This window comes from Hibiscus syriacus, unplaced genomic scaffold (genome assembly GCF_006381635.1).
Source record: "Hibiscus syriacus cultivar Baekdansim isolate YM2019G1 unplaced genomic scaffold, ASM638163v2 tig00002840_pilon, whole genome shotgun sequence".
Classification (NCBI taxonomy): Eukaryota; Viridiplantae; Streptophyta; class Magnoliopsida; order Malvales; family Malvaceae; genus Hibiscus; species Hibiscus syriacus.
The window spans coordinates 775005-902859 of NW_024061947.1; the positions used below are offsets into that span (position 1 = coordinate 775005).

Here is a 127855-nt window from a genome sequence, read left to right on the forward strand (position 1 = left end):
TTTGAGTTATTCGAGTTGCATTTTACAACTCGATTTGAACTTAAAATTTTTTCGAGCCGAGTTTATGAAATTGTAACTCGAAGTCAATTTGAGTCAAGTTTTTCGAGTCAAATCGAGTCAAAAAATTGATTTTTCGAGTCGAGTTCATTTTTATCCCTCCATAGGAACTGTTAAAGAAAAAGTTGAATTACCAAATAATCTGTGTCATAAAAGAATAAAATTTAGAGGAACTGATCTTAAAGAAAAAAAAGAAAAGAAAAGGAAAAGATCCATGGAAAAAGCTTGTCAACCAAATTAAAAGTCCAATTTTATAGGAGGAAAAGGCCCTAAAGACACTCGAACATGGCTAGTCTCTCTGAACTTTGCGAGTCCATTTCTATAGATGGGAATACATCATTTTGTTTGGTGATTCAATCACATGATCCCAAATAATATACAATGATTATAAGGTAATATTTATTTAGAATTATTTTTAATCTTTGACGATACATACACTCTATAAACACAACTACACGAATTTGAATCTAAATTTTATAAGAAAAATAATATTTTTTTTACTACGGAGACCATTCAATAGATTCTTCAGTTACACGATTAAACGATGATAACGGTAAACAAAAGCAGTGAGGGCGGAAGCATATTTTGATTGCTGTGAAAACTGTTGTGTGCTATTTGTTGGTATTTATTTGTTGAATTTAGGGTATATCATAAAATCAAAAGCATAGAAATCAGGGGAAATGTCCTCAGCTTAGAGGCAAACGTGTATAGAAGACTCCAAGGGAAATAGAAGCATCACCCTGCTAAAAGCTGCTACATGTTGGACAACCAAACCCACAAACTACACTCTATTTTGGGAGAAGATCAGCATACATCTCTGAAGAAATTGCAGTGCAATCTGTATCTTTTACCATTGCTAATAATTAAACATAAAAGGAAAGTGAATGCCTTCATGCTTCTTTGGACACACTCACTTTCTCCATTCCACGCTTCTGCCTTTTCTTTTCCCCTTTTTACGTTTGCATTACATCAATATGTAATACCCTCTCTCCCAATTTACATAAGCCTATACACCCATGATGAATTGCATGTAATTCAATTTAAGTTTTAAGCTTTTAAAAGATGATTTTTATGAGTGGATATTTCATCCCCCAATAGGATGATTTTTACATAAGATGCTAAGCTATAAGTTCAATAATTCAATAGGCACATGCACCACAAACTCTCTTTCTTTATTCCTTTTCTGGACTCAGTACTGAGTCATTGAAAACGTTGCCCACAAATCTTTTCAGTTTTTTTGGGGTTTTCGGTTTTGGTCCCATTGGGGATTTAAATCAAACATGATTGGATTAGTAGTAGGGATGTAAAATCGGGTAATCGTTCAGGTTTCAGTCGCATCCTGTCAGGTCGGATAAAATCAGATACAGGTCAAGTCAGGTAAATTTGACATCAGATCCAGATCGGGTTCAGGTCAGGTCAAATCAGTTCGGGTTATTTTCAGGTTGATTTGACACCATATCCAGATTGGGTTCAGGTCAGGTCATTTTCAGTTCGGATCAATGTCAGTTTAGGTCAAAACAGTTCAGGTCCGAAGCAGAAAAAGACCAGGTTAATTCAGGTTTGGGTTAATTCAGGTTTGGGTGGACTTCAGTCAGATCTCGTTCAGATCGGGTCACATCATTGACAGTTAAAATTCAGGTCGGATGTTTACCGGATACGGATTGAGTTCATATCGGGTCATTTTTATTTTTGGATTAATTATTTTATCATCTTTCGTGATTGTTGAATTGCAAGTTGTAATTGTATATGTGTTGAGTTAATCGATTGACTGAATCGACCAAGAGAGGTTAATTTGCAATAAAAATTTTTGTGGAAGCTTTTGCAGAAAATTGAAAGAAATTGCACAGCGATTTAGAGTGGTTCGACTTTATCAACCAAAGTCTACGTCCACTACCTTAGCTATCCACACTAAGGATTTTCCAACAAATTCACTAATTTGTTCTTTCTTTTGAGGCCAAAGAGAAAACCTTACAACTCCCTCAAGAATATACCCAAATTCTTGAGAACACTCTTTTCTCAAAGAGAAATACAAATTTGCAAACTTACAAGAAAAACCTCACAAGGCAAATATGTTTGCACAATTCTAGAACAAAGAAAGAACACTCAAGAATAAATACAATTGAGCACAATAAGTGTTCTTGAAAGCAAAATGAATATTGAATGAAAAATAGGCTTGAAATGCTCAAACTTGAGGTTTGATGCTTTCTCTTTGATTCTCTCTTGATTATAATTGCTTGATGTTTCTTGTTGTTGATCAATGGCTTCTAAGCTTGCTTAAATACACCTTGAATCACTTCTGAACGTTGGGGATGATTAGAGAAAATAATATAGCCGTTTTAATGTGAAAACAATTAATAAAACAGTTTGGAGCGTGGGGGGGAATCGGTACCCCTATGGGGAATCGGTTCCCTAAGTGTAAAATTCAAATATTTCGACCGTTATACAAGGGGGGAATCGGTACCCCTGGGGGGGAATCGGTTCCCTCCGAGCATACTGGAATTCTCGGAGCCAAAACATTCAGGGGGAATCGGTTCCCTCTGAGCAATCTGGAATTTTTGGCTTTGAAATGGTTCGAAATACTTTGTAAAATTATTTTGAAATTGTTTTAAGATTAAAACTTAATTTTACACGTTTGAGTAAGGATTAAAAATGATCTTTGAAAGATTTGGAGTAATGTTTTAATATTCGAATAATTCTATCGAATATACTTAGAAAATCATTTGGAAAATCTTAAAACTCATTTAACTTAATTTGTTATATCGAAATATCAAAATGTTTTCAACAATCTCCCCCTTTTTGATATAACAAAACATTTTAGTAATTTTAAGATTTTGAAATCAAGTTTTGAAATTACTCCCCCTTACTTTAACACTAACACTTCTCCCATTTATCATTTAAAAATTTAAAACTCATTTAACTTTCCCCCCTTTTTGTTAAATCAAAAAGACATTTTAAAGAATTTAAACAAGGTTTTAAAATCATTTAGCCAATTGATTATATATAATATAAGCTGCTAAGATCACAAGCAAGAGAAACGTTAGCCATTAGTTTCATAATCAATATTCATAATTAATGTGAAATGACAAAATTGGTCATATATCTAATCATGAAGTAAATGATGCAATAATGAATAAATTTAATCACACCAAATAGATAATTTCTAACCATTCATAAATCCAAACAAATTCAAAGTCAATCAATCCACAAATTTAAACATTCCAAAATATTCAAAATGTTAAAACAATAAGTTTGGAGTTCAAAGCAAAACATAGAATCACATATCAGGATCAGGAGGAGGAAAACGAGCTCGCATAGCGGCCATTTCGTGAGTGAGGTCATTAATACGCGCGTTGGTTGCTTCATTGTTTGCACGCATCTCCCGAAGAATTTCTAATTATTGAGCTCCCATTGTGGATAAGTGGGACTCTATAGAAGAAAAGCGTGAATCCATGGTAGCGTATCGGAAATCGAATGTCTCCATAAAGGATTGGAAATATGGAGGCATTTGATGCGTTTGTTGTGGTTGCTCTTCGGGCTGCTCCTCGGGCTGCTCAGGCTCATCTTGGCTTCATCGATGTCTCGCATTAATTGCTCAAGCTTGAGATCTTCGTCAGCTTCGGGTGGAGCTTGTGAAGAACTAGCTCTCGGAGTATTTGCAGAAGATCGAACCCATTCACCGGTTTCCTTATCCTTAATCCATCCCGCTCTCGTTAAGGAAAGAATGTTAATTTGTTTCTTAAGGGGAAAAACGGCATCTAGACCGACTCTAAGCCTAGCTTTGGAAAACAGATTACTCAAAATGCAACCGTAAACAAGAGATGAACAGAGTTTCTTGTTAGGAACAAGATTTACGGTTTCAACAATTTCAACAAAAATAATCTGAGGTAGGTTAATTTTAATATTGTTTTCGAAACAATGTAACCACCAAAGATCTAAGGCTCTAAGAGTAGAATAACGACCTCCGGATGGTCGAAACCACCAAGAAATCATTAGATGAAGAAAACGTTCATGAAGGTCTAAGACACTTGCACTATCCCTTCTTTTATAACGAGATCCTAAAACCTGTTTTTCATTTGAAATACCATCATTATCTAGTCCGAATGTATTGGCTATGTAAGCCGAGTCAATATATAAGAATTGTCCTAGGAGGTAGGAACGAATTCCTATGGTTTCGGTTTCAGTTTGGTTTTTAACACAAACGACATTAGAATAGAAAATACGAACAAGTTGATGGTAAACGATGGGTTCAAGGTCAAAGAGTTTATCAAATTTCCACTCTTGTAAAAGAGGAAGATATTTAAAATTGATAGCTAACATAGCTTGACGAGAAGGAATACGTTCTTCTCGGATTTTGTAAGAGTCGAAATATTGATAATACCAAAAACGATGATTTTTAGGACCAGGATGATTGAAACACGAATTTTGGATAGTCAAGTTAGGATCAATGGGATTAGGATTAGAAATTGGAATATGAGGAGGATTTGGAGGTGGATTTGGTTGATGGTATGAGCGACTAGATGATGACCTAGCACGTTTAGGATTGGACATGGTTTAGGAAATCGGAATAGAATTGATAACCAGCAATTTAGAAAACACATGTATACAATTCAATCAATCCAAAACTCAATTGAGTCCTCAATATTTCAAGATTCTCTAAATCAATCCTAATGGGCAAAGTTTTTGAAAAACTTTTGAAAAATATGGTTTTGAGAAACAATATATGTATAGTTTTCATAACAACAACATAATTTAATCAAAACACAATAATTTGAAAATTAACATTTTTTTAATTTCGAAAATTTAAAAAATTTGGAAAATTCTTGTATTTTTGATGAAATTGGTTGTAATATCTAGTTTCTAATCACTAAACAATCAATGCCCGATCTAAAGTTCATCCTAGAACTAATTAAAACAAGTCCTATGTTCAAAATCAATAAAATAGGGAGTTTAGAAAATTTTACCTTGAAGGATGAGATTGAGTGGATTTTGATGTTGTTTGCACGATTTTAATGATGATTGCAAGTTTAGGAGATGATATTTGAAGTGAATTCTGATTAAAATCGATGATTTGAGGCAAGAATAAAGATAGGGAGAGAGTTGAGAGGGAACGGCGGAAGAGAGAAAAAAAAGGTTTTGAACAAAAATAAGGGTTCTGCCCGTGTTTAACCAGAACCCCAGGGGGTATCGATTCCCCTTCAAAGGGGGAATCGGTTCCCTCAAGGGGGGATCGATTCCCTCTGCACCAAAATGCTAAAATCCGATTTTAAACACCCAAAATGCTAAATTAATTTCCTCTAGTGGTATTGGCAACTTATATATTGAAAATTAATCATGTTCAAACAATTCAATTAATCTTTAAACGATATTTGAACATAAAATTAATTTTTCATCAAGAATCATAAACTCCCCCTAACTAATAGCAATGAATGCAATCAAAAATTACTATTATAAGCATTTTTCATTTATTATTAAAAGTGCTAAAATTATTTTAAACACTCAGTGAAGATAGGTTGGTCAAACCTAATTCTCTCATAAGTGGCCAAAATCGTTCCTTGTCTAAAGGTTTTGTAAAGATATCCGCTAATTGGTGCAAAGTATTAACAAATTCTAGAACTACATCTTCCTTAGTGACATGGTCTCTAATGAAGTGATGTCTAATTTCAATATGTTTAGTTCTAGAGTGTTGGATGGGATTTTTAGTGAGACAAATAGCACTAGTATTGTCACACTTGATAGGAATGGTACTTACTTCAATTCCATAATCTAAAAGTTGTTGTTTCATCCATAAAACTTGTGCACAACAACTACCAGCTGAAATGTATTATGCTTCAGTGGTAGATAATGCAACACAATTTTGTTTCTTTGAAAACCAAGAAATTAGCATATTTCCAAGGAATTGGCAAGTATCGGAGGTGCTTTTCCTATCTAATTTGCATCCTCCATAATCCGCATCTGAGAAGGCATGCAAGCTAATGCTAGATTCTTTAGGATACCAAAGTCCTATAGTAGGAGTGTCCTTAAGGTATCTAAAGATCCTCTTAACAGCTAGTAAATGTGATTCTTTAGGACATGATTGAAACCTAGCACACAAGCAAACACTAAACATAATATCCGGTCTACTTACGGTTAGATAGAGCAATGAACCAATCATGGATCTATATATTTTAACATCCACACATTTACCTCCTTCATCCAAGTCAAGCTTTATAGAAGAACTCATTGGAGTGGCATAGGGTTTCCCATTTTCCAATCCAAATTTTTTGAGCATATCCTTGACGTACTTAGCTTGATTGATGAAGATGTCATCTTTTCTTTGCTTGATTTGGAGTCCTAAGAAATATGAGAGCTCCCCCATCACGCTCATCTCGAACTCACTTTGCATTAGCTTAGAAAATTCTTGGCAAAGAACATCATTAGTAGAACCAAATATTATATCATCAACATAAATTTGAACTACTAATAAATCTTTACCTTTTCTCTTTAAAAATAATATAGTGTCAACATTTCCTTTTGAAAAACCTTTTTCAATTTAAAAATTTGACAATCTTTCATACCAAGCTCTAGGAGCTTGTTTTAAACCATAAAGAGCTTTTGTCAATTTTAAAACATGATCCGGAAAATTTGAATCTTCAAAGCCTGGAGGTTGTTCCACATACACTTCTTCTTTTATAAAACCATTTAAAAATGAACTTTTAACATCCATTTGATATAATTTAAATTCATTGAAACATGCAAATGCTAATAACATTCTAATTGCTTCCATCCTAGCTACGGAAGCGTATGTTTCATCATAGTCTATGCCTTCTTCTTGAGTATAGCCTTGAGCAACAAGTCTAGCCTTGTTCCTCACTATATTACCACTTTCATTAAGCTTATTTCTAAATACCCATCTAGTACCTACAGTAGTTTTATTACTAGGCCTTTCAACTAATGTCCATACTTTACTTCTCTCAAATTGATTTAATTCTTCTTACATAGCCATAATCCAATGTTCACCTTTTAATGCTTCTTTGATGTTCTTAGGTTCTATGCATGAAATAAATGCAACATAATTACAAATATTTCTAAGAGAAGATCGAGTAGTTACCCCTTTGGATGGATCACCTATAATTTCACCATCCTTGACATAGTTGTACTCTCTTGGATAAGATATTTTCCTTTCTTCAATGGTTGGATTCTCAAGAGGATCATGAGTTTCCTCATTTTTCGTTTCTTCCTTTGATGATGGTTCTCCAACGTCATGTTTAACGTCATTTGTATTTATAACACCTACATCATCATTCACACAAGAATCCTTCCTCGGAAGGGGATTATCATCGAAAACAACATGTATAGACTCTTCTACAACTAAAGTTCTTTTATTAAATACACGATAAGATTTAGAATTTAAGGAATAACCCAGAAAAATTCCTTCATCACTTTTAGCATCAAATTTGCCAAGGTTTTCTTTACCGTTGTTTAAAACAAAACATTTACATCCAAAAGGATAAAAATAACTAATGTTAGGCTTTTTATTTTTGAAAATTTCATATGGAGTTTTCTTTAAAATTGGCCTAATCATTACTCGATTTACAACATAACAAGCGGTATTTGTGGATTCCGCCAAAAAATATCTAAAAATATTTTGGCAAATTATTTTCACAAAGCATGGTTCTAGCCATTTCTTCTAAAGTTTGATTTTTCCTCTCAACAACTCCATTTTGTTGAGGGGTTCTAGGTGCTGAAAAATTATGGCTAATACCGTTAGAGTTACAAAATTCAGTAAATCCAAGATTTTCAAATTCAGTTCCATGATCACTCCTAACACTAGTTATAGAGTAACCTTTTTCATTTTGGATTACTTCTGAAAACGTGATGAATTGTTTTAATGCTTCATCTTTAGTACTTAAAAATAGAACCCCAAGTATATCTAGAATAGTCATCTACCAAGACAAATGCATATTGTTTTCCACCCAAGCTAGTAGTTCTAGTTGGACCAAAAAGATCTAAATGGATCAATTGTAAAACTCTACTAGTTGATACATCATTAATGGATTTAAAAGAAACTCGCTTTTGTTTTCCTTTAGCACAAGCATCACAGATTTTATCATTATCAAATTTAAGCTTAGGCAACCCTCTTACTAGGTCTCCTTGAATTAACCGTTGCAAAACACTCATACTAGCATGTCCTAGTCTCCTATGCCATAACCAACTATCATGTTCATCCTTAGCAACTAGGCATAAATTAGTCATATCAAAATAATCTAAATGCACCATGTATATGTTTCCTATTCTATGACCAACAAGCATAATCCGTTTAGATGCAATGTCAATGACTTTACAACCATTAATTTCAAATAAGACATTGAATCCTTTATCGCATAATTGACTTATACTCAATAGATTATGCTTTAATCCATTCACATATAAAACATTTTTAATTTGTATGGAAGATGTATTACCTATTGTACCAATACCTTCAATGTGACCTTTTGAATTGTCTCAAAAAGTCACTTCTCCTCCATTTTTGGCGTTAAGCTCAATGAACCGGCTTTTGTCTCTGGTCATGTGTCTTGAGCATCCACTATCAAGGTACCATGAATTTGAATTTGTTTCATGTGCCTTGTAGCAATGCTCCTTTCCCTACAAACATAGATTAATTTTTAATTTTTGGTACCCAAATTCTTTTGGGTCCATATTCATTAGTTTCCAAAATCCTAGTCCCCTTAGGTATCCATTCGTGTAGGATATTTTTATCTTTAGTAGTAATGAGTTCTTTAGGAACCCATATACTTCTAACGATTTTTCCATTAGAGGTTCTTTGGGGACCTTTATGATTGTAGTTTCTAAAACTTTTTCTAACAAAGTTGGATTTTGAATTTCCACCTTTTTCAAAATGTTTTGTTCCAACTTTATCAAAAAAAGTTTTAAGATCATCAATTTTCTTTTGATGATCATCATTGATCTTTGAAAGTAAATTTTGCAAATCTAAATTTTTCTTTTCAAACTCTTCTAGTTTGATTTGTAAATCTTTGATTTTACTTTCAAGATCGTTGTTGGTTTTGGTTATGAGTTTGTTTTCATTTTTCAATTTTGAAACATCATTTTTATATTTTAAAAATAATTTCTCATAATCCGAAGCCAACCCATTATATTCCTCTAATAACTCATCATAGGATAAATCATCAAAATCGGATGAGTTAGAGGTTACCTTAGAATCTTCCCCAAATGCCATCAAGCACAAGTTAGCTACTTCTTGTTCCTCTTTATCGAAACTTTCTTCATCGCTCCATGTAGCCACATGAGTACTGTGTTTATTCTTTGATTGACCATTTTTCTTCAATTGTGGGCAATCATATTTGACATGCCCTGGCTTTTTGCATTCGTAACAAATGATTGGGTCCTTCTCTTTCGGTTCATTTTTGAGGCCTTCATTTCGTTTGAATTTTCTTCCTCGATAAGGTCTCATCATTTTTCTAAACCGTTTGGCAAACAATGCCATTTCCTCGTCATCGTCATCGTCATCGTCATCGTCATTTGAATCACTCTCATGTTTTGTGGATTTGAGAGCAACTCCAATGTTTTTCTTCTTATCCTTCTCCTTTGGTGTCTCGTCAATCTTGTCGAGGTTCACCTCATCTTCGAGCATCATTTCATGAGTGAGGAGTGACCCAATCAGCTCTTCAAGAGTTAAGGACGTTAAGTCCTTAGACTCGATGATTGCCGTCTTCTTTGATTGCCACGATTTTGGGAGGGAGTAGACTAACTTCCTCACAAGCTTTTCATTTGAAATGATCTCTCCATATGATTTGAGACCATTGACAATCGTTGAAAATCTATCCATCATAACTTTGATATCTTCATTTGGTTGCATCCTGAAATTTTCATAGCTATGCGTTAGAATACTAATTTTAGATTTCTTTACCTCATCGGTACCTTCATGAGTGACTTGAAGTTTGTCCCATATTTCTTTGGCGGTTGTACACGATGAAACTCTTCCGTATTCATCTGGTCCAAGAGCACAAAAAATGATATGGATGGCTTTGGAGTTGAGCTGGAACATTCTTGTCTCTCCTTCACTCCACAACCTTGGATGAGTGAGAGGTTTGATGTATCCTTCTTCTACATCATTCCATGCTCTCATGTCACTTACTTGAATGAAGTACATCATTCTATTCTTCCAATAGGCATAGTTAGCTCCATTGAAGAAAGGAGGCTTGTTGACGGGCATCGAATCGAGACCGGAGACGAAGTTTGAAGCGGAGGCCATTGATGACTTTGATTATCAATATAACTCTTCCAGAATCGACTCAAGAGGCGATTAAACCTTCAAATGAGTTAGGCTCTTATGCCAATTGTTGAGTTAATCGATTGACTGAATCGGCCAAGAGGGGGTGAATTGGCAATAAAAATTTTTGTGGAAGCTTTTGCAGAAAATTGAAAGAAATCGCCCAGCGATTTAGAGTGGTTCGACTTTATCAACCAAAGTCTACGTCCACTACCTTAGCTATCCACACTAAGGATTTTCCAACAAATTCACTAATTTGTTCTTTCTTTTGAGGCCAAAGAGATAACCTTACAACTCCCTCAAGAATATACCCCAATTCTTGAGAACACTCTTTTCTCAAAGAGAAATACAAATTTGCAAACTTACAAGAAAAACCTCACAAGGCAAATATGTTTGCACAATTCTAGAACAAAGAAAGAACACTCAAGAATAAATACAATTGAGCACAATAAGTGTTCTTGAAAGCAAAATGAATATTGAATGAAAAATAGGCTTGAAATGCTCAAACTTGAGGTTTGATGCTTTCTCTTTGATTCTCTCTTGATTCTAATTGCTTGATGTTTCTTGTTGTTGATCAATGGCTTCTAAGCTTGCTTAAATACACCTTGAATCACTTCTGAACGTTGGGGATGATTAGAGAAAATAATATAGCCGTTTTAGTGTGAAAACAATTAATAAAACAGTTTGGAGCGTGAGAGGAATCGGTACCCCCTATGGGGAATCGGTTCCCTAAGTGTAAAATTCAAATAGTTTTACCGTTATACATGGGGGGAATCGGTACCCCTGGGGGGGAATCGGTTCCCTCCGAGCATACTGGAATTCTTGGAGCCAAACCATTCAGGGGGGAATCGGTACCCCCTTGGGGGGGGGGGGAATCGGTTCCCTCTGAGCAATCTGGAATTTTTGGCTTTGAAATGGTTCGAAATACTTTGTAAAATTATTTTGAAATTGTTTTAAGATTAAAACTTAATTTTACACTTTGAGTAAGGATTAAAAATGATCTTTGAAAGATTTGGAGTAATGTTTTGATATTCGAATAATTCTATCGAATATACTTAGAAAATCATTTGGAAAATCTTAAAATTCATTTAACTTAATTTGTTATATCGAAATATCAAAATGTTTTCAACAATATGATTTCGAGTAAATTAAGAGAAAAATAAATATCCATGGATATATTTTGTAAAAAATATAAATTTAAGGATAAAATTGAAGAAATGTAAAATTACAAATAAAATTTTAAAATATAAATTAAACAACACACATAGGTAAGGGACTAAATCGAAATAAATTTAAAATGTGAGGTTTAAATTAATATAAAAAAGGACTAAATTAAACATATTTAAAAAGTTATGGGCCAGTTACAAAATATAAATAACAACTAACAATGGGCCAAATGAAGATACAAATATAAATTTAAGGACTAAATTGAATACATATAAAAGTGAAAGACTTAAAATTAAAATAAATTAAAAAACAAAAAAAAAGATTAAATCGAAATAAATGCAAAATGTGAAGAAATAATAAAAAATATAGTAAATTACATTCATTTAAAAAATTGAAAAAGTAATATATATATATATATAATATAAGTTTATATATAAACTATATTTATATTATAAACTATATAAGTATTATAAGTTATATATATAAATTATATTTATATGAACTATATATATAAACTATATATGTAAACTATATATGTATAAACTATAAAAAGTATATAGTTTATAAACTATAATTTATATTAATATGGTATATATATTATTCAAAGTGAATGGTGGAAGAAAACTATTTAAAATAAAGATTTTTTGTGTGATTTTTTTTATTTTATTTGGGAATTTAGAGGGAAGTTGAGAATTTAGAGAGAAATTGAAAAATTTAGAGCGAATAGAAAAATTTGGAGGGAAATTGAGAATTGAGATTTTATTTGTAAAGATATTTTGAGTTAATTAGGCTCATGCTCCTCCAACAATCATTATTTTTTCACTTGTATTTGATTTTGATTTCTTTCATTTTAGTCATGGTTTAATTGTAAATATCTTCTTGAATTTTCAATTCGATGCAATTTAATCTTGTATACATCCTAGTTACTTTTAATTTTCTATATATATGTATGTATATCTGTATGTATATATGTATGTATATAAACTTTATATGTATAAACTATATAAAATATATAGTTTATAAATTATAATTTATATTAATATAGTATATATATGTATGTATAACTAATATAAGTAATCTATAAATTATATATATATTGTAGAAACACTATGCATAAACTATATAAAGTAATAAAATATATAGTTTATAAAAAACCCTAAACCTTTAACCCTAACCCCTGAACTATATATGTAACTTGTAGTTTATAGAGTAAATTACTTATATAGTTTATAGAAATACTATGCATAAACTATATAAAGTAATAAAGTATATAATTTTATAAAAACCCTAAACTTTAAATCATAAACCCTAAACCCTAAACTTTAAACCATAAACACTAAACCCTAAACCTTAAACCTTAAACCCTTATATAAATAGACTAGCACTAATGCATATATATTTGTAATAAAATAGTGGGCTTATGTATTGAGCCTATGTAAACTACTGTAAATGGACTAGCACTAATGTAAATGAACTTATTTTTGGGTTTTATTATTACTTATTCATAACAACAAAATAAATGGGCTATTAATGTGAATTAACCTAACATGCAACTAAAATACTAATTATGCAAATGAAATTAATATGACATGTACTACTATTTATGAACCATATAATATGCAATGTGCATACTAATTATTTAACACCTAATTAATCATGTTTTATATAATTTACATTTAAATTAAATAATTTTATATAATATGTATGTATAAACCAAGTATAGTATATATAAACTATATATATATATAGTTTATATAAAGTAAATTACTTATATAGTTTATAGAAATACTATGCATAAACTATATAAAGTAATAAAGTATATATTTTTATAGAAACCCTAAACCCTAAATTATAAACCCTAAACCCTAAATTATAAACCCTAAACCCTAAACTTTAAACCTTAAATACTAAACACTAAACCCTAATGTAAATAGACTAGTACTAATGCATATATATTTATAATAAAAGAGTGGACTTATGTATTGGGTCTATGTAAACTAACACTATTGCAAATGAATTTATTTTTGGGTTTTATTATTACTTATTCATAACAATAAAATAAATGGTCTATTAATGTGAATTAACCTAACATGCAACTAAAATATTTGTAATAAAAGAGTGGACTTATGTATTGGGCCTATGTAAACTAATGTATTGCCAAAATTATTTATATTAATAATGTAAAACGTTAATATATATTACATAATAAATACTTTCATTATTAATATTATTTTTTCTTTATATAAATTAAACTATATAATTTATATAAATTAAACTATATTTATTTTCCTTTTCATTATTAATCATGTTTTATCTAATTTACATTTAAATTATTTTATTATTTTATTAAATAATTTTATATAATAGGTCTATTGATTAATTTAATTATCATAATAAATATTTTATTATAATATTTTAAAAGTAATCATATTAATTTTTTAATTACATCATAAACTAAAAAACTCATAATTTTATTAAAATCTTATAATTTCGTCCATGGTAATATATAAGTCAGGTAAATATCAGATCAGGTCATTAACAAGTCGGATCATTTACAAGTCAGGTTAAAAACAAGTCAGTTTAAAAACAGGTCAGGTTGAAAACAGATCGGGTAATACCAGTTATTTACCAGGTCAATATCGGGTTCGGGTTCATATCAGTCGGATGCAGTTCAAGTTCGGGTATCATATTTTCTGTTCAATTCGGGTTCAGGTTGTTCTCAGGTCGGGTTCAGATCCACAATTTCTAGGTCCAACTCGGGTTCAGGTCAACACCAGTTCCGACTCAAGTCGGTTTCGGATCGTCACAGCGCATGTCAAAAACAGTTTTATCTCAAGTCGATTTCAGTCAGTTTTACAGGTCGGGTCAATTTTTACACCCCTAATTAGTAGGGACTTGGGTTGCCTCAAACACTAGTTTTCACATGCTTCTGGTACATCCTAACTTCTCAAGTTTATCAAAGTTATGTTTATTGTCCTAATCGATGCAAAAATTAAAAACTACGCTTCAACTTATGAAAGATCCAAATAATTAGTATTAGAATTCTAATGAAATATTTGAATTAACAAAGTAGGACTCAAAATTATTTGCAAAATATTTTAAATGTTTTAACCATTAGAATAATGAAATTATCGATAAAATTTTAATATGTTCATAATATTTTAATTAATTGACAACGTATTCATTCGGGGAAAACGTCAACTTTTTTACCACTGGGATCACTTTATGGGTTCAAAAGATCATATCTTTTAAATATGGGTGTTCTCTCTAATGAACAACCGAAATATGCCAAGAGGGGGTGAATTGACATTTTAAAACTTTGGTGGAAACAATCTGTAGAACTTATATTTTGATATAACAAATAAGGGAAAAATGTTTTTGGACTAAATTGAATTTATTCAAAGTCTTCAAAAATAATTCAAAGTCCAAATAAAAGTTAAAAATATATTTTTAAATGTTTTTCAAACTTAGTCGAACCTTTTTTAAACATACTCGATCGTTTTTGCGCTTTAAAGTCATGTTTCTAAACTTCTCTGGCTCAAAGGATCGATCCCTTAGCAAAAGGATCGATCCCTTTGACCAAATGATCGATCTCTTGGACAATAGTGAGTTTGGGATCGATCCCTTGAGAAAAGGATCGATCCCTTCCTAAAAAGGATCAATCCCTTTGGTATAACAGTCGAAATATTTGAAAAAGGATCAATCCCTTTGGTAAAAGGATTAATATATTGTGCCTTAAAAGTTGTAGGTAATGACTATGTTGATCCCCAACGACTCCGAAACATCTCCAATAGCTAGAAACAACTAGTAACTCATTCCAACTTATAAAAACAACCCAAGGACACTTGAAGAAGGTTACCAACACCAATCCAAGCATTTAAACACAAGGGAAAAGTTTTTCAATCCTAATTTTCTTTCTCTTGTAAATATTTGTGTTTTGAGCTCAATTGTATATCCTTAGGTTTTGTTTTTGTGAGCTAAATCTTTGTAAACACTAACCTAGAGAGGTCTTCTTGTTTACATATTTTTTTATCATTTGTAAAGGGGTTTTGGTTTTAGTTTAGCCAAGTAAAAACCTAGGAAATTGTAAAGGTTACTCTTGATCCTTGAAAAAGAAAGAACAAATTAGTGGATTTGTTGGAAAATCTTAAGTAATGAGCTTAGGTAGTAGATGTAGAATTCATTGAGGAAGTTGAACCACTATAAATCATTTTGAAAATTTTCCTATCTTTATACTCCTTACTCCCTAAATCTCAAAAAGCCAATTCACCCCCTGTTAGCATATTTCGATTGATCGAACGAATTTCTTAAATCCTAAAAATTGGTATCAGAGCTTGACTCATTAGACGATATAACAACCTTGAGACGATCCTTGAAGATGCTCTATCCATTTTTGAAGCACCAAGAAGATGGCTTCCACCTCTTACTCGTTCTACATGAAAGACTCCCAACCGATCGACAAACCTCCATACTTCAATGGAGCCAACTACCATCATTGGAAGAAATTAATGAAGCTATTCTTCCAATCCAATGATCTTGATGCATGAGAGATGATCCAGAATGGCTACTATTCTCCAAAGAAGAAGACGAAGGAGTGGAGTGCCCAAGAATGGAAGAAAGCTCAACAAAATAAGAAAGCTATGCACATGTTGTTTTGTGCATTTGGTCTAGATGTCTATGAAGGAGTTTCTTCTTGTATAAATGCCAAGGAGTTTTGGAATAAGCTCGAAGAGATCCATGAAAACAAGAAAGAAGAACCAATAAAGGTGGTGTGCTTAATGACTCTTGAAGAGCTCAAGGTATGTTCTAACTCTAATGAATTCGATGCATATTCTTTTGATGAGTTACAAGATGCATATGATGAATTATGTTTGGAGTTTGAGACAATGAACTCCAAATACAAGAAAATGATTTCAAAATTTAAAGTTGAAAACGATTTTCTTTTGAAAGAAAAAATAGATTTTAAAACCAAAATGAAATTTTGAAAAAGAATTTGGAGCTTTAAAAAATAAAAATTGAAAATTTTGAAAAAAGAAAGTTTTGATTTAAAATTTAAGCTTGAATGCTTAACAAAAGAAAAATAAATCATTTTGAATAATGCATCTAGTTTCATAATGGGAAAATGCTCACATTGTCATTATCATGGTTATATGGAACATGATTGTCCTTTAAAGAAAGAAAAACATTTTGAAATTAGACAAGTATGGGTTCCAAAGAGAATAAGGGGAATTGAAACTTACGTCCAAAGATCCAAAGCAATTTGGATACCAAAATCTAATTGAAGTATCTTGTACGTGTTTGAGAGCGATGGTGATGAAAGTGAAAATATTCAAATGCTCTAGCCATACTTGATATAGAATGGGTAACCTCTAAGATTATTTTGATTATCTTGCATAATTGGTTGCTCATTTGTTTTAAGCATGCATAAGTTTTGATTTTAAATGATTTTATGTTTTCTATCTCATGTTTGATAAAAAGTGTTATGATGAACATTTTCTAAAGTTTTAATGATTTTTTATAAATGTTTGTTCATCATAATGAATATTGGTCAAAATTGGTTTTAATGTTTTATTTTTACAAATTTTAATTTTTGACCTTAATGTAAATGTTTATGCATGTGATTTATTGCAAATGATATATCTCTAACAATTGATATCAACTTTTCAAATGCATAACATTTTTGGATAGCTTTATGCTCAAGCACTTAGTTTCAACAATTGGTATTGCATAAAGTATATTAGACTTGGATATATTGAATTTCATGTGCTACTAACATGTTTGTTCATATTTTTTGAAATTCAATGTCTTTTAAGTTTCAAGCTTTTAAAGTCAATTTTTTGTTTGGAATGCATTTGTTGAGGGAGAGCTTTTGATTTTTCAAATAACTTTTAATGTTAAAATTACTACTTACTCTCCATGGTTATTTTAGAACCTTAAAAGTTTGAATTACTTTGTATATAACAAAAAAAGGGGAGATATATGTTTGAAAAAAAAATCAATTTCAATAATGAAAAAGGGGGAGTTTTATTGTTTTTCAAAATATGTTTCTTTTTCATTAAATGTTTTATTAAGGGGAGTTTTGCCAAAGATTATTTTTCAAAGGTTTTGTTATATCAAAAAGGGGGAGATTGCAGAACTTATATTTTGATATAACAAATAAGGACAAAATGTTTTTTTTGACTAAATTTAATTTATTCAAAGTCTTCAAAAATAATTCAAAGTCCAAATAAAAGTTAAAAATATGTTTTTAAATATTTTTCAAACTTAGTCGAACCTTTTTAAAACATATTGGATCGTTTCATGTTTCCAAGCTTCTCTGGCTCAAAGAATCAATCCCTTAGCAAAAGGATCGATCCCCTTGAAAAGGATTGATCCCTTGACAAAAGGATCGATCCTTTTGGTAGAAGGATCAATCCCTTGTGCCTTAAAAGTTGCAGGTAACGACTATATTGATCCCCAACGGCTAGAAATGGCTAGTAACTCATTACAACTTATAAAAAGAACTCAAGGACACTTGAAGAAGGTTACTAACACCTATCAAAGAATTCAAACACAGGGGAAATTTTTTTCAATCCTAATTTTATTTCTCTTGTAGATATTTATGTTTTAAGCTCAATTGTATATCCTTAGGTTTTGTTTTTGTGGGCTAAATCTTTGTAAACACCAGCCTAGAGAGGTCTTCTTGTTTACACGTTGCTTATCCTTTGTAAAGGGGTTTTGGTTCTAGTTTAGACAAGTAAAAAATGAGGGAGTTGTAAAGGTTACTCTTGATACTTGAAAAAGAAAGAACAAAATAGTGGATTTGTTGGAAAATCCTAAGTGAGTAGCTTAGGTAGTGGTTGTAGACCTTATTGAAAAAGTTGAACCACTATAAATCATTGTGTAAATTTTCCTATCTTTATACTCCTTGCTCTCTAAATCTCAAAAAGCCAATTCATCCCCTCTTGGCATATTTCAGTTGATCGAACGAGCTTCGTAAATCCTAACACAATAAAAAAATAAAAACTTTGCACAATAATTTAGAGTAGTTCGACTTTTAAACCAAGTCTACATCTACTACCATAACTATCCACACTACGGATTTCTCAAATCCACTTGGGATTAATGTAACCCCCTAGACCCGGCCTGGACATAATGCCCAAATCTAGGCGATTACATATCGTATTTAGAATTTCTTTTCATATTTAAAACAACGTTAAAATCCATATAACAATATAATATAAAATTAGTCATAAGAAAGATTCATACGATATATATATATATACATATATACATATATAAAAAAATAGTATAAAACATATACAAAATAAAATATCTGTAATACAGATATATCAAGACAGTAGCAAAAACACGTGGCTCCAATGTATAATAAAAATGCATATAGAGATATAAAGTGGTACAAAAATAGGAGTGGTCCGTCCTCATGATGCCAAGTCTGCCAGCCTAGGGTCTGCTACTATCTAAAAAAGTTAAAATTTACAAAATGAGCTAGAAAGACTAGTGTGATCCTTACGGTGTACAAAAACATAGAAATAAAATACTTTAGTAAAAATCAGATTATCAAATATGTTTTAAAACTATAACCACTATTTCCATTCGGTCACCAAAATGTGTAGGTTCTCCGAACCATGCACCCACCTGTACACCCGGGAAGGGCCTTATAGTTATAGCATAAGGTCCTACGATAAAGACTTACCCTGAAAAAGCATAGGAGCTTACGGTAAGGACTTACAAGTCATAGACTAAGCCTGAGATACTTCCTCTAATAATACACCCCAATGACAGTAATAAACATGTATATATTCAAGTGAAAAGGTAGTTTACTCCAGTAAAACATGAAAATATTTTATACTAAAAAATCAGATACAAAAAATACAATAACCAGAATTCATTTCAGAAATATACGGTAAATTAGATATCAGATAACCAATATTCAAAAAATTAGGTATCGTCTCGTAAAAACATTCAATATCATCAGAAAACTAAAACAATTTAGATGAACAGTTTAAAATAGTAATGTAACACCATCAGGAAACACACATGTACCGATCTGAGTAATCTGATAGGAAACCTACTACTGAGTATGCCGATCACGATCAACGGCAGTGCTAGATCATACGAATCGGAAAATATATATCAGAATCCTAATATGAATAATAATAACCTCTATTTAAACAATTTACAGAAACCTACGAGTAACTCTCGAAGAACGCAGATCGAGTGGATCTGACGGATGAGAAACACCTGATCTAACCGACCCTCAGTCGGGTGAAACACGAGTACCTTCATAAAAATATTTTCTTGAATCAATTCCATAACCAAATCTCAAATAAAATATTTTCATAAAAATTCTAAAAATTATTTTCAAGCACTTTAAGGTACTTACAAGCCTCAGTTCATAACTGTGAACGACGGAGAGCTCAATTCGATAACGTTGGAAACTTGATCTTTCTCACCCGCTCACATGCCGACGACAACAGAGACAAGATGGTCACTGGTGAACTCGGGACGATGCAAGGAACACGATGATACGGGAGGTATCGAAAACGGAACAACGGTCGACGACAAAACATCGATTAAAGATTTCCTATTAAAAGAGGAAAAGTTGAAGAGAGAGAGAATGAAGCTTTTAAAAGAGGAAACTTTCTAGATCTGGGGGTTATATATATTCCCTAAAAAGGAAAATTGGTAAAATTATGCCATAAGTCCTCTAGTTTTTTATACTTTCTGAATTTGGACCCGAATTTAAATCAAAATTTCACTTTGGTCCCCGCATTTAGTTAAAATTTTAATTTATTTCTCGAAAAAAGTTTAAGAAAGTTTTAGGCCCTAAGTTGGGGTGTGGCAACTCCCCCTTTAAAATAAATTTCGTCCTCGAAATTTACCTGATGGAAATAGATGTTGAAAATGAGCCTCCATCGACTCCAATGTCTCCCAAGTAGTTTTTAAGGGGCCTCGATTACTCCATTAAACTTTTTCCATAGAAATACGTTTATTCTAAAGAACTCTCTCACCCCGATCTAAAATCTTAACGAGCTCTTCCTCATAGGACAAATCATGTCTCAACTGTACCTCCTCAACCTGAATGATGTGACATGGATCTGGACGATATCGCCTCAAGATGGATACATGAATAACATCATGAATGCGACTGAGCTGGAGAGGCAACTCAAGCTGATAAGAAACAGGTCTGACTTTCTTCAAAATATGATACTGTCTAATAAATCTTGGACTCAATTTACTCTTACGTCTAAATCTCAACACATTCTTCCATAGAGATACCTTCAAAAAGACTTGATTCCCAACCTCGAACTCGATATCCTTCCATCATTGATCTGAATATGATTTATGCCTATCAAGCACCTCTATCAAGCAATTACGGATCAATCTGATAGTTTCCTCAGTTAATCAAACTAACTCTGTACCCAAAGTCTTATTATCATGTAACTCTGTCTAACAGATAAGAGTAAAACATAGACGTCCATATAGAGCCTCATACGGTGCCATGTAAATACTTGTCTGGTAACTGTTATTGTAAGTAAGCTCGGCTAAAGGCAAGATATCTTCCCAACTACCATGAAGATCAATCACACAACTCTGTAACATATCCTCGAGCGAGCACCTAAAACACTCGCCCAGACTGATTATCAGTCTATGGGTGGAAAGTTGTACTAAATTCAAATGAGTACCTAGAGCTTCATGCAAAGCCTTCTAGAACCTAGAAGTGAACCTCGGATCTCGGTCGAAGATGATGGACAATGAAACACTGTGGAGTCTAGCGATCTCAAAAGTATACAATCTAGTCAGCTTGTCCAAAGAATAATTAACCCGAACAGGGATAAAGTGAGCTTACTTGGTGAGTTGATCCACAACCACCCAAACAAAATCCTTTTTGGAAGGAGTCAATGGAAGACCAGTAACGAATTCTATCGTAATACACTCCCACTTTCACTAAGGAATCTTAATAGACTACAACAGTCCAGACGGATGCTGGTGCTATGCCTTAACCTGCTGACAAGTCAGACACTTCGCCATAAAATCTAAAATATCCTTCTTCATGCCACTTCAAAAGTATTGCTCATTGAGATTCTTGTACATTTTGTCTCCACTAGGATGCATGGCATATGGACTACTATTAGCCTACTAAAGAATAACCCGTCTCTACTCATCATCTTTAGGGATGCAATAACTACCATGAAAGCACATAATATCATCTTGATCAAAAGTATACTCTGAACTGGTTCCCTACTCAACCTACCCAATCATGGGAACTAAGAAGCTATTTAGGAGTTGTTTGGACTTAATCTCTTCAGTCAAAATGGGTTTAACCTGTAGCTCTACTAACAGGCTGTCGTTATCAAACAAACTCAAATTGGAAAATAAGGCTCTTAGATCAGATATCGCCTTATGGCTCAAGGCGTTGGCCACCACATTAGCCTTCCCTGAATGATACTCTATCTCACAATCACAGTCCTTTAGAAGCTCTAACTAGTGACACTTCCTCAAATTTAACTATTTTTTAGTAAGTAGACACTTCAAACTCTTATGATCGATATAGATATAACACTTTTCTCTGTAGAGATAGTGTCTCTAGATCTTCAAAGAAAAATCCACAACAGCTAACTCTAGATCATGAGTGGGATAGTTGTGCTTATGCAGCTGTAATTGACTTGACACATAAGCCATAACCTTCCCATCTTTCATCAAAACACATCATAATCCAGAGTGAGAAGAATCACTGTAGACATAAAAATCATTCCCAGACTCAGGCTGAATCAACACCGAGGCTTGATTCAGAACATTCTTCAGTTTTTCAAAGCTAGTTTGTTGGTCCTGAGACCAGAAAAACGGAACATCTTTCCTTAACAGTTTCATTAGAGGAGCTGCAATAATGGAGAACCCCTAAATGAAATAACGATAATAACCAGCTAAGCCCAAGAAACTATGGATTTCTGAGACATTTTTGGGTTACTTTCAATTTAGAATAGGCTCCACTTTACTCGTATCCACTCTGATACCCTAAGAAGAAATGATATGCCCAAGAAAAGTAATTTCGATGAGCCAAAACTCACACTTTCTCAACTTGGCGTACAATTTGTTTTCCCTTAGATTCTGCAGAACAATCCTTAAGTGCTCATCGTGTTTTGCTTCAGTTCCAGAATACACTAGTATGTCGTCAATGAACAAAACCATAAACTGGTCTAGATAGGGTCGAAACATCCAATTCATCCAATTCATGAAAGCAACAGGTGCATTAGTTAACCCGAATGTCATCACTGAAAACTCGTAATGCCCATATCGAGTATTAAAAGTAGTCTTTGGGACATCATGATCATTCAGCTTGAGTTAGTAATAACCAGACCTCAATTCTAGTTTATTCAGTTTCCTGTAATCAATACATAGTCTCAATGTCCCAATTTTTTCTTGACAAAGAGAACTGGGGCTCACCATGGTGAAACACTTGGTTGAATAAATCCCCTATCCAACAATTCCTAGGGTTGGACTTTCAATTCCTTAAGCTCCTTTAGGGTCATACGGTAAGGAGCCATTGAAATCAGGGTGAAACCAGAATATACTTCAATCTCAGATTCAACTTCTCTATCCGACTGTAATCCATGCAACTCTTCAGGGAAAACATCGAGAAATTCCTTAATAGTCTGAATGCCTTCAATGTTAGATCAGGAACTCCTAGTATCTAGAATATAAGCAAGAAACACCTTGAAACCCTTCCTGATTATCCTCTTAGCTACTAAGGTAGACACAATATTCGTCAGGAATCCATGATGTTCCCCGATCATCACAATCTTTCAGTTATTCATAGTTTTCAAAATAACTCTCTTGGTCTAACAATCGGGATTAACTCAATATTTGCTCAACTAATCTATGCCAATAATCAAGTCAAACTCCTTGATAACTCCACAAAAGTACTCTATTTCTAGTCCTTTTTCTTAAGTTATTCCTCGACTAAACAAAGTTGCACAACATATTAGTTGCATTTAGGTTATATTTGTTTGTGGTGGATAAGTTTTGTTTCGGAAAAATTTATTTGGTTTGACTGATGCTTCCGAGGAGAAGGGGTTTGTGTGGATTGTGTATGTGTAGGAAATTTTCTAAGGAAGAATATTTCATGCGCAAAAAATTATTTCGCAAGGGCCAGTGGAATAGTGAAGATAAAGACAGTGAGGAGCAGATTTATCTCACCAAGGTAAGATTTATCTTGCGAGTCTGAAGCATATAAGACGAAATTGCCTATGTCACATGCCAGCTATACGACTACCCTCACGTACAAGAAAGCCCTCAAGATTCTGACAACTACCAGCCACATTTTCTTTTTTAGTCTAGATAAGAAAATAACGGGTATTTAGGGAATCTCTACTTATGCAAAACCCTAGGAGATTTCCCTTATAAATACTCAGTCACAGCCGCCAAAAAGGAGTCAAGGAAGTTAGAAGAGCTTTAACTGAAGCGTGAGCAAGCAACTGCAGTACTTCCCCACCGTTTCCAAACCGACCGTCCTTGGTGTCTTCCATAGCCAGGCTATAGCAGAGCAGCGGTCAGGCCTTGAGAGAGGTTGGCCGCTAGGGCAGGCGCGGTGTTGATCAGAATTGTTACGACAGAGCCCCCGATTTTAAGAGTCGTTCTTCCTTTGTCCTTAATTTCTTTACTTGTTTTGGGTTGTATTAAAACGAGGATACTTTGGTTGACTTTTTGATAACACCGTGAACTGTCTTATTTGGTGTTGATCTTTGTTTTTCCTAAGCAATTATTTTTTGCTTTATGAATGACGAATTATGATTATGCTCATGACTGTTTTGTTCATTATTTAAATATTTCGCCTTGACACTGTAAGAGCTTTGAGAGATTGTCTTGGGTCTTGGAAAAATACGTCTTGACAATGTAAGAGCATCAAGAGATTGTCGGTTGTCTAAGATATTGACTCTTAGATTCGAGAGAACAATGGAATGGATCTGGGATGGTGATGTTATAACTTGTCTACCTTAGAGATAAGGAGAGGGTTTCAATCGACTAAAAGGGATAGATGCTAGAGTATGATAGAAAACGATTATAGTTTACGCTGAGAGGTATTGCTACAACAACAGTCTGACAAACCAAGGGTTGTAGTTAATGCTGAGTAGTATTGCCATAACAACCATCTAAGAATACTCAATAATCCTATCAGACAGCTTAAGCATATCATAACAAATCATTCTGGGCCTAGAGTAATTGTTTGTCATAATAAAAGATTAGCAAGAGTGCTCTGTGAAAAGTCTGAATATGTGAGGTTGTTTTGAATATATTTGAATCAAAGTTTGCCTTTGCTTTATTTTAATTCGATAATTCTGCATATTTATTTTGTGTTGACCAAACTTTTCTGTAATCGTACTTTACAATATTTTCTTATTTTGCTTTATTACTAATAGTTTTCTAGTTTGACAAGATTCCAGGAATTAGCTTGTGACATCTAGTTCTGGTTGTGGTGAATCTTAAAAAGAATGGACAAATCCATGAGGAGACGATAACTCACTTACCCTATATTACTTGATTCTATTGTGTATACTTTCACAGAATTGGTTGCCTTAGAATATACATTTACAAGCGATAAAGTTTTTGGCGCCGTTGCCGGGGATTGGCAACTGATGAATTTTTTTATTTTTCACTATAACAAGTTTTTCTTGTCACCTTTTATTTAACTTAGTTAACTTATTTTCTTTTTCTTTTGAAGGATTTATCGTTGCATGACCCTGAGATCTACTGGTAAACCATTAGAACTATTCGACCCTGAAATTAAACAATCGTTCAAACAAAGGCGACGTAACCAACGAACCAGAGAATATATGAATCAACTACAATTTCAAGGCAACAATATGGGAGATCAGACATATCCTGATGCGGCAATTAATCTTCAGCGAGAAGTTGCAAGACCACGAGCAATACGAGATCACATGAACCTAATTCTTGATGATCTAAATCCAGGGTTCGTGGCACTTAAAATTCAAGCAACCCATTTTGAGCTTAAACCGATGATGTTTAACATGTTAAACTCCATTGGTCAATTTGGTGGTTCACCTAATGAGGATGCTAGATAACATATTCGTGCCTTCCTTGAAGTGTACAATTTATTCCAACAACAAGGAGTGCATGAAGATGTGCTTAAACTTAAACTTTTCCCTTATTCCCTACGCAATAGAGTGAGAGGTTGGCTTAGTGGAGTTCCTTCAGGCTCGATGGAATCTTGGGCAGATTTATACAAGAGTTTCATACTCCGATACAATCCACCCAATATGAATACACAGCTACACAATGATATTGCAAGTTTTCTCCAAGGAGATGATGAATCAATGTACGAATATTGGGATAGGTATAAAAGTCTACTTCGTAAATGTGTGAACCACGGATTTCATAACTGGACTCAAGTCGTGATGTTTTACAACGGAGTTAATGCACCTACTCGAATGATATTAGATGCCTCAGTAAATGGTACTTTAATTGACAAATCACCCGAATAAACCTTTCATATCCTCGACAGGATAGCAAATAATGACTATCAGTTCTCGACTACAATGCTGGGTACCGAAAGGAAAACATCTGGAGAATGAAATTGAGGGTAAGGATTCAGGAGCTGGTCAACGTTATGTCATAACTAATATGTTGAAAAATTTGCAGCGTCCTAATGAGGTGAGAGAAGTCCTAATGAGGTGAGAGAAGTCAAAGCAACCGATAATGCATGCATACTTTGTCACGGTAACCATCATGAGAGTGAATGTCCAGAAAATCATGAGTCTACTAATTTTGTGGGCAACTAAAACCGAAGCAACAATAAACCCTACTCAAATACATATAATTCTGGTTGGAAAAAATATCTGAATTTATCATGGGGTAATAAAGGGACCAACAACAATCAGATAGGAAATTATAATAGGCCACAGTAGAGTAACTCAGACCATCAACATTTTCAGAATCAACATCATCAGACGCCCTGGCAAAACACTAAAAGTACAACTTCTTCCTCTAATACCAACTCTAATTTTAACTCCTTAGAAGTTTCATTGCAAGAATTCATGGCCTCGACAAAAGATTTAATGGCTTCAAACAAAGACTCTGATGCACGAGCACTCATCAACAATAAAAAAACAAGGAAATTTGTTGCATAGTCAAGCTGCTCTTTTGCAAAGCCATAGCTCATCCCTGAGAGCATTGGAGAACCAAGTGGGTTAAATCGCTACAACATTACATTCTCAGCCACAAGGAAATCTCCTTAGTGAAATTGAAATCACTAAACATCATGGAAAGGAACAATGTAGTGTACTTACACTAAGGAGTGGAGTACAGATTAACCAGAATGACAAGTTTGGGGGAGGACAGCTGGACAATTCTCGCCAAGGCATTACACAACCAGAAGATCGAGCTGAAGATAAGGAATATGATGAATTGTCTGAAGAGAAGGAAAATGATGAAGGCTCTGAAAATCATCAACCATATGAAGGGAAATTTATGGCCAAGGCGAGAAATTCCTCAGCACCAACAACAAATGATGTGAGGCCTCCACCACCATTTCCTCAACGATTGAAGAAACATAATAATGATATCCGGTTCAAGAAATTTATTGATGTTCTGGATTAGTTGTATATCAATGTATCTTTATTTGAAGCCATCGAGCAGATGCCTTCCTATGCTAAGTTCCTAAAAGATATTGTCACAAAGAAGAAAATGTTGCCACGACAACAGAAATATGCTCTGCAGTAAGCAAACTCCTACTGAAACAAAAAGACCCTGGCAGTTTTGTGATACCATGCTTAATCGATAACAACTTTGTAGGGCAAGCTCTCGTTGACTTAGTATCGAGCGTAAATTTAATACCAAAGTCCATATTTTTAAAACTAGAAAGGTATAACGCTTACCCAACCACAATTATCCTAAAGCTAGCTAATCGATCTTATGTGCGTCCTGAGGGCATAATAGAAGATGTCATTTTGAAGGTGGACAAATTCATATTTCCAGTTGATTTCCTCATCTTAGACTGCGAAGCCGATGAAAACACACCTATTATCATTGGACGACCCTTTTTAGCCACTGGACGAATCCTAATCGATTGCGAGAAGGGAGAGTTCACAATTTGGGTAGGAGAACAAAGCGTAACAATCAATGTATTCAACTCCATGAAATATGTGGATGATTCAGAAAAATGCCATTGCATTATAGACATGGACCCAATGAAAAAAGAGGAAAAGGCAATTATTTGCCACTATGAATTTTTAAACCTAGATGAATACAATACTTTGTGCCATAACTCGATAACCACAACGCATAAACATGAAAATCATTGCCCAGGTGAAATTTTTTCAGAAGACGATTATGATAACTATGGCCTTGGCAACAGTTATTTGTCTAAAACACTAAACATGTTTCCTACCAAAGACACCAAAGCGGATTATGAAGGAGAATTAGAGGAACAATCTAGTTTCCTTCATACTAGATCAGGTATGAAATTCGAACCCTTAGATTTTAATGAAGTTAGCCCCCGTAATCATCTCTACAACATGCACCCAAATTAGAACTTAAAACTTTGCCATTACATTTGAAATATGCCTACCTAGGTAGTAATGAGACTTTACCGATGATAATTTCGACCAATCTAACCTCCGAGCATGAGAATAGTTTCTTAAATGTTTTGTCACAACACAAAAAGGCTCTCGGATAGACCATGGCAGACTTGAAGGGAATCACCCCTACCATATACATGCACAAGATCAACTTAGAAGATAACCATATCACTTTAGTGGAACCACAAATAAGACTAAACCGATCATGAAAAAGGTAGTCATAAAGGAAATCATAAAATGGCTGAATACAGGAGTGATTTATCCAATATCCAATAGCTCATGAGTCAGCCTGATGTAATGCGTGCCAAAGAAGGGTAGTGTAACCATAGTCAAAAACGAAAATGATGAGCTTTTAACTACTAGAACAGTCACGGGCTGGCGCATATGTATGGATTATATGAAGCTAAATAAAACCACAAAGAAATAACACTTTTCCCTCCCTTTTATTGACCAAATGCTTGATAGGCTAGCAGGAAAATCATTTTACTGCTTCTTCGATGGATACTCAGGATACAATCAAGTATCCATAGCACCAGAAGCTCAAGAGAAGACTACTTTCACATGCCCATACGGTACCTATGCATTTAGACGAATGTCGTTCAGGCTATGTAATACTCCAGCTACCTTTCAGAGATGTATGATGGCTATTTTTCGGATTGGTGGAAGATTGCATGGAAGTATTTATGGATGACTTCTCCGTATCAGGCGACGATTTTAACCGATGCCTCAGAGACTTATTTAAAGCACTGAAACGATATGAAGAAGCCAATCTAGTACTAAATTGGGAGAAATGCCATTTTATGGTAACCAAGGGAATAATGTTGGGTCACAAAATTTCTTGTCAAGGCATTGAATTTGATAAAGCCAAGGTGGAAGTAATCGCAAACCTACCTCCACCCATCAACGTAAAAGGCGTACACAGTTTCCTTGGACATGCAGGCTTCTACAGGCGATTAATAAAAGATTTTTCTCAAATCTTAAAACCCTTGTGTCTTTTACTTCAACAAAACCAACTAGTTATATTTAATGATGATTGTTTGAATGCTTTTACATATTCAAAGAAAAAACTTTTAGCCGCACCAATCGTTGTTCCACCTAATTGGAACGAACCTTTCGAGCTCATGTGCGACGTTAGTGATTACGCGGTTGGGGCAGTGTTAGGGAAACGAAAAAGTAAACTCTTTCATGTTATCTACTATGCTGTCCATACTCTTAATGATGAATAAGTAAACTATACCACCACTGAAAAAAAACTTCTTGCAGTAGTTTTTGCATTCGATAAGTTTAGGATATATCTCATAGGAATTAAAGTAATTGTGCATACAGATCACTCTTCCATTAAATATTTGATTAATAAAAAAGATGCAAAGCCTAGGCTAATTAGATGGATATTATTACTACAAGAGTTCGATTTAGAGGTCAAGGATATAAAGGGTATGGAAAACCAAGTAGCATATCATTTGTCTAGACTGGATAACAAAATTAATTATCATGACATAACAAAGATTCAAGAGGATTTCCCTAATGAGAAAATTTTATTTGTCACGGCTGTGCTGTGGTATGCTGACATAGTCAACTTTCATGTTAGTGGTATTGTGCATCCAGATTTATCTAGCCAAGGCCGAAAAATGTTTAGACATGATGTGCGCCATTATTACTGGGATGAACCATTCCTATTCAAGCAATGTGGAGACCAAATAATAAGAAGATGTGTCCCAGAAGAAGAGCAAAAAGAAATTCTACTTCAATCTCACTCATCACCATATGGAGGACATTTTGGTGGAATGAGAACAGCGACAAAGGTTCTTCAATCCGGTTTTTATTGGCCAACCTTGTTCAAATATGCGCACGATTTCTAAAAGTCATGTGATAGATGCCAACGAATAGGGAACATATCAAAAAGACATGAGATGTCATGGAAAAACATTCTGGAGGTTGAACTTTTCGACGTATGGGGGATAGATTTCATGGGACCCTTTCCTACATCTTTTGGTGATCTATACATACTCTTGGCATTAGACTATGTGTCTAAATGGGTGGAAGACCGTCCTGAAATTCTTGTAAAAGAACATTTTCACACGTTTTAGAACGCCATGAGCTATCATCTGTGATGAAGGCACACTTTGACAACAAATTAATTGCCAAGGCGCTGAAACGATATGGAGTACGACATCGGATAGCTATGACATATCACCCCTAGACTAATAGACAAGCCGAAGTCTCTAATCAGGAAATCAAATAGATCCTTGAAAAAGTGATCAACCCAAGCCGAAAAGACTGGTCACTAAAGGTAGATGAAGTATTATGGGCTTATCGCACAACGTTTAAGACACCGCTAGGAATGTCCCTATTCAAACTCGTCTACGGTAAAGAATGCCATTTGCCTGTGGAACTAAAACATGAAGCATATTAGACTATCAAAAAATTAAACATGGATGCTCAGCTTGCTGGAGAAAAAGACTCTTGGAATTAAACGAAATGGATGAATTCAGAGCTTATGCTTACGAAAATGGCCGCCTATACAAAGAAAAGATGAAACAAGGGCCTGACAGAAAAATATTGCCTAGGCAACTTTATTCTGGACAACAAGTCCTGCTCTATAATTCACGACTCAATTTATTTCCCTACAAGCTAAAATCAAGATGGTCAGGACCATTCATCGTAAATCAAGTCCATGACAATGGAGCAAAAGAAATCAAGAACCGAGATGATAGATCCATTTCAAGGTGAATGGGAAGAGACTAAAGGAATACAAAGGACCACCAATCATGCTCGATAAATCGACATCAACAGCACACGATGCCCAAGAGTTTGTATTAATTACTTGAACAATATTCGTTGCCTAGGCAACGAAAATCTAAATTTTGTGCATAAATAAATTAAGTTATTTTATGCACTATTTATATGTTTTACTTTATTTTTGTTCTTATTTATTGTAGGCATACAAGGTACATGTGACAGTATGGGGTGAAAACTTACGCATGAAATGAAGAGAAACCCTAGAGCAAAGGAGGTTTTGGCAGAAATTTTAAAGAGGGAAAGCATACTTTCTCTACTTATGTTAAATCAAATATTGAGCCATTAATGCAATATATTTTCCCCTCTCGTTTTGATCAAATTTTCCCGAAGAAACTACCCATTAACTTTCCAGAAAAAACCAACTTACATTCCATCTTCCTCATTGTGCATCACTTTCTCTCATTCAAAAATTTTTTTGCCTTCAAAAATATTCCCCCATCATTTTTGCTAAACACACTGTACCAACAAGTATCATGGCCAGATCGAAGAAAAATATAACCCTAACACCAGGCTTTGAGCATTTCCAGATGGCTAAAGCCGAGGCACGATTCAAGAAGCTCCACAAATGGCAAGTATATTTGGAGGATGGTTTCGTTTTCTCATCAGAAAATAGAGAACCATTAGAACCAAGCTGTAGCACCAATGATGGTAAGAGAATTTTACGCCCATCTCGAATACCCATCCTAACACACCGTTTATGTCAGAGGGAAATTCCTTCGATTTTCCCCTTCAGTACTCAATAGATATTTCAAGTTGAGAAAAGTGGAGGATTAACATAAGAAGTTTGTGGCTGAGGTAGATATAGAGACTTACAGCGGAGTACTTGAAGACCTCTGTTTTGGGTGGGCTAAATTCGAGGGAAACACGCCAACAAGGAAATAGGTCGATCGTCGAGCCCTTAAACCGATGGTGAATTTATGGAATCACTTTTTCAATGGCAAGCTTATGCCAACCTCCCATAACATGACCGTGCTAGTGAAAAGACTGATGTTGTTACATTTAATAATCTATGGGCTACCGATTAATGTTGAAGAATTTATCTTCGAGCAAATCCATGAATGCGCCAAAAGAAATAGAGGTAATCTCTTATTTCCTAACTTGATAACCACTTTATGTAGGAAAAAGAAGGTCCCCGAAGAACCATTTGAGGATTTCATCAAATCCAAGGAGGGAATCACTAAGAAGAAAGTGCCAGAGTTAATGAGCTTTGATGACAATGCATGCATGAGGTTATAGAGAAAAAAGAAAAATTTGTTGTCGCGGCCAGAATGGCAGCAACAGTCACATACACGCGAGAAACTTGTGAGAAGATCGAACGTTTGGAAAATCATATGGAGATATTATTTTGATATGTCAAGGCTTGAGATGAACAACTCAACGCCTTTTTCAATGAGCTGCTCCCAATCACTAACGAAGACATGTTGCCTTTCCCTAATGTTATCCTGAAACACACTGCTGGCGGCAGTACATTCAATGCCTCGACACAAAATGTTCCCCCAGAGATACCCACAGACGTTCCTGCACTGGCCACTCATGTCTAGCCTATACCAGAGGAAGGCCACGGGGATACAGATGAATTCCTCAGCTCCTTCTCCTTTTTTACTTCCGAAAGCACTCATGAGATTCCACCCGACTTCTTTACCGATGAAGATTTTACTCCAGCCCCAACTCAACCCGAACAATCCCCGACTCAAGAGATCACATTATACTTTTTTCGTTTTATATTAACATTTGCATTTAGATACATGTAGTTTAGTCTTTTATGCATTGAAGATAATGCATCCCTCAAGTTTGGTGGAGGTATTGTAGCACACACCTTTGTTAAAAAGCAATTGATGATAGTTGGTTAAAAATTTTGGTTGTCATGATATAAGCAAGTTAAGCCTATTGTTTGAAATGGATTAGGGATGCTTGATGATGAATGTAAAATTTAAAAGCCTAGGCTAGAATTATCTTTAAGACTATCGAAAGAAGAGACCCAACCTTAGGCCCAATTATTTGAAAAACTATAAACACAATTGTAGATTATCTCTGCTTAAGATAATCAGTAAAATTTTTATGAAAGAACTCTCTTCTTGCTGAGACATCGAACAATTTTAAGGTTAAGGTCGAACTCCCTAGTATTTAAAACTTGAAGAATAAAAGGGACATTCCTCTATGTAATGACATAACTAGAAAACTCCATAAAAATTGAGTTGCTGAGGCATATGAGTGAATGAAAGTAGTCACAGGATGACCCTATCTGACTAGCTTGGGGGTGGAAGGTATGATCCCTTTCACCTAGAGTGTGGGAGGGTAGGTGTGATGAGCTGACTCCCCAAATTTTTTTTGATAAATAACTAGGAGTGGAAACTAAGCCTGACAAATAATTTGGCGCCTTGACAAAATAGAAACACTTACTTGAAGTTTTCTAATTACTTTAATGCATAGACTGATTACAATCACACATACACAATAACAAGGAATTATGATTAGGGAAGGTACTTGACTGATTTGACAGTTGAACATGTTGAGGCTAAAATTTTGTTGAGGGATGAAATTTTAAACCACATGATTTTCTTAATATTGCTTTGCCATGACAATCTTAATTTTTCTTTTAGCTACTGTCAATTGCTTGAGTACAAGTAATATCTTAAGTTTGGGGGTGTTATAACTCTATAAAAGTACTCTATTTCTAGTCCTTTTACTTAAGTTATTGCTCGTCTAAACAAAGTATGCACACCATATTAGTTGCGTTTAGTTTCATTTATGTTATATTTGTTTGTGGTGGATAAGTTTTGTTTCGATAAAATTTATTTGGTTTGATTGATGCTGCTGAGGAGAATGAGTTTGTATGGATTGTGTATGTGTAGAAAATTTCCTAAGGAAGAACATTTCAGTTGGGACAAAGTATTTCGAAAGGGCCAGTGGAATAGAGAAAATAAAGACAGTGAGGAGCAGATTTATCTCGCCAAGGCAAGATTTATCTTGTGAGTCTGAAGCAGTTATGAAGAAATTGCCTATGTCATATGCCAACTGTACGACTACCCTCACGTGTAAGAAAGCCCTCAAGATTCTGAAAACAATCAGTCACCTTTCCTTTTTTTAGCCTGGACAAGATAATAACGGTTATTTAGGGAATCTCCACTTATACGAACCCCTAAGATATTTCCCTTATAAATACTCAGCCATAGCTGCCAAAAAGGATACAATGAAGTTTGTAGAGCATTAACTGAAACGTGAGCAAGCAACTGCAGTGCTTCCCCATCGTTTCCCGACCGACCGTCCTTGGTGTCCTCCATAGCCAGGTTATAGCAGAGCGACGATCAGGTCTCGATAGAGGCTGACTACCAGGGCAGGCACGATGTTGATCAGAATTGTTACGATAGAGCCCCTGGTTTTGGAAGTCGTTCTTCCTTTGTCCTTAATTTCTTTACTTGTTTGGGGTTTTATTAAAACGAGGATACTTTGGTTGACTTTTTGATAACACCATAAGCTGTCTTACTTGGTGTTGATCTTTGTTTTGCCTAAACAATTATTTTCTGCTTTATGAATGACGAATTATGATTATGCTCATGATTGTTTTGTTCATTGTTTAAATATTTCGCCTTGACACTATAAGAGCTTTGGAAGATTGCCTGGGGTCTTGGTGAAACACGTCTTGACAATCTAAGAGCGTCGAGAGATTGCCGGTTGTCTAAGATATTGACTCTTAGATTCGGGAGAATTAAGATAGGTCTACGTGAAAATGGAATGGATCTGAGATGGTGATGTTATAACTTATTTACCTTAGAGATAAGGAGAGGGTTTTAATCGACTAAAAGGGATAGATGCTAGAGTAGGATAAACAATGATTATAGTTTACGCTGAGAGGTATTGCTACAACAATAGTCTGACAAACAAAGGGTTGTAGTTAAGGTTGAGTAGTATTGCCATAACAACCGTCTAAGAATACTTAGTAATCCTGTCAGGCAGCTTAAGCATATCATAACAAATCATTCTGGGCCTAGAGTAATTGCTTTTCATAACAAAAGATTAACACGAGTGCTCTGTGAAAAGTTTGAATATGTGAGGTTGTTTTGAATATATTTGAATCAACGTTTACTTTTGCTTTATTTTAATTTGATAATTCTTCATATTTATTTTGTCTCGACAAAATTTTTCTGCAATCGTACTTTACAATATTTTCTTGTTTTGTTTTATTACTAATAGTTTTTTAGTTTGACAAAATTCTAGGAATTAGCTTTGACATCTAGTTCTGGTTGTGGTGAAACTTAAAAAGAATCGATCAATCCATAAGGAGACGATAACTCACTTACTCTATATTACTTGATTCGATTGTGTATACTTATACATAATTGATTACCTTAGCATATACATTACAAGCGATCACCCCCTCCAAAGGTAACTCCATCATGTCATCCATAAAGATCTCCCCATGGGTCTCTATAAGACACCCTCTATAAATATGATCTAACTCTATGAACTGACCTACTGGACTCTAAATTGTCATCGAACTTTTAGTATTCTCAACCAGTATACTAAGACCCTCAAAAATTAAATGCCACATATAGGAACGTGTAGAATAATTATCAAATAATGCAAAGTAGGGAACTAAATGAATAATAATAGTACCTCCAATCACATCAAGCTCATCGAGGTCCTGTCATCGTCTAGAAACGTAAACTAACGTAAGCTATCTGGCCTCAGATCTGGATGGACCCCTACTCTGAGAAGTTCAGCCTGTATTAGATGACCCCGATGCTTTCTCCTTACTACGACCCCCTACTAGAATCTAAACTATACTCTGAGTATGAGCAGAAGTACGAGCTGGTTTTTGAACTGTAGGAGCTGGCTCTGGATTATCCCTCATGAGATGGTCACCAGAACCATATTTAAAATATGTACCCAACTGTAGGAGCTGGCTCTGGATTATCCCTCATGAGATCATCACCAGAACCATATTTAAAACATGTAACCAAATTCTTTCTGTATTCACCAAAATGATGTCTCTCATTGTGTTCACATGACGACAAAGGGTGCGATCTAGAAGAATTACCCTGAACAGAAGGCGTCACAATTGACGAACTTGATGCCACAAGCCTGGCAGTTGCACTGCCTCTCTGAGAAGACTTACAACTGACTCTCTTGTTGGGCGTGCAGAAGATTACACATAACCAAAAGACCTCCTTAATCGGTCTCAATCACGATCTCTCATGCACTCTATACCCACTCGCTCTATCTCCTCAACGGTCTTGGCTATCTCAACCAAGGAATCAAAGTTCCTCTCCCAGTGTGTAGCAACTCGACTCCTGATCTCATACCTGAGTCTATTCTCGAACCTCAATCACCGATCCATTTCAGTGTTAACAAGTCCAGTAGTATAGGGACTCAATATGATAAATTCAATCTCATACTCCATAACATACATATTACCCTGCTCCAAATTCTGAAACTCTTGGCGTTGCTCCTGTAAGTATCTCTCTATGATGTAGCGACTCCAAAAACATGCCTTGAAAAGATCCCAAGTCAGTTGATTCCCTGGAATACTACCTGAAATCGATTGCCACCATCTAGAACTCTATTTCTTCAATATAGCTAGAGCCCTCTTTAACTTCTGCTCAGGCCTCAGATCCATCTCATCCATAATTCTCTCTGTATCGTCTAACCAATACTTAGTGTCAGTCGGAGGTCCACCAGCAATGCCCTCGAACGGAACTACACCAGCAGCTACCAAAGACTTCAAAATCTTGACTGCAGACATATTACCAGGAACTCTAGCAGCTCTCCTGAACATACAAAAGACAGTTCTATCAATGACATACTCATCCATAACAATGTCCTCCTCCTCAGTGATGAGAGGGTCTCTCGCAGGTGTAACCAGATCATCACAAGAAATAGACAGATTCATATGCAGAATAGGAGGATCTCGTGGTGACATCGGACCATCTATAGTAATAGAAGGTCGAGTTACTCACACTCGACCATGGCCACGGCCTGGCCTACTACCTCTAGCAGTACTCATCGGATAAATCTACAAGGCTCTATAGAAAGAATTTGAACCTAAGTTAGACCAGCATTAGGAATCTCAAATATATTTAAAACTCATAAATTAAGATAATACGGTTTTTGAAAATATCAAAAATATCTTAAAAATCCAGAGTTTAAGATTCATCCACAGTCTGAATGTTTAAAACCAATGGCTCTGATATCACCAAGTGTGACCCCCTAGACCTGGCTTGAATATTGTGACCAAATCTAGACGGTTACATATCGTATTCAAAATTTCTTTTCATATTTAAAACAACGTTACAAATATATATAACAGTATAATATGAAATTAATCATAAGAAAGGTTCATACGATAAATAACTCTATAAAAGATAGTGTTCTGGGTCTTTTTACTTAGGTTATTGTTTGACTAAAAGCCATTTGTCATAGCATTTTAGTTGCATATAGTTTCATGTAGTATACATTTGCATGTGGTGGATAAGTTTTGGTGAGGCAAACTTTATTTGGTTTAACTGATGCTGCTGAAGATGAAGATTGTTTGCTGGTTGTGTTGATGCAGGAAATGACGAAGAAGGAATTTATTTGCCAAGACAAAGCAATTCTCTAGGGCTAGAGGAATACAAGAAGACGATAGTGAGGAACATATTTTCTAGTCAAGGAAAGATTTATCTTGTAAGTCTGGCGTGGCTCAACAGAACTGCTGATGTCACTTGCCCAACTTCATCCTCATGTGCAATCATGTCGTCATCAAGGAAATTGACCACTTCCAGTTGCTATATCATTTATAAAATAGGTATGTCAAGGAGGGTATTTAGGGAATTTCAAATGGAACTAAACCCTAGAAATTCCCATTATAAATACCCCATTAAAGCTTTTCAAAAGGCTGTGCAATCAAGGAGAGAATATACCTTAGGCTTAGAGCAAGCGGCTGCAGCACCCTACCTTTCCACTGTTCCCCACTCGACCATCCTTGGTGTCTTCCATAGTTGGGCTTTGTCAGAGCAACGGTCAAGCCCTCGAGAGAGGATGGCCGCTGGAGCAGGCATGGTGGTGGTCAGAATGTCACGACAGAGTTTTTATTTTGGGAGTTTTTCTTCATTTGTTCTTCATTTTCATATCATGTTAAGGGTTGTACTTAAAGAATGATTTTTGGATGATATTCACCGCACCATGAATTGTTTTACTTGGCATTGGTTATTGCTTTGTTGAAATGTTATGTGCTTGTTAATGAATGATGCAGTTTGTTTAAGCTAAGTGTTATTTTGTTCATTGTATAAATATTTTTCCTTGACACTGTAAGTGCTTTTGAAAGATTGCCTGGTGCCTCGGTGAAACATTCCTAGAATTTGTAAAATCTTTCGAGAGATTGCCATTTTTATAAGAATATATGCCTAATATCGAGAGAGTTAGGGTAGATCTACGTGAACAACAAAACTAATCCGGGATGGTGAGGTTCTACTCTGTCTTAGAGATAATGAGAGGGTTTCATCCGACTAAAAGGGGTAAATGCTTGAGTAAGATATGCAAAGACTATAATTTACGCTAAGGGGGTATTGCCACAACAAAAATTTGACAAACTAAGGGTTGTAGTTCACGCCGAGTAGTATTGCTGTAGCAACCATCCTTGAATACTCTAGTAATCCTGTCGGGCAACATAACCATAGCACACTAAGACATTCCATACATAGAATAACTTTTTTCCATAACAAAACCAACCTAAGTGCTCCGTAAGAAGTCTGATTGTGTGAGTTTTTTCTGAATATATTGAACTCAACATTTTTATTTGATTTGACAACTTTTATTTGTTTACTTTTGCATAATTTTCTTGACTCGACAAATTTTTTCTGCACACCACACTATACAATATTTCTTGCCTCGATAATACTTTTCCATCTGTTTATACCATTTGATCACATTTTCTTTCCTTTTTGACAAGAACAATAGGACTAGCTTGTGACACGTAGTTCTAGCTGTAGCAAAACATAAAAAATTCCCACCAATCCATATGGAGACGATACTTAACTTACTACTATATTACTTGCATCGATTGTGTACACTTGCACAGATTTGCTTGCCTTAGCATATACATTTACAAGCGATCAAGTTTTTAGTGCTGTTGCCGGGGATTGACAACTAGAGGAATTTTGATAATTTTTTCCATAGCAAATTTTATTTTCTTGTCACATTTAATTTATTTATTTTTACTTGTTTGTTTTCTTATTTTCTTTTGTAGGTTTTTGTCGTTGCGTGACCAGGAGATATGCTGACGAACCATTAATATCATTTAACCCTGAGATCGAGAAGTCATTCAGACAAAGGAGGAGGCTCAGCGTGCCAGCGACTATATGAATCGACTACATTATCAAGCTAATAACACTATGGAGGACTAGGCAAATCCCGACATCGCAACAAATAATATTCCCCAAAATGCTGCAAGACTACGAGCTATACGAGATCACTTAAATCTTATTCTCGATGATCTCATCCCTGGAATCGTGGCACTAGAAATATAGGTAACTCACTTCGAACTCAAACTGATGATGTTTAACATGCTTAATTCTATCGGTCAGTTTGGTGGCTTGCCTAATGAAGATGCTAGACAACATGTGCGTTCTTTCCTTGAGGTATGTGACTCGTTTAGACAACAAGGTGTGCACGAGGACGTGATGAAACTAAAATTATTCCCATACTCTTTAAGTGACTGAGCAAGAGTGTGGTTGAGTGGAGTCACATCCGGCTCAATGGAATCTTGGGTCGACTTATAAAAAAATTTCATGCTTAGATACAACCCACCCAATATGCACACCCAGCTCCTCAATGACATTGCAAGTTTTCGACAAAGCGATGATGAATCTATGTATGAGTGTTGGGATAGATACAAAGGTTTTCTTTCAAAGTGTACTAACCATGGATTCCAAGACTGGACTCAAGTCATCTTGTTTTATAATGATGTTAATGCACTTACTCGCATGATGTTGGATGTGTCAGCAAATGTCACCTTGCTTGACAAATCACCCGAGGAAGCCTTTGATATCTTTGATCGAATAGCCAATAATGACTATCAATTCCCATATGCAAGGCTTGGAACCAGCAGGAAAATATTTAGGGTGTATGAACTTGACAGTAAGGATTCAGTTTCTGCCTAACTTTCTGGCATACCTAACATGCTTAAAAATTTGCAATGTTATAGTGAGGTGAAAGAAGTCAAGGAAACTAACTCAACATGCACTTTTTACCGTGGTAACCATCATAAGAGTGAATGTCCAGAAAACTAGGAGTCTATCAATTTAATGGGAAATTTCAACAGAAGCAACAACAACCCCTATTCTAATACATACAATCCTTGATGGTGACAATATCAAAATTTTTCGTGGGGTAATCAAGGGAACAACTATAAGAATTATGCAGTTAATTTTAATAGGCCACGATAAAACATTTCTGAACACTCAAGTTCGCAACATCAGCAGATGCCCTGGCAAGGTAACAATAAAAGTAATGTATCTTTGTCAAATTCTAACTCCCTTGAAGCTTCACTACAAGAATTTATGGTCTCGACAAAAGATTTCATGGCTTTAATAAAGACCTTGATACACGAGCACTCATCGACAATCAAGAATCAATGTACGTTATTACAAAGCCAAGCAAATCTATTACAAAGCTGTAGTTCATCATTGAGAGCTTTGGAGAATCAAGTGGGCCAAATAGCCACAACAATACATTATTGGCCGCAAAGAACCCTCCCTAGTGATACTCAGGTCACTAAGCCTCACGGGAATGAGCAATGTAGTGTACTTACACTTAGAAGTAGTACCCAAATTAATCTTGATGATAAGTTTGGGAAGGAAGAAGCAAGAAATTTCTTACCAAGGCACTACACATAAAGAATCTGAAGGTCAATCTGAAATTGCTAAACAAGAATAACTATCTAAGGAGAAGGAAAAGGATGCGACTTGGAGTTGAAGAAGTATAATGAAAAATATATGGGAAAAGTTATTTGCTAAGGAAAAAGTTTCATCACCACCTGGAGTGGATGAAGTCGGACTTCCAATACCTTCCCGCAGCGGATGAAGACGCATTATGACAAATATATGGGAAGAGCTCACTATGACTTGGGGTCAAATGTAAATATGATGCCCAAGTCTATATTTTTGAAGCTTGAAATGGGTAATGCTCGACCAACCACCATGATTTTACAACTAGCTGACTGATCACACGTTCATCCTGGCGGAAGAATTGAAGATGTGATTGTTAAAGTAGACAAGTTTGTCTTTCCATCATATTTTCTTATTTTAGATTGTAAGGCTGATAAGAATGCACCTATTATTCTTGGGCACCCCTTCTTAGCTACCAGATATATTCTAATAGATTGTAAGAAGGGAGAGTTCATGAAGAGGGTGGCTAATCAAAGTGTCACGATCAATGCTTTCAACACTCTTAAATATGTTGATGATTATTAAGAATGCCATTACATTGAAGACCTTGATTCAATGGAGGAATATGGAATAGAAAATTCTGGCCAAGGCAAATTTTTACATCTCGATGAGTATGATAATCTATGCCCAGACAAAATTTTTCAAAAGGAATAGTGTAAAATGTTTTGCCACGACGATGTTTTACAGTAAGAGTGACACAATAATTTTTGCCCAGGAGAAATATTTATGAACAAGGCATACAAAGATATTTGCCTCGGTAAATTTTTTTTGATTGAAACATATGAAAGACATACTGAAGATAGAGCGAATGCGGAGTCTAAGGACAATTCATTGGAGGAGGAACAATTTAGTTTACTTCAAGCTAGACCAGGTATGAGATTCGAACCCCTTGATTTCAATAAATTTGTTCCTCCAAAACATTCGATGCAGTATGCACCTACCTTAGAACTTAAACCGTTTCCATCACATTTGAAATATGTGTATCTAGATAATGATAATACTTTACTAGTTATAATATATCCTCCATTATGGAGTTGAAATTCGACTTGAAGACTATGATTGTGATTGGTTTGTTGCGATCAATTTGGTTAGAAAATGGCTCCCTGCTGTTGAGCTGAATTACGGATGACTCCTTCATCGTGAAGTTGAGTCGATCTTGAATGACTTTGAGTATGATATCCTTCATTATGAAGTTGAAATCGTGGTTGATCTTGGGTCTTCTTCTAGTCCAATATTCTTCATTGTGAAGTTGAAATTCGACTTGAAGACCTTAGTTCGACGTTGAGTTAAACAATGTTGTAGATGACTCATTCGTTGCAAAGTTGAGTCGATTTTGAGTGTCTTGGGCACAATATCCTTCATTATGAAGTTGAAATCGTGGGTGACTCATTTTTCATGAAGTTGAGTCAAGATTGGATGTTCTTCTGAGTCAGATATCCTTCGTTGTGAAGTTCAAACCTAACTTGGATAAGTTGTATTAATTTAATATGGAGTGTTCTTCGAGTTCAATATCCTTCATCGTGAAGTTGAAATTGACTCTGAAAAAAATCTATAAAATTGTACACATGTGTGCAATACTATAGATGTGATGTCCTTATGTATGCCTAAAATGTATATGCAAATAAGTTATTTTAGGATTTTCTGTCTTAGAGAGAAATCTCAATCTCTTTTTGTCAGTCTTGATTTTTTTGATCCTCTGATGTCTCTTGATCCTTAATCAGTGTCTCTTTTTTTCCTCTGTGGATTTTGGACTGGTACTCGTGCCATTTCTCTGAGTATCGTGCAAGAACCTCTATATGCTTTCACCTGTACTTTTCAGGAAATCTTTGTACAATAATATGCAATGATCTTTTTTAAAGTGAATAAATTATTCCCATTTAAATTTAATGCAAGATGTTAAGGAATTGGGTTCTTTTAGAAAATGATCATATTAATTTATGAGGAATAAAAGTAAATACATGGAAAATATTAGAGATAGAGAATATTCAAAGGAACAAATAGGTGCCCTAAATATTAGTGACGTAGACGCCTTTGAACTGACACACCGTTAGATGACTTGAGTGTAGTTTCCGTCAAGGGGACTTCAAGATTGTGACAACGTTCGAAGAGTGCAAAGTTCCTCCCAAATTATCAAGTCTCTGAAGATTTGGATGTCGTGATGTTTTGTCGCCTTGATTTAGGATCTCCCCGTGAGCGAATCCTGGATCATTACCCAAGCCTCCCTTTCGGGTTTTTATCTTGGACCCTCCTTTTTTTGTTTTTAATTTAGAGCACTCTTTCTGGGTGTTCACTCTAAACACTTTTTTGAAAAACTTTAAGCGAAGAATATTTTGACCGCATCGGAATTAACTGGGTTGGGCAGTTATGGTCTATCCATTTCAGTCAAGATTAACGCTCCCCCGAGGAAAGCCTTTTTCACGATATAAGGAACTTTCCAATTCGGTATCCATTTTCCTCGGGAGTCTTTGTGAATAGGCAAAATCTTTTTCAGCACGAGATCTCCCTCATGAAATACTCTTGGGTGCACCTTCTTGTTGTGTGCTTAAATCATTCATTTTTGATATATTCGACCATGGTGAATAACTTTCAACCTCTTTTCCTCTATTAAGTTCAATTAATCATATCGAGTGTATGCTTATTTTGCATCATCCACCTTTACCTCTGACAAAACTTAGAGTGATGAAATTTCTACCTCAATGGGCAACACCACCTCTATTCTATAAGTTAGTGAAAATAGGGTTGCCCCAGTCGGAGTTCGCATTGAAGTTCGATAGGCAAACAAAGAGAAAGGTAACTTTTCATGACAGTCTTTGTACGTCTCCGTCATTTTCTCCACTATTCTCTTGATATTCTTGTTTGTTGCTTCTTCTACTCCATTCATCTTTGGTCGGTAAGTAGTAGAGTTGTGATGTTTTATGTTGAATTGTTCGCATGCAACCTTCATCATTCTGTTGTTTAAATTAGATGTATTATCGGTAATGATTCTCTCTGGTAAACCATACCAACATATGATCTCTTTTTTCAAGAATTTGCAAATAGTTGACTGAGTGACATTGCCATATGATGCAACTTCTACCTACTTGGTAAAGTAGTCAATTGCCACTAGGATAAATTGCTGGTCATTTGAAGCTTTTGGATGAATTTGTCCAATGACATCCATTCCCCACAAAGTCAAAGACTATGGAGCTGTCATTACATGAAGAGAACGAGGCGAAAAATTTATTATGTCTCCATAGACCAGGCATTTATGACACTTTCTGGAGTAGTTGATGTAATTAATTTCCAATGTGGACCAATAGTATCCACATCTCATGACTTGTCTTGCCATCATATGCCCATTTGCATGAGTTCCACACACCCCGTCATGTACTTCTTCCAATATCATTTTTTCCTCTTCTGCACTCATACATCTTAACAAGAATTTATCATGACTTTTCTTTTATAAGATTTCTCCATAAAAAAATATCATGCTGCCATTCTTCTGATTGTTCTCTTGTTATTTTCAGTAGCTTCTTCTGGATAGCTTTGGTTTTTAATGTATAACAGAATGTCGTGGTACTATGGGTTTTCATCTTTTCCTTCTTCAATATGATAACAATGAGTTGGGTATTCGTATGATTGCATATGGATTGGCATCATGTCAGATTCTCCACCAGCTTTGAATGTTGCGCTATGGTAGCTAAAGCATCTGCCATTTGATTCTTTTCTCTGGGTACGTAATGGAATGCGACTTCATAAAAATCTTCAATTAAATCTAAAATGAGTTTTTTGTTTTACACCAGTTTGGCATCTTTTATTTCTCATTCTCCTTGGAGTTGATAAATCACTAAATTAGAATACTCATACACCCTTAAAGTCTTTATGTTATATCTAACAGCAGCTCGAATCCCGAAAATACAGGCTTCATATCGTGCCCCAACGCATTCAATGCACCATCGAAGTGCATTTTTCAGGAATCACATGTGGAAGTGCTAGCTTCTTCTAAATATATGGCCATCAGGTCTTCATCTGGGAAGTCTAAATCTAATTGTTCATAATTTTTGGAAGCTCTATTTTCTAGGAAGTCAGATATTGCACTTCCTTTTATAGCCTTTTGACTTACGTATTGAATATCGAATTCTGATAATAACATTTGCCATCGGGCCAACCTTCCAGAGAGAGTGGGTACACCCATAATGAATTTTAATGGATCAAACTTGGAAATTAACCAGGTGGTATAGTATAACAAATATTGTCTGAGTCTTCGGGTAGCCCAGACTAGAGCATATCAAACATTCTCGATTGGTGGGTATCTAACCTCACAATCAGTAAACTTCTTGCTAAGGTAGTAAATGGCTCTTTCCTTTTTCCCAAATTCATCATGTTGTCCCAGGACACATCCCATTGAATTCTCAAATATTGATAGATATAGAAACAACAGTTTGCCTAGGATAAGTGAAATTAAAACATGGGTGTGAGACAAATACTCCTTTATTTTCTCGAATACAAGTTCGAAATCATTATCCCGTGTCCCATAATTATTTTTTCGAAGGATATGGAAAATCGGATCACACTTATCTGTCACTTGAGATATGAACTGAGAAATGTAATTTAGCATACCCAAAAAACCACGAACTTCTTCTAGTGAGCAATTTGAAGTAAGTTCTGGATGGCCTTGACCTTGCTGGATCAATCTCGATGCCTTGTTTGCTAACAACGAAGCACAACAAATTTCCGGACATTACTCCGAAAGTGCATTTGTTTAGGTTCAGTTTCAACTGAAACTTTCTTAGTCTTTGTTAGAGTTTCCTCAGATTCTCAACGTGTTTATCTTCAGTTTGGACTTTAACAATCATATCACCAACATAAACTTCAATCTCTTTATGCATCATATCATGAAACAAGGTCACCATGGCTCTTTGGTATGTTGTCCCAACATTCTTTAGTCCGAAAGGCATCACATTGTAACAAAATATCCCCCACATTGTGACGAATGTGGTCTTTTCCATGTCATTGGGATGCATCTTTATCTGGTTGTATCCTGAGAAACCATTCATGAACGAGAAAAAAGAATTGTTAGTCATATTATCCACTAGAGTATCTATGTGCGGCAACGGGAAATTGTCTTTAGGGCTTGCTATGTTGAGGTCTCTATAGTCAATGTACATGTGTACTTTTCCATCTTTCTTTGGCACTGGCACTATGTTAACAACTCATTCTGTATATTTGGCTACTTAGAGAAAACCAGCATCAAACTACTTCTCAACTTCTTCTTTTATTTTAAGGAGCATTTCAGGCCCCATTCTTTTCAGTTTTTGATATACAGATTTGCATCCTGGCTTGATTGGTAGTTTATGGACTACCATATCCATGTCTAATCTGAGCATATCTTGATATGACCACGCTAACATATCTTTTTACTCCTGAAGTAAGTGTATCAAACTTCGTCTTGCTTCAGAAGAAAGTGTTGTGCCGATTTTAACTTCTCTCTTTTTTTTAGTCCCCAAATTCAAAACTTCAATTTTTTCTTCACATGGTAATATTTGCTTATTTTCCCTTTCCACCAGTCTTAACAGTTTAGAAGGTAAATTGATTCCCCTTCAACTCATCGATTTCCCCAAGACACTTGAGCTACTCAAAATCAATCTTCGGGTCAGAGTCAACGTTATGCACATCATTAAATATGTTTTCCAGGAAAGAAATTGCATCTTTTATTGAAATATAAATAAAAATAGTTTATCTACCCTTATAAAAGATCACCTATTGTATCGAGTATAGGCAAATAGAGAAAGTTTAAGCATTACTCTGAAAGAGATTTGAAAACCACATATAGTTCTTCAGTAGTCCAATTGTTAAGCACGAACCATGGCGGTAACGGACGGATTCTAGCTCTATCAATCTCCTTAGCACCGTCTGTTTTTATAGAATTGATACTCAAATCCTTCAAAACTTCTTCCAACTCAGGTAAGGACATCATTTTTTTTCCTTCAAACACATAACCACCAGACCGGAATGTATCGTAAAGAGGAGGAAAACCATTTGTTTATATTGAATTTCTTCTCCAATCAATCTCGCCCTTCTTCTTTCCTAGTACTTCTGAATTTCCTTTCTTCTTTGTTGGTGACTGGGTTGGTAACCAAGTCCAAATTGATCCAATTTGGTAATTTGGTGAGCAGGGCTGATTCATTCTTGTAAAGATTTCTTGAACCCTCTTCATATCATTACACATCTTCCCAAGGTTTTCTTGATCTCCATCTTGCTGTAGAAATCTTACCCCTTCAGCCACAAATGTGGCATTGAAAAACTCTAATGAGTTAAATAAATATTCCAGAGCCTCATTGTCTACCTTAATGTATGGGACATCGGTGGTCATGCTTGTTACTATGTCTTCTTTAGCATTGATTATTATAAGAGTTTCATCAAAAACAAACTTTACTTTCTGGTGGAGTGTTGATGGTACCACCCCAACTTGATGAATCCACGGCCTTCCTAAAAGGCAGTTATATGAAGGCATAATGTTCATCACTAGGAACTCTATATTGTAAGTGGCAGGCCCAACGGTTAATGGTATCTCAATTTTACCAAGGACCTCCCTTTTCGTCCCATCAAATTCTGAACCAAATTTTGGCATGTTCTCATGTGGGAAGCATCCATTGGTAGCCTTTTAAGAGTGACCAAAGGCATTACATTAAGGGTGAAACCATTGTCAATTAATACACTTGGTAAAGCATACTCCTTTCAATGGGTAGTGATGTGTAATGCTTTGGCCCGACCCCTTCCCTCGGATGGAATCTCATCATCAGAAAATGAGATAAGATTATCAACTTGGGTGTTATTAACCAATCTGTTCAACTTATTGATTGGTATATTAATTGGCACAAATGTCTAATTCAAGACCTTCAGTAGCGTCTCCCTGTGTTCCTCTGAACTTAGCAGTAAAGCCAACATTGAGATGTGAGTTGGCAAGCTATGTTACTGTTCCACAATGTTGTATTCACTGTGTTTTATAAAATTCAAGAACTCCATGAATTCTTTTTTTATTGGTTTGTTAACTGTCGGTTCATTTCCTTTAAATGGCTCAAGTGTTCTATGAGGTAAGTTAGAATTTTGGTGGTAGCACCTCTCACTTCTAGTAGAATGCCCCACTTCATTGACATATTCTTTTATAGAACTCACTTGGCATTCGTATTTCCAAGGTAATTGCTTACTGTCTTTGTAAAGGAAAGGTCTTGGTACTACTATCACCACTTTTGTCGGTACCTTATCCGCCATCTTTGCCTTGGGGTAATTATCAAAGGGCAGCCCACACCATATCCCTTTTCTAATGAATCTTTAGTTGCACAAACATATGCTTCTGGAGTGTCCTTGCTTTCCTCGTAAAATTCCAACTTTTTCATGTCTATCATTAGCTGGATCAAGGCTCTAAACTCGGAACATTCTTGTATATCATGTCATTCCTCATTGTGATACAACAATGATTGCCACCTTTGTATTCAGACGTGCTAGGATGCGGTGCAAGAAACCTCGCATTTACCATTTGTTTCCATACCCAAGCCATATGAGATTTTACTTCAGAACCACTGGTCTTGACCTTCTTGCATTTCTGCTTGGTAATTGTATTGACCCAGGTCACTTGGTGATTAGACAAAGGATTCTGTGCAACATTGGATGATTCTGAACTATTAAAATGAATCTAATTCTTGTTGTGCATCCTTTGAACAATTCTTCTAAGGGCAAGACAGTTTTCAATAGCATATCCCAAGACACCACCATGATATTCACAATGTGTATTTTCATCATACCATCTGGGGTACGGGAGCTTTAGAGGTTCCACTAAATATGGTGATACCACGTGTGTTAAAAAGATATTGATAAAGTTCCTTATATGTCATGGGAATATGATCAAAATGTTCATTTTCTCTCTCTCCTTGGTTCCCTCAAATCTTGTCTAGAAATACTTGTCGGTATAGCTTCAGTTGGTTTAGATTTAGAGATTGTAACATTTTTATTGGTGTTGTAAGTGTTGACATTGTTGACCTCTTTGTCTCTTTTCTTCATGTGAGGTCTTCTATTTCTCTCACCTCCTTCTATCTTCCCCTACTTAATGGCTATCTCCACCATTTCTCTGGCCATAACCAGATCAAAAAAATTCTCGGGCGTGATTACATCCAGATGCCCAAAGAAATGAGCCTTCAAAGTATGTACGAAGAGCTTCATTGTTTCTTTTTTATCCAAATGTGGATGAGCATGTATGGCTAAATCCCTCAACCGCTGTGGATATTGCCTGAAACTTTCATTATGCTTTTTCTCCATACTTTGAAACATAACACAGTCAGGTCTCATGTCATTCACGTGTTTATATTGTTCGAAGAACGATTTGACAAGATCTTTACATGTCCTGATGTGAGAACATTTCAGCTTATTGTACCACCAAATGGCTAAACCGCAAGACTCTCTTGGAAATAGTGAATCATGAGCTGGTTATTCCTGACATATCCTGTCATTTTTCTATAGAACATGGTAATGTGAGCTAACGGGAAAATGTTCCCATCAAACTTCTTAAAATATGGAATTTTAAACTTGGGAGAAAGAATCAGATATGTGACCATACTTAGCTTTAGAGCATTGACTCTATAATAGTTGTCATTTCCTTTATATGTCTTCATTTGGTCTTCCAAATTCTTGATCTTTTCCTCTATATTTTTGGATTGGTCTTCCTCATGAAAATCTGAAATACGATAATCTTTCGGATTATTCTGAGGGTTGGTTATAGAAGCATGCGCTTTTACAGCAGACGAGTCCCCTTGAAGTCATGGTAAGATTCCAGGTGAATAACCAGCTGCAGAGTAGGTGGTACAACTACCCCTTCGGATACCCCTACCCCAGGAGCATTCATCTTTCAATCAATGAATCTTGGTTCCTAGTGATCAAATCCATAGTATTTTGATGATTCTGACCTATTTTATCATCATGTTCTCTCTTAGCGATCTTCGCTTCCATCTTTTTCTTCTTCGAGTGGGTATTGAGGATGATGTGTGTCAAGTGCTTGTTCCTGTTTGTGATGAGACATTTTTTTGTTAGTTGATTTTGAATGTAAAGAAATGAAAATGCAAAAGATGTAAAAAAATGCAAGATACATGAAATTTCTGAGGCATTGATCCAAAACAGTTCTGTTATTATAAATAACCTTCATTAAGACAAAAGTGTTATTACTTAGAGACCAAAAAACAATTTAGATGTACATTCTAGCTAGATCTTCTAGACCTTGAACGGTTTCAAGTAGGTTGATGAGTGTTCTTTCTTCATCTGTCACTAGTTGAATACCTTGTTGAACCACCTAAGCTTCTCTTGCCAAACCATACAAGTGACGGGCTGCTTTTTGAACTTGCTCTAAGATATCCTAAATGACTGCATCCATTTCCTTCACTTTTTGCTAAGCCTGTTCCCAACGGAAACACCACTCATACCCTCCATCAAAGGGAACTATTTGGATCTTGTTTGTCTACTTCTTGTACTTGTCCATAATGTTTTCCAGTTCGGCTATACGCTTTTTATAACTTTAATGTCATGTTCCTGTTGCCTTTGAAATGACCTCTTCAAATCAGTTACCTTGGTCTTTGGTCACTTGTTCTGGTGTTAACATTCTGATAATTGTCTTTGGGAATTCCTTAATTTATTTTTCAGTGTTTCCCTATCATCTTGCCCTTCAAATTTCCTCTTCAAACTATTGGTTTCATGTTTCCAATACTCTAAAGATCTTTTTAAACTAGTGTTTTCCTGGACATGTTCTTGATACCCTTTTCTCAGATTTTCCAACTCATAGCAGACTTTCTTTTGTTCCTTTTCCAACTGCCTACTCGGTCTTTTTGAGTATCGACATCCAACTTCCACTAGAACTTTTCAGCCTCTAACTCATTCAATATTTGCCTCAGTTCCTCTTTTCAGCTTCAAATTCCTTCTTTTCTATCTCCAGCTCAGAGGGAACTGGTTTAAGATGTTCCTCAATGATCCGAATGTCTTCAAGATATGGTATGGGAATTATATCATTTTTATTTAACTTTCTCCATTCCATATAGTCTGGAGTAAACATGTCTCTGGCAACCACAACATCAATACGGAATATCTTCTTCCATGACTCAGCTATATCTTTGATTTTCTTCTTATAATTGTCCTCATGATATGTGAAATCAGATCCAGATATCTCATGTGTGACTAGGACAAACTGATGTGCCCCATACTGCCGAAGCACTAAGAGCGGAGTGTATCCAATTCCTCCCCACAGCCCAAGTAACATTACTACTCCTAAATCTCCACACAGATAAAGAATGTCATTATGAGTCAGCGAAGGGGCTCTCCATACGATGTCTTTGTCATGTAGGTGCATAAATACCTTTGCCCAATTTTCCTTCGGAACGCCTTCTCGCTATTTTGTGTAAGGAATTTATCCAAAGGAGAATATGTCGTATTGAACTAACGATAGGAAATCCCATCAATTTTCCAAAAATGACTATGAATCCAAACATGAAGTAGATGTGTGCATCCTATAAAATGTCCTATATTCATCCTCCTACAGTGGTTTAGAGAACTGAAAGTCTTAGTCAGGATTACTAGAGCAAGGTTCACTCTTTTAGGCAAATTTTCGAATAGTTCTACCACAACAGCTTCAATTTATCCCAAAGTTTTTGTGAATATAACCAAACCATAGATACCCAATGCAGAAATATCGATCACCTTCCACTTATCAGGGTGATTTTTCATTAACTGCTTAATGTGAACCCAAGCAATTCCTTATCATTTTCCTTTGTGTTAGATTCGGTCAGTTACCCACTTTTCATCGACCCTGCAATATTTACCAATCCATTTTTGAAATGTTTACTTTTGATGTATTTGATGAAGACTCAGTTCATTCTGATTCCCTTGTAATGTAGCAATGTAGTGTATTCCTCAATTGTAGGCACCATGTCTTCTTGGTTGAAGGTAAAGCAATTTTACCTCGGATTCCAAAACTGTACTAGGGCTAGAATTAGAGGTTCGTCTACCTTGACATAGAGTAGATGTGCAATATCGTCGTATCGTTGGTAGAACCTTTATTTCCTGTCATTTTCTAACTGTCCCATATTTTTCGCAACTCCTGAATATCGCTTTCTTTGAGCCTGATAGAGGAATAGCCGGCCAGGTCTGACACATAGCTATCTTGCAGACTGTCTCCCTTTTCCTTCTAAGTCTTTTCTGACCATATGTGTACTTTTGCATTTTTTTTATCTCTTGTATTACAACCCCTTTGTCCATTAATGCAAACTATTCGGGTTTAACGAACACTTTGTGGATCAACACCTCTTTAAATGATGCAAATGATAAAAAAAGGAAATAAAACAAAAAAATGAAAGGAAACAAGTTAACAAGATAGAAACAATAATTAAAATAATAATGAAAATAGAAATTCCTACCCCTCGTGATGTCTACCCCACGTGCTTTTTGTTTCTACCCGGACATGATTTCTATCCCTCATGTTATTTTCTTGAACATATCCTAACCACATATATTTCTAATTCGCATGCTTTGAACATTAAAAATAAAGCAAGAAATAAATCAAGCATCCTAGGTTTTGAATGAAGTTTTGGGGTGGGCTCTAATTCCTTGCATCATGACTGTTTGGTTCTAAAAAAGGTACTCGAGTTATCCTTGTCGGTGCCCCCTTGGGCCTGCCAGACCCCCAGTCCTAAGCCCATCACAGGCTCTTATGGACCAAGTTAAACTCGAGAGGATACATTCCCTTATTTCTGTACAGAGAATAAATTCACACTAAGACATAAGGTATATGAATCCCAAAGGTTACTTGCTAGGCCTATACGAAAAATTTATTCCCATGAAGGTGTCGCTTTCGCCCCCACTTAAAAAAAATGGTTTGGAGCTCACGTATAGATCTTGAGATGAATGATGTCTTTTGAAACAGGCTGAAATAATTAGAAAACTATTAGTCCAACTATTTATTTGAAAAAATAATCAAAGAAAAATAACAAGGAATGAAATGATAAATTATAATATAAACTTGCAACTTTTACGTAGGAAGACAACCTCGAATCATTTTTTGCCTAACTCTCTTAACGTCATAGTGGAGTCGCCAAACTGTCGTAACCGTCCTTTGAGTGGTCTCACAATTAAGTTTCAACTTAAATTGATGTGTTGGAGTCGCCACCGATCATTTTAATTTAGGTTGATCAGACACCTTAACTTACCGTTTGTCTAATCTACGACTTACCATAAATTAGTTGAATTTGGGAGTCGATTACAGTTAAGGAAGAATTAGCACCCTTGCACTGCCCTTTCAGTACCAATTTGATTTCCCGATTGTCTTAATTACGAAAATTTAAATTTAAATTTAAAGGTTTAATCCGAATTACTTACCTATGACTAATTTTGAAGTTAAAAATAGCCTAAAAATGTAAAATTAAAGTAAAATTAAAATATATTGTAAAATACAAAAAGTAGGTTAGGGTACCAAATTCTTAAAAAAAGAACTAAACTTAAAGAAATTAAAGATTCATGGGGTTAAATTAATATTAAATGAAGGCTGCAAAACAAGATAAAAAAATTAAGGTTCCAATTTGCAAAGTAGGGAAAATATAAACAGGGAATTAGTTGAATTAATTCAAAATTCAAAGGCAAAATTACAACAGGGAACCAAAATGAATTACGCATCAAAAGTCTAGGGACTGCGAAAAGAATTTAAAAATTTAGTAATTACATATAGGTTCTCTTATAAGTAGCCCAAAAAATCTCAAATTTCAATCATCTTCACTCATTTCACCAAAATCAAACCCCCCACCTCTCTCAAATCCTCTCCACTTTTCCTCCCAATCAACCAAAAGCCGGCCACCCACCGACGAAGCCCAGCCGCCCGGACCGCAGCTCCGACCACCCCTACCGGTGGTTGAAAAACCTAAACTACTCCCTATCAATTCCTGTCAACGTCCCGAAACCAAAACTGACCCCAAATATCAAAATAATCCTCCCATCGAAGTAGATATAGGCCTAAAGTTTCAGTTTTTTACCTTTTCCGGCTAGTCTCTTCCCCTTCCCCACGACGTCCCTCCGAGCTCTAGTGGTGATTTCTCCTTCAAACGAAATCAAGACTTAATGTATTCTCTTTGTGATTTTTTAGTAATCCGAGTGTTATTTTTTCTTGATTTTTGTATGCTTGCTACTCGATTCCTTCCCCTGCTTAGCTTCATCGAAGGCCTTTTTATAGCACTTGAAAAGGGAATGTTTCCCTTTAATCGAGTCATTGTAATCCCGATTTTGTTAGGATTTTATTTGTATGTTTGGATGTGGTTGATTTTTCCGTAATTTGTTGTTGAAAAATAAGGGGAGTTTCCCCTCCGATTTGCTCCTTGGTTTTGTTCCGATTTTGCTGTTTTAAGCTTCGGTTTGGTGACCTTGCTGCCGCGTGGCCTCCACACGCCGTTGAATAGTGATCGTTGGGTTTCTCTGGTGCGTTTTCAATTGTTGGATCGAAGAGCCGGATCCAACAACCCTGTTGATGTAGTTTTGATGCTTACATGAGGAAACCTTAATCTGTTGAGTCAAGCTATTGGGCTTCCTCTTGGACCAGATTGGACTTGGACTCTTTATTGGATCTAAAAATAAAAACATTATTAATAAATAAAATAATATAACATAATATAATAACTATAATATATATATTATATAATAGTAAATAATATACTATAATAATATAAATACTATAATGTATAATATATAATAAATAATATAATACTATAATATGTATATTATAATAATATAATAATAAATATATACTATAATATATAATATATGACAAATATATATACTATAATGTATATTATATAATATAATACTATAATATATATATATATAATATGCTATATAATATAATATATAATATAATATGTATTATAATATAATATATATTATACAATAAAATATATAATATACTATATTGTATACTATATAAAAATAACATAAAATGATAAAGACGAAAATAGGTGTCTACACTAAATCTCTATCTAATCCAATCATGTTTGATTTAAATCCCCAATAGACCAAAACCGGAAAGAAAAAAAAAAGCTGAAAAGATTTGTGGGCAACGTTTTCAATGACTCGGTACTTAGTCCAGAAAAGAAAAAGAAAGAAAGAGAGTTTTTGGTACATGTGCCTATTTTTTTATTGAACTTATAGCTTAGCATCTTATGTCAAAATCATCCTAATGGGGGATGAAATATCCACTCAAAAAATCATCTTTTAAAAGCTTAAAACTTAAATTGAATTACATGTAATTCATCATGGGCGTATAGACTTGTGAAAATTGGGAGAAAGGGTATTGCATATTGATGTAATGCAAACGCAAAAAGGCAAAAAAGAAAAATAAAAAAAAAAGAAAAGCAGAAGCGTGGGATGGAGAAAGTGAGTGTGTCCAAAGAAACAGGAAGGCATGCACTTTCCTTTTATGTTTAATTATTAGCAATGGTAAAAGATACAGATTGCATTGCAATTTTTTCAGAGATGTATGCTGATCTGCTCTCAAAATAGACTATAGTTTGTGGGTTTGGTTGTCCAACATGTTGCAGCTTTTAACAGGGCGATGCTTCTATTTCCCTTGGAGTCTCCTATACATGCATTGACTTTTGGTTTTGTCAAAATGAACTCTTTTTGGGAATGTTTTTGTTGCTGTTGGGTAATTTCATTCATTACATGGCAACGTTTGTGTCTGGTTTTGCGGTGGGTTTCACAGCAGTATGGCAATTAGCTTTGGTGACACTTGCAGTGGTTCCACTCATTGATGTCATTGGAGCAATCCATACCATAACATTAGCCAAGCTCCTGCAAAAAGCCAAGAAGCTTTATCACAAGGAATATATATATATATATATATATATATATATATATATATATGTGTGTGTTTGTGTGTTTGTATATATACACCTTTTCCTCTGATTCAATGTCTGGTATTTGCTAATTGCGAGTCGAATTGCAGACAGTGGTTCAAATCCGGGTGGTTTTGGCTTTCGTCGGTGAATCGAGGGCATTACAAGCCTACTCTTCAGCACTGAGAGTTGCACAAAAGATTGGTTATAAATCTGGTTTTGCAAAGGGAATGGGATTAGGGGCAACTTACTTTGTTGTTTTTTGCTGTTATGCTCTTCTTCTCTGGTACGGTGGTTATCTGGTTAGGCATCATTACACCAGTGGAGGGCTTGCCAATGCCATCATGTTCGCGGTTATGATCGACGGATTGTGAGTACTTTGTTTCTGCTCTTCCTTTTCACTTTGTTTTTGTTCATGTTTTGCTCAAAGACAACCATTTACATTGATAGGGGATTGGGGCAGTCTGCACCAAGCTTGTCTGCATTTGCAAAGGCCAAAGTGGCAGCAGCGAAAATCTTCAGTGTTATTGATCATAAGCCTAGCATCGATTGGAACAGAGACTCGGGTTTGGAGTTGGAATCGGTTACTGGTCTAGTTGAGCTCAAAAATGTGGATTTTGCATACCCTTCGAGGCCAAATGTAAAGATCCTTAACAATGTTTCCCTATGTGTTCCTTCTGGAAAAACCATAGCTTTGGTGCGAAGCAGCGGTTCGGGAAAAAGCACCATGGTCTCCCTCATTGAGAGATTCTACGATCTCACCTCAGGTAAACCATGTCAAAGGCATATATGTATTCGATGTTCTCTAAGAAATCAGGTAGCATAGCTTTTAGGATCGGAAAGTCGGGTTAATTAACGTGCTTTGTGTAGGAGAAGTGATGCTAGATGGGCATGACATAAAGACATTAAAGCTGAGATGGTTGAGGCAACAAATAGGACTTGTGAGCCAAGAGCCTGCACTTTTTGCAACCACAATTAAAGAAAACATTCTTTTGGGGAGGCCTGATGAAAATGAAATCTAGATCGAAGAAGCTGCAAGAGTGGCTAATGCCCATTCATTCATTGTGAGGCTTCCAGAGACGGTTTCAAAACTCAGGTTTAGATACTCGAAGATGGTTCATTTGGTATCAATTTAATTATTGCTTTGCATTTCACCAAATAGTTAATATATGAAAATGGTAGGTTGGGGAGAGAGGACTTCAACTCTCAGGCGGCAGAAGCAGAGAATTGCTATAGCAGGGCAATGCTGAAGAATCCAGCAATCTTGCTCTTGGTTGAAGCACCTAGTGCACTGGACTGCGAGTTGGAAACGGTAGTCCAAGAATCCCTTGATCGGTTTATTATTGGGAGGACAACTCTTGTAATTGCTCATCGTCTTTCCACCATTCGGAAGGCGGATCTTGTAGCTGTACTCCAGGAGGGGAGTGTTTCAGAAATTGGGACACATGATGAGCTCATTGCCAAAGGAGAAAACGGTGCCTATGCCAAACTCTTTCAAATGCAAGAGGCAGCACATGAAACTGCCATTAACAATGCTTGAAAAAGTAGTGCAAGGTAGCTTCCGTAAGTTTTCATATGTTTGTTTGTATCTCGAGAAGCCTTGCGTCTTTTAGAATGTTATCTGTTATCATGGTTCTTCTGCTGGCCTTCTAGTGCTAGGAACTCAGTAAGCTCACCGATCATTGCCCGGAACTCATCATATGGTCGATCTCCAAATTTACGCAGGCTTTCCGACTTTTCTACTTTGATTTTAGCCTTTCCCTCGACCGATTCCACCCTAGTTACCGAATGGAAAAGCTTGCCTTCAAGGAGCAAGCAAGTTCCTTCTGGCGCCTTGTGAAAATGAATTCACCAGAATGGGTTTATGATTTAGTTGGTTCTATAGGCTCCGTTATCAGCGGATCCCTTAGTGCTTTCTTTGCATATGTTCTAAGTGCCGTGCTCAGTGTCTACTCCAACCCGGACCATGCTTACGTGGTCAGGGAAATCAGGAAATACTGCTATTTGTTAATCGGACTATCATCAGCTGCCCTTCTCTTCAACACACTACAGCATTCCTTTTGGGATATTGTGGGAGAAAACCTCACAAAACGTGTGCGCAAAAAGACGCTGGCGGCAATATTGAAAAATGAAATGGCATGGTTTGATCAGGAAGAAAATGAAAGTGCTACGATCGCAGCAAGGTTAGCTCTGGATGCCAACAATATCTGATCAGCCATTGGAGACTGGATTTCATTTATTGTGCAGAACACAGCACTCGTGCTTGTTGCTTGCACTGCTGGTTTTGTTTTGCAGTGGCGCCTTGCCCTCGTCCTCGTTGCAGTCTTCCCTGTGGTTGTAGCAGTAACTGTTTTGCAGGTTTGTTTCTAAAACTGATCCTTTGCACTCAAGCATGGCATCGTCAAGTACTAATCTTGTCTAAAAGCTGATCATTTACCTCACAATAACCTATATTTGTTGGATTTTCAACAGAAAATGTTTCTAAAGGTTTCTCAAGAGATCTAGAAGCTGCACATGCCAAGGCCACTCAACTAGCTGGAGAGGCCATTGCCAATGTAAGAACTGTAGCTGCCGTCAATTCGGAGAACAAAATCATTGGCCTTTTCTCTTTGAGCCTTCAAACTCCTCTGAAACGCTGCTTCTGAAAAGGACAAATTGCAGGAAGCGGATTCGGGGTCGCTCAGTTTGCACTATATTGCTTCTTATGCACCTGGTCTTTGGTATGCTTCATGGCTTGTGAAGCATGGGATCTCTGATTTTTCGAAAACAATCCGAGTCTTTATGATTCTCATGGTCTCCGTCAATGGTGCAGCGGAAACATTGACCCTGGCTCCTGACTTCATCAAGGGAGGTCAAGCCATGCGGTCAGTCATTGATCTACTTGACCGTAAAACCAAGATCGAGCCTGATTACCCTGTTGCCACACAAGTTCCAGACCATCTTCATGGAGATGTTGATCCGAGTGGATGCGGTAAAAGCTCGGTGATTGCACTTATACAAAGATTCTATGACCTCTCATCTGGACGTGTTATGATAGATGGCAAAGACATTAGGAAGTACAACCTCAAATCCCTGAGAAAACACATTGCAATTGTTCCACAAGAGCCTTGCCTCTTTGCATCCACCATCTATGAAAATATTGCCTATGGGTCCGAATCTGCAACCGAGGCCCAGATATCATTGAGCCAGCTACACTAACCAACGCCCACAAGTTTGTATCCTCATTGACCGATGGTTACAAAACGTTTGTTGGGGAGAGGGATTCAACTTTCAGGGGGACAAAAACAGAGAATTGCCATTGCAAGGGCTCTTGTGAGAAAAGCGGAGCTTATGCTGCTCGATGAAGCAACCAGTGCCCTTGATGCCGAATCTGAGAGCTCGGTCCAAGAGGCTCTAAAGCATGCTTGCTCGGGTAAAACTACGATCGTGATTGCTCATCGGTTATCTACAATTAGGAATGCTCATGTAATTGCAGTGATTGATGAAGGAAAAGTTGCAGAGCAAGGATCCCATTCACATTTACTAAAGAACTATCCTGATGGGTGTTATGCTCGGATGATACAATTGCAAAGGTTTACAAACAGCCAAGTGGTTGGCATAACTTCAGGTTCGAGTTCTTCGGTAAAAGCCAAAGATGCCGATGAAAGAGAAGGCTAGTGGATTAACTTCAAGAAATTAGTAGACAAAAGGGGTATATTCCATGTACCCCTTAAGGTTTTTTTGGGTGTTTACTCTGGATTTAATGTTTGAATATGGTATAATAGATGTTCATTATCTTTTTTTTAACCTTGCATTCCATGTATCTTTTTAAAGAAATGATAATGACAACTGTAGTTCCTTGAGAGGAGCATGCTGTTCCATTTCTAGCTTGGATATGCTTCATAATGTCTACCCTACAAGAAGATACAATGAAGAAATACCTAATGCAGACTGCGAATCTCTTAACTTGCTTAACAAACTACACTTTCCTGTATCATATCTAGCAGCACTAGTTAAGGTTCATAAATATTCCTCAAGCAACAAGGAAGTGGTGTATTAAGTACTGTGGATCAATAACCACATAGAAAGTAAGAAATACCGCTAATGACAAGCACTTATCATTATGATTGGGCTTGTAAATGAATCAAACGAACACGAAAGAGGGTATGATCATATTCGTTCGCTTAACTATAACTTAACAAACAAATGACCACGAACAACTAAACCAACATAATTTCTTCTCCTTATTCATTATTGTCTATGCTTGTTCATGTCCGTTCGTTAAAATGATAAACAAACATAAATTTAAAGTATGTTTGTTTCCTTGTAATTAGGTCTATGGATAATGTTTTCCTTATTTTCCAGGCTGAAAACAAATGGTCAATCTAATTCATTTTCATAGTTAACTAAATTTCTTTTGCATTTTCTGAAAAATTACTTATGGTATGATCTCTCGTATGTTATTTTACGAACTTTTCACATTAAAGCATAAACACTGCAAATATTATTATTTTACATGTTAAATATTAATATATTATTTTAGTATTATTTTATTAAAAATATTAATTATTAAATTATATTTCTAGATGATATTATATATGTTATAAATATCTTATTATAATATACAATATTATACTTTTTTAATAATATATAATAAATTATTAGTAAATTAAATATTATTTATTAATTTTATAAAAAATATTATTAAATTATTGAATATTTAAAGCATACTTCTTAAAATATAATATAATAATTTTATTTTAATATTATAATTTTTAATATTTTAATAATATTATTATTTTAATACATAACTAATAATATATTATTCTTATTTTAATAAATAATTAATATAATTTATAATAATTATATTTTAATAAAATAAATAATCTTAATATTTTTATTTATAACATTTTAAATAAATTATTTTTTAAATAAATAATAATATTTATAATGTTTGATATTTTTAATAAATAATTTGTAAAACATTTACTGACCGATGGGAAATGATGTACACAACATCATTCAAACACTGTAAAATAATTTGCAGAAAACGTTTTCCAAGACATAATTCATTTTATGAAACTCATTTTTCGAAATCTTTCTTCCGTGAAACATACAGAACCTTAAACGATTAGGGATGGGCATGAGTCGAGTTTTTGGTCCACCCGACCCGAGAACAAGGAGTCCTCTACCCGACCCGACCCGCCCCGACCAAAACAAGTTTCCACCCGAATCGATATATAACTTAAAAACCCGACCGCAAATAATAAAAAATTATTTTTATTCAATAAAAACAATAACTTAATTGAAAAAATAATATATAGAGAGATATTATTATAATTATTCCTAAATATATAAGGTAAAATTATATATTTTCTTTGGGTCAGGTCGGGTATTTTTCACCCTAAACCCGACCCGACCCAAACCCGATTTTTTTTTTATAAAAAAATCCTACCCAATCGGGTCTGGTCAGAACTTGTCGGATTCGGGTCTCATGCCCATCCCTATATAGCATTTAGGATATATTTTTTCAATCTATCGTGAAATGAAAGAAGAGAAAATAACCTCAGTGACCAAAAATGCCTTATAATATACGATTTTAACCAACTTTTTTTAGATTTGCCAAAATGACCAACTAAATCGCAACGTGATCTCCGGTATCGCAAATCAGTTTCCAGTTTCGCAACGCAAACTTCGACTATCGCATTACGATTTACATATTCGCATTGCGATAGTCCAAGTTCGCGTTGCGATTTATTTCAAGTTCGTTGCGATAGTCGAAGTTCGCGTTGCGATTTATTCCTAATTCGTTGCGATAGTCCAAGTTCGCGTTACGATTTATTCCAAGTTGGTTGCGATAGTCGAAGTTCGCGCCAAACAGCTTACGAACGGTTCATTAAACGTTCAGTTTGTTTATAGGACTACTTATTATTGAATATTTCTATGAACTGGCATCATCAACCCGACCAGAAAGAAACAAATACTAGTTCATAGGATAACTGGAATCCGACAAGTCATTCATCATCGTAACGGGGAAAAAAATGAAACCACTTGTTCGGGCAAGCATTAGAATACAGAAACAAGATGGGTTCTATCACTAAAGCAGAAAGGCAATCAGTTCTCAAGGAACGGTGGACCTTTCATGTGCAATCAGGAGCTCTAACTTCACCCACTGATTGACAGAACAATGAACATCGTTGATGGAGCCAAACAAGCATTGCTCACATTGACATTAATGTTGGTCCATTATCTGGCATGCCCATCCCAGCAGCCAAATCAGCATCAAGTTGAGTATGTGGTGCAGGCCCCAACATCAGCTTCAAACTGAACCCGAGAAAGCATACATCAAACAAAAACATCCTTTCATCTTTCAAGATATGCTAAAAGCAAGCAGTTTTTATTTTTAGCCCATTGGCAGATCTAAGTTGCGACAATCTATTTCAGATTCATATTTGCAATTTGCAAATATGGAGAAATAAAAGGCACTTGTCAAATTCGCATCTTCATTGAAGATTTAAGAAACGAAAATGGAAGCAACTTTACAAGAAAATCAAAGTAAATTTGGCAATACTCCAACTAAGAATGTGCTTACAAGTTTAGTAAGACCATGAAACATAATGTTTAGAACTTGTGATATATAATGTTAGCTCTTTCAGATTCTGCAAACATTTATGCTAAACACTGTAACAACAAAATTTTCTCGACAACACTTGGAACTCATAACACAAATGATGGCTATAAGCATAAAACCAGAGATTTAAATTGCGGTCGCAGTTACATTTTCGATCGCGTTGCGTTTATCATGGTTGCGGACATAACGGATGTTATCGTGCTCACTACGAGTATCACGGACGTGAATTTTTTTTAAAAAATTACACAACTTATTATAAAATATAATAATTATAATTATAAAAAATCATTTTTAATGATTTTTAGAGAGATTTCTAACACATATAAACTTCTATTAGTACGTGAACATAAATTTTAAAAATTGAGTTCAACGTGGAGTGGGAGCTGCACAAAGTTTTCAATGCAACAATTAGATGTTACTAAAAAAATAAATGTTTATCGAAATCTTAAAACTACAAAAGAACAAATTAACCTATAAAATTACCCATTATTTATATACAAGAAACATGAAAATAGAATTAGAATTTAGAAATATAAACAATCCATTACTTCTATTATCAATAATATAATAAAAATAATAATCATTACCAATAATGAAAAAAATAAGCTTATTGCATAGAATACTAAATTATAAAAATAATTTTAGTGTATAAAATTTAAATTGAACATTCAATCTCACAAATAAATCTTAACCCATTTAAAAAAAATAACCCATAAAATTACCCATTATTATTCATTTACCAAAATAAAAAAAAATAATTTAAAACTCATAAAATTAAAAATAGCCATCATTTATTTAAAAGAAAACCCACCGATACTATAGGCTTATAACCCAAATCTAATTAAATTATTGGGTCTGTTTTGGTCCAAAACCAAAACATTAAAAGTAAAAAAAATGTTATTTAAAACATAAAACATTAATAAAATAAAAAAATTATTAACTCCCCAAATCCCTTCTTCTTCTATGGCATGCTTGCGTGAGAAAGGGGACAAAGGCAAAACAAAAATAAGAGAAAATTGATTTTAATTTTTTTTTAAAAAAAAATCGTCTATTTTCTTGTTTATTTTTTAAGTTCTTAAACTTACTTTTCTTTCTACGTCGATTCCTACTGAAAATACCCAAATTTTTTTTTCTCAAAATTTTGCATGTTACACCAAAAGAAAAACAAGGAATAAGCAGTTAAAGGAAGAAGCAAGAAACAAGATGATCAGGTATTTATTCAATTGGGTTATTTTTTCTTTTGTTTTGAATGATTGAATCCTTGTTCTTGACTTGGTGTGTTGTTGACTTGGTTTAACGGGAAAAAACGGCAATAACAGTCCATTATCACCGCGATCAGCCATTAGCCATTATGTTGCCATTGCCGGCTATTAGTGTGAATCCGCTTCACACCACTATTTTGGACAATAACAGTAACAGACGGTGCTACAATATAACGGCCATTATACAGCGACGCAGCCGCTATTTGAATCCCAGCATAAAACCTCTAGTAGCTAAAAACAAAAGGAGATACAGTGCCAAGAATAAGAGCATGAAAACAATTGCTCACCGTTTTTTGTGTCGTTTCGTCTTGAAATGTTCATCTCTCACAGTTGAATTCGCAAAATATCGGCTGAATAAGTAAAAAGAAATATATTGAAACATATCTAAAATATGGCAGACTAGAATTCAATTTTCATTTTTACAGAAACAAAAACAATAGCTTAAGCAAATTAAAAAATTAAATTCATAAACAAATTGTACTTACTCGCAGTGTAAGCAGTAATATTGACCCATTCCAGGCAAATCCTCATCGCGAGGCAACGGTTTCTTCTCGGAATCACCCTTTTGCAGCTCGTCATAAACGGCGTCATCACGTGAATCAAGAATTTCCCCGTTAAGGGGAAAAATAAATAATTGCATGAGAATAAACTTTTATCATAAGAAAGGAAATTTTCATTCAATTAAACTGAAAAAAAAAAGGATATCTTTGAGGAGGAACTTGTCGCGGCGAGCTGTTTTGTGAGAATATCTTCGCTTCTTTACTTTCCTGCTTGGGCATTTTCCTCCCATTGTTTTCTCTTCCTACTGGAATTATTTTGAATAGCTTTTGACTGCGATTAGGGGATTTAGGGTTTTGTAGCATACTCCTTGTAAAACCCTAGTTGAAAAAGAGAATCAATGGGCTTGTCTTTGGATTTTATTCGACTGGTAACGTAAAGAACGATGTCGTTTAGTTGCATAATCTTTTGTTATTGCCTGAAACCTCGTCTTTATTTACCTTGTCTTTAAGCCCATGCTTAGAAGAATTGGTTGATGGAAATCATGAATTTATTTATATCATTTTCATTATAAAATGTTAGGTAAACTACATGTTTAGTACCCTAATTATCAAATTTTATTTTACATTGATCATCTAGTTATTTTTGTTTCAAAATCATACTTAATTTTGGTTTCATTTTGATCACCCACCAATAAAAAAATTGACTTCTCGTCATAAGGTAATGCTACATCATCATTGATTTTTTTTAAATGTCATATCAACGATTATGTTAAAATTTTAATGATTGGTTATCAAAATATAATGTTAGGTACGATTTATAGAAATAAAAATAATAGTAGAATGACCAAAATAAAATAAAAAGTGATTGTTGAAATACTAAACATACAATTTACCCTAATATAATCGTCTCATCATGATTGTGTGGTCGATGTTTTTTTTTCTTTGAAGAATGTAGTCCATTTTTCAAATGTGTTTATGTTTTTAGTTAAACTTGTTTAAAGATCAAATTAATCGGTTAAGTTTACAAATTGATTACTCATTTATAATTTGAGTAAACTTTAAAATCTAATATTTAAGATTTATATTCGACTCAACTCATAGCTAGGGCTACGACTGATGATGGTTGTTATTCCTTAAGATCTTGGATTCAAGCATCATAAATATCAATGATATGAGGTTTTAATATCAAATGGATGAGAATTATCTTTAAACATATATTATCTTGTACTTATCCTAGATAAATAAGAAAAAATTAACCCACATGTCATGCATTTGTTGTTGTGTGACATTTTTAAACAAGGATTAATGATTTGATCTAAAAACAATAACGGAATATAACATTAAAAAAAATTAAACACTTAAAACAAAAAAAAAACAAAAAAAAACCCTTAAATTTTCAATTAAACCTTAAATGTAAGTGTTTTTCTTGGAGGCGGAATACTTGAGGAATAATTATAATTCCAAGGATGAGAATATAAAACTTCTCTTTTATACTTGCCCTTTGTGAGAGATTCTTTTAGAGTTTATTATGAGAAGATATCAGATTAACTGAAGATTTCTTGTAAAACTTAACAATTTCACAACCTATGTAGACTACGAAAAGAAAGCTCCAGTTGTTCCTCTAGGCCTGTAAACGAACCGAACGCACACGAATGGAGGTATGTTCATGTTCGTTCATTTAATAAATAAATGAACATAAACGAACACGAACATAAACGAACAATTTTTTTGTTCATGTTCGTTTATTAAGGAATATAACTTGTTCATGTTCGTTCATTTAATAAATAAACGAACATAAACGCGCACGAACATAAACGAACACGAACATAAATGAACACGAACATAAACGAACATAAACGTTGGAGATCCTACCTAGGGGTGTAAACGAGCCGAGTCGAGCTCGAGTATTGCTGAGCTCGACTCGAACTCAAAAACTTTCAAAGTCAACTCGACTCGACTCGAAAACTCGCGAGCTTAAAATTATCAAGCTCGACTCGAACTCGAAATATAATATTGAAACTCGACTCGAACTCGAAAAGGCTCGAACTCAAAAAAAATTAAGAGCTCGATTAAAACTCGAGACTCGAGCTCGATTGAAGCTTGATTCTGAGCTCGATTCAAACTCGACATTGCCCCAAGCGCAAAGATGCTTAAACCTATTCTCCCCCATCTTTTATATAAGTTACCAACCTCGAGCTGCTTGTTTGCTACTGATGTGGGATTGCATAACGTTCCTCCACTTTCTTTCTTCATATCTCCTTCAACAACAGTCGAGATGAACACAGATTGTGTTTCATGTGATTGCCGACCTTAATCCTTGGGGATCAAACAAACATGTCCTTAGCTTCGTACTATGTAGAAGTTGAAAATTGGGAGATGAGAGAAGTAGATTGGCTAAACTTCCATATCCAGATGGCACACAAAATTTGTTTGATGAAACACGTTAAAGAACTTCTCAACCTATGAAATAAGACCTTACCATTATTGGGTTCTTGAGTTCATAGTAAGCTGACTTGAGTTGCTGGTTGATCACTATTTACTTGTAAATTCGAATACTCTATTATATATGAAAGAAAAGAAGATTATTTGAGTAGAAGAAACGGTGTTTAATACTTAACATCTATTCTGGAATCCATCACCTTTGGACTTGGTTTTGAAAGCAACCAGTTTCTGGGACTCCTCTTTGCTCATCGGATAACCAACTGATGGCGCAGTCACATAGGGTTCTAGCGCAGTGGATGTTGACGGTGTTGGGTATTCAGCTTATAGATCGTTCAAAAAGAACTAAACCATGTTAATATTGTTGGATTTTTCAAATAAAATTAGATTAATTATGGAGTTGATCATTAGAATATCAGATTAATTAATATTTTTAAGATACTTACAAATTGGTCATCAAAATTGATTTAAGAAGATTGGGTTAAACATAACCGAACGAACATAAACGAACATAACCGAACGAACATAAATGAACATTCACGAACGTAAATGAACGAACGAGTCTTATGTTCATGTTCGTTCATTTAATTAAACGAACACAAAATCTTATTCATGTTCGTTCATTTAATAAATAAACGCACATAAACGAACTTCCCGCCGCACGGTTCATAAACGCTTCGCTGAACGTTCAGTTCATTTACAGGCCTATGTTCCTCTCATAGGTCGTGGAACTGAGCACAACTTTGAGAGAAATTTTATACATACACTTGAGGGTGCTTTACTAGGGAAAGCATTGGATTGAGGGTGAATAATAAACCCAATGTGCACCTCTAGTATCAATGAGTATGAATTGACTGTATAATAATCGCTTACCTACCTTGTAATTTCACCAAGAATTAATATGGGAAACGCAGTTTAAAAAACAAAACAAACTAGTTCATTCTATGATTCTGTATGCAATGGGTAACCAACCTCTACACTCTAATACAAAATAAGGTCATTTCTACTACAGTGAGGTCAAAATAACAAGGGAAAATAGGATAAAAAAACAATTACAAGAGCTGATTACTGACTATGTAAAAGCTGAAAGGACTTGCCTGAACCGATGTCCTACGAAAACCCCTCGAGAAATTGGAGTCATCTGGCTTATTGTGGGGTAAAATTTTATGAGATGAAGGCGATCTTACAGGGGAGGATTCTGGCAAATTACTTTACACAATGTACAAATGGATTGTTTTCAATGGTGCTTGGCATGGAACTCGACTATCAATGTTCATGCTTCACACGTGCTTTTAATATTCCGGGGAGCGGCGGTGATGTAGGAGGCCTACCCGGCATGCTTGTCATTGGAGGAAGGATCTGTTGTTGGCACATTGTGGACATGCTAGCGCCTTCACCATCTGCAGAAAAATGGTGTGTGGCTTCACCACTCTCTGGTCTCTCGCAGAGTTTCATGGCCTTCAAAACATAATTGTCATCATGGAGCTCAAATGGAGTGCTGTAGTGGAAACACAATAAGATAAAAGGTAAAAATAAAGGCGAGCAATAAATAAATCAAACTATATAATTTATCCCACTACCCCAGCTACCATTCCATTCCCTCTCTTTGGGATGCCTTGGTTTACCATCACAACACAAGAAAACATAGTTGTTCTAAACTAGTTTAGAATGAATCAAAATACACACCAAATGACGTTGAATGGATACTGCAAGTTACTATAACAGTTTAAAAAATCTTACCTATTAAAGTCAAAATGCACCAGCTGCATATCTTCCGATATTTCTACCTCAACAGTTGCATGAGGGCGTGTCTACAATTTCCGGATGACAAGAAAAAGAAGAGAAATTAAAAAACCTCAGGATCTATGGAAGAGTCCAAATAACTAAAAACACACACTTTGTGTTCAATATGTACATGCCTTGTGATAGCCTATTAGCCTTAATGAAGAAACCTCATTATGTCGCTTTCTTTTTCTTCTTGCAGTTAAAGAGTTATGAAAAGTGAGATAGATGCATAACCAAAGGTTTGATAATGCAATTGTGAGTTTGTGACTATTAATATGGGCATTCCAAAACTCTTGTTGAAGAAATGGAAATAAGCATACAAATCCATTAACATGTTCCCCACTTGTCAAGTAGAAAAAGACATTGTAGAGTTCTCAGTTTTACGTCATCAAGTACGTGATCTAAAGCTGATTTACAGGCAAGAAACTTTAAAGCTGAAACAAAGTTAACAAAAGAAACAAATATTGGCTATAGAAAGGAAAATAATTAAGAATAAACATATATATATTAGATGCAGATCTTAACAAATAACAGGACTTAGTCAAAAACTTTAATGAAGTAAAAAATTGAAGCAGAGTAGCAGATAGCATGAGAAGTTGGCTGATCATACATTTTTAATTAAACAGAAAAACAGAGAATCATGAACAGAGTAACAAACAGCAGAAGAAGTTGGTTCATAAAAACACAAACAATTATTTGAGGGAGCTGAGATAATAAAATTTTGCCTAATAAACAAAAATCATCGCATAACTTAGATGAGTGGCAGTTCTAATTCCATACAAGAATGAAAGACTTGAGAAGATAACAAACCTGCACCAGGATAAAAGGTAAAGCCACACCACCACTGGGACCATTTCCTGAGCTGTACAACTGCTCATTCCGTTGTATCAAATTCTGAAGACCTACAAACTGGTGGGGGGGGGGGGGAGAAACCCAAGTACATGAACAACTGATGGCATGTTAAGGGCCATATGAAACTTGATGTCCTAAACATCTCTCTCTATGTATATATGCAGTAACTATATGACAGAAAAAATGGGAACTCTCAACACAAGGGGAAGCTAAAAGCAATTTCATATACAAATAAGTGAAAATTGAAAAGTGCACTATACTTACCTGTTCCTCCAATTCATGCAGATAGGAAGCTTTTTTTTCAATCCTACTTCTCAGTCCAAGCCGTTCAGTCTGTATAAGTTTAATTAGAGGAGCTTGGTAAGCTCAATATTATCCTTAGCAGATCCAACCTACTTAATGGAGCTGAATTCTCACCTTTAGATCTTCTATATCACTCAAGCTAGTACGAGGAAGTCCCTTCCACTGTATTTCCTTTTTATCCTTAGATATAATATCCATTGCCATTAGTACATTAAGAGCATCATAAACCCTTCGCCGAATGTTCTTCTCATCATACTGCTGCTGTTAGATATGAAAATAAATTAAAAAAGAAAAAACGAATAAAGGAGGTCCAATACAGTTATTTTCACTCTCTTAGGGTAAAAGGTGGAAGTGTATCTTGTAGAGATCAAGGAATCCAATATTTGACAGGTCCAAAAAAGTTGCAAACCTGATCAGGTGACGCTACACTACTGCCTGGATCAGAAAATTCAGCTACAAGTTCATCTGCCACCTGGGAAAAACTTTCACTCTCAGATATAGACATGGACATATAAATAAATTGTTATAAGCAGACAAAGTAGCAACTTTCCAACCCTTTCATATGTTAGAAAACGAAGGCACAAATCCAAGTGCAGGCAAGTCTGTGTTTGCTAGCATGAGTACAAAATACTAGCATTTAAGAATCACACATAATGGTATGGTTTCAATTTGAAAGAGAAAAACAGTATCATTCTGCCTAAAAGTTTGAAAAGTACATGAATTATAAGTATCCATAATGGGGCTTAGTTGGACGCCCAAAATAACAAAACCACTTAATCACAATGATAAACATGAAATTTGTAATTCTTAAGAAATCAGTGTAGAACATATAGGTTGCTAAGAAAGAAATCACCAATTTACCAAGTCTACTCTTCATTGGTATCTCATTTGCACATTAGAAGCTTCTACATGGCAATTTTGGAGTGATATATAAAATATTCTATATCTTACAAGTATACAGTTTTGCAATTCAGAGTTATGGCATGCAAATCTAACCTATAAGGACGAGTCAAATGCACAACTAGTTTGGACCCTGGTTAGACAACATATATATAATCCATTAATGCAATATCAAAAAAAAAAAAAAAACTTTTGAGTATATCATATAAATGGAAACAATAAATCCAGGGAAAACTTTAGAACATTCTGCCAAAATGGCTAGAGCATACATAACCGTAAGCACTGATGGAGTGACTATTAATAAGCTTACCAAAACCAACAAACATGAATTAAAGAACGGACAGAAATCAACTGACCTCATTGTATGTGGTTCTTCTCTTGCTTTCCACTTTTTCACACACTGGATGAAACCAAAGACAGTTCAAACAAGAAATCAGACAGCTAAGCCACAACTGCTAACTCATCTATAATACCCATGGCAGAATAACAAGCACATACAAAGCAATTATCACATGAAACAGTATACAATTATGCTTTTAATGCAATCTTTTATTAGCCAAAAATCACAACATTTTAAGGGTAAGGAAAATAAAAAAGTGTGAACAAAACCTTTCATGCTAAATTGACGGAGCCCTCTGCCACTCTTATCACCTCCAACCGCACGTTTACCTCTCCTTTTCTTTTTACTACTGCAAATGAAGTTGCCAATTAGTTAAATTCAAGGGTTACTCCTATCCGTTATCATTATGAAAACGTGGAATGACCAGTTCCGACAACTGCATTAGGATAAGCAGTATGACCAATCCAATTGCAGTCACCAAAAAGTTCAAAAGATTCCCCTCTTTCCTATTATAGCCAACAAATAATCTCCAATTCAAGCATAATGCAAAAATATTTACCAAATTGAACCACAAACAAGCACAATTTTACATTATGAAAGCAAAATTAAAGACTTTGTTTCAATCTACCCCGGACCCCACCGCCTTTCTTCAAAAACCCACAATTAAATCCTACATTCAACATAATAATCACAAACTCAAGAAAAAGGGTGCTTAAAAAGAAAGCACTAACCCGGCAACAACTTGAGAACCTTGAGATCCAGCATCATCTCCGTGAAGATCGAGGTGGTTCAGTCTTAAAAAAGTGCTCTCACTCGCAGGCGTAGCCATAGCCAGCTCACTCCGGTTGGAAGGAGAGCCAACACTGCCACTAGTGGAAACGGATTGACCTGAAACGGTGGTGCCCCACGACCTAGAAGCACCTCTCTTAGTTGGGTCATTATCTCCATGTTCTTGGTAGTTGTTGTTTTGAATTGTATTATCACCAGCTACCATACCTAAAAAAATACCAAACCCAGAAATTAAAAATTAAGTGAACTTTGGGGGTTTTGAGATGTCAACAAAAGTGGTAACCGGAGATGAAGAGAAGTCAATGGGCATAGTCAGTAAACGCTTGGCGCCAAAAATTATTCTATCTGTTTGATTATATTCCTGAAATAAGGAAAAAGAACTATGAGATTGAGGGAAAAAAGACTCTTATTAGCTAAAAGGGGTTTCCACTTCCAAGTCTTCGAAGAGCAGAAAATGAAGGTGACTGAGAAGAGGGAAAATTTTATTTGCGAGGGTTTGGTTTTTGTTTAATAATAAAAAGTGGGATTAAGTGGATGGGTCATCAAATGGCCCAAATTTTGGGTTTGGGGATTCATAAAAAAGTTCAGATGGATTAGATTTTACGCAAATTTTCACAAATCTAATTCAATTAGGTCAGAGTGGTTTTTAATTTCAAAGCACAATTAAAGCTTTTTTGAAGTCAGAAATTAAAGATTTTAAAAACTTTGACTTCTTTTGCTTTATGTTGTTTGAACGACGAAATGCATCATCATCAAAATTAAGGGGTGTTCAAATCCAATCCAATTAAAAAAAAAACCAAAAATCGATCCAAAAAACGATAACCGAAGAAACCGAAAATGATTTAGTGTATTTGGTTTTTTTAAAAACCGATCGGTTCGGTTTCGGTTTCGGTTTGGAAATCCGGAACCGATCAAAACCGAATCGAACCGGCAGTCTCTTACAATAAATGGCTATCTCTTTACGCAGAACGACACCGTTTCAAGTTCTTGGCCAAAAATTGAAACCCTAGCCCACTTTCGACTCCGCCTCTTCTCATCCTCCTCGAGCACAGCCCCTCACTCACAACCCAAACGAGATTAGTTGAGTGATCGGAGACCAGTAACAAGATAGAGAGAAGACAACTAGTGACAATTACAAGTGTTGAAACAACTCTGCCTCCGCATCATCCTCGACTCACAGCCCAGTCGCGATTTTGCACCCCTCACTCCATCACGATTTTGCTCCCTCCACTCGGAGTCTGATTTTGCTCCCAATGTATGTCTAGTTGATTATAGTTACTTCGTAATTCCCATACTTGAGAGAGATTACATTGTTGTCAAATTTTGTCTTGTAGTTTCTTAAACAGTCTGCATCGGATTACATCAAGAATTTTGATCCTTCATCCCAAGTAAGTTTGTCTCGTAATTACAACCTTTTTCGATGAAAAAAAAACACCAATGCTGAGTTCCTATTGAGGTTAAGTTTTAATTCATGTACCATTTGGATGTAGACTTTCTCTATGTAATAATGTTTTAGATTAAAGAACCCTGGTTGATCTTTTCTTATTTTCTTGTTGACTAGGGGTGGGGAAGGGTAATTTCAATTGCATTTGTTGGAAAATGATTTTCCGTCCATCTCCTCTTGCCTTCATTTTCCTCCATTTTTATTTTTTGAAAGAATAATAAATTACTCTCTACCTTGAGTTTCAGTTTTTCCTCTCACCTTATAGACCCTCTTTTTATCTGTTTCATTTCTAAAGCTTAACAGCCTTACCTCGTAACTTATATAGCATTAGGGAAACAAATGTTGGGATTGTTGGTCTGATCAAGATCATTAAAAGAACAAGAGCACAAACTAACTCTTAGTAAGATGTTTGTTGTAGGATTTAATCTTCACTCAGTTCAGTTAAAGCCATCTTCTTGCAAATGTGGTCCCACTAAGATAGTTTAATGGAAGAATATATTGCATCTTTTGGTGGCTAGTTGGGCACATAATTATCTTGTTAGAATGTGTTGATTCCATTTGCATGTCATCATTCTATTAGCCTTGTGGTTCTTATCTAAATGTATGATTTTAATTGTTCTGAATGGTGATGTTAAGCTTGATACAATTACAAATTGGATTGACATGGTTGTCATTGGTGGCAGGGGAAACAAATGAAAAGTTGAGAGAAGTAAGAAAAAGTATGACTGAACATTAATGGCCAAACCTTTTTGATTAATTTTCAAATTAAATCATAGTTAATTATGATTGATTTGGTCTAACCTTGTATTATCATAGGTAATTAACATCTTTACCACAATTGCAGCACCTTTTTTGTTCTTCAGAGCTTACGACTTTATGTGTGGCTGAGCCAAAATATAAAGAAAAGCTGATACAAATTCATTAACAAAAAAACAAAATACTATATGTTCACTGATTCTTAAAAAAAAGTTGAATGAAACCAATGTCAAGCCTACTTGATTGCACATGTATCAGTGTGTTCTATTTCATTACCAATCTGCATTGTTTAAACCATATTGATAAAATGATCTATAATTGAATAATTATAATTGTTTTATGCGACATTGAATATGTAGGCCAAGTTAATAGATCCTTATCTTGTTTAATTATTTCAACACTATTATCTGAATCTGCTTCCTAAGTCTAGTATTTCTTTTGGTGGAGACCTTAGGCTTTGATGCACATTACCAGTACACTAAATGTTTAGAAAAGTGATTTCTATTTTTGATATTTTCTGGTTCTTCTTGGCCTTCCATTGTTCTTTGTATCACTTTTAAATTGTTATAATGTTGTTTGTATCACCATTAGTACATAGAATTACATTTAATCAACCCTTTTTTGATTTTTCAATTTTATTCTGTTGACTTGGTACAGTCACAGAATTACATTTAATCAACCCTTGCAACATGGAAGAGATAGTCATTCATTCCCTTAAGAACATGAATGAATTATATTCATTCATTCCTTTTTGGTCTTTAATAGTATCATCATCATCAATTTCCTAATTGGTTTTTATATATTGATGCAAGCTCAAAACTATGACAGTAGTGATAGAATGGAAGCTACAAATGTGCAGTCTAGCAAATCAACTAATGAAGTACCTAACTTGGAAGAGGCACATGATGAAAACAAAGAGGGATATTCTAAAGTTGAAAAGGATAAAAGGAAAAAGAAAGCTACGGATGAACCTACATCCAAGAATCCTGAGCCTAAAGATGAAGGTAACAAAAAATATTGTAGGAATACTAGATCATGGGCTTGGGATCATTTTTCTAAAGATCTCTCCTGTAGCACAAAAAGTAGAGTTTCTTATAATTGGTGTGCACAGTATTATGCATTAGATTCTCACAAAAATGGTACAAGTAATATGATAAACCATTTGTTGCATCTTTGTAAAAAGTTTCCCAAAGAGACTCGTGATTCTCATAAAAAAACTCTTTTCTTTCAACAATTGAAAAAGGAAGATGGGCAGGGAGGTAGCATTGTTTTGACTAGTGTTCATTTTGATGTTGATGCATGAAGACAAGCACTAGCTAGAATGATAATTGTGGATGAATTGCCTTTCAAGTTTGTTGAGGGGGAGGGATTTCGTTACTTTATGAGTATTGTGCAACCTAAGCTACCAATTTCGGGGAGGATTTCAGCTGCTAGGGATTGTTGGACTCTTTACATAAGTGATAAACAAAAATTGAAAAGTTTATTTAATCACACACATCAAGGTGTATCTCTCACAACTGATTATTGGACTTCTGTTCAAAATATGAATTACCTTTGTCTCACTGCACATTTTATTGATGAAAATTGGAAGTTGCATAAGAGGATTCTAAGTTTTTGTCCAATTAAAAATCATAAAGGATAGATAATTGGTAGAAAAATTGAAAAATGCTTAGAGAGTTGTAAATAGGTAAAGTTTGTACTATCACAGTTGACAATGCTAGCTCTAATGATGTTGCAATCTCTTATTTGAAAAGTAGAATGGAGGATTGGAATACACATCATCTAAAGGAGAACATATGCATGTTAGGTGTTGTGCTCATATCTTGAATCTTGTGGTTCAAGATGGATTGAAAGAGTGGAATTATTCAATTAGTAAAATTAGGAATGCAATTAGATATGTTTGTGCATCTTTTGGTCGCATGGATAAGTTTAGAAGTTGCATTAAGGAAACTAGGCTACAAGATAAAAGTATTGTGCAATTAGATGTGCCTACTAGGTGGAACTCCACCTACTTGATGCTTGAAAGTGCTTTAAAGTTCCAAAAGGCGTTTAAGAGATTGGGGGAAATATGTGTTGAATATGTGATGTTACAAAGTGGTATTCCAAATAATGAAGATTGAGAAACTGCAAGATGCCTTGTTAAATTCTTGAAGATATTTTTTGATATAACTGAAAAAGTTTCAGGTTCCAAATATGTTATCTCTTCCCAATATTTCAATGAACATGTTTTGACTTTGATTACATTAAAAAAAATGATAGAAAATGATGATCTAATGCTTGGAATGATGGCTGAAAAAAATGAAAGTTAAATATGATAAGTATCGAGGGAATGTGAAAAATATGAATATGTTGATTTTTGTTGCTGTGGTGCTTGATCCTTGTAATAAGTTTCGCTTTGTTGAGTGGGGAATGAACAAGATTTATGAGAAAGATATTGTTGAATTTATGAGTCAAAAGGTGAAAGAGGAATTGCATGAAATGTTTGAGAAGTATAGGTTTTTGCTAATCAATGGCAGCTTTAAACTTGTGTTTAATCATCTAATGAAAAAAGAACAATAAACATAGAATCAATTGATTATGAGCTTGCTATTGAGTTTGAAAAAGACATGGATCTTCGTGAGAATTTGAATAAAAATGAAGTAAACTTGTATCTCATGGAGACATTGGAGAAAAAAAGCAATCCTAATTTTGACATTTTGAATTGGTGGAAAGTGAACTCTACCAAATATCTCATTCTTGGCCAAATAGCTAGAGATGTTTTGGCAATACCTGTGTCTATTGTTGCTTCAGAGTCTGCTTTTAGCACAGGAGGTAGAGTACTTAACTGTTATAGGAGCTCTCTTACACCAAAGATTGTTGAGGCTTTGATTTGCACCCAAAATTGGTGTCGATCCTTCCCAATATCAACTGATGTTGAAGAGCTCGTTGAGGATTTAGAAAAGCTTGAGCTAGGTATTTTTATTGTACCTCATAGTAGTGTATTTGTTTTTAACTTATCATACTAATTGGTTATATTTTAAATATTTGTAGATCTTGCCCCAATCCCACAACTAAATGAATAACAATCTGATGTGGAGTCTGATTAGTTTTGATTTGGTATCATATTTTTAATTGGTTGTTTTTCTTAATAATAGTTATATTGATTATTTTTTATTTGGATGTCTTTCTTTAAACATACAATTGACTTTGGATCATGTTGTTTGGAGCTGTTTGGGATCATGTTGATGTTTGGAGCTGCTATTTGGAGTTGCTGTTTGGAGCATGTTGTTGTTTTGGAATCTGTTGGAGTTTATTGTATTTTTTTCTTTATCTAAACTGTGATTTGTTGCAATACGGATGCTTGTGGCTTGGGTTACTGTTCATCAACGGTGTTTATTCGATCGATGTTAGCTTAGGATGTGAAATGGTGAAACTATTTGGTCCCCTTAGGCAGTGTTGTTGCTTTGAATTATTTTGAAAAATTAGAATCCAAAAACCGTACAAATCCAAACCGAATCAAGCCGCACTTAATTGGATCAGATCGAATCGGATTTTTTAGAAACATCCAAACCGCAAACATTTATACTTTCAGATCAGATAATTTTTTAGCCAAAAACCAATCCAAACCGACCATGAACACCCCTAATCAAAACTACATTTTACTAAATACAAATACTCGATAAATGTTGCTTCGTGTAAATCACAAACTTCCTCATTTATTTATTTAACAGTCTCGACACACATTAATTCCATCGATTTAAATATGATTATTAGAATAAAAATTTCTTCCATCAAGTATTTATTATTATTTTATTCCATACTAACTAAATAATTTTATTGATTAAAAATGATTGTTATCCTGAAGGTTTCGAATTAGAGCACGCTGTTTGTAGGGATATTTAAACATTTATCATCAAATGATTAAAAATCTCTTAAATAAATAGTACATTCTAATCACCTTATGCTAACAAAAAATATTATTATATTCTCAAAACTTTTGAATTTTAATTAAATTGGAACAACTTCGTACCTATTCATTTGAACTCACGGACTCCATCTAATTTGTTTATTTAAAATATACTTAATATATTAAATAAGGTTTTAAATTATTATTTTGTTATAGTTTAGGGTGAGGTTATACATTATATAAATATAACTGCTTGAATCTAAAATTTCTAAGCAAAATAATATTCCACTTACTCCTAAACCACTTGATAGTTTCAAATTTCGAAAATAAAAGACATATTACTAGTAAAATTATATATATATATATATATATATATTTAAGTTTATGTAGTGACAAATTATAAATAATCATTTTCGATAAATTATTCAAAATAAAAAAAATACATGTGCACGAATATAGAACGAACCTTTTATGTTTAGTATTTTATTTCGAATGAATCGGGCTAAGTTAAGGCCTTGTTTTAAAAAATAAGTTTGGGAATAAATCAAGTTAGGGAATTTATTAAGTGACATCAGTGATAAAAATAAATTTTGATCTCATTAGAGATTCTAGATTCGAGCAGCTAAGTCTGCAAGATGTATATACATTATCGATTGGTTATAAAAATTTTAAACAACCACTATCCATTAATCACCCAAACTATAAAAAAATCAAGTTCAAGCTTGGAATTTGATGTCCCACCCACATTATCTATTTCTAATTTAATAATAATAAAAATAATTGATATTAACGTTTATATATTTTTTAATTAAATTTAAATAAAATTATATTTATGGATTTGCTTAAATTACATTTGAATCAGGTTGGCTAGCCATCCGAGTCATGGGCAAGTTTAATTTAAAAGGATTAAATTGATAAAACAATAAATTTCATGGATAATATTTACTTAAAAATGTTCCATTTACTAACTCCTTGTATTTTAGAATAGTAATTACTGAATAAGTCTACAATGCATATAAAACACACAACTAATGGAACACAATGTAACACACAATTAATTAAATTGTCCTTGTTAAGTAAATATTAAAAATTCAGGGACTGCTTCAAGATTAATCCACTATTTTTGTAAGATAAAACTTTTTAATAGTCACTAAACTATGTTAAAATATTCTTTTAGATATTAAACTTTCAAAAATTATATAATAGATATTGAACTTTAATTTTTTTATAAAATAGATACAACAGTTTTAGTTGTCATTATAGGGGTGGAGTGATATATTAAATTAATAAAATAATCTCATTTACTCTCTTAATTATAAATAAAATTGTATTTTTGATAATTTTTAACATTTGTAAGTAATAATTCTAAAATACAATTTTTAAAAATTTTATAGAAATTCACAATTTATTTTTAAAATTATAACTTTATGAGTTTGTTAATTCATAAAAATATTTTATAAATAATTTTTCTTTAGTTATGATTAAATTTGTAAAATTTATATTTTACAATTTTCAAGATCTAACAATTTTAATTATCAAAAAGTGAAGTCAATTTTTTTATGCAATGTGATTCAATTATTTAACTTTTGTTTAATAAATTTAAATATAATTTAAAAATGTATTTATAACTTCAACAATAAATTCTGAAATTCAATTTTAAAAATATATTATTTTAATTTTTTTTGAAATTATTACTTAAAAATATTGAAAAAATATTAAAAGTAAATTTTAGTCACAATTGAGGAACTAAATAAGATATTTTGTATCAAATTTAAAATGCTATATCATCTCTTAATGATAGTTAATGATCAATACTTATGTCATTAATAAAATCTAAAGTTTAATGTTTATTTTATAGCTTTAAAAAAGTTGAATGACTAAAAAGATCATTTTATCTTAGTTTGATGATCATTTATAATTTTACCCTATTTTAATTTAGTTAGTGGTGTATTTTGGTACGTCGCTTTAGTGGTATGTTTCGGTGTGTGACATCTACTATAAAATTTTCCAATAATTGTCATTGATAATCTTATATTACCTTTATCATATAATTTTCGAAGATAAAAATGATTTATTGATGATCTATTTTAAAAGCATTTTATAGGTTATAAGTTTGAATCTTGAGAGTTAAAGTGGTTTATTGATTTTTCTTTTATCAAAATGTGGTTTTAATTAGATGATGACATGTATCATCAATATGGATCTAATAGAACAGTTAGAAAGATTTGATTGAAATAATTGCAATGCTTTGAGAATAAAAATAAAATATTTTAAATTTAAAAATTAATTTAAAATAAAATTTTATAATTTAAATATTTTTTATACAATTAACTCAAATGAGAAGGCTATCTTATGCAACTTGGGATGGTTTTTAAATCTAAAAAAATTGTCACTGAATCTAGTTTTCTTTTAATATTTTTGTCTCGTCATCTTCTTTCTCTTTGATTTTTGTTTAGCCGGCAATGACACCAATTTTATCGGGGGTTGTCGAGCACCGGTGACTATTAGTTCTCTTTTTTTATATTATTTTTTTATCTTTTTTGCTTGAGTCTTTTTAATTCTGAATAAGATTTTCTGTCTTTGTGACATGATTTTTCTCTACTCTTGTGGCACACGTTTTCTCTACTCTTGTGGAATGATCCTAATGGTTGTTGGTACATTTTTCATAGAGAGTAAAAATTAGTCCACTGTCAAGTTTCTCCTTTATGAAATGTCTATCCACTTCAACATGTTTTGTCCTGTAATGTTGAACTGTATTATGAGCAATATCAATTGCTGATTTATTATCGCAACACAACTTCATTGACCCTTCCCATTCGATCTTTAAATCCTCCAAAATAATCTTTAGCCACAACAATTCACAAATCCCAAGTGTCATTGCTCTAAACTCAGCTTCTGCACTTGATCTAGCTACAACATTATGTTTTTTGCTTTTCCATGTCATTAAATTTCATCCCATAAAGGTACAGTATCATGAAGTTGATCTTCCATCAACCATGGACCCTGCATAGTATACATTAGTATAAGCTTCCAAAGTCAAATTTCCTGCCATTTTAAATAAAATTCCTATACCTGGTGTTCCCTTCAAATACTGTAGAATTTGAGTCATAACCCTTGGGTGTGATTATTTAGGGTTGTGCATAAATAGGCTCACAACTCCAACTGTGTAGGAAATGTTTGGTCTGGTGTATTATAAGTAAATTAATCTTCCCACAAGTCTCTGATATGAGCTTCTGTCAACTGTCACATCCTTTATTGTATCTTCAAGCTTGTGATTAACTTCTATTGGTATTTATGATGATCTACACCGTAGTTTGCCAGTTTCTTTTAACAAGTCTAGGGTGTGCCATTTCAATATCAAAGAAGTATTTTAGTCTTCCAAGATCTTTACTTTAAACTCCTTCACCAAACTGTTCTTTAGGTCATCAATCATTTCAAATAATCCTTTGTAATGATAATATCATTTACATGAACCAATAAAGCAATAACCCCCTAAAGAAGAATATTTTACAAATAAAGTATGACCACCTTAACTTTATTTGTAGACTAGTTTCAGTATCACTTTGGTAAACCTTCCAAACCAGGCTCTTGGAGATTGCTTTAACCCATACAAAGCCTTTTTTTATTTTGCAAAATGTATTCCCAACACTTGAAAAAAATCTAGGTGGGATATCCATGTAAAATTCCTTATCAAGATCTTCATGTAAAAAGGTATTCTTAATGTCATACTGCTGTAGTTTTCATTATTGATTCATGATTGGCAGTTAATGACAATAAAATTCTCATAGTGTTTATCTTTGCAACAGGAGAGAATATCTCAAGGTAGTTTATCCCTTAGGTTTGAGAGTGCCCCTTAGCTACTAACCTTGCTTTGTACCTCTCTAAAGAACCATCCAACTTGTACTTTACTGTAAACACCCATATGCACCTTACTATTTTCTTCTCTTCTAGAAGTTTCCCCAAGTCTCATGTCTTGTTCTTCTCAAGTGCTTCCATCTCAACTTGGATGGTGTTCTTCCAATTCTCATTTTCTAATGCCTCGGAAAGTAAGGAAAGCCTTGTGGTTGTGAGAAACGTTTATGTAGGACATAAATAGGAAAAGAGGATTTTTTGTGGTGCAAGTTTTTTTTCCTTTTCTAATTGCAATAGGAAAATCAAAATCATTATGATCAAAAGCAAAATCAGATTTTTTAGTGGTATTTAGATCAGAGATAGGTTCAGTAGTTACCTCAGTTTGTATAAGAGAGGAAGATGATGATTGAACCTGCAACAGTGCCTTTTTCCTTGAGTAGACCAGTATAGCACAAGTAGTGTCCTGAGTCTTTATCTGAGGGGTGTTAGGATCAGATTGTATAGTGGTAGGTTGGTGGTCAAAAATAGACTGTTGGATAGGACTAGGTTGTTGAGCTGGTGCTAAAAAAGTTAATGATAGGCAAAAGTAGAAAATAATCTATGTCCTTATCTTCCCCCGAATGAAATTCCCCATGAAGATAAGGGTAAGTAAAATAGTTCTCATTTTCTGCAAAAGTGATATCAGTAGAAATGAAGTGTTTCATTGTAGGTGGATGATAGCACTTGTGCTCTTTTTGAGTGTAAGAGTAACCAACAAAGAAACATTTTAATTCCATTGGATCAAGCTTACCCCTAGTTTGAGAGTGTATATGAACAAAGGTAACACAACCAAATATTTTAGGTTTAAAGTTAAGTGAGGGACTAAAATTTGGGAAGAAACCGGTTAGAATTTGAATAGGAATTTGAGATTCAAAGACTTTAGTGGGTAGTATGTTTATCATATAGGTGGAAATTAACACAGCTTCCCTTCAATTTTATTTAGGGACATTTTTTTTAAACAAAAGGGCTTTTGTTATGGTAAGGATATGACCCTTCTTTTTTTTCTGTCACACCGTTCTGTTGAGGGTTACACACAAGAGGACTCATGTATGATGTCTTTCTCTTGAAAATAGAGTGATAGGACTTGGTCGAAATAGTCCATATCATTGTCTGATCAAAACCTTTTTATGTATGCCCAAATTGAGTCTTAATCATGGTACACAAGATTTTAAAAGTAGAGCTTACATTCGATTTCTGTTTCATAAGAAATATACATGATACTCGGGTATAATCATCTATGAATAAGATAAACCATCGAGCCCCATTTATATTTGGAATAGTGGATGGTCCCCAAACATCACTATAAATAAGGGTAAAAGGGTTTGAGGCTTTTTTTATTAGTCACTGGAAAAGAGGTATGTTTATGCTTTGCAAGTTCCCATATGTCACGATAAAATTCTTCAATATTTAAGGATTTGATCAAAGAAGAAAATATAAGCTTTATAAATTTAAAGGATAGGTGACCAAGGAAGAGATAATAAAGCCACATTTGGTGTTTATTGGTTTTAGATTCTGATAAAAGTGAAAGAGGTGGGGAATTTAGGGCACTGACTTATCAGTTGGGGTCTTAAAGGTAATATAGGCCATTTAATTATTTAGTACGTCCAATCATCCTCCTCGTTCATTGTTTTTGAAAAATGCATTGAGTAAGATAAAAAAGAACACTGTTGTTAGTGTCTTTGGTTATTTTCTCAATAGATAGTAGTTAGTGAATAGTTTTGGTACATGAAGGACATTTTTCAATGTAAGGGTTTTACTTATAACAATATCTCCTTGACTAGCCAATGTTATCATAGTACCATTTGCAACCGTTATTTTTTTATTGCTAGGACAGGGTGTATAAGTGGTAAATCTGTGTAAGGAACAGTCATGTGGTATGTAGCTCCTGAGTCAATTACCCAGGAGCTTTGGGTGGGTAAATATGAGGCCTTAGAGTCTTGAGAAGAGGATATATCTGAGAAAACCAGACTACATGTGTAACACCCCCAACCCGTATTCGACCCGGATCTGAGTTCGAGGTGTCACATTGACTTTTCAAACAGTTTCTTTTCATAAAACAACTAAAGAATTTCAATTTCATATTTAAATTAAACTGAATAAATTGCATTAATTAAAAACATTTGGTTTTACAAAGACTATCAGAGCATATCCAATACAAATCTCTTAGTACATGCCAACTACGTTCAATATAGCAAAATACATAATCATATCCATTTCTTTTCTGATCTAACCTTCGGTAAGGACAAAACTGACTTATCTTGCTCCTCTCAGCCCTTTAATCTTGTTGGAACCTATGTGTGAAGCACTCACATGCTAATTCAATAACTTAGTGAGGCATAAATAAACTTAAATATAACATCAAAACACTAATTCCTACTATGCATACTTCATGTAATCATGTTAAATATAAAACAAATTATGCATCAAACATAAATACATACATATTCATAACACCTCATTATCCTTATAATTACTCTTATCATTATTAGCATTATTTTCGTTCTTAGCTCTTAGTCATATGCTCTTGTATCTAACATTCTTAACCAAGCCATATACACATCATCATATCACATATATCACTTCACAACGAAACAAACATATAATCATACCAATTTTATTTATATTATCTTTTATTAGCCCATGTACACATGTGAGAACTAAATATATGTGAGTACATAGAGGTTGTGCACATATGCTTCACCACAGCTCGTATAATTCCCACTAGGGGCACATAGAATTTGTCCCGAAGGACCACGTAGAACCCTCGACTCTTGGCATGCCAATTATACCTCTAGGTCTCATGATACATAACATGGGCATTATCTTTTATCATTTCACATATTCACATAAACACGTAGATCACTTACATGTAGAACATTTTCATATAATTCACATATTACATGGCTTTTAACTTGTTCTTATATCTTCTCATAAACATATGCTCTTATAACTTCTAGTCATATCATTCTCATCACTTAATTTCACATAGCTCATATAATCTTTTCATATAGTTTCATATCTCATTGTCATATTTCCACATTTATTATATCACATGGATTTTATCATATATTCATATAGACATATAGATCGTCATCATTTAACATATATATAATATATACATATCACATAACATATAATACATAAAATGCACATTCATATAATACCTAGTCATAACTATACTTTAATTCATACATTCCTATATTCAAAATCGTGAAAATAGACTTATCACAAGTTTACTTTCCATATATCAATATTCCTAATAATAAGCACTCACCTGACCTCACCAGTCAATACTATTATCTTATCTTTTTCTCGATGCCTAATACTTGTCGACTTTTCTGGACTTTGCTCTTGATCGATATCTACATAATCATACATATAATATACATATTAGCATACCAATTTTCATAATTCGATCCTTAATTTCTTAGACCAAAAGAAAGGCTTAATACAATTTCCACTTTGAGTAGTATCGGTACCCCCATGCATGGTACCAATACTTCCCTAGCTATGGTATTGATACCAAGCATGTGTATTGATACCCTTTTTACATTCAAAATCCTTATTTAAAAAATGGGTACCGATACTGACCTTATGGTATCGGTACTCTTGGTATAGATACTACATTCCCAGGTATCGATACCCCATGAACAATTCATAAATTTCCACCTTAGGGTATTGATACTCATTCAACCAGTATCGATACCCATACCTTAATAATCACTTATTTTTCTCTTTGAAGTATAGATATTGAATGAACAGTACCGATACTCCTATCCCATAATACACTTCTTAAGCCCAAAAATCTTACCAAACTCACTTAATTCTTCTTCCATAACCTCCTTATAACCCTTGAGACATAACTATACTTATTCAAATCAACTTATATCACTTTAATTCATTTTAATATCCAGTATCCTACATACACACTTGAATTCAATAATCAAACCAATAAATCAACATGTTCCAAATTCATTTCTAACACTCCGAATTTCTTAGTTAGATCTTTGACAAGTCAAATTTCACTTCAAAACTTATTTACTAACTCTATCTCAATAATTCCTTTAAAAACTCTTTACCTTCAATCTTACATAACTTAATCCTCTTTGAGTTTTAAGTAATCTTAAGCTTTCCTTAAGCTTTTCTATCACTCCAAGAATCAAAACCAATTTTAAAACGAAAGAATTAACCAGCTTAATACCAACTTACCTTAGCTATTGTCACTCACGGCTGGAGAAGAAGAAGAAGAGTTCTCTGGAAAAATCTCTCATTTCCTACCCAATTCCACGTGTTTTATATCCCATAGAAGAAAGATAAAAAAATCATTTTGGTGAAAATACTAATTTACCCTTTATTTTATTTAATATTTACTAATAATCCTTCAAAAATTATTCTCAAATAAATCTCTAAACTTTTCAATTTTTCAAAAGTAAACCTCAAAGTTTCAAAACTTATATTTTAGTCACTAGCCCTTATTTTAGGATGTTACAAATCTCCCATCCTTTTAAGAAAATTCGTCCTCGAATTTTCAGTACACATATTGATAATAAAATATCTTCTAATATTCTCATGTTGCTTCATTTACTTAATCTTTCCTGTTTACCGCTAGTAAACTTATCGTTTTCCCACTCAATTCTTCATATATGTCTAATCTTTATAAATCCATATAATATCATTCATTATATAGACAATAACTCCAATCCTTATTCCTCAATATTATAAATCAATTGAATTCTTTCATCATTCTCTAATTGCTTTGCCACATAAACCAAACCTTTACTTAATCCTTGGTGTATTTATGATACGATCTTTAAAGAATAATCACCACTTTATAATAAAAGATGCTAATTTACTCCATTTCCTTATACAAATCTCAATTAATCTTCAATGAAATTCTGATACATTACTTATAACAACTCTTCCTCATTTCACTAAGAATTTAAGATTTTACAACCTCAATGTCAAACTTATAATATATACATCAATCTTACCCTTGTCATACTGGATCCTTTAAACTTCCAAATTTTCTTACAACATAAATCATATATTTTCTTTCTGTTTCAACACTCTTTTCCTATCACTTATACTCATCTCTCATTATCGATCTTTATCGCATTTTCATAACTTCACATGGCTTTTATCATATATTCATATAGACACATAGATCATCATCATATAACATATATATAACATATACATATCACATAACATATAATACATATCATGCATATTCATATAATTACCTAGTCATAACTATACTTTAATTCATGCATTCCTATATTCAAAATCGTGAAAATAGACTTATCACAAGTCTATTTTCCATATATCAATATTCCTAATAATAAGCACTCACCTGGCCTCACCAGTCAATACCGTTCTCTTATCTTTTTCTCAATGCCTAATACTTGTCGACTTGTCCGGACTTTTCTCTCGATAGACATCTACACAATCATACATATAATATACATATAAGCATTCCAATTCTCATAATTCGATCCTTAATTTCTTAGACCAAAAAAAGGATTAATACAATTTCCACTTTGAGTAGTATCGGTACCCCCATACATGGTACTGATACTTCCCTAGCTATGGTATCGATACCAAGCTTGGGTATCGATACCCTTTTTACATTTGAAATCCTTATTTCAAAAATGGGTACCGATACTGACCTTATGGTATCGATACTCGATATTACCTTCCCAGGTATCGATACCCCATGAACAATTCATAAATTTCTACCTTAGGGTATCGATACTCATTCAACCAGTATCGATACCCATATCTTAATAGTCACTTATTTTCTCTTTGAAGTATCGGTATTGAATGAACATTACCGATACCCCTAGCCCATAATACACTTCTTAAGCTCGAAAATCTTACCAAACTCACTTAATTCTTCTTCCATAACCTTCTTATAACCCTTGAGACTTAACTATACTTATTCAAATCAACTTATATCACTTTAATTCATCCTAATATCCAATATCCTACATACACACTTGAATTCAATAATCAAGCCATTAAATCAACATGTTCCAAATTCATTTCTAAGACTCAGAATTTCTTAGTTAGATCATCAAATTTCACTTCAAAACTTATTTACTAACTCTATCTCAATAATTCCTTTAAAAACTCTTTACCTTCAATCTTACATAACTTAATCCACTTTGAGTTTTAAGCAATCTTAAGCTTTCCTTAAGCTTATCTATCACTCCAAGAATCAAAATCAACTTTAAAACGAAAGAATTAACCAGCTTGAGACCAACTTACCTTAGCTATGGTCACTCACGGCTGAAGAAGAGGAAGAAGAGTTCTTTGGAGAAATCTCTCATTTCCTACCCAATTCCATGTGTTTTATATCCCATAGAAGAGAGATAAAAAAAATCTTTCTAGTGAAAAGACCAATTTACCCTTTACTTCATTCAATATTTACTAACAATCCTTCACAAATTATTCTCAAATAAATCCCTAAACTTTTCAATTTTTTGAAATTAGACCTTAAAGTTTTAAAACATACATTTTAGTCACTTGCCCTTATTTTGGATATTACAACATGTACCTGTAGAGGAGGTTTTGTCTAGAGACCCCGACAAACTCTTCAGTTTCTCTATTTCTTCTATGTTGAACTCAACAGGTTGTTCTTGAGTGTCCTTAACCAACTTTTAGTTGTATATGCTCTTCCTTGTCCCCTTGATTATCCCTCTTTCTCTATAAAAATTTTACTTGTTGTTTGTGGCTTCCTATGAAGTCTCCAACACTTCTCTTTTGTGTGGCGAGATTTCTTACAGTAGGTACACCATAGAAAGTCCCTGATCACTATTTTTGTTGCATATGGTTTATTATCTTTAGTGATCTACAGTTTCTGACTAATTTTTCTCTCGGTTACAGTTTTAGTGACAAAGGTTGAACTCTCATATTAACTGATTTCGATCATAACTCTTAGTCTTCATTCCTCACCACTAATGATTGGAATAATTTCATTTAGTGAAGTCAAGTCTTCTTTTCCAAGAATTTGAACTCTCACTGCATCGAATTCAATATTTAGTCCATCAAGAAAATAATAAATTTTGTAATTTTTAACAAAGCTCTTTAGAACATTTACATCTTCACTATACTTCATCTGGATACACTAGTAGTAATCCATCTTTTACCAAAGGTTCTGTAGTAAGTTACAGTATTCAATGATTGACTTGCTTCCCTGCTTGGTGGATGAAATCTTGGTCTTGATTTCCTAGATATGGGCATTATCTATAACCTTTGAGTAAGTTTGTTTTACAATCTCTCATATCTCTTGGGTTGTATTGAGAAACATATATGTATCACTGATCTCTGGTATCATAGAATTCCATAATTCATATATTACTAATGAATCATGTTCATCCCAAGAATCAAACCTTGGATCTCTCTCCTTAGTCCCAGTTCCAAGAAGATGACTTAACTTACCTCTACCCTTTAAGAATGTAAGAACAAGTTGAGGCCATTTAAGGTAGTTTTTTTCCATTCAACATATATGATGCTTGTATATTCTGCAAGTCACCTATTGGGTTAGAATAACTCCCTTCATTCATTGTAACTTCTTGAACCGTCTCAGAATTACTGGTATCGACCACTTAACCATGTTTTTTTGTTGGGTTAATAGTACACACTAAAGGGAAGGAATTAAGAATTAAAAAGATTGCTAAAATTGAGATTAACAGGACCTAAGAATCAACTAAAAAAAGCTCTGATACCATGTTAAAAGTAGAGTAATTCTCTATAAAACTCATCTATTTTTCTATAAGATTTGTTACATATTTATATACAAGTTGTATCTTTAACTTAGAAAACTCTTAAGATAGGAAAATAACTAATTTTAGGAAAAGATACAATCCTTAAAAGTTAGGGATAGTAACTACTAAAAGATATTCACAGAATCTTATATAATTACTCATAATATTTCTAATTTAGGAATCTATTTTCTGACAATTACATGTCGTGTGCAAAATAAAAACAAGGATCAAGTTAATATAACTAAAATCACAGCCTTTTTTCAATGTTTGATTTGTCTTCTTCATTTTGAAAATTGTAGGTCCGACATTATTACTATATTCTTGTTAGGTGTATGAACAAGCTTCTAGTTCTTGGAGGACATGGACTATGTTTGGGTGCCAAAAACTCTAAAGATACTAATGCAACAATGCTACGCTGGTAAAGCCGAGATCATATTTTTTCTTTAAACTTATTTAAATAAATACTTCATATAATTTGTGGGATGCATTCTTAGAGCATTGCTAATTAGTATAAATTTCAAGTCTATCACAATGCATCTTTATATTGGTTAATAGAAATATTTTTAAGCTGAGGTGTCCATTCAAATAACAAAAGCATTTCGTTTTTGTTCCCATTTTCAAGCATGACAGTTTTAAATTTTGTTTGGTATCATAATGTGAAATTGATACAATAACAGAGACTTGACCCATTATATATATATATATATTTTGTTTCATTCAAAATCAGATGTGTTCTTTTACATGTGGTCTCTATTAGAAAATTATAGCTGTAAAGCCTCGAAACTTCATTTGAAACCACGAAAATTTAATGTTTTTATTGAAGCATTGGTTAGTCAAATGAATTTTGTATACTGCTTGTTTGCTTCCCCTCTTAACATGATTCTTTATGCTTGTGCTAGACTGACTGATGGTGTGTCCCAATGAAGAAGCGTCAACTCTTGAAAGACCAGAGGAAGAATGTAAGAAAATGACCATCTTATGGAGATAATATTTCTCCCAGATCTCTCAACTCTTTCACAAATCAGAGTAGGGCTTCTAGACATGATGCTTGCACTATCAAGGTGGTTCTGATAGAAAGTAAAAATTTTCAAAAATTAGGACATGTAAAAGGTTCATTTAAGCGTAATAGCAACGTAAGTGCTAATCGTAGCAATAGCAAAGGGGGGGTCAAATATCATGAAGCCTGCAAGGCAGTGAATGGAAGCAGGTACCACGCTCCAAATAAATTGTCTAACAGATATCTCCTTATTATTGCTCCAAAAAGTTTTCCACTTTCTATTTATTTATGTATTGCTACTGTGATGTTATAGACTTTTGTTATTCACTTTTCTTCTTTCCATTTTCATATTACTAATCATTGTTTCTATGCTGATGCCATGACTAGTTTCATTTTACAGTTATTGTTCTTGCTTAGTATTATTAGCACCTAAAGTTTTGAGCTTTAATATTGGAATTCCCTCTGTTCAATTTTCTTGGTTTCCATTAAAATTATGGTAAACTTATATGGCTATGTAATGCTTGGCAGTTGCCTCGCCAGCTGCATATAAAAATTGGGAAAAGGCTACAATTGCTGGTGTTTCTTTGGTTTTCGATGCTGCTGAGCATTTGGAGAGAACTACTAATGATAAAAAGGTTGAGCATGAACAAGAAACACCATGTAACATTGAACTTAATAAATTTGCCAATTATTTCCTTGAATGGAAATCACCATGAACGTGATAAAATTTCTCAACTCAACTTTTTTCACTCCAGCTCTAGGGCATAAGATTCTTGACCCAGTTGTAAAAAATCAACTTCCTTTGCATGCTTTCTCTCAAAATCCTTTTGTTGAGAGAAACATACATGCTGCTCTGAAACTAAAGCTCTAACTCTTTCCAATTGATGACAATACTAGAAGAGCCATAGAAATGGTGAACACTTAAAGGAAATTATTTTTATGACTTTTATGTACCACTAAGTATTACCAGTTGAAAAATAACAAGGAAATTGTAACACCCCCTATTTCGTACCTGACCCGAATACGAATCTGAAGTGTTACATTGACTTTTCAAATCATAGATAATTAACAAATAAGGACAATTTAAATTTTTACTAATAAATAAAAGGTGGAAACCCTTAATTAAAATAAGATAATAAAATTTAAATTGATATTTACATCAAAGTTTCAATAATTTATATAAGTACAAAAGTAGGAGTTTACAAAACATAGATCAAAGCATTCCAAATTAAATGTGTAGTACATGCCAACAGTTTAAAAAATTAACAAAACCTACATTCAATTTCTCTTGATCCGGTCTTCATGGGAGTATTCTATCCTCAACAAATCAACCTTCAGATTTCTTCAAAACTACGTCTGAGGAAATCACACGCTAAGTCGATGACTTAGTGAGGTAAAACTAAAGAGTACTCAACTTATAGATGAAACCTTTATTTTATATTGAGTTAATCGATCGATGAATCAGCCAAGAGGGGGATGAATTGGCAATAAAAATTTTGATGGAAGCTTTTGCAGAAAATTGAAAATAATTGCAAAGCGATTTAGAGTGGTTCGAATTTCTCAACCAAAGTCTACATCCACTACCTTAGCTATCCACACTAAGGAGTTTCCAACAAATTCACTAATTTGTTCTTTCTTTTGAGGACAAAGAGTAACCTTACAACTCCCTCAAGAATTATACCCTAAATTCTTGAGAACACTCTCTCCCAAAGAGAAATACATAAATTTGCAAACTTACAAGAAATCCTCACAAGGTAAGATGTTTGCACAATTCTAGAACAAAGAAAGAACACTAAAAAAATAAATACAATTGAGCACAATAAGTGTTCTTGAAAGCAAAATGAATATTGAATGAAAAATAGGCTTGAAATGCTCAAACTTGAGGTTTGATTCTTTCTCTTTGATTCTCTAGCTTCTCTTCTTAAATTGTTGTTGATCAATGGCTCCTAAGCTTGTTTAAATTCTCCTTGGATCAGTTCTGAACATTGGGGATCATTAGTGGAGTCAATAGAGCTATTATGGTGTGAAAACAATTAATAAAACAGTTGGGAGCGTATGGTGCATCGAAGCATAGCTAAGGTGCATCGGTACACTATGTATAAAATTCAAATATTTTGACCATTATAAGACTTAGTGCATCGGTACACTAGGGGTGCATCGGTGCACTAATTACATTCGATGTTTCAAAAAAGACTGGAGTGCATCGATGCATGGTCTGTGAATTGGTACACAAAATGCATTCGATGTTTTAATAAACCCTGAGTGCATCGATGCATGGTGTGTGCATCGGTACACTAAATGCATTCGAAATGAAGTGTGCATCAATGCATCAAATGAGTGCATCGGTACATCCGTTTATAAAATTGATTTTTGGCTTGTTTTTGGTTCGAAATACTTTGTGAAAATTGTTTCAAAAATATTTTAAGCTTAAAACACAATTTTACACTTTAGTAAGGATTGAAATTGATCTTTTAAAGACTTGGAGTAATATTTGGTTATTCGAATAAATTAATCGAATATACTTTGAAAATGATTTGTAAAAGCTTAAAATTCATTTAAACTTAATTTGTTATATCGAAACATCAAAATGTTTTCAACAATCTCCCCATTTTTTATATAACAAAACACTTGAGTAATTTTAAGATTTTCTTTGGAAAATAATTTTTGAAATCAATTTTGTAAAAATAACTCCCCTTTACTATAATACATCTTTCTCCCCCTTTTTGTTAAATCAAAAAGACTATAAAACGTTTAGTTCAAAACAAGGCTTTAAAAACTAGCCAATTGGTTTTAAATAAATATAGCTTAAGCTGCTAATATCATAATCAAGAGAAAGGTTAGCCATTAGTTTCATAAATCAATATTCATAATCAAATGTGTAATGATAATTGGTCATAATGCAACTAATATGTAAATGATGCAAAACTAATAAACATTAAGCTCAAAATGAAAATTCAAACTAAACCAAACAGATATATATATATATATATATATATATTATTAAGTTCAATCATCTAAAACATTCAAGTTTAAACAACCATCATCCATAACAATCCAAAACATCAAAATGTTCAATCCAAGCAAAAATTAAAACAAGGCAAGGCAAGGTCTAATCCATAGGAGGATTGGGAGGATGAGGATAACGTGCTCGCATCTCGAGTGTGAGCGCATCTAAACGTTCATTCATCTCCCATTATTGAGCCCCCATAGCAGTCAAATAGGACTCAATGGATGCAAACCTTAGATCAAATGTCTCCAAGAAAGATCGAAAGTATGGAGGCACTTGATCCTCTTACGGTGCCGGCGCGTCCTTGGGTATTTCATTGTCAATATCGTCAATATCTTGCATGAGTTGTTGAAACTCTGGATCATCGTCTAATGCCGGTGCTGGAGGAGGAGGAGCTCGTGAAGAACTAGCTCCAGGAGTTTGCTCAGTTGGTCGATAAACCCATTGACCAGTTTCCTTATCCTTTTTCCATCCTGATTTCTTTAATAAAGTGAGATTGAGTTGGTTCTGGATAGGGATGGGAATATCAAGATTGACCTTAAGATCGAGTTTGATAAACAAATTACTCAGAAGACAGCCGTAAACTAAAGTTTATATATTCTTAGAAGGGACGGTGTTTACGGTATCTACTAGTTCATTAAAAATGATCTGTGGCAAATTTATTTTCTTATTTTTTTGGATACAATGTATCCACCATATATTTATGATCTAAGAGAGGAGTACCTACCTTCGGATGGTCTAAACCACCAAGAGATCATCAAATGTAGGAATAAATCGTGATGAGAACGTAATGTACTAACACTATCCTTAGACTTATAGGGTGATGCCACAGTCTATTTTTCATTACATAAACCTAAGTTATCTAGTCCAAAATGGGTAGCGATCGTGTCGGAGTCAATAAAAATGAATTGACTTAAAAGATATGATCGAATTCCTATGGTTTCGGTTCGACTCTCGTTTTGGACATATACCGCATTTGAATAGAAGATGCAGACTAATTGATGATAAACAATAGGTTTGAGTTTAAAGAGTTTATCAAACTTCCAGGATTTAAGAGTATGAAGATATTGAAAATTCATATCTTCCATAGCTTGGATCGAAGGGATACGCTCTTCCCGGATTTTGTATGACTCAAAGCAAGTATGGTACCTATGATAAAGATCTTTTCTACGACCAGGTACATTGAAACAAGAGTTTAGAATAGTCATATTTGGGTCATTTGGATTTGGATTTGGATTAGGTGGAGGAATAGAAGGTCGATTTTTGAGTCGAACAACTAGACGATGTCCTAGGTCGTTTAGGATTTGACATGGTTTAAGAAATCAGAATAGGATGGATACCTGCAATTTTAAAACACATGTATGCAATTTTAATAAATCCCAAAACTCAATTGAGTCCTCAATATTTCAAGGTTCTCTAAATCGAATCCTAATGGGCAAAGTTTTGAAAACTATTTGGAAAATAATGTTTTAAAATCATAATATGTATAGTTTTCATGAAAATAACATAATTGAACCAAAAACTTCAATTAAAACAACAATTTTCGATAAATAGGAAAATTGTTATATTTCAAAAATTTTGAAAATCTTTGAAAAAACTTGTGTTTTTTATGAAATTAGTTGCAGAAAATAGTTTCTAATCACTAAACAATCAATGTCCAATATTTAGTTCAACATAGAACTAATCAAAACTAGTCCTAAGTTTATAAATCAATAAAACAATGGTTTTTGAAATATTACCCTGAAAATTCAGATTTTGTGAGAATGAGATGTTGTTTGCACTTGTTTAATGATAGTAGCATGATTTGGAGATAAAATGCAAGAGAATTCTGACTTAATATCGTTGATTTGAAGCAATAGAGAGATTTGGGTGAGAGAGAGGGGCGTACGGCGTGAGTGTGTTTAGGTTTGCGGTTTTGAAATAATGAAGAAATCAAGCATTTAAACCCAAAAACCCGATAGGTGTATCGATGCACATTCAAGGGATGCATCGATGCACTGTCTAGTGTATTGATGCGTTATGCACTAAAATGTCAAAGATCCATTTTAAAACACTCAAAATGCTAAATTAATTAACTCTAGTGGTATTGACAACTCATATATTGAAAATTAACTATGTTTAATCAATCAAATCAAATCATTAAACATTATTTGAACATATAATTAATTTTCACTAAGAATCATAAACTCCCCCTAATTATTAGCAAAGAATGCAATCAAAAATATTATTTTTATAAGCATTTTTCAAAACTAATTAAAAGTGCTAAAATTATTTTAAACACTAAGTGAAGATAGGTCAGTCAAACCTAATTCTCTCCTAAGTGTCCAATATCTTTCTTTATCCAAAGGTTTTGTAAAAATATCCGCTAATTGATGCAAAGTATCAACATATTCTAGAACTATATCTTCTTTAGCGACATAATCTCTAATGAAGTGATGTATAATTTCAATGTGCTTAGTTCTAGAGTGTTGGATGGGATTTTTAGCGAGACAAATAGCACTAGTATTGTCACACTTGATAGGTATGGTACTAACTTTAATTCCATAATCTAAAAGTTGTTGTTTCTTCCAGAAAACTTGTGCACAACAACTACCGACTGAAATATATTCCGCTTCATTGGTAGATAATGCAACACAATTTTGTTTCTTTGAAAACCATGAAATCAGCATATTTCCTAGGAATTGGCAAGTACCGGAGGTGCTTTTACTATCTATTTTGTATTCTCCATAATCCGTATCAGAGAAGGAATGCAATCTAAAGCTAGAGTCTCTAGGGTACCAAAGTCATAAACTAGGAGTGTTCTTAAGGTATCTAAAGATTCTCTTAACAGCTAGTAAATGTGATTCCTTAGGGCATGATTGAAATCTAGCACATAAGCACACACTAAACATAATGTCCGGTCTACTTGCGGTTAGATAAAGAAAAGAGCCAATCATTGACCTATATAATTTAACATCCACACATTTACCTTCTTCATCTTTGTCAAGCTTTGTAGAAGAACTAATTGGAGTGGCATGAGGTTTCCCATTTTCCAGTCCAAACTTCTTGAACATATCCTTGGCATACTTAGCTTGATTGATGAAGATGCCATCTTTTCTTTGCTTGATTTGGAGTCCCAAGAAAAATGAGAGCTCCCCCATTATGCTCATCTCGAATTCACTCTGCATTAACTTAGAAAATTCTTTGCAAAGAACATCATTAGTAGATCCAAATATTATATCATCAACATAAATTTGTACTACTAATAAATATTTACCTTCATGCTTTAAAAATAATATAGTATCAACCTTCCCTTTTAAAAAACCCTTTTCTATCAAAAAGTTTGACAATCTTTCATACCAAGGTCTAGGAGCTTGTTTTAAACCATAAAGTGCTTTTGTCAATTTAAAAACATGATCTGGAAATTTTGAATCTTCAAAACCAGGAGGTTGTTTTATATACATTTCTTCTTTTATAAAACCATTTAAAAATAAACTTTTAACATCCATTTGATATAATTTAAATTCATTGAAGCATGCAAATGCTAATAATATTCTAATTGCTTCCATTCTAGCTACGAGAGCGTATGTTTCATCATCGTATATGCCCTCTTCTTGAGTATAGCCTTGAGCAACAAGTCTAGCCTTGAGAAACAAGTATAGCCTTGTTTCTCACTATATTACCACTTTCATCAAGCTTATTTCTAAATACCCATCTAGTACCTACAATAGATTTATTACTAGGCCTTTCAACTAATGTTCATACTTTACTTCTCTCAAATTGATTTAACTCTTCTTGCATAGCCGTAATCCAATGTTCATCATTTAATGATTCTTTAATATTCTTAGTCTCTATGCATGAGATAAATGCAACATAATTACAAATATTTCTAAGAGAAGGTCGAGTTGTTACCCTTTTGGATGGATCGCCTATTATCACACCATCATTGACATAGTTGTATTCTCTTGGGTAATAAACTTCTCTTTCTTCATTGGTTGGATTCTCGAGAACATCATGAGTTTCCTCATCTTTTGTTTCTTCCTTTGATGATGGTTGTCCAACATCATGTCTAACATCATTTGTGTTTATAATACCTACATCATCATTCACACAAGAATCTTCCTCAGAAGGGGATTATCATCGAAAACAACATGTATAAACTCTTCTACAAATAAAGTTCTTTTATTAAATACCTGATAAGCTTTAGAATTTAAGGAATAACCCATAAAAATTCCTTCATCACTTTTAGCATCAAATTTGCCAAGATTTTCTTTACCGTTGTTTAAAACAAAACATTTACATCCAAAAGGATGAAAATAGCTAATGTTAGGCTTTTTATTTTTGAAAAGTTCATATGGAGTTTTCTTCAAAATTAGCCTAATCATTACTCGATTAATAACATAACAAGCGGTATTTATGGCTTCCGCCCAAAAATATTTTGGCAAATTGTTTTCACAAAGCATGGTTCTAACCATTTCTTCTAAAGTTTGTTTTTTCCTCTCAACAACTCCATTTTGTTGAGGGGTTCTAGGTGCTGAAAAATTATGGTTTATACCATTAGAATTACAAAACTCAGTAAATCCAAGATTTTCAAATTTAGTACCATGATCGCTCCTAACACTAGTTATAGAGTAACCTTTTTCATTTTGGATTACTTCTGAAAACGTGATAAATTTTTTTAATGCTTCATCTTTAGTACTTAAGAATAGAACCCAAGTATATCTAGAATAGTCATCTACCAATACAAAGCAATATTGTTTTCCACCTAAGCTAATAGACCTAATTGACCCAAAAATATCTATATGGATCAATTGTAATACTCTACTAGATGATACATCATTAATGGACTTAAAGGAGGCTCTTCTATGTTTTCCTTTAGCACAAGCATCACAAATTTTATCATTATCAAATTTTAGCTTTGGCAACCCTCTTACTAAATCTCCTTGAATTAGTCATTGTAGAACACTCATGCTAGTATGTCCTAGTCTCCTATGCCATAACCAACTATCATGTTCATCCTTAGCAACTAGGTATAAATTAGTCATATTTAATGAATCTAAATGCACCATGTATATGTTTTCTATTCTGTGACCAACAAGCATAATCTGATTAGATGCAATGTCAATGACTTTACAACCATTTGCTTCAAATAATACATTGTATCCTTTATCACAAAATTGACTAATACTCAATAGATTATGCTTTAACCCATTCACATATAAAACATTATGAATTTGTATGGAAGAGGTATTACCTATTGTACCTGTAGCCACATATTTTCGTTCGCCCCATTACAATATGTTATATTATATAATATAAACGTTTTATTATATAACATACATATTTTTTACTTAAACCATATAATATTATTACTAGTGTAATAATGCTTCCATTTAGGTTCAATTTTATTTGCAAGCCCACAAGTACAAGACTAAGGTTTCACAAACCTAAGCACCGCATCCCTCGTTAGAGCAGCCTCAACCACTCGGTCAAACCAACGGCAAGGTCCTGATTTTTTCAGTGACAGATTATCGTGGGGCAATAACAACAACCAACAATCAGTTTTAGTGCTATTGGAATTCTAAAATCACATGGAAATAGTTTTGTTTACACTATAAATTAATATAAATCTAGGCTAAGGGGGAAATCACTGAGAAATACGAAGTGATACAAGTTGAAATCCGAGAAAAGCTTTGTAGCATTCGAACGAAGAACAAAATAACTTTCAAAAGATTATCTTCAGAGTTTGAACAGGAATCAGAGGGGGCATCGTCTTCAAAAAGAGATTCGGGCTCGAAAACTTCATTTCCACGTCGGCGATCAGAGATTTTGAGTTCGTCACGAGCTCATTGTTGTCGACAGAGGAAGTGGAGGAAGTTGGTGACGGTTCGAGCGAAATAGTAGCCACGGTCAGAGACAAATAACCCAGCCTTTTGCAACCTCGTCTTGTAAGGGCTACCGGGCTGAGGTGTTCTCGAGCTTATCGGCAAGTTCAACCTCGGACTGAGTGGAGACGATCTAGGACTCAACACTTCACTGTAAACTTCCTTTGTTTCTTCGTCTCCAGCGATTGCAGACTTGTTGCAACTCATTTATGTAATCCACCTCTCCCCCAATAATCGATGCTTGATTCCCCTTAAAACAAAAGGGTCTTATTCCTGGGGCAGTTGGAAATTGACTGGACAACACTATCTCCAATTCTCCATTGCATGTGAACCTCAGGTCCCCGCAGTACTCTCTTTTCAAATCAATTCTCTAATAACATTTTAGGATAAACTACAAGTTTAGTATTCTAACTCTCACTTTTATTTTATTTTGACCATCTAATTATTTTTTTCTTAAAATCACACGTAACATTACGTTTCAGCTTCATTTTAGTCACTCTTTTATATTTGGTTTAATTATCGTGTGTTCATTTACATTTCTGTTCAGTTCATTTTAGTTTTAAGTTAAGGGTTATTTACATTTAGGATGTCTGAATCATTTAACATTTGTGATTTGGGCTTTAGTTTATGTTATAATTAATGTTTGATCCTTCTGTTTTCTCTTAATACTATTTTAGTCCTTAAATTTTTATTTTTTACAATTGAGTCATTTACCCTTTTTGTTTTTGCTATTTTGATCCTTTACATTTTTATTTATTTATTTTTTTATATATTTGTTAATTTTAATATTTTTTTATTTCTTTTAAATTTGTATATATATATATATATTGTTTTTACACTCTTTTATTTTTTTAAAGACTGAATATTTTTCTTCAATTTTATTTATTTATTTTCCTTAACATTTTTTTATTTTCTCACTTCAAGTTATCTAATATTTATTTATTATTTGTTATCTAACATTTTTACCCATATTTTAAAGAAATTTCAACTAATCAGAGGTAAGTAATTCGAATTGAGTGTTTTAAATTTCAATTTAAATTATAATTATAATTTTCGTAATTAAAGACAACTGACAAATTAATTGGTACCGAAAGGACGGTTCAAGGGTGATAATCCTTCATTGACCATAACCGACTCTCGAATCCGACACGTTTATGGTAAAACGCAGATAAGGTAAGATGGTGTCCGACCAACCTAAAATTTGTTTTTAAATGATCGGTGGTGACTCCTACTCCAATACATTTTCCTAAGTCGAAGCCCAATTTCGGGCCTACCCGAAAGACGGTTCCGACAGCTTGGTGACTCCGCTGGGGACAGGTAAGTGATTCAGGCTAGAATTAATTTTCAGTTGTCTTTTTATGCGAAAATAGTAAATTTTAATTTTAATTTATTTATTCGATTCCAGTTATTTATCTTTGATTATTTTTCAAATAAATAGTTGTACTAACATTTTTCTCAATGATTTCAGATTTTTGAAAAGTTTCTATCTCTGGCTCTATACCCGAGCTCTGAACCCTTTTAAGTGGGGGTGAAAGTGACGTCTTCGTGAGAATTTATTCTCCGCACAGGCCTAGCAAGTAACCTTCGGGATTCATATACCTTATGTCTTCGTGTGAATTTATTCACCGTATAGGCATAAGGGAATGTATCCTCTCGCGTTTAACTTAGTCCACAAAAGCTTGTAATGGGCTTAAGACTAAGGGTCTGGCTAGCCCAAGGGGGCACCAGCAAGGAGAACTCGAGTACCTTTTTATTATAACCTAAACCAAGAGGCTATGGAGAATTAGAGCCTACCCCGAAACCATGTTCCAAAACCTATGATATTTTTACCCTAACCATCTTTTTTTTTGTTTTTTCCTTTCGTCATTATTTATTTATTTTTATTTTACTAACTCTTTTGCTTTCATGTTTGCTTTTTTATCATTCATATCATTTGAAAGAGGTGTTGATCCACCAAAAATGTGTTTGTTAGACATAAATAATTTGCATTAATGGACAAAGGGGTTGTAATACAAGGGATGAAAATACAGTGGACAGTCTACAAGGAGACTATGTGTCATATTTAATCCCGAAGATGTGGCACCCACAATTGAATAGTACATCACTCTGTTGCATTATAAAGGACTCATAATGAATCGAGTCTACATCAAGCACAATGAATGTCTATCTTGGAAGAACTGACTGACAGAGGTTGCAGGGGCAAGATGAAGGTTACTAATCTTGGGAGTCCCTTCAAAGACAACAATGGCAAAACGATAGCTGAAATTGGAGACCATTGTTGACAAATTCAAGAAGCAGACAAATGAACTTTACACAGTTCCTATCAGTTAAGGGCTCCAATGACGTATTCATTGGGAACATGCTCAACAAAAGATAAATGCCCGAGATGCAGTCATTTGAGACTTCTTGGGCCAGTACAAAAAGCAACTCAACATTTGTACAGTTCATCCAGAGAAGCCGGAGTGGTTTGACAGGTTATTCAACCGGTGACAGACGAAGGCAGAAGGCTAGTCAACATGTCAGAAGCTGTCAGGACATTTTTTTCTTAAAAGATAAAACATTTTTGTCCCCAATAAGGATTATTTATAATAATAGACATGTTTTCGGATCAATGCCTCGAGCATTTCATGCATTTTTTTCATCTACATTTTATTTTTAAGTATTTTCATAAACATGAAATTTCTTCATAGAGGATTCGATGAAGTGGTCTTAACCACATGACACCACATGGAAGCAAGATTTTAAAACTTAAATCAGTACAGTGGGAGCTTGATCAGCTAATTATATGACTAAGCCTTCCAGGGTGATTTGAGAAAGGAGTCCCCATATCCTAAGGGCTACGATGTTAAAGTTGTTTGCAATTACCACATAGTAAGCTCCAAACATTCCTCTGAGAATTGTAAGTCACTGAAGCGCAAGATCCAAAACCTGACGGATTCAGGGGGCATGGACAGCCGAAGAAGGGGGCATTGTATATACCATTTGCACTTAGAGCATTGTTTTGTTTTAACACGTCTTTGATTTTTCATGTTTGCTTAATTTTTCAACGATTGAATTTATGCTACTTTATAAGGTGGAATAATTGAACAAATTTTAATCTTTAGTTCTTCAAATATTAAATGAATTAAATATTATTTTAATTCTTCAAGAATTATAGATTTTTGACATATGACAAGATTAAACCTTTCTTATCCTGTCTCAAACCCAAAATAAAATACCTTGATTCTTTACCCAAAATAATTCATGGTCATTACCAAAAGCCCAGATTTTGACATTACCACCCTTTAAAACTTTTGAACCTTTCTTTGAGTCAATAAAGTCACACCACTGTCTTTTTAGACTCAAAATTGACTTTTGAACATGAGCATTCTTCTAACTTGGGGCATTTCGCAGGGAGCCTGAACATTAAGACATGTCGGGACCAAGAAGTAGAAAAAAGAATTCATTCGAAATAATTCTATCATGCATTAATTACACAGTTTTCATATGAGTAAAATTAATCCTAAAAATCTATCCCCCTGTGGATACCTCTTATGTGAAGACTTCCATGTATGAAATGATGAACGACTTTATTTCTTCATCCATTCACAACAGGAGAAAATATATATCCCTTGTGTCCCCTTTTGAGCCAATAGTATTTTTCTTTTGATTCAACCTTAACCATGGATCACCCTCCACATTGGGGGGCAAGGTGGAAGAAATCTGCTCACGCGAGTGAAGATATCAATTCAAATGAGATACCAAATGCCAAGTACGAATATCAAATCAGAACAAAAAGAAAAAAGAAAAAAATGAAGAAAAAAGCAAAGAGAAACAAAAACAAAGGAAAAAGTGAAGAAAAAAGACAAGACACATATGGAAAGATTCACTCGATTCAAATGACGCGTCGAGATTTAAATTATGAGATTGATCAAGCATAATCATTCCAAAATCACTTCACTCGAAGATCATGGAACATCCAGAGAAAATCAAGAGAAACACATACGAGCAGATTCAAATTGAGCAAGATAGGATTGAAGGCATCAGAATGAATTGATCATTGGTTTAATACCCTGAAACACTTGTTTGGGCCTATTTATCATTTTCTTTTCATAACCATGAACCATGGCCTACATTACGTGCCTTAAAAGTCCCTTCTAATCATACATGAATTTCTGAACAGAAGAGAATATCTTCAGATTTCATCCCGATCGTCAAGATTAATCTTTATTTGCAATTTTTTTTCTTTAATGCATGATAGAGAAAAATAAAAAAAGGGGGTTCAAGACGTAAATTCTTATTACGCCTTGAAACCAAAGGAGGATTCGAGTTGAAAACCTAAAAAAGTGGCTCGAATATAAAAATTGTGCAGTTGAGGCGATATACAAATTCCTTGATAAGGCATCGTACAATCCGTTTGTGACCATGAAAGTTGGGAGTTGGAGAACACTTCCAGTAAATGAGCATACAAGCTACCCCATCAAACCTTTGAGCATCAAATAAACAAAAATGCCAAACCTTTGACCAAACACAATAACCTGAGACATTTTTTTACCCATTTCCGAAAGATAACTTTGATCTTGGCACTTGTCAAATAGCTATAATTTATTGAAGGATTGGCAATGTAATTAATTCTTTGATAGCCAATGAACTCTAGTTTTATGATTCGCCTCAACTGTAAAACTGTGAAAGGGGTAATATTTTCAAAACTTTTGATTAAACATTTTTCGAAACTCTTTTAATTGATATTTTTAGAACTTTGAAAATAAAAGAGAAAGAAAAACTTTTTTTCTTTCAAACAAGACAATCTCTCTAGAATGGATCTTGGTAAATGACATGTGGCTCTCAAACACGAAACTCATGCTTAGAATCAATGCTGAAGCAAGAAATGAGGAACAATTGGGGCATCTTTGAAGATTCAATATCGAATATTGGGGCATATTTGGGGATTCAACATCCTGATGCGAATTATCAGATATTCTGAAGGCCTTTTCCTCCACATGCAGGAACAAATAGAAAAGAATGAGGCTCCATTTGAGAGACAAAACAAGAACTAATTCATGTTGCATGCATCTTAGATATACTTAAGAGCATCATATTCATCATTTTTGCATACATAATCTCTTGCAGCTTTTAGAGTCAATTTCAACTTCACAGCGAATGATATTTGACTCAACAAATAACTTTGCAGCTTTCAGAACCAATTTCAACTTCACAGCGAAGGATATTGGACTCACAAACAATTTTCCAACTTTTAGAGTTAATTTCAACTTGACAGCGAAATATATTGAACTCCAAAGATATGCAATTTACAAGTGTGAATTTTAACTTCACAACGAATCCAATTAAAAGCTCAATTTCACAACGAATGAGCCATCCATGATTTCAACTTCACGAAGAACGATATCGTGCCCGATAAAGTGATTTAACGTCACAGTAAGCATGTCATCCACAGATTTGACTTCCTTAAGTCAACGATTAGAGCTTCTGAAAGGATTTCTTAATAGGCAGGAACAATCAGATTATCGATCGCCTTTGAGATTGTTTCTCTCGAAACAAGGGGTCGTCTCACTTGAGACTAATTTACTCAAAACAAAGTTTTGTCTCTCTTGAGATAGTTTCTCTTGAAACAAAATTTGTCTCTCTCGAGACAGTTTCCCTTGAAACAAAATCTTTGAATATGTTTTACATTAAACAAATTTTGTCTCTCTTGAGACAATTTCTTTTGGAACTAAGTTTTATCTCTCTTGAGACAGTTTCTCTTAAAACAAATTTTGTCTTTGTCTCTCTTGAGACAATTTCTCTTGAAACAAATTTTGTCTCTCTTGAGACAATTTCCCTTGAAACAAATTTTGTCTCTCTTGAGACAGTTTCCTTTGAAACGAAATCTTTGAATATGTTTTACATTAAACAAATTCCATCTCCCTTGAGACAGTTTCTTTTGGAACTAAGTTTTGTCTCTCTTGAAACAAATTTTGTCTCTCTTGAGACAGTTTCCCTTGAAACAAATTTTATTTCTCTTGAGACAGTTTCCCTTGAAACAAATTTCGTCTCCCTTGAGATATTTTCTTTTGGAACTAAGTTTTGTCTCTCTTGAGACAGTTTCTCTTGAAATAAATTTTGTCTCTCTTGAGACAGTTTCCTTTTAAACAAAATCTTTAAATATGTTTTCCTTAACACAAATTTCGTTTGCCTTGAGACAGTTTCTTTTGGAACTAAGTTTTGTCTTTCTTGAGACAGTTTCTCTTGAAACAAATTTTGTCTCTCTTGAGACAGTTTCCCCAGAAACAAAGTTCTGTCTGTCTTGAGACAGTTTCTCTTGAAACACAAAAAACCTTTGAAATCGTTTCTCTTGAAATGCAAAAAACCTTTGAAATTGTTTCTCTTGAAACACATAAAAAGAAAAAACCTTTGAAAATATGTCTCTTGAAACACGAAGACCTTTCGAGTTCGATTTCATTCAGCTCGAGGGCCTATCAACGACATGGTGGAGTCGAACAATTATTTTCCAGTCAAATTTTCAAACCAAGGTCTTTAAACCGAGAAGAAGACCGAAGTTGACTACAATTTGGCAACAAGAGGCCACGTTCCAGTTTAAATTCCGAACTACGGTTTCAATTCCATATCATTTCAAGATGGACTCAACCTCGCGACGGGGGAGCCAACCGCGACTCAAATTTGACAGGGAGTTTCTCCTAATTCAAATCAATTTTCAACTCCATCGAGCGAAAATTTGTGTCTTTTTGTCTTTTTCCTATTTTTCGTTCCACGAAAAAGGACAAAGAGGGGAAGCTGTAGCCACATATTTTCGTCCGTCCCATTATAATATATTATATTATATAATATAAACGTTTTATTATATAACATACATATTTTTACTTAAACCGTATAATATTATTACTGGTGTAATAATGCTTCCATTTGGGTTCAATTTTATGTGCAAGCCCACAAGTACAAGACTAAGGTTTCACAAACCTAAACATCGCATCCCTCGTTAGAGAAGCCTCAACCACTCAGTCAAACCAACGGCAAGGTCCCAATATTTCCGGTGACAGATTATCGTGGGGGCAACAACAACAACCAACAATCAGTTTTAGTGCTATTAGAATTCTAAAATCACACGGAAATAGTTTTGTTTACACTATAAATTAATGTAAATCTAGGCTAAGGGGGGAAATCCCTGAGAAATTCGAAGTGATACAAGTTGAAATCCGAGAAAAGCTTTGCAGCATTCGAACGAAGAACAAAATAACTTTCAAGAGATTATCTTCAGAGTTTGACCGGGAATCCGAGGGGACATCGTCTTCAAAACAAGATTCGGGCCCGAAAACTTCATTTCCACGTCGACGATCAGAGATTTTGAGTTTGCCACAAGCTCATTGTTGTCGACAGAGAAAGTGGAGGAAGTCGGTGACAGTTCGAGCGAAGTAGTAGCCACGGTCGGAGACAAATAACCCAGCCTTTTTGCAACCTTGGCTTGTAAGGGCTACCGGGTTGAGGTGTTCTCGGCCTTATCGGCAAGTTCAACCTCGGACTGAGTGGAGAGATCTGGGACTCAACACTTCACTGTAAACTTCCTTTGTTTCTTCGCCTCCAACGATTACAGACTTGTTGCAACTCATTTATGTAATCCACCTCTCCCCCAATAATCGATGTTTGATTCCCCTTAAAACAAAACGGTCTTATTCCTGGGGCAGTTAGAAATTGACTGGACAACACTATCTCCAATTCTCCATTGCATATGAACCTTGGATCCCAGCAGTACTCTCTTTTCAAATCAATTCTCTAATAACATTTTAGGTTAAACTACAAGTTTAGTATTCTAACTCTCACTTTTATTTTATTTTAACCATCTAATTATTTATTTTCTTAAAATCACACGTAACATTACATTTCAACTTCATTTTAGTCACTCTTTTATATTTGGTTTAATTATCGTGTGTTCATTTACATTTTTGTTTAGTTCATTTTAGTTCTAAGTTAAGGGTTATTTACATTTAGGATGTCTGAATCATTTAACATTTGTGATTTGGTCTTTAGTTTATGTTATAATTAATGTTTGATCCTTCTGTTTTCTTTTAATACCATTTTAGTCTTAAATTTTTGTTTTTGACAATTGAGTCCTTTACCCTTTTTGTTTTTGCTATTTTGATCCTTTACATTTTTATTTATTTATTCATTTATTTTTTTTTTATATATTTCTTAATTTTAATATTTTTTATTTCTTTTAAATTTGTTATATATATATATATATTGTTTTTACACTCTTTTATTTTTTTAAAGACTTAATATTTTTCTTCAATTTTATTTATTTATTTCCCTTAACATTTTTTTATTTTCTCACTTCATGTTATCTAATATTTATTTATTATCTAACATTTTTATCCATTTTTAGAGAAATTTCAACCAATCAGAGGTAAGTAATTTGAATCGAATGTTTTAAATTTCAATTTAAATTATAATTTTCGTAATTAAAGACAACTGACAAATTAATTGGTATCGAAAGGGCGGTTCAAGGGTGATAATCCTTCATTGACCGTAACCGACTCTCGAATCCGACACGTTTATGGTAAAACGCAGATCAGGTAAGGTGGTGTCCGATCAACCTAAAATTTGTTTTTAAATGATCGGTGGCGACTCCTACTCCAATACATTTTCCTAAGTCGAAGCCCAATTCCGGGCCCACCCGAAAGACGGTTCTGACAGTACCCATACCTTTAATATGACCTTTCGAATTATCACCAAAAGTCACATTTCCTCCATTTTTTTCGTTAAGCTCTATGAACCGGCTCTTGTCTCCGGTCATGTGTCTTGAGCATCCACTATCAAGGTATCATGAGTTTTAACTTGTTTCTCGTGCCTTGTAACAATGCTCCTTTCCCTATAAACATATTTTAATTTTTTTATTTTTGGTACCCAATTTCTTTTGGGTCCATATTCATTAGTTTCCAAAATCCTAGTCCCATTGGGTATCCATCTGTGTAGGATATCCTTATCTTTAGTAGTAATGAGTTCTTTTGGAACCCATATACTTCTAACGATTTTTCCATTTGAGGTTATTTGGGGACCTCTATGATTGTAGTTTTTAAAACTTTTTCTAACAAAGTTGAATTTTGAATTTTCTTATTTTTCAAAATGTTTTGTTTCAACTTTATTAAAAGAAGCTTTAAGATCATCAATTTTCTTTTGATGGTCATCATTTAATCTTGAAAGTAAGTTATGCAAATCAGTATTTTTCTTTTCAAATTCATCTAATTTGATTTGCAATTCTTTGATCTTATTTTCAAGATCGTTGTTGGTTTTGGATATAAGACTATTTTCATTTCTCAATTTTGAAATATCATTTTCGTATTTTGAAAATAAAGTCTTAAAATCCAAAGTCAACCCATTATAATCCTCTAATAACTCATCATAAGATAAATCATCTGAGTAAAATGAGTTAGAGGTTACCTTAGAATTTTCCCCGATGGCCATCAAGCACAAGTTTGCCACTTATTGTTCCTCTTCATCGGAACCTTCTTCATCGCTCCATGTAGCCACATGAGCATTGTGTTTTTTCTTGGATTGACCCTTTTTCTTTGATTACGGGCAATCATATTTGACATGACCCAGCTTTTTGCACTTGTAGCAAATATGGGGTATTTTACATTTGGTTTATTTTTGAAGCCTTCATTTCGTTTGAATTTTCTTCCTCGGTTGGGCCTCATTAGTTTTATGAACCGTTTGGAAAATAATGTCATTTCCTCGTCATCGTCATCGTCATCTTCATCCGAATCACTCTCATATCTTGTAGATTTGAGAGCAACTCCAACGTTCTTCTTCTTTTTCGTCTCCTTCTTTGGTTTTTCAATCTTCTTGAGGTCTACCTCATCTTGAAGCATCATTTCATGAGTGAGGAGTGAACCAATTAACTCCTTGAGAGTTAAAGACTTTAAGTTCTTAGCCTCGATGATTGTCATCTTCTTTGATTGCCAAGATTTTGGAAGAGAGTAAACTAACTTCCTCACAAGCTTTTCGTTTGGAATGATCTCTCCATATGATTTGAGACCATTGACAATCGTGGAAAATCTATCCGTCATAGCTTTGATATCTTCATCTGGTTTCATCCTGAAATTTTCATAGCTATGAGTTAGAAGACTAATTTTAGATTCTTTTACCTCATTTGTGCCTTCATGAGTGACTTGAAGTTTATCCCATATCTCCTTGGCGGTTGTACAAGATGAAACTCTCCCGTATTCATCTGTTCCAAGAGCACAAAAAATAATATGGATATCCTTTGAGTTAAGCTGGAACATTCTTGTCTATGCTTCACTTCACAATCTTGAATGAGTGGAAGGAATGAAGTATCTATCTTCTATGATATTCCATGCTCCCATGTCACTTGCTTGAATGAAGTACCTCATTATATTCTTCCAATAAGCATAATTAGCTCTATTGAAGAAAGGAGGCTTGTTGATGGGCATAAAATCAAGACCGAAGTCGGAGTTTGAAGTGTAGGACATTGATGACTTGAATATCGATATAACTCTTCCCGAATCGACTCAAGAGGTGATTAAACCTTCAAATGAGTGAGGCTCTGATACCAATTGTTGAGTTAATCGATTGACGAATCGGCCAAGAGGGGGTGAATTGGCAATAAAACTTTTGGTGGAAGCTTTTGTAGAAAATTGAAAATAATTGCACATCGATTTAGAGTGGTTCGACTTTCTCAACCAAAGTCTACGTCCACTACTTTAGCTATCCACACAAAGGATTTTCCAATAAATTCACTAATTTGTTCTTTCTTTTGAGGACAAAGAGTAACCTTACAACTCCCTCAAGAATTATACCCCAAATTCTTGCGAACACTCTCTCCCAAAGAGAAATACACAAATTTGCAAACTTACAAGAAAGCCTCACAAGGTAAGATGTTTGCACAATTCTAGAACAAAGAAAGAACACTAAAAAATAAATACAATTGAGCACAATAAGTGTTCTTGAAAGAAAAATGAATATTGAATGAAAAATAGGCTTGCAATGCTCAAACTTGAGGTTTGATGCTTTCTCTTTGATTCTCTAGCTTCTCTTCTTAAATTATTGTTGATCAATGGATCCTAAGCTTGTTTAAATACTCCTTGGATCACTTCTAAACGTTGGGGATCATTAGTGGAGTCGATAAAGCCGTTATGGTGTGAAAACAATTAATAAAATAGTTGGGAGCGTATGGTGCATCGATGAATAGCCAAGGTGCATCTGTACACTATGTGTAAAATTCAAATATTTTGTCAGTTATAAGACTTAGTGCATCGGTACACTAGGGGTGCATCGGTGCACTAATTACATTCAATGTTTCAAACAAGCCTGGAGTGCATCGATGCATGGTATGTGCATCGGTACACAAAATGCATTTGATGTTTTAATAAACCCTGAGTGCATCGATGCATGGTGTATGCATCGGTACACTAAATGCATTCAAAATGGGGTGTGCATCGATGCATCAAATGAGTGCATCGGTACATCCGTTTATAAAATTGATTTTTGGCTTGTTTTTGGTTCGAAATACTTTGTGAAAATTGTTTAAAAAATATTTTAAGTTTAAAACACAATTTTACACTTTAGTAAGGATTGCAATTGATCTTTTAAAGACTTGGAGTAATATTTGGATATTTGAATAATTTAATCAAATATACTTTGAAAATGATTTGTAAAAGCTTAAAATTCATTTAAACTTAATTTGTTATATCGAAACATCAAAATGTTTTCAACAATTTATTTTATCGAAACATTTCATAAAGAATTCCAAATTATATTTTCCATAAAAAGAAGGTATACTTATATATATTATTAGTTTTATATAGCCTTGTTTCCAAATGCCCAGCGTATACTACTGAGAACTCTAGGTATTTAAATACATTGAGGTTGTGCACCAATGTTGTCACCATAGCTCGTAATTTGCACCGAAGTGGCACATAATTGTCTCGAAGGACCAAATAGAACCCTCGACTCTTGGCATGCCAACTATACCTCTAATCCTCATACATATACCTTGGGCTTTTAACTACATAATTATTTGTCATTCATTATTCGAAGTATCTCTTATTCACATAAGCACTTTCACATTAGTCCATTTCGGATACACATGTTCAAAGGTCACATTTCTACAATCATATACACATAATCATAATTTGAATAAAACATTGTAAAATATAACATAAAAGAAATTTGAAAGTTTTCAATCGAAAACACTGAGGTTGGCTTATCGCAAGGCTTCCTCAATTCTAATACCAAACAAAAAAATTGCACTCACCTTTGCCTCGTTGAAATCCTAAAGAAATATTTATCATATTTGATCGAACTTATAATGTCGGGTTGACAGAAAGTTGATTTTGTGCAACGTCTACACAAAACAATCAAAAATAAATGTTAGAATTCTAATCACTAATAACCAATCATAATAACTTAAGCTGAAAGAAACAATTAATTTCTCATTTCATGTTCAATAGTATCGGTACTCCCACTACAGTACCGATACTTCCTTTCAATGGTATAGATACTCCACTATGGTACCGATACCATTTTGACATTCTGTAAACTTATCATGGAAATGGTATCGATACTATACCCTTGGTATCAATACTCCCAACTCAGTATCGATACCTTCCTCAATTAGTATCGATACTACCCCTCGAATACCACTGATTTTGCCTTGAATTATTAGTATTGTTCTTCCAGTATTGATACTTAATGCCCAAAATTGCTATTTCCAATTCGAAAATCAACCAAAATCTTTTACTTTTATCCCTCATTAAGCCTTTAAACTCAACCTTATACATCCAAACCAACTTGTCTTCATTTACTACTCTTAAACATACAAAATCTCACTAAAACTCTTACATCTAAAAATCATATCATGATTTCAACCAAGTTCTTAATCATTTCTATTACTCCTAACTCTTTAGTTTGATCATTAACAAGTCAAATTTATCCATAAAACTCCAAAAACTACTCCATATCAAAAAATTCATTTCAAAACCCATTTTACAAATCCATCTCTAATTAACTCCTCTTGTTTTACTCCTATACAAGATTTCCTTAAGCTTATATAACTCTCAAGTTTCAAAACCAACCCCAAAAATTGAAGGAATTCAACAAATTTCATAATCTTACCTTTGGAAGTGGAGCTCACGGCAGAGGAAGAAGATAATAATTGGTTCCAGACTTCTCTTTTCTTTTTCTCTAAACCTACGTGTTTATCTCCCTTAAAAATGAAGATAAAAAAAATCCTTCTTGGGAAAAGACCATAATGCTCTTCCACTAATCCAAATTTGATATCCACTCCTACACAAACATTTCCACAATAAATCCTTGAACTTTCATCTATTCTAACTAAACCATTAAATTTTAAATTCTTACATTTTGGTCACTAACCCGATGATTGGGATGTTACAGAAATAATTAGTCTTCATCTCTTTTCAGGGTAAGCACAATCCCTTCTTGGAACTCACTCTAAATATTCGAAAGAAGATATCATAAGTATTGGAGCATCTGAATCAAAAAAATGGGGCAACTCAAGTGTAGCCTCAGGAGATCTTACGCATTTCCCTTATGATGTTCAAAGAGAAAGCCTTAAGACGTATCAGAGATTGACTCAAGCAACCATTGTCAGTGCTGCAGATGTATATGCAATGATTGGGAGCCCCCAAGTATTTCGCCTAAGGTAGTTCCTAAATCATTTGGCCTCATAGATATCTTCCGTGTTAGAGTTGAATGATTGCTGATATAAGCTTTATTTGAAGGTATGGCTGGTTTTCTGATGCTGAAGTTGAACGTTTGCCGTGGCAAGCACCTGTTTCCTCATCCCATCTTCCTAGCGTGCATAATGTGAATTTTGAAAGTAGGAAGCGCTGTGTTGTGGAAGAAGCACAAGTATCTGTTCCAGCTAACAGTGATCTATCTAAGAAACTTGATGATACTTACAAGACTCGACCAATATTACAGAAAGAAAATAGTGCTCTTGAACATCCTTTCACCATTTTTTCCAACATGATGGGCAAATACCTTACCACTGGTCTTAAAGCTAATCATGGGGGTTCCTCTATTCCTGCTAGAAATTCTTCATAAAAAAGAAGTGAGACTTGGAATACTGCTATTATTAGATGGTTGAAAGACGGAGTAAGTGTTCATCCTCTTTCTCAAAGATTTCAAATATGTTTGAGAGTTTTATTGGCAATTACGATTTAAAACTTTCTAACTTGTTCTTTCCCAAAGTCGTGTTATTTGTGCTTATCTAAATCTGGTAGCCTTAGTTTAGACTTATCAATAAATTTTATTCATTATTTTGAGCTTCAAAAAATAATCTACTTCAAATGACTGACTAGTTATCTGCTAGATCATGAGATCATCTCTTCTAAATTCTCTATTAGGAGGACAGAATCCATATAAATCTCTTTACCTATGACTTTGATAAGTGATGAAATTCGTAGCTTGAACTTCCCCATTCAATCAACATTCCATATTTCCTTTAATGCATAAGCAGTGACTTCGTTTTACATCGAAGATCTATTACTCATGCATAGTTTTCATGTTGATACCTCTATATATATTCCTGAAATTTTAACTTCTTTTATTTTCTTATAATGATAAGAGATTGAAAAATAGTAGAGCTGTATTATCTGCTGGAAAGTGGGCTGACAGTCTTACAAACATAAGTGTTGAGATCTTCTTGCCGAAGTGCCTGATGACGTGGATTGTAACTGTTGATCATGACGTTATAGAAAGCTTGCATTGTGTTCAGTCAATAGATTCCGTTCAGCTGTGATTCATTTGACGCAGCTATTGCTGCTCATATATCTTCTATGCATCAGAACAAGATGGAGGTTTCATCATTAGCATACCATGCATCTTCTATCTGGGATTCTGAAGAAACATGTGATGCCTTGTCATTTCAAAAAAATTCTTATTCCTTGTGCAGATGTTCCTAGATTCTCCTATGATACTTCGCTAGTAGTCTGCAAACAGATTGCAGGACCAAACTTAGAGGAATCGACACCCATACCAAGGTATGTCTTACTTCCTATTCTGGGAGTTTGATTGTCTAGGTGTCAGAATATTCATCTGAAACCATATCTTACTGCTCTCACAGGAGTCACTTGATCCAGAGGAGCCAATTGAAATTCAACTTGTGAAAACCTCCCAGATGAGTGTCCATCTGATCCACAGATCATGAATACCACCAAAAACAATTTCAATGGGTTGACTGCCATTTATTGGGTATGTTAACTCTTCTGGTCCTTTTATTTTCATTAACCTCCAAAACAAGTGTTTGGGAAGTCGTAAGTTCTTTATAGTTATACGACTGACCGTCTTTCTTGTTCTCGGCATTGCAGCTTGACTCTCTAGGACAACTATACCTCGATATACCATCTTGTAAATACCATAGTGAAGATCTAATTTTGGGTGATAGCCTTGGGTGTTAGAACCGTTTAATAGCTAGTAGTCTGGATGCTTTTCAAAATTGCTCATTTTTTTTGGTTTGGATAAGAAAGAACCAACATCAACAGTAGAAGATCAAAATAACATGTCATTAACCTTTAAAGTTAACAGTGAAAACTGAAATCTTAATCGAGTTTAGATACAGGTGAAGGATACTGAGGGTAGGTGTGTTATATGAAACTCTCGAGGGTGTGACTGACAAATTTGTTTAACCTGAAACGATGAAGAGAGACTAGTGCGAGCCTTTTCAAATTGTACAAAGCACTTCACTTCCTACACTCACAAACATCTTTTTTCTTTCAAATATAAGTGTAAATGAATTTAGTATGAATACCTATTGCTGTATTTGGTAAGTCAATGCAAGTGATATTTGTGTGCATGTGTATGTGTACGTATACAGATGTGTAGACTGTAGAGTAGACACACACTAATTTATAATCTCTAGTAGTTTTGATTGAGTTGGTGTCAAGAGAGAATCATACTAGAGATGGCCACAAGTGGGATAGGTTGAATTTTTTACTATACTGATTCCAACATGAGAAACAAAACTCAACTCTTAATCAAAATGAAATTGAAAATAATGGTTAATACTATTTAAAAAGAATAGTTGAATGACCAAAACATAATAAAAGCGAAAGTTGGATACTGAATGTGTAATTTACCATGTGTAGTTTACCAAAAAAATTAATATATAACAATTAATAGAGAAATAAGGCAATTTCAGTAAAAAAAATCATCCTAAAAATCATTAAATACTAAACTAACACCCTTTCGTCCATATTTATCGAGCTAGCACCCTTTTGTATTACATGACAATAAGACGTGTTTTATATAACACAATTAACATAGGTGACATCCCAATCAGCAAAGGTGCGTTCTGCAAGAGACGTCTTATGCTGATGTGGAAAAAACACTTTTTACTGAATACATCTTTCTTTTTACTTTTTTAAAAACAAATAATTTACAAAATATAACATAAAAATAATATAACACTTAATATAAAAATTAAATATAACATAAAAACCTAACATTCAATTATAACATAAAAAATTAATTCAGATATAACATTAAATACCTGAACTTTAATTCAAATATAACTTTAAATATCGTAAATTAATATAAAATTAAAAAGATAAAATAAGATAAACTAACAATGTCTTCTTTGTGAATGTGTTCCACATGGCGGTGGTTGTCTATTTCGAGCATGATTTCTTCGTCTAGGTTGCTCTTCATCTTCATCTACAGTTTCATCTTGTTGGGTAGGAGTCGATGTTGAAGAAGGACCTTCATAGAATGATAAATGCAGAGGTGTGTGATTAACAATATCACAACTTACTGAGAATTGCGAAAATTGTGAAAAGAATGGCAACGATGACTCGACTGCATGCAGTGATGGTGTTAGTGGAGGAGCACCACCTTTCAGATACGATACATATGAAGCAAATGTCGGGTCTATAGGTGTATAATATCTTTAGGGGGCTCAACATGTAAACCATAGGGCTTGATTTATAATCCAGTGGAGTCTACATGTAAATCGATGAGCTCGATATCTAAATCGATAGGCTCAACATGTAAACCGGTGGACTTGACATGTAATGTGAGGGGCTCAACAATGGTCCGAATGATGGATGTTGTGTTGTTTCTGATGGTGCTGTTGAAGACGGTTGAAAGTGTCTATTCTTTATCCACAATTAGTCGGGGATGATGATGTTGTGTCGGTGGATGTTTATCCCAACGATGATGAATAAACTCGTCTCATACCTCATTAGAAAGTATGAACGCTTTTTTGTTTTCGTTGAACCATGACATATATTCAGATGAAACTGACAAACCAATTTCTAAAACATAATGGTGATCGGGAATACATTCATATCAATTCTCCCATATCGCTATCCACACGTTGTGTCTCACCCTCCAATCAATATCAATATTGCCTCGTCTGTCAAAGTTATGCAAATTGTCGAGATTCATAAGTGCTTCTGAGATCAATTGAGTAAAAATATAAATTGGTGAAGTACACAGTCAATTAGTTGCCACTCAACAATAACATAATAGATAAGAGACACAACCGAATGCTATACTTGCAATAGACCACTCAAGTCAGGTGAGATGTAAGTCATTATTTCTTCATTCATATAAAACATCCATTAAAACTGCAAAAAATATTTTTATTATCAACATATAAATGAAATTCTAATTATAGAGATAATTAAATAAAAAAAATTCAATAATTAAAAACATATCTCTAAACTTGATTTTTTTCAATTAATAATCTTATATATTCTAATTCATCAGGATCTCGCGATAGCTTTTTACTGATGACTATCTATTTAATATAAAAAAATATTTTACTCAATTTTATAATAAAAATAAATTGATTTATAAATAAATTAAAAATTGAAATTATCTTAGTAAGAAAGAGAAGATAAATGTTTCGTTCCTGAGGCATAAATATAAAACAAACATTGTAGAAAAAGGAGACAACCGTCAATATATTTTTTTCTATAATTCGTCACTCAACACATTTCTTTAAAAAAGGGCTAAAATTGTCAATTCTAACTAAACATGCTCGCTCCTTCAAAATCAATAAGGTGACTCAACCACATGACAATTGTAACACCCATCTCCCGTATATCTTTCCGTATACGAGATACAAATGTCACATCACTTTTAAAACAATTCCTCGTTTGAAAACCCGTAAAATTTTGTTTCTTTTTATATAACATTTTAATTTACTTATAATAAAACATGCATTAAACTTAAATAGACAAACAAAAAGAGATGTTTAAACACTTTAACGATTTACAACAGTTTAATTCAAATGATTTTCATAGCGTTTTTACTAAACCTAGTACATGCCAACTAAAATACATCAAAAGTAGACATGTATGTCATATTGTTACTGACGAGGCGACTCTAGCTTTGATGTCCGATGATCTCCTTACTCAGCTTGTATTAAACCTACGCGTGAAATAAACACACGTTAAGTATTACTTAGTGAGGCAAAACTAACCATACAATGAAATCATTATATCATTATTTATTATTGATCAAATACCAATTCATTATTTTCCAGTCATTATCATTTCTTTGTAATGCACCCGTAGTGCCCATACGGTCATTCATAAACATATTATGAATTCTGTGGTTTGCACACATAGTGCCAAAACGGTTATTCATCAACATATGATGAATTCCGTACTTTGCACACTTAGTGCCGAAACGGTTATTCATCAACATATGATGAATTTCGTGATTTGCACACTTAGTACCGAAATGGTTATTCATCAAGATATGATGAATTCCGTTATTTGCACACTGAGTGCCAAAACGGTTATTCATCAACATATGATGAATTCCGCGATTTGCACACTTAGTGCTGAAACAGTTATTCATCAACATATGATGAATTCTATGATTTGCACACTTAGTGCTGAAACGGTTATTCATCAACATATGATGAATTCTGTGACTTGCACACTTAGTGTCGAAACGATTATTCATCAACATATGATGAATTCCGTGATTTACACACTTAGTGCCGAAACGGTTATTCATCAATATATGATGAATTTCGTTAATTGCACACTTAGTGTCTATTTGGTAATCACCACACACATATTAATCAATCATACATATATGACTAGTATAACATATAGTCACACAACATATAGGTACACAATTAAATGCACTCACATGGCTTTCCTCGCTACTGTATCCAAAATGCAAAGCTGATTACTCAGGTACTTGACCTTTTCCCTTCGTTTTGCTTATCTCGGGAGCTTTATTTCGATCTACTCAAACATCCATTAAAAACACGTATCATGTCAATTGTTAGTATATTTCCTAACAATTATACTTAAACAATACTCAAAAGGACATATCATTAATTTTCTATAACAATATCAGCCTATTTTTAACATTTCTGGCTCAATAGTATTGATACCCCCACCATGGTATCAATACTACTATACTATGATACTAATACTCTATTACAGTACCGATACTATTTTCGCATTCTGTGATAAATGGTATCGATACCATCCTCATAGTATCGATACTCCCCTCTTGGTATCGATACCACTTGAATCGATATCGATACTACTCAGCAGATTCTACTGATTTTAAGCTTATAGTATCGATAATGTTCTATCAGTACCGATACCCGTGCCCGAAATTTTCAGTTTTCCACCCGATTATCACCCAAATGGGGTCAAATTTTGTTATTTTTTACACCATACAATACTATTAAACTCTTCTTTACCTATCCATACTAACTTTCCTTCATTTAGTTTCTTAGAACATCTAAAATCTTCCAAGAACATTCCATTCTAAGAATCACACCACTTTTTGTAATATGTTCTTAATCCTATTCAATGCTTTTAATCTCTCATTTACCTCTTTGACAAGCCAAATCTACCAGTAAACATCCATAAACACTCATATATTAACATATCATTTCAAAACCCATTTTCAAAAATCTTCATTATTTCCTCTATCTCATAGTTTTAATCCCATAAAACTCTTCCTTAAGCTTCTATCATACTCAAGGCTTCAAAAACCATCCAAAAATGAAATGATAAACTAACCATATGAAATCTCACCTTTGAGCTATGGATGAGAGTTTTTCCACGAGGAAAGAAGAAGAAAATAGAGATGACTTTTGTATTTTTCCCTTTTTCCCTTTTTTTAATACCTTATTAGAATGAATTTTTAATTCATTTTCATTTAAAGGGCCAAAATGCCCTCTTAATCATCCATTGACACAATTTAGTCTAAACCACTAATCCAAATCATTCTCATCTTTTATCATTTAATCGAATAAATCCTCATATTTTTAAATTCTTTCAATAAAGTCCCTAATTCGATATTTGAGGTATTACAACAATCACATGGTTGCGAGATTTATCGAACATCAAGATCTCTCATATGGTTCATAAAATATATGCACGAGCAAATACTCGTGTTTATTCTTCAAAACAATTGTCTTTTAAATCTTCAAAATCTATTTACCACTACGTTAACGATTTGGCCATTGTTAAACCTATCCATAACCTTTTCTATATAGTGGTGACATAAATCACCACAATTATCATCAACTATACCAGCGAGAACACACTCATTTACTGGGAGTCCTAACTGCATTAAAACACCATCTAGAATAATGGTGCACTCCTCATACAAAAGATAGAATCTATATATCTCTAGTCTCTACCTCTCTATTAGTACATAAATGAGGATGGGTTGAAGTCCATAACCTCTAATTATTTGGGATACATACCCCAATCCAACATCTCTCAAGTAACTCTAAATACAAGCAAGTTGATGTGTACATTTTAGTGTTATGGATAAACACTTTTAATATACGATCATTATCCTAATTTATAAAAAACAAATATATTAAAAATTAAAATATTAAATAAAACAAAAAACAAAATAATAATAAAATATATATAATAAAATTTAATAAAATATTCTTACCATATTCGGTTGATGAGTCGAAATACGAGACAAGAAATGGAAGGCGAGAAAAGAAAAATACGAGATAATTAAAAATTCAACAAAGATATGTTCAACAGAAAATGTCTTTGTCACATCAGCATAAAGTGATTTCTATAGAACACATTCTTATTGAGTGAAAAACCACTTATACAAAACGTTTATTGTAAAATATATCTTATTGTCACGTAGTATGAAAGATTACAGGATCAATGAATATTAATGAAAGTATACTATTTTGGTATTTAGTAATTTTTAATGTGACTTTTTAGTAAAATTACCGGATAAAAGTGTATTACGTGTCAAAGTGGCCGCATTTTCTTGCTTCCAAACACGTGTTTCTCACATCTAACGGCCATTACATCACCGTCAATAAAATTACGTAGCCACAAATGTCAAAAATAATACTAGAAAAATCTTTTAGTGGGTCACCCTCACAGTCGAAGAATCCCCGGACATAACAGACGCTTTACATTACCGCTTAGACAAAAAAGTTTAATTTTGAGACTTTGGTCCCTCTATTATATTAATATTTTGTATTTAGTTATGTTTCTTTAATTTAATGTAATTTTATATTTTAATTTTGTAATTATTACCGAGAATGATTCTAAATTGATTAATTTAAATTTTCAAAACAGTCTTAAGAATTGATATATATGTTTGTTATTGATTGAATAAGTTTGATTGCATTTTACATGATTTTAATTATATGACTGAAAAATGACTAATGCTATTATTAATTTGAAGTTTCCTATAATATTATATAGTTTTAAAATTAAATTATGTAAATTAGAGCGGAGAGATTAAAAAATAAAATAATATTAAACATCAAAATAATAGAGGGACTATAATCAAAATTAGACCAAATAAGTCCTGCAAGGGGAAAAAAAAAAGAATTTTAGTAAAATAAAATCCGTTTCGATTCCGTTTGATATATAAATCATGTTTACTGACCACTTGCTTCTTGGCGGTTTGAGCTTTACACTTCCGAACATTCGCTTAATTTTTTATTTTTACTTTACACACTCTCTATGGCGATCTCGTTTCTCTAAGGTTAGATCTTATTTTTCTCTCCTTTAATTTAGATTGTATATATGTTTTAATAGAGTAATCGGATCTTTATTTTTATTTTTTTAAAGGTTTTGTTTTGAGCTGGAAATTGAGTAGATCGGAGAGTGGTAAGTGGTTGACGTTTATTTTACGGATGAATGAGGTATGTTCAGGGGCTTTTTGTTATGTTTCTTCAGTTAGAGCTAGTGATTTTAGTGTCTGTTTGGAGAATACGCCGGGAAAAGGAAAACGGAAGAAAATTGTTGGATTTTTTGGCCTTGTCTATTTAAAGTGGATAAGCTTCTTCAATTTTATTTTTGTGTTCCTTCTTTTTATTTGGGGAGATTAGAAAAAGAAAAAAATTAGCTGAACTAAGCAGCCACAGCAGGTTCACGTTTCTGTAAATATATATTTATATTTTTTTAAGAATTGCTCAGTATAAAATTGCAAAAAAAATTATTTAATATAAAGTTCTATTGCTGTTCCTGAAACAATTTTTTTTTTGTAAATGTTAAATCACTAGTTGAAATTCGTAGACTTGGTTTTTATCATTTCCATTTTTTTTTTGTTTAAAATGTAAGCCCTTTATTATTGTCTTGTATTTTTGGTTGAAAATTCTCGTATGGATCCATGCTTGAAAAACTTTAGGCAAATTCTTATACTCTAAATGGGGTTTGATTCTCCTTTATTGATTGCTTTATAGTTTTGTCCTATCATTTCTTGTGGCTTTTAAAAGGTACAATGCAATATAAGCTTATGGTATTATAAGGGAAAATGGCTAAGGTAAAATGTGAGGAAAAGGAGCTAGAAATTCAATAACGATGAAATAATAGAACATGTAAAAGTGCTTCCATGTTTTTTTCATTGTGCTGAAGGCCAATTTTGAACACCCCCCGCAAACCCATAAAGAGGGGCGGAGAGAGAGGAAGACAATCTGGTAAATTTGTAACATGTTTTGCATTGTCTTATTGATTTACCATTGGTCTTTTGGAGAGTTATAAATTTAATGAAGGCGACAATAGAAGTTCAATTTGGACCTAGCAACTTTGAACACGGCACAATTACATGATACAGGGAAAATAAATAAAATACAAGATGACAAAGACAAAGAACATGACACGAATACATGAACGTGTTAATATATATATATATATATATATATCATGAATTATTAACGTATCAAAATTTATCAACCTTCTATATCGATGATCGCACCCCAAAATGTTTATTTATTTATTTAAAATTCCTTCCTCTAGGTTAATCAGAGGAAATGCAAATGTTTGTTTGCCTGGATTTGTTAATTTAACCATTTTCTGATGTCCTGAAGACGGTAATTTTATCAATTTCTTTCCCGTTAATTGTAGGGAGAAACTGGAAGCATGAATGCAGCTCTAGAATTGTAATACAAATTAAGGTTGTAAAATGAGAATGGATAGGACACAGCATTTGACAAAGAAGCCTGCTGATGTTAAATGTCAAAGGGTAAGAAACTGTTCTTTAATTTTTATTTACTTTTTTTTTCTGTGTGGATTTTCAGTTCTCTTCAATATTTGAGTCTTATGTGTATCATGACTTGCTTATCCTAAGGTTTTGCAACATGCAGAGGAACACAAAGGACATATATCATTTATTTAATTATGAAATTTGATCTAATAAATTTTGGGAGTGACTTTCTGCCTGAGATACCTTCTTAAAAGGAAAATTTAATGTTCAATTAATCAGTCATTCTTTTTATGTTTCTTTGTTCTGCCTCCCTTTTGTTTTTGATGCTTAGTCACGTTTATGGTCTTAAACCTTCAGCCATTCCTTCACATCCTTTTACTTATGATATTCTCCTTGAATAAGCATGCAAATTTGATAAATTCTACATTGCTGCCTGGCCTTCCTTTTACTTTTGTTCTCTGGATATAGGTAGATGACTCCATAGTCCCTGGCTTGGAAGATGAAGCAACCGAGGTTGAGCATTTACTTGTGGAACCTCAAAGTGAGCATATTTCAGTAGATGGAGTCTTATGTTTTGGGAAGGAGAGTATAGAGAAGCATTTGAAAATGGAGGACTTCTCTTGTGCTTTTGATTATGGATGGAAAATTGGTTGTGGTAATTCTCTAATAGCTTTTCACTGCCTTTTCTGTTGATTCTCTCATTTAGAAATACAAAGAATTGATCTTTCAAGCATTTTTAGTTTGTGAATGGTAGCATGCAGAAGCATCTAGAGTGTTTGATAAGTACTCTTTGAGAGGGTTTAGTCTCATCCCTTCAAAAACAAAGTGTGGGCTATTTCTAGGGCAGGAAAAATAAAAACAATATAGAAACAAAAAAGTATGCATTCTAGGTGCGTGGATTTTCTAATATTCTTCTGTAGAATGATTTGAGCATAATTTTGCTCTGCCTTTAATACTGCACTCGCACAAGTGACATCTATTATGCTTTAAACAGGTTAAAATAAGTGTTTCCTGGGGAATGAGCTTTTTACCACTAAATGGATTGAACTAACCAATCCTGCTTAATGCCTGTTTTATCTGTTTTCTCCATTAGTTAGTGTGCATAACTCAAAAGTGATCAGTAATTGTTTGAACTCCAAATTTTTTTAATTTTTGCTAGGACAATCTTTGACTAAATGGTCTAAATTTGATTTCAAGGAATGAACTGTTTTAATCTTCTCAAGACATGCAAAATAGTCACAGGAATGAGACAATGCGATAATAGAAACTAACACTAACTGTACAACTCTCCTTGTTGGGTATCATTCAGGTCCATTTTATTTTACCGCGAATCCCAAACTTTACAACTCTTTTGGTGGAACAAAAAATGCTTTTGTTCAGCTTTTAATTTATAATTTCCGTAGTTATTCTTCTGATGCTGTTATATCTTTTGTGCTTGATAAGGTGGGTTAGATTCTATCTATGGTCAAGGAGGAGATGATTTGAAGCTTGAAGTATGTATTGCTTATTCTTGAGGCTTTATTTTCTTTGAATTTATCTTCTTATCCTTTAGATGTGCTTGCTATTTCCTTCCTTCCTTTTTATTCATTTATTTATAGTTTTCTTTCTGAATATGGTTTACTCTATGCAATCGTGCATAGGCGATTTACTTATCTGATAAAATGCTGCTTTAGTAGGTTCTTGACGGGTTGCTGGATGAAGTTGATGAAATGGATGATATACATGCAGCACATGATCTCTCCAGTGCATGTGAAGATTTTCTTTTGGGTGAGTCTTGTTGTCTTAATTGTCTCCAGGTGTCTGCTATAACATATTATGCTTATATATTATGTTCCTTTCTCTCTCCCTTTTTTCTTTTGTCCAGATATTGAATTCCCAGAAAAGTTTTCCGAGTTGGGTCATGTTTCTCATGAAGTATCAAATTTGCGTAACTCAAGTTCAGAAAGTCATTCACCCGGATTTAGTGGTAGTAACAGTGTTGGTGGCATATCAGAATCATTATTTGTAACTGTTCAAGAATCCAACTACAAGAACAGTGTGCTTGGGAAGATGGTCAATTGTGATTTACGTCATACCTTTGGGACCAAATGCAGTTGTCCTGATCCAGTTATGGAAACTGGTCGACATAGTAAAGAACATGATCAAGATTTTGTCGAGTCTGATGATGAAAAACCTTTAGTGAGTTTTATACTGTCTAACAAGAAGGTAAAAAGCTTTGTTGAAGTACCAAAAGGCGGCACTCATCTCAGACAGAAGAGACTACGGAAGCCTACAAGAAGATATATTGAAGAGTTCTCTAGACATTCTACTACTGGAAAGAAGTGCCTTAAAATCGAACCACAAAAAGAATTTCCTCAAGTTCCAGAGTCTCAGCCACGGAGAGGACGTCCCAGGAAAATCATGCCAAAACTGGTAGATATTCCACGTTTTTTGTTTCTCCCTCTCTCTTCCCTCTCTTCAGTAGCTTGTTTATGTTTTTAGTCATCATTTTCTTTTAGTTAGATATTGGCCGTGATTGCTGTATGATTGCCATGAGAACCAGAAAAACTCATGCATAATGAGGGAAAAAAATATTGATAAATTGTTGTTGCAGATTGGTGATGTTTCACACAGTACATATAAAAATATTCGAGTAAGGAAATGGTTTTTCATAATCCTTTCTTCCCGGTGGCAACATGTATGTGTTTACGACGTAGGTTTATTTTGCAGTATTTTAGTACAAAAGGTAATTATTGTATCATATTAGCCTATAATATACGAACTCAAGTGCGAGTTTTTCTATATAGTTAAAGTATCTTTGGAGGACATATTTCCATATCCCTGTGTTAACACAAATATCAGCAGTCGTACGCTTTATGGAACTTTTGTATGGATTATATTACGATAGTGTTTTCTTCTATAAAAGCTTTGAACAGAATAGAAGCCAAGTGACCATGAAAGATGTGATCACACTTGCATGAGGTGATAGCATTCTTGTTCATTGATGTTCGTTTTTGCATGTTGTGGTCTATGCAGTAGTGAACCTTACAACTTTGTTAAGCATGATAAAAGATAATTTTTTGTGTTTTCTTGGCAGGAGTTTGAATCTGATTGTGAGCTTTCAGCTTCTGAACCTGAAGACAAACGTAAGAGGACCAAAAGATCCAAAACGGCTTTTGATAGGAGGAAGCATCAAAGGATGTGGACCCTTGCTGAGGTGATTAAGTTGGTTGACGGAATTGCTCAGTATGGTGTTGGAAGATGGACTGATATTAAAAAGCTTCTATTTGCATCATCTTCTCATCGAACACCTGTTGATCTGAGGGTACCTCACTGCTTCATCCAATTACACATAGTTTCCTCGTTATAAAACTCGAACTATTTTTAAATATGGATCCTTCTCTTCAGGACAAATGGCGAAACCTTCTAAGATCTAGTTCTGCACATGAACAAAACATGCGAGAGGTTAGCTTTCTTCTTTTCTATTTCCTTTTCCTTCTTTATGTGCATCTTGAAATGCAAATTATTGTTTCAAGTTACATGTATGATATTGAGACCCCCCTTTCTGATAAAACCGTCAATAGGGTAAATATTTACTTGATAATCATACCTTGTTCACGAAGAGTGATTTAATTCGCCCCCCCCCCACCAAATATGTTAGTTACAGGATGAGACTAATACGAAGCATAATGTTCGCGTGCTACCAAAGACAGTGGTATGTCGTATCCGTGAATTGGAAACCATTCATCCATATCCAAAGGTTCGTAACTCGAGCCTTTCATCTGTTGATTCCGACCCTTCATCCAAACAACTGACAGCTGAAGGAGCTGCGGTTAGCTCTCACAGAAGAAATTTACGACGGAAGAATTGTAATTGACGTGCAGTGAAGCAAAGCTATAATTCAAGTTTAGTTGTAAAGAAGCCGTCCCTTTAACACCCATCTTAATCTGCACATATAAATGTTGTCAGACCATTAGGAATTATGTGGTAAATGCTGCAACAAGTGCAAAACACTAATCTTACAGTCTCAATAGCCAGTGATAGGCCTAAACTGATATTTTGAGCAGCATGTTTTGTGCACAGGCGTCAGTTTTAGCATTGAAACTCGAAAACTGAGGTCATATAATTATGGAACTTTTGCCTTATCTTTACGAGATATTTGCTTCTCATTGGATACGAAATGCGTCTAAACAATCGGGTTTTAAACTTATTTCTGAAAGTTTTTTTTTATTAAAATGTTTATAAGTACATGTTTGATTTCTCATATTCGTTGAATCTTGACAACCTGAGGAAGAGAAAATCAATTATAGGGAAGCAGTAAATACAAATGATTGCATTGTAGTTTTTTTAATAATATGAAATGATTAAAATAATATTTGTTTAAAATTATTTTAGTTTATTAAAATATATAATTTTTAGATGTAACTCTTAGAAATTTGAAGACAATATTCCTTTCCTCAATGATTAATATTTTTTATCACTTAATATGGACCAAAAAAACCCAATACCTCCTTTCAGGTTACAAGAAAAGCAAACACAAGTATAACTCTATATCCGACATAAACAGGCTTCTATGCACTTCCTCTGTCTTGGGATGTTGTGGTGGTTGTCTATGTTCTTGTCTAAGCTATGCTCCACTGCGTTCTTCCTTGCTTGAACCCCGTTTCTGTTGTTGACGACATGGTCTCGTTGTTGCTCATATATTCCAGCCACCATGGCTCTCCTCAGCCCTCCTGCCGTGCAACTACAACTCACCATCATTGTTACTGTAAACAACACCAGAAGCTTCATGCTGCACATTCTTGGTTAATGCACATGCAAAAGGATGTAGTAATGTCCGCTAAGTTAGGGTGCATTTATAGAGACGTCATCCAATGTTGAAATGAGTGTGTTTTAGAAAATAAATACCATGAATGGGGTCTCCACCATCATTATTGGCTCCCTACCAGCATGTCCTTAACATTAAAACAGTGTTAAGCATTTTGATATTTATTTATACCTAATTAAGTCTTGGGAACCACTAGTGTGAATGATAGTTGAGACAAAAGTTTTGAGTGTATTAAGCAAGCAGCCTTAACAGGGAACATCCACCATTTAAGTGGGAACATAATTAGTCAATGATTCATAATTGCCTGCTTTCATCATTGATTTGCTTACTTGAAAATATCACACATAAACTCCATCCCTAACCAATGGTACTTTCCAGAATCTGAAAGTCATTGCAAACTTGTGGAATACAAATATTTTCTTTTTTTTAACTCAAATCCAATTTAATTTAATTATAAAAAAATAATGATTCAAACTGAATATTTTATTTGAATTCTTTCTAATTGAATCTAGAGTA

General features: G+C 34.0%; 3 protein-coding genes and 2 pseudogenes across 7 annotated transcripts; 3 read left to right on the forward strand and 2 right to left on the reverse strand.

The window, feature by feature from the left end:
• Positions 1-56111: 56111 nt before the first annotated feature.
• LOC120154236 lies at positions 56112-59377 on the forward strand (annotated as a pseudogene).
• Positions 59378-61779: 2402 nt separating this feature from the next.
• LOC120153055 (zinc finger protein 593-like) lies at positions 61780-64375 on the reverse strand. Its single transcript, XM_039165074.1, has 5 exons — positions 64274-64375; positions 64054-64162; positions 63856-63918; positions 61896-61999; positions 61780-61865 (listed from the first exon to the last, which is right to left on the reverse strand). The coding sequence occupies exons 1-4, from the start codon at positions 64356-64358 to the stop codon at positions 61897-61899; spliced, it is 360 nt and encodes a 119-aa protein (XP_039021005.1). The 5' UTR covers positions 64359-64375; the 3' UTR covers positions 61780-61865; position 61896.
• A 3046-nt stretch (positions 64376-67421) lies between these two features.
• LOC120154711 (transcription factor-like protein DPB) lies at positions 67422-71946 on the reverse strand. 4 transcript variants are annotated; one of them, XM_039166380.1, is made up of 9 exons: positions 71419-71943; positions 70957-71033; positions 70704-70747; positions 69857-69919; positions 69562-69708; positions 69409-69477; positions 69103-69201; positions 68248-68318; positions 67423-68005 (listed from the first exon to the last, which is right to left on the reverse strand). In XM_039166380.1, exons 1-9 carry the CDS (start codon positions 71679-71681, stop codon positions 67774-67776), a joined length of 1065 nt encoding a protein of 354 aa, XP_039022311.1. In that variant the 5' UTR covers positions 71682-71943; the 3' UTR covers positions 67423-67773. The 4 variants fall into 4 exon arrangements, with proteins under 4 accessions (XP_039022317.1, XP_039022311.1, XP_039022306.1 ...); XM_039166375.1 differs by having other exon boundaries at positions 69562-69705; positions 70957-71036; XM_039166369.1 differs by having other exon boundaries at positions 70957-71036.
• A 2568-nt stretch (positions 71947-74514) lies between these two features.
• Positions 74515-114661, forward strand: LOC120154252 (annotated as a pseudogene).
• Positions 114662-121006: 6345 nt separating this feature from the next.
• LOC120154739 lies at positions 121007-126633 on the forward strand. Of its 2 annotated transcripts, none has more exons than XM_039166397.1 (10): positions 121007-121092; positions 121179-121252; positions 122454-122571; positions 123001-123187; positions 123976-124025; positions 124209-124299; positions 124397-124944; positions 125609-125836; positions 125920-125976; positions 126173-126633. In XM_039166397.1, exons 3-10 carry the CDS (start codon positions 122512-122514, stop codon positions 126386-126388), a joined length of 1437 nt encoding a protein of 478 aa, XP_039022328.1. In that variant the 5' UTR covers positions 121007-121092; positions 121179-121252; positions 122454-122511; the 3' UTR covers positions 126389-126633. The 2 variants fall into 2 exon arrangements, with proteins under 2 accessions (XP_039022328.1, XP_039022334.1); XM_039166403.1 differs by having other exon boundaries at positions 121179-121217.
• The last annotated feature ends 1222 nt before the right edge of the window (positions 126634-127855 follow it).

Bases quoted from the DNA above. Each gene is read 5' to 3' on its own strand.
- LOC120153055 (XM_039165074.1), bottom strand. From the start codon at position 64,358: ATGGGAGGAAAATGCCCAAGCAGGAAAGTAAAGAAGCGAAGATATTCT. The intron at 63,919-64,053 runs GTAAGTACAATT...TTACTTATTCAG, and splicing joins TATTACTGCTTACACTGCGA to CCGATATTTTGCGAATTCAA. The intron at 62,000-63,855 runs GTGAGCAATTGT...TCTCGGGTTCAG, and splicing joins ACGAAACGACACAAAAAACG to TTTGAAGCTGATGTTGGGGC.
- LOC120154711 (XM_039166369.1), bottom strand. From the start codon at position 71,681: ATGGTAGCTGGTGATAATACAATTCAAAACAACAACTACCAAGAACAT. The intron at 71,037-71,418 runs GTTAGTGCTTTC...CTTCATTTGCAG, and splicing joins GGTTCTCAAGTTGTTGCCGG to TAGTAAAAAGAAAAGGAGAG. The intron at 70,748-70,956 runs GTTTTGTTCACA...GGTTTCATCCAG, and splicing joins CCGTCAATTTAGCATGAAAG to TGTGTGAAAAAGTGGAAAGC.
- LOC120154739 (XM_039166397.1), top strand. From the start codon at position 122,512: ATGAGAATGGATAGGACACAGCATTTGACAAAGAAGCCTGCTGATGTT. The intron at 123,188-123,975 runs GTAATTCTCTAA...GTGCTTGATAAG, and splicing joins TGGATGGAAAATTGGTTGTG to GTGGGTTAGATTCTATCTAT. The intron at 124,026-124,208 runs GTATGTATTGCT...CTGCTTTAGTAG, and splicing joins GAGATGATTTGAAGCTTGAA to GTTCTTGACGGGTTGCTGGA.